The 141,520-nt window shown below is 47.2% G+C and overlaps 5 protein-coding genes across 14 annotated transcripts in view; 2 read left to right on the top strand and 3 right to left on the bottom strand.

Annotated features, from left to right (window-relative positions):
• SAMD4A (sterile alpha motif domain containing 4A) overlaps window positions 1-32,369 on the bottom strand; it is a 133,386-nt gene extending 101,017 nt beyond the window's left edge. Inside the window, exons 1-2 of one of the 2 annotated variants that reach the window (XM_079993493.1) lie at window positions 32,218-32,369; window positions 29,482-30,273 (exon numbers count right to left, since the gene is read on the bottom strand). In XM_079993493.1, the coding sequence (XP_079849619.1) occupies window positions 29,482-29,677 (196 nt within the window). In that variant the 5' untranslated portion in view covers window positions 29,678-30,273; window positions 32,218-32,369. The remainder of the gene's footprint in view (window positions 1-29,481; window positions 30,274-32,217) is intronic. The other variant, XM_079993492.1, reaches the window with a different exon arrangement.
• A 13,370-nt stretch (window positions 32,370-45,739) lies between these two features.
• On the bottom strand, window positions 45,740-58,913 carry CGRRF1 (cell growth regulator with ring finger domain 1). Its single transcript, XM_079958602.1, has 6 exons — window positions 58,685-58,913; window positions 54,603-54,742; window positions 53,019-53,196; window positions 50,741-50,888; window positions 49,079-49,186; window positions 45,740-46,946 (listed from the first exon to the last, which is right to left on the bottom strand). The coding sequence occupies exons 1-6, from the start codon at window positions 58,786-58,788 to the stop codon at window positions 46,653-46,655; spliced, it is 972 nt and encodes a 323-aa protein (XP_079814728.1). The 5' UTR covers window positions 58,789-58,913; the 3' UTR covers window positions 45,740-46,652.
• Window positions 58,914-62,141: 3,228 nt separating this feature from the next.
• GMFB (glia maturation factor beta) lies at window positions 62,142-86,234 on the top strand. 2 transcript variants are annotated; one of them, XM_079963408.1, is made up of 7 exons: window positions 62,142-62,348; window positions 67,505-67,601; window positions 71,160-71,209; window positions 73,736-73,787; window positions 74,527-74,607; window positions 76,508-76,581; window positions 82,943-86,234. In XM_079963408.1, the coding sequence occupies exons 1-7, from the start codon at window positions 62,346-62,348 to the stop codon at window positions 83,012-83,014; spliced, it is 429 nt and encodes a 142-aa protein (XP_079819534.1). In that variant the 5' UTR covers window positions 62,142-62,345; the 3' UTR covers window positions 83,015-86,234. The 2 variants fall into 2 exon arrangements, with proteins under 2 accessions (XP_079819534.1, XP_079819533.1); XM_079963407.1 differs by having other exon boundaries at window positions 62,334-62,426; window positions 73,736-73,785; window positions 74,525-74,607.
• Window positions 86,235-92,039: 5,805 nt separating this feature from the next.
• Window positions 92,040-102,577, top strand: CNIH1 (cornichon family member 1). Of its 2 annotated transcripts, XM_079963428.1 has the most exons (6): window positions 92,040-92,240; window positions 95,167-95,235; window positions 95,478-95,525; window positions 99,130-99,242; window positions 100,601-100,744; window positions 101,632-102,577. In XM_079963428.1, exons 1-6 carry the CDS (start codon window positions 92,160-92,162, stop codon window positions 101,657-101,659), a joined length of 483 nt encoding a protein of 160 aa, XP_079819554.1. In that variant the 5' UTR covers window positions 92,040-92,159; the 3' UTR covers window positions 101,660-102,577. The 2 variants fall into 2 exon arrangements, with proteins under 2 accessions (XP_079819554.1, XP_079819555.1); XM_079963429.1 differs by lacking the exon at window positions 95,478-95,525 and having other exon boundaries at window positions 92,045-92,240.
• A 3,155-nt stretch (window positions 102,578-105,732) lies between these two features.
• CDKN3 (cyclin dependent kinase inhibitor 3) lies at window positions 105,733-123,011 on the bottom strand. 7 transcript variants are annotated; one of them, XM_079963142.1, is made up of 8 exons: window positions 122,875-123,011; window positions 119,868-119,935; window positions 114,191-114,243; window positions 113,914-113,958; window positions 112,345-112,567; window positions 110,543-110,574; window positions 107,042-107,145; window positions 105,733-106,140 (listed from the first exon to the last, which is right to left on the bottom strand). In XM_079963142.1, exons 1-8 carry the CDS (start codon window positions 122,896-122,898, stop codon window positions 106,054-106,056), a joined length of 636 nt encoding a protein of 211 aa, XP_079819268.1. In that variant the 5' UTR covers window positions 122,899-123,011; the 3' UTR covers window positions 105,733-106,053. The 7 variants fall into 7 exon arrangements, with proteins under 7 accessions (XP_079819268.1, XP_079819265.1, XP_079819264.1 ...); XM_079963139.1 differs by lacking the exon at window positions 122,875-123,011 and adding an exon at window positions 122,662-122,841 and having other exon boundaries at window positions 107,042-107,142; XM_079963138.1 differs by lacking the exon at window positions 122,875-123,011 and adding an exon at window positions 122,662-122,836.
• Window positions 123,012-141,520: the final 18,509 nt, after the last annotated feature.

Here is a 141,520-nt window from a genome sequence, read left to right as displayed (position 1 = left end):
AATCCTGTCTTAAGGGTATGTCTGTGTTTGAATAGGGTGTGAGCCTGTGACCTGGCCCAGGAACTAAGTATTTATCATTACAAAAGACTGGCCAGGCTCCCCAGGCAATCCAATCAAGGAACCTGCCAGACAGGAGATAAACAAGGACAGGAGAAAAACAACATTCAAATTTCTGTTTTAGACCCCCTTTTCTGTGATGTAGGTGTGATGTATCTGAGGGGTGGTCTTAGGTTACACCCCTTCTGTGATGTATGTATGATGTTTCTGGGGGTGGTCTTGATCTACAGGGTGGCAACTTCAAATGTCTTGAAAAGGCCTTGCACACCATTTTTCTGTGTCTTTCCTCTCACCTGCAAGTGAGGGGAATACCCTGTTGCAACAGTTCAATAAAGGCCAAGCCTACAGGCTGCTGTTTTGCTCCAAGTTATCCTGGTTGGTGTCTTTGTTTTTGTCCAAGGGAGCCCTCGGATTTTTCCGTTAACAGACGGGAACCACTCTTCTCTGCCTGAAACCTTGGGAACGCCACTGCCAGTCAGTGTAGGCAACACCGGTCTAGATCAGGGATGCACATTTTCTTCTAAGGTAGCCTTTTGAGGGCCACTTTCGGGGGCATGGCCAAAGGCAAAAGTGGGTGGAGCAACCTATTTAAATGATACCCTATTTAAATGATACCTGGTTCAGAAAAGGGCAACCCAAGGTTGAAGCCATTGGGGAGTGTTTGGCCTAGAAAAGGAGAGTAAGAGGAGAAACAATAAAGGTGTATAAAATTATACATGGCAAAATTATACAGTGGTACCTCGGGTGGCCCTGTGGGTTAAACCACAGAGCCTAGGACTTGCCAATCAGAAGGGTGGCATTTCGAATCCTCACGATAGTGAGCTCCCGTTGCTCGGTCCCTGCTCCTGCCAACCTGGCAATTCGAAAGCACGTCAAAATGCAAGTAGATAAATAGGTACCATTCCGGCGGGAAGGTAAACGGCATTTCTGTGCACTGCTCTGGTTCGCCAGAAGTGGCTTACTCATGCTGGCCACATGACCCGGAAGCTGTACGCCGGCTCCCTCGGCCAATAAAGCGAGATGAGCACCACAATCCCAGAGTCGGCCACGACTGGACCTAATGGTCAGGGGTCCCTTTACATTTAAGTACCTCGGGTTAAGAACTTAATTCGTTCTGGAGGTCCGTACTTAACCTGAAACTGTTCTTAACCTGAAGCACCACTTTAGCTAATGGGGCCTCCCGTTGCAGTCAGAGCACCATTTCTGTTCTCATCCAGAAGCAAAGTTCTTAACCCGAGGTACTATTTCTGGGTTAGCGTAGTGCGTACCTGAAGCGTCTGTAACCTGAAGTGTCTGTAACCCGAGGTACCACTGTACATCCCTTTCTCCTAACGCTAGAACCTGTAGACATGAGGACCTGAAGCTGAATTTTAGGATGGCTTTGCTCTGCCTTCCCAGTTGGGGCTGCAATGCTTCGGAGTCGCAGTTGCTGGAAGCCACAGGAGGGGAGAGGGTCCCCTGTGCTTGGATCCTGCGTCCAGGTTTCCCGCAGGCATCCGACCGGGCCCTGGGAGAAGAGGATGGTTGGCCACTGCCCTGACCCAGCAGAGTCTCTTCTCATGTTCACGGCAGGACAGAAAGGACTGTGCTGGGACCCATTGCCTGCTTTCACCCACCAGCTTCCCACTGTCGTGACCTTTCTGCGAAGGGCAGGAGAGAAGGCAGGGAAACCCCAGCTGGGAGGCAGAGAAGCAGGGATCAGAGGCGGAGGGAGGAAAGCTCCACAGTTTGCCAGCCAATTACAGAAGGCTAAATGCGGAGCAGCGGCTTTCAGCTGCAGTTTGTGCACCATCTGAACGCTTCCAAGGAACTGCATGCTTTTAAAGGCAGCTTGATGCTTAAGCAACAAGTGTGCCTGCAGAGTTGCAGCTGCTGGAGCAGGCAGAGGTAACCTTCCGGTTTTCAAGTCTCCTCGTTTTGTTGGTTTGTCCGTCCCTCTGAAGGCAGACGGCACCCAGCAAACAGGGGCAAGTGTGGAATTGTTTCCATGGGGGCTGCATGCCTTGCACCAAAGGAAGGTTTCCCCCTTTGTTTTAGAGGGGATTACAGTGGTGCCCTGCAAGACGAATGCCTCGCAAAACGAAAAACTCGCTAGACGAAAGGGTTTTCCGTTTTTCGAGGCGCTTTGCAAGACGAATTTCCCTATGGGCTTGCTTCACAAGACGAAAACGTCTTGTGAGTCTTGCGAGTTTTTTCGCTTCCCCCCTTTTTCTAAGCCACTAAGCCGCTAATAGCCGCTTATAGCGCTAATCCGCTAATAGGGGTGCTTCGCAAGACGAGAAAACCGCAAGACGAAGAGACTCGCGGAATGAATTAATTTCGTCTTGCGAGGCACCACTGTACCTCGGGTTAAGTACATAATTCGTTCCGGAGGTCTGTTCTTAACCTGAAACTGTTCTTAACCTGAAGCACCACTTTAGCTAATGGGGCCTCCTCCTGCTGCTGCACCGCCGGAGCACGATTTCTGTTCTCGTCCTGAAGCAAAGTTCTTAACCTGAAGCACTATTTCTGGGTTAGCGGAGTCTGTAACCTGAAGCGTATGTAACCTGAAGCATATGTAACCTGAGGTACCACTGTAAAGGAGGGTTCAAAAATTTATGGAAAAGTGGGATAGATATAAAACATACGTTCAAAAATACAGTAAAGGTGCACTATCTATGCTAGCATTTGATTGACGTTGGAGTAAGACTGAGTTGAGAAAGAAGACTAAGAGCACATATTGATATAGGAATGTATTAGGTAATATGTAAAGAAATATGCAATAATAAGAGTACATTCATTTGTTAAAAAGGAATATACAATGGGAAAGACAGGCAGTCTAGTGTGTTGGTATGTATATGATTTTTTTGGGGGGGATTTGTTTTTGTTTTTTCTCTTTATTTTTTTTGTTTCATTTTCTTTCTAGGTATATAAAATTTGTAAATAATTTTTGTTTACATGTTGGAAATTATATTATAGTAAGTCCTGTGATGTAATATGACAATGTTTACTGATGTACAGTGGTGCCCCGCAAGACGAATGCCTCGCAAGATGAAAAACTCGCTAGACGAAAGAGTTTTCCGTTTTTTGAGGTGCTTCGCAAGACGAATTTCCCTATGGGCTTGCTTCGCAAGACATTTCGTCTTGCGAGTTCTTGCGAGTTTGTTTCCTTTTTCTTAAAGCCGCTAAGCCGTTAATAGCCGCTAAGCCGTTAATAGCCGTGTTTCGCAAGACGAAAAAACTGCAAGACGAAGAGACTCGCGGAACGGATTAATTTCGTCTTGCGAGGCACCACTGTAATATAAGAATGTTAACAAATAAATAAAATGCAAATTCAAAAAAAAGGAAATAAATAAAGGAGGGTCCCCCTTTGGTGCTAGGTTTGGGGCATTCTCTTTGGAGATACACTTGGTCAATCGCTCTCAGGTTTCAACTTATCTTGGCCATCAGGGTTTGAACACAAGAGAGCTCTCCTCTTCTCGGTGCAAAATCTGGGTTACCCTGAAATATATTAGTATATAGGAGCATGGGTTTGGTGGGAGAAGATATTAAGAAGACAGACCAAAGATTATACCTGTATGCAACAACAGCAGCTAGAGTTTTGATAGCCCAAAAGTGGAAGTTACAGGAGATTCCGACTGTAAGGAAATGGCAGATAAAGCTGGTTGAATACGCTGAAATGGCAAAATTGACACGCAGAATTCGCAATCAGGAGGAGACAAAGTACCAAAAAGTATGGAGTAAATTGATGGTTTATATAAGTAAGAACTGTAGAAATATGAAAACTTTGACAGGATTGAATTAAATCTTATGTCATGGTGTTAAGACGGAAGTCAATGGTTCTATGGAGCATAAAGTAGGATATATGTATTTGATGTTTTTGTTGGTTGGTGTTGGTATTCTTAAATCTCAATAAAAAGCATTTGGGGGGGAAAAAGTATATAGGAGCATGGGCACAAACAGCTATAAACAAATGCAAAGACCCTTCAGTAGAATGTGCATATGTCACCTTAAGGTCAGAAAGGGTAAGTGCCACAGCTTGAGAAGTAATCAAGTGTAGCCTTGCAAGCTTGCATAGCGCAAGACCCGCTGAACCATCATGCCTCAGCAAAGTTTACAACCAGGAATATTTTCCAAGCACAGCTTTAGGCCTGTTTGTACTCTATAGATCAGGCATCCCCAACCTGCGGCCCTCCAGATGTTTTGGCCTACAACTCCCATGATCCCTAGCTAACAGGACCAGTGGTCAGGGACAATGGGAATTGTAGTCCAAAACATCTGGAGGGCCGAAGGTTGGGGATGTCTGCTCTAGATGTTTGCTTTATCAACCCTTCCTCCCCATACTCAATGTTTCTGTGCGTTTATAGCTCAGTCCGTAGAGCACGAGACTCTTAATCTCAGGGTTGTGGGTTCGAGCCCCACACTGGGCAAAAGATTTCTGCATCGCAAGAGGGTTGGACTAGATGACCCTCGCGGTCTCTTCCAACTCTACGATTCTGTGACTCTAAATACCGTATTTTTTTGCTCTATAAGGCTCACTTTTTCCCTCCTAAAAAGTAAGGGGAAATGTGTGTTCGCTGCGCAGCGATCCCTCTTGCTGTTCTGGCTTCTGAGATTCAGAATATATTTTTTTTCTTATTTTCCTCCTCCAAAAACTAGGTGCATCTTATGGTCTGATGCATCTTATAGAGCGAAAAATACGGTATTTTTGGCTTTTGTTGTGTGGCAAGGGAGGAGGAGAGACCCTTTGGAGATTCAGGTATCAATCAATTGAAAGCCCCGAGGGGGAGGAATTTTCCAGACAACTCACAGCCATGCACATCCACCTCTCGCTTCCTTTCCTCCGCGAGGAGAAAGTTCGTCATGGAGGCTTTCCTTGTTTCGTGGCTCTGCTCCCTCCTCGCTTTGCCGTCCTCCCAGCCCTACCTACTGCCAACAGAGGAAAGCGAAGGAATGCACACATTCTTTTGGAGAGGCCTCGACTAGCCGCTGGAAAAGGAATTTTCCCCTCCAACGTCTGGCCCTATTGTTCATGGACATAAATAGATCTGTTTGCGGTACATGCCAGAATCTTTCTGTGTAACCAAGGGAAGGAACCCCCCAGTTCCTCCTCGGCCGGGAAAAGGAAAATTTTGCCTGCTCAAAACTAACCAGCTTACAAACCTAGGGTGGCACAGTAATTACCATCTCTGAGAGGGGAAGGGGCAAGAAACATGCACCACCACTAGAGCTGCCATATTTAAAAAAGCAGGGATGCGGGTGGTGCTGTGGTCTAAACCACTGAGCCTCTTGGGTTTGCCGATCAGAAGGTCGGTAGTTCGAATCCCTGCGACGGAGTGAGCTCCCATTGCACTGTCCCAGCTCCTGCCAACCTAGCAGTTCGAAAGCACGCCAGTGCAAGTAGATAAATAGGTACCACTGCGGCGGGAAGGTAAACAGCGTTTCCGTGCACTCTGGTTTCCGTCACACAGTGTCCTGTTGCGCCAGAAGAATTTTAGTCCTGCTGGCTACATGACCCGGACAAACTCCAGCTCCCTTGACCTAAAAGCAAGACGATGGGGCAAGCGGAAAACCCCTGGTTTTGGGGGCAAGTGGGGAAGAGAGATGAGCGGTTCCTCAGCCAAGTTAACGCGTACAAAAGAGGCATTAAAATGTGGATAAAAATGCAAGTATTCGTAAGCACAACATACAAATAATGCACTGTATTACGGAAAGCTATTTGCAAAAAGAGGCATATATTAGACTGCATACATCTATGTTGGAATGGTGTCACAGTCCGCAATCTGGACTGGAACTATTCCTAACTATTTCTATGTGTGGAATTGTTTTTAAATGGTTTGTTTTTGCTTTTATATAGGGAACTATTTTGGTTGGTCTGTATTTGGAATGGTTTTCCATTGTTTTTGCCCTTTTCTTTTTCAGTTGTAACAGATTCGTTTTGTCATTGTATACATCATTGTTGCAATGTGCTCTGGGATTTTACAGAAAAGGGGAATGCGGGGCTTGTGTATAAGAAAACTAACTGTGTACATTGGGGGTGAGGGGTGGGTTTGCATCAAAATGCTTAGTTTTCAAAAAAAATTCACATTTTGGGGTGTGTGTGTGTTATTGCGTTAATTTTTTTATTTTTATTTTATATTGCAATCTTTTCTTTGAACCGCCCTGAGACTTCTGGGTATAGGGCAGTATATACTGTAGTTTTCCGTGTAGAAGATGATGTTTTTTTAATTATAAAATAATGTTAAAAAATGCGGGTTGACTTATACTGGGACAGTGCAGAGGGGGGGCGGGCGATTGGTTGAAGGCACGAGCGGATTGTCAGCGGCGATTGGTGGCTGTGGCAAGGGCTGCTGTCAATTGGCTGCCACTGCGGCCATTGGGCAGGCAATTGGTGGCTTCAGCGACACGTGTAATTGCCAGCATTGGACAGGCGGGTAGGCGATTTTGGGAACCCCCCCCCCAAAAAAAGCTTAACAACTCTGGGCGATCTCCCCCCATTTTCTTAATTTGGAGTCCCCCAAATAGGGGTCGTCTTATACAGAGGGGGCGTGTTATACTCGGAAAAATACAGTAAATTCAATAAATAAATAATAATAATAATGATTTTGTTTTTAAGGGAAATTCTCAAACTGATGCAGAATTGCTGAGATCTGATCAAATGAGAAACCTTGGCAAGTTATAACTGAGGGGCTGTACGCTCTTGCCGGTTTCTCCTATTGCCACAAAAGACCCCTTCCAGTTGCCAGCTGGGGCCATATAATAAGCCTTGGTGGTTTATTTTGGCCCAGGGATGAAGGGTTACCATCATATCAGTAACTCAACCCCCCATGTAAGTACCGTATTTTTTGCTCTATAAGACTCACTTTTTCCCTCCTAAAAAGTAAGGGGAAATGTGTGTGCATCTTACAGAGCGAATGCAGGCTGCGCAGCTATCCCAGAAGCCAGAACAGCAAGAGGGATCGCTGCTTTCACTGCACAGCGATCCCTCTCGCTGTTCTGGCTTCTGAGATTCAGAATATTTTTTTTCTTGTTTTCCTCCTCCAAAAACTAGGTGCGTCTTGTGGTCTGGTGCGTCTTATAGAGCAAAAAATACGGTAACTCAAAGGTAGATTTGTATGCAAGTCACCATACTGCTGCAGTTAGGATTTCATTGTCTTCTTAAAAACCGAACCTATAAATTAGGGCTCTTTGCAGATGACCTAATGGTCACAACACCAGACCCCAAAAACACAGCAACATCTCTAATCAGAGAACTCAACACATTTGCAATGGTGTCGGGCCTACAGGTAAATTTTGCAAAGTCAGAAGCTATGTGCTTCAACACGCCCCCACCCAAAAAGAATTCGCTAACGTCACCAAGATAAAACTTTGCCGCACCAAGGTCAGGGGTACAAAGAACCAGAAACCTCAACAAATTATACCTCCACAACTACAACCCCTTGTGGAGACAAATTAGCAAAGACCTAAAGAGATGGAACAACACAAAACTTCACTCTCTCGGACAAAATAGCCATGATCAAAACGATCACCCTCCCGAAACCTATTCCAAACCCTCCCCATCTGGATTCCCCTAGCCCAACTCCGCAAATGGCAGAAAAAAAACTACACTTATTTATCTTCTCACATGAAAAAACCAAGAATAAGCCCCAAATATCTGCACCTCCCCTCCTCAGAGGGAGGATGGGGAATCCCCAACGTAGAAGAATATTACATCGCCAACCAAGTACACAACATAATCCCATATATAGAAAGTAAAGGTAAAGGTACCCCTGACCATTAGGTCCAGTCGCGGACAACTCTGGGGTTGTGCGCTCATTTCGCTCTATAGGCCGAGGGAGCCGGTGTTTGTCCACAGACAGCTTCTGGGTCATGTGGCCAGCATGACTAAGCCGCTTCTGGAGAACCAGATCAGCACATGGAAACGCCGTTTACCTTCCCACCGGAGCGGTACCTATTTATCTACTTGCACTTTGACGTGCTTTCAAACTGCTAGGTTGGCAGGAGCTGGGACTGAACAACGGGAGCTCACCCCGTCACGGGGATTCGAACCGCCAACCTCCCGATTGGCAAGCCCTAGGCTCTGTGGTTTAGACCACACCGCCACCCACGTCCCTATATATAGCAGAAGATGAGACAAAACAGTGGGTACACCTGGAGAGGAACACAACTGAAATTACTGCACCACAGCATACCCATTCCGCCAAAACAAACTAAAGAAAATTTCCACAACACTAAACAGTTACACAGAGACCATCCTTAAAGCATGGAAAGCAGAAATATGAAGACTGTCCCTGACTCCATCCCCACTAATTCCCCTGGCACATCACCCATTTTTCCTTCTGCACAAAACATCCAGATAAAAACCTAGCAAACCAAAGGCTTATATCGCCTAGAAGATTTCTACAAAAATAACAAATCCTTATCAATACAAGAAAAACAGTGTCGCCAGGATGCTAGCAGTGCATCCTTCATCAAGCTGATGTTGCATCAAGGAGAGCAAGTGACAGGTTCTTCTTCTCCTGATAGCTGGGTACCTCTCTCCAGGTTTTGGAATGCGATACCCACCTGTGCTTGGAGGAGAAGCACCTTCAGCAAAGAGGAGGACGAGAGAAACAGCTGTTGGGATTTTGAGCAGGGTGGCAGAGACGCAGCTGCGAGGCGGCTGACGTTTTCTGCAGGGCGTAGTTGCTCGCTTTGGGGGACCGATGCAGGGTCCGGTAGTTTGGCTCTCTGCTTGCGGGAGTGCATTGGCCTCCGCTATGCTCTGCTCGCACATTTGGCGAGGCAGGCGCAAGAAAAGACGCCGCGAATCCCTGGGTCAAAGGAGCTGCAAGCTTCGCCCCCTAGAACTTCCCACCACTGGCAACAATGGAACAAGGTTGCTTTTCAAGTCCTGAGGACTTCTGGAGTGGCTTTTGCCATTTAGCGCTTTTAAGAAGTTTATAAATATTCTTTTCAGCAGCTGGGGGCCTATCAAGAAAAATGGAGAAAGCACCATGCAGCTTAAGTGGCAATTAATTTTTCCATGGTGAAACTTGAGGTTTATCAAGCACTGCAGCATTGGAAAGCAAAAAATAACTTGTTGGATGCTATAATAATAATAATAATAATAATAATAATAATAATAATGCAGTAAAACAGGCACACAGCCCTTGCAAACCACTGCCAGGAACCCTGAATCATCAGTTTTGAAATTCTGTATATTAGGATGCTCATTCATGACCAATTTACACATGCTGTTCACTGCCTGCTGAGTTTAATGTGCTCTTTTAGGAAGTGGGAAGTAGCCGTGCTGCTTCCCCACAGAAAGGAACTACAGGTCCAGGTTTTTTGTATCCAGCAGACCAATCCCCTTAAATCCTCCATGCTGGGGACGGGTTTTAATTCTTGCATTCGACATCCATGCAAGGAACTGGAACATCAGTTTCTTACAACGCAGAGTAGACACAGGTCGACTCTGAAGCAATTCCCATTGAGGGGATTGAGTTTAGGAATACAGAGGAGCAGCAACATGAGGTCCGTTTTCTAGACGTCCTTTTGGGTTGTGCATTCAGCACAACTTGTGCTCAAGATGCTATTATAGGAAATGTTAACAATATCATGCGAACCGGGCCACTGTAACCACGGTTATGGCCATGGTTAAGCACCACGGCTTGGTAAACCATGGTTAAGCATGGGGAAAGAAAGCAAGGAGAGCAAGGAGGAGCTTCCACCAGACTACATCCTGTACTTTAATTATATCCAGAACATTTTACTTTTTCATAAATGTGCAATATTGTGCGAGCCTGGCCACTGTAACCATGGTTATGTCCATGGTTAAGCACCATGGCTTGGTAAACCATGGTTAAGCCTGGGGAAAGAAAGCAAGGAGAGCAGGGAGGAGCTTCCACCAGACTACATCCTGTACTGTAATTATATCCAGAACATTTTACTTCTTCATAAATGTACAATATTTACAAAAGAGTCAGTAATTAACGGGAAGGTGTGTTGTCCCTCTACATTTATGGGGAAGATTTCATTCACTTCTCCCTTCTCTATGTTTGATTTCGGATGCAGCAGAGAAAAGGTTAATCCAGTTCTCAAACCAAGCACACAGCAGAGCGGAACAATGGCCCCTCTGTGATAAAATTCCACCGAGAAAGCCGGTTCCTTCAGCTGCTGTGCACTAGCCTCCCGGGAGACCACTCAGAATTTCTGTTGCCCCTCACCACACACAACACGGTCCTCCCATATGTTCCTCACTCCTCGGGGAAACCGGGGATAACCCGCTTGGAAGAGACAGGGGAAGGGATGAAAGCTGTCTTTTAAAAGCACCAGGACCAGGCATTGTTGACTTTCCGATTCCTCGCCTCCAAATGCTGCGTTGAAGCTTTCCGGGGAACAGCAGCCTGCCTCTCCCCCCCCCCCCCGGCCACCTGTTCCTGGGGCACAGAGCGGACTTTGAGAAGCTCCTGGACAGAGCAGCCCTTTAAGCTGCCATGCACTCGTCCTTTGCGCAACCTACAACTGGCGAACTAGGTTAAGCCTCCCTGGCCGAGGGACGGATCCTTCACCACCCTCTCGCGGAATGAGGAGGCAACAAAGGGCGGTCTTTTAAAATGTGACAGCTGCACGGTGCAGTCGGACCAGGGAACCAGCAGCAGATTTTTTTGTGGGGATGGAGAATTGTTTCCATGCTTGGATGTGGTGTTAAAGCGCATGATTATTTTTTTACAAGTACTTTTAGTTCTGGTTATATTAAGGTTTTTTTGTTTTTAACACACGCACAAGTGAAAACACAGGATGCAATTCCAGGGAAATCCACTAATCTGCGTGTGGCTTTCTGAAGGTTTATTGGGTTAAAGGTAAAGGTAAAGGGACCCCTGAGCATTAGGTCCAGTTGTGGCCGACTCTGGGGTTGCGGCGCTCATCTCGCTTTATTGGCCGAGGGAGCCGGCGGACAGCTTCCGGGTCATGTGGCCAGCATGACTAAGCCGCTTCTGGTGAACCAGAGCAGCACACGGAAACACAGTTTACCTTCCCGCCAGAGCGGTACCTATTTATCTACTTGCACTTTGACGTGCTTTCGAACTGCTAGGTTGGCAGGAGCAGGGACCGAGCAATGGGAGCTCACCCCGTGGTGGGGAGTCGAACCGCCGACCTTCTGATCGGCAAGTCCTAGGCTCTGTGGTTTAACCCACAGCGCCACCTGCATCCCTTTCTATTGGGTTGTTTTTGTTTATATTTTCATTATGTATTTTGTGGTTTTATATTGCAGTTTTATGTTATAACTGCCCTGAGACCTGCAGGTACAGGGCAGTGTACAGATTTCAACATCATCATCATCATCATCATCAACAACAACAACAACAACAACAGGAAAGCGCAAAACTCCTAAGGTATCTTACTTTCAAATAAAGAGGCAGAGCATCAGAGGATGAGAACCAGGGTGCTGGACTAGATGAGCCAATGGTCGGATCCAGCCTGCTGGTCATATGATCTTAAAGTGCAATCCTCAAGCTCATATAACGCACAGTAATTCTGAGAAGCCAAGCTCTTGTGACCTGCAATAATATACTGAGAACTCATTTCATCCCACTAGGGTCTAGGGTTATTCCTCAGTGGTCAACATACGATTCTTAATGGTGTCACCAAAGGTGAATTGTCTGAGTGTGGATAACACTAACCGACCTCTCTTATCCATAGAACTCTTGTGCACATAGAAGTCTGGAGATATATAGGTGTCCGTGACTTGGCCATGTCCCCAGAATGGAAGATGCCTGGATCCCCAAGGACGTGCTCTGCAGGCAGCAACCCCGCCATGTGGGAATCCCTTGCAGGGGACCGCAGTACCTGGAGACAGACAATCAGGTTGTGCATCTATAGCAATGACCAGAGGAGGAATGAGCACTGGGAGGAGAGCAGAGAGACAAAACGCCATGGTGCATCTGCAGCAGCCCAACAGGACGCCTTCCTCTGCCCCAGCTGCAACAAAACATGTCTCTCCCGTACATGTCTCTCTCTCTACAGCCACAGCAGGCACTGTAATTCTCCTGTGATTTAAACTTTACCCCTGAAGGCGCACTCCTCCACTGTCTCCCGAGACAGATGGATGCCAAGAACAGCAGCTTGTGTACATTTCTATACAATTTCTGGTTGGTGGAGCAAGCTTGTCTCCTGAGCTCTACCCAGAGGCTTCTAGATGCAAAAAATTGCACCTGGAGAGTCAAATTCATGAACTTTCTGGATCTCCGTGACCTTTGGTTCGTCCAGCCCTAAGAGACTCAGCTCCTTGAGCAGACAGAAGGATGCCTTTCTTTGCCCCAGCTGCAACTAAACATGTCTCTCCTATATCGGTCTCTACAGCCACAGCAGGCGCCGTAATTCTCCAACGGTTTGAGCTTAACTTCACTCCTCCATTGTCTCCCGAGACAGACAGATGTGCCAACAACAAGATAGGTGGGATAGCACCTTTCTAGAGCTTTCTCCAGGTTCCCTGTTATCAAAGGCTAACTTTCCAACTTTCAGCATGACTGGACCATCTCACTGGCTTGACTGCCTCAATCACGGTTTGCAAGCTCACTTCAAAAATCTAGGGAAAACCCCTGATTAGCGCGCCTTCACATGTGTAGCCAAAACCTCAGGAAGTCAAGCCAGGCTGGTAAATTTGGGAACTTGTAATGTTCTGCCCACTTGAGCCCTCACCTACTGCCACATCATGGGCCCAGTTCTAATTAAAAGAATCGTGGAAGAAATTAAAAAGACAAAAGACATCAGCTCTGAAACATTTGGGCTCACAACCACAACAGTTTATATAAGTGTCCACCAAATGCCTTCTCTCTTAAGAGCTCGCCATGTCAGAGCTCTGGAATTTGGCATCGGGGATATTCGGTGATCTAACCAATTATTACATAAAAAGGAAGCAGAGGCAACTGCAGATTCTTACTCCCCGTGAATCAGAAGATGCTTTTCTAGGTACTCTGACAAGATGAGGCTTGGAAATTGCCGTTCTGTTGGGAGTGGGGGCAGGAAGGGTCAGAGAAAATGAAGGCAAAGGTCCTAATAAATGAATTGTGTTTAGTAGAACAGCAAATCTACATGAGGGGGGGTTGTTTTCTCCAAAGGTACAGAGGCATCTCCTGGTAACCAAGCAACACTTTTTTAAAAGAAGTACATTAACAGAATTACTTATTAAAAACTATGGATGTCAGGCACCATCGAAGCAATCTCCTGCCACTTACACGAATGCCTCTTCTGTAACACCGTCTGCTGCAACCCCTGCCTGCTCTTCCTAAAAATAAAAAGAGGTTGCTATTTTTAACTTCGCTTTTTTTCACTCCTATGCAAATTCATGCAGAGATTTAACGTTATTAAAATCTAAGTTGATTAATCAATTTCAGTCTGGTGACAGTTCTAATATTTTGCTGTTTTTTTCAGAGAGAGAGAGAGAACTATTCCCCAGTTTTCAAAGCACTGTTGCAGATGGGAGAACAGAGGCACTGAGACGATGGTTGTTATTAAGCTTAGCTTATATCGGTAGCTCCCAATTTTTTTCAGGCAACCTCCCCCTCGCTTCCATAAACTCCTCCCCTTTAGTGCCCCCTACCCCTATCCTATCCTGTTCTGTAGAAAGCATCGCCGTGACGGGGTGAGCTCCCGTTGCTCGGTCCCTGCTCCTGCCAACCTAGCAGTTCGAAAGGACGTCAAAGTGCAAGTAGATAAATAGGTACCGCTCCGGCGGGAAGGTAAACGGCGTTTCCGTGCGCTGCTCTGGTTCGCCAGAAGCGGCTTAGTCATGCTGGCCACATGACCCGGAAGCTGTACGCCAGCTCCCTCGACCAACAAAGCGAGATGAACAATAAAGCACCGCAACCCCAGAGTCGGTCACGACTGGACCTAACGGTCAGGGGTCCCTTTACCTTTACCTTTACTCCTATCCTATCCTGTTCTGTAGAAAGCATCGTTCAGAACAGCGCTTTTCACAGTCCACTAAGGAAGATGACGGAACAATAAAATTCAAAACAGCAACAATTTATTGCACACTTATTCAAAATCCAATTTAAACTATTCAGTTTAATTCGTGCAACAAAGCTTGCGAATGTGATCCAGTGATACCAACTTTTCGAAGTCTGAGAGCCACTTACATCCCTGCTGCCCCCTTGCCTTGTAGTTCTTATGTTCTTTGTATACTGTCTTAGTTTCATGATGTTAGCCATCCTGAGCCCAGCTCCAGCCGGGGAGGGTGTGGCACAAATAAAAAATTATTATTATTATTACTACTACTACTACTACCCCCCCTTAAGTAATTCCACCAACTTTGGGAACCAAAGATATATACTATGGCCTGCATTCAGTGTTCTCTGGCCTCTATTATTATTATTGTTATTATTGTTGTTGTTGTTGTTGTTATTATTATTATTAATTTATTTATACCCCGCCCATCTGGCTGAGTTTCCCCAGCCACTCTGGGCAGCTTCCAATCAAGTATTAAAAACAATACGGCATTAAATATTAAAAACTTCCCTAAACAGATGTCTTTTAAAGAGAAGATAGCTGCTTATTTCCTTCACATCTGAAGGGAGGGCGTTTCACAGGGAGGGCGCCACTACCGAGAAGGCCCTCTGTCTGGTTCCCTGTAACCTCACTTCTCGCAATGAGGGAACCGCCAGAAGGCCCTCGGCACTGGACCTCAGTGTCCGGGCTGAACGATGGAGGTGGAGACGCTCCTTCAGGTATACTGGACCGAGGCCGTTTAGGGTTTTAAAGGTCAGCACCAACACTTTGAATTGTGCTCGGAAACGTACTGGGAGCCAATGCAGATCTCTCAGAACCGGTGTTATGTGGTCCCGGCGGCCGCTCCCAGTCACCAGTCTAGCTGCCGCATTCTGGATTAGTTGTAGTTTCCAGGTCACCTTCAAAGGTAGCCCCATGTAGAGCGCATTGCAGGAGTCCAAGCGGGAGATAAGTAGAGCATGCACCACTCTGGCGAGACAGTCTGCGGGCAGGGAGGGTCTCAGATGGAGCTGGTAGACAGCCGCCCTGGACACAGAATTAACCTGCACCTCCATGGACAGCTGTGAGTCCAAAATGACTCCCAGGCTGCGCACCAGGTCCTTCAGGGGCACAGTTACCTCATTCAGGATCAGGGAGTCCCTCACACCCTGTCCCCCAAAAACAGTACTTCTGTCTTGTCAGGATTCAACCTCAACCGCAATCAACCTCAATCTCTAGGGCAAGAGCTGCTGTAAAGGTGAGAATAATGGCCACTTTGGAGCAGGAGAAAACAAGCTTGTTCCCTCTTCCATATGACAGCCCTTGAGATATTTGAAGATGGCTCTCCTATCTCCTCTCAGTCTCCTCTTTCCCAGGCTAAGCATTCCCAGCCCCTTCAACCGTTCCTCATCAGGCTTGGTCTCCAGACCCTTGATCATCTTGGTCTCCCTCCTCTGCCCATGTTCCATCTGGTCAATATCCTGACCTCTCCTTGCCTTACCTCCATCCCACTTTAATAACCCTGGGCTTGCTGATACCCTTGCTTGGGGCCATCACATTCCCTTGGTGATGGGCGTGAACCAGGATACCTTCCCAGCTAGCCAGCGCAGAAGGATATAATATACTGAAACGTGCTCAGAAGCACAGGAGAATCATGTAGGTCATCTGCCAGCACAACCAAGAAAATCTTGGTCTCAAACTCAGTTCAGATGCGAACCTTGAAGACATCTATACCACTAGTTTCCCCCATGCCTTGGGCCATCAGTGGATGATTCTATTGTCAGACCATGAGTCTCTTAATCTCAAGAGTCGTGCGTTCGATTCCCATGTTGGGCAAAAGATTCTTGCATTGCAAGGGATTGGACTACGTGACGCTCGTGTCCCCTTCCAACTCTACAGTTTTCTTTGCCTGTTGCAGCAACTGCAATTCCACAGAATTCAAATGCAGCATGAGGAATAAAAGCAGCAGTAAAAACACAATTAAAAACCAGTACGGACTCTTGAGAGTCCCATGGACTGCAAGAAGATCCAACCTCCCCATTCTGAAGGAAATCAGCCCTGAGTGCTCACTGGAAGGACAGATCCTGAAGCTGAGGCTCCAAGACTTTGGCCACCTCATGAGAAGAGAAGACTCCCTGGAAAAGACCCTGATGCGGGGAAAGATGGAGGGCACAAGGAGAAGGGGACGACAGAGGATGAGATGGTGGGACAGTGTTCTCGAAGCTACCAGCATGAGTTTGACCAAACTGTGGGAGGCAGTGGAAGACAGGAGTGCCTGGCGTGCTCTGGTCCATGGGGTCACGAAGAGTCGGACACGACTGAATGACTAAACAACAACAACAACAACACGGATATTCAGTGCGATGGAAGTGCCAAATCTTTCCATCTTGAAATCCACAGACAACCTGTGAGCCACATGAAAGCAAAAATGGCAAATAACCAGTGATGCATGGATTTCAGAATCGCTGATCTACACAATCACTTTCATCCGGGGTTCTCGTAAACAGCTTAGGTTCAAGAGGTGTACAAATTTTGCTAAGTATATAAATAAAATAAATGCATCCAACGTGATATGGAGTCAACTTGTCAACAAGCAGTCAAAACACCTTGCCTCCTAACACGTAACATTTATGTAACTCACCAAACACCCGCTCCCCAAAGAGCAATCTCATGGCAGCCTCCTTTGTGAGCTGAATCATCTTTCCTTAATGAAGCAGTTGTATTCTGCAAGACCCCCATCCCTTTGTCCCGATTTAAGGAGCCAGACGGGCCAAGACGCACACGCAGGGAAGGATCCCACCTCTGCAGAGATCTTGCCCACATCCTCGGGTCACAAAACCTGATGCATCCGTAAAAGAACCGCAACTGATGACTGGAGCAGCCACCCAGGGCCGGTTCTTAAGGAACTACAGTGTCTGAATCAAAACAGGTAAAGGCTACAAGGTGAGGTTGTGGCCCAGGTGAGATGTGAATTGGGGGGGGGGGGGCTGCTCCGATTGCCGTGCAGGGCGATAAAAGCCACCCCTTCAGAACAGAAACACTTCAGCTGGCAAGAGCAGTTCGGGAGAAGCAAAAGCGCTGACTAACGTGGCCTAAAAATAGAGCAAAGCATTCAGACTAATTATTATTTCAGTTACTCAGGCTGATTGCAAGACGCAGTGCAATTCCTGGCGGGAAGCAAATGTCAAATTCACCCTGGAGGACCACGAAAGATGGCGGGGAGGGAGGTTGTGGAAGGCGGCAACAAATTTGGGGGTGGGATTAAGGCAGAGTTTGTAACCGGGAGGCAGGAAACACAGTAGAAGTCCCAGCCAGTGGTCCAGCTAGTCCAAAGCAGCCCACCTGGTCCAGCAACCCACAAACAGAACCTGAGAATAAGAGCCCTCTCCACACTGTGGTTTCCAGCAAAGAACATTCAGAAGCATTGCTGCCTCCAGCTGTGAAGGCATAGCATAGCTCTAGCCATTGGGGCTTGCAGCCAGGGTTAGAAACTCAGATATATAAGCCAGCCGCCAATGGCTCCTCAAACCAGGGTTACAGTGGCCAAAACAGAATGCCTGCTTGCCATCTTTGGGCCAGGCGGATCAGAAGTCATCTTTTTTTTAATGTGACCTTTCAGTTCCTGAAATTCGCTCCGATTGCGCAGAGAAAACATCTCAGGCACAATTCCACATGGCATGTCGCTAGGACCCATGTACCTATGGGACCGCCTCTCCTGGTATGCCCCACGGAAGACCTTAAGGTCCACAAATGACAACATTTTGGAGGTTCCAAGTCGCAAGGTGGTTAGATTGGTCTCAACTAGGGCCAGGGCCTTTTCAGTACTGGCCCCGATGTGGTGGAACGCTCTGTCACAAGAGACCAGGGCCCTCTGGGACTTAACATCTTTCCGCAGGGCCTGCAAGACAGAGCTGTTCCACCTGGCCTTTGGTTTGGACTCGGTCTGACCCTTATGCTTCCCTCCCCTTATGGTCTTGATTTATCAGCTACTTTAAAATGAGGCTGCATTTTAAATTGCATTTTAACCTGTATTTTAAATTGGTCCCCCCCCTTTCCCCCCTATTATGTTTTTACTGTGATTTTATTGGTGTTAGCCGCCCTGAATCCGGCTCTAGCCGGGGAGGGCGGGGTATAAAATATTTTTATTAGTAGTAGTACATAAAAACTGTCAAGATCCAAGGATCCCCAGGCATGCAACTCCAGATGGTGGACACAGCAGGCGCCAAGAATCAGGCATCTCCACTTGGTCACAAGTGGCAAACAGCCAGGTGCAAAATGCGCCCGGCTAATTTCGAACACTGCTAGTTGCCACTGATGGCTTTTAAAGTCATCCCATAGCTAGGTTCCAACTAGTGTTTAACTCCTTTTTAATTATTGAGGTTTTTTATTCGCTATGTTTTTAGCTGTTCCTATTCTATCTGTAAGCAATGACAAACCTAGACAGCATCTTGAAAAGTAGAGACATCACCTTGCCAACAAAGGTCCGTATAGTAAAAGCTATGGTTTTCCCAGTAGTTATGTATGGAAGTAAAAGCTGGACCATAAAGAAGGCTGATCGCTGAAGAATTGATGTTTTTGAATTATGGTGCTGGAAGAGACTCTTGAGAGTCCCATGGACTGCAAGAAGATCCAACCTCTCCATTCTTAGGGAAATCAGCCCTGAGTGCTCACTGGAAGGACAGATCCTGAAGCTGAGGCTCCAAGACTTTGGCCACCTCATGAGAAGAGAAGACTCCCTGGAAAGGGCCCTGATGTTGGGAAAGATGGAGGGCACAAGGAGAAGGGGACGACAGAGGACGAGATGGTGGGACAGTGTTCTTGAAGCTACCAGCATGAGTTTGACCAAACTGTGGGAGGCAGCGGAAGACAGGAGGGCCTGGCGTGCTCTGGTCCAGGGGATCACGAAGAGTCGGACACGACTAAACGACTGAACAACAACATTTTATCTGTAAGCTGTCTGTCTGGGGGAAAGGCCAGGATATGAATGAATATAATAATAAAGTAAGCATGCTAGCTTGCTGGTCATCACTGCCATCTGTGCACTGCATAAAGAAGTTCTTCCTTCCATGCGTCCTTAATTTTCCAACAACAGGTTCAAGCTGGGACAGAATACATCACTCCAGGGACCCTGGCTGGATGGCAGCTTTCTTCTGAAGGACATGTCAGCTCCCAGAGGGCGTAACTCAGAGCAAAACCAGGGAAGAGGAAACTTCACCAAGGAAAACTGCAGCCTCACACTTCAAAAGACAAGCAATTAAATGTAGCGGAAGCTCTTGTGATCCAAAGCCCAAAATGAACCTGTTGGTGGATTTTTAAAGATATGCATTCACCAGGCATCCCCAAACTTGGCCCTCCAGATTTTTTGGGACTACAACTCCCATCATCCCTAGCTAACAGGACCAGTGGTTAGGGATGATGGGAATTATAGTCCCAAAACATCTGGAGGGCCAAGTTTGGCGATGTATGATATTCACGATACACATGCACGAGGATGCACAGACAGACATAGCGAGGCTCAGCAAGGAAAGAGTTAATGACGCACAACACTGCACCGCAGGTGAGGAATCGTTGGTCCTCCAGGTGCTGCTGAACTACAACTCCCATCAGCCCCAGCAAGCAGGTCCAGTGGTGGTGATGTGGTGCAACAACCATCAAGAGGCCTGGAAAGGTTACCCACACTTGCACAGTCATAGTCGGAGAAAATGCCACAGGAACCAAGCTCAGAGTGCGCAATCCATCCCCAATATGGGACAGAACAGACAAATAAAAATGAAGATTGTGCACCTAAAAAGGTAAAGGTAAAGGTACCCCTGCCCGTAGGGGCCAGTCTTGACAGACTCTGGGGTTGTGCGCCCATCTCACTCAAGAGGCCGGGGGCCAGCGCTGTCCGGAGACACTTCCGGGTCACGTGGCCAGCGTGACAAAGCTGCATCTGGCGAGCCAGCGCAGCACACGGAAACGCCGTTTTACCTTCCCACCAGTAAGTGGTCCCTATTTATCTACTTGCACCTGGAGGTGCTTTCGAACTGCTAGGTTGGCAGGCGCTGGGACCGAGCAGCGGGAGCGCACCCCGCCGCAGGGATTCGAACCGCCGACCTTTCGATCGGCAAGCCCTAGGCGCTGAGGCTTTTACCCACAGCGCCACCCGCGTCCCATTGTGCACCTACACACAGACAAAAGAAGAATGCTTTCCCCGCAGAGCAAGCCAGCCTTTTTGCAAGCCCAAGTTTGTGTGTGTCCAATCTTCCTAGGGAACCCAGCTTCATTACTGGTTCAGTCTACTAGGCAGTGCAATGCTATACAGTGGTACCTCGGGTTACAGACGCTTCAGGTTACAGACGCTTCAGGTTACAGACGCTTCAGGTTACAGGCGCCGCTAACCCAGAAGTAGTACCTCGGGTTAAGAACTTTGCTTCAGGATGAGAACAGAAATCGTGCGGCGACAGTAGGAGGCCCCATTAGCTAAAGTGGTGCTTCAGGTTAAGAATAGTTTCAGGCTAAGAACAGACCTCCAGAACGGATTAAGTTCTTAACCAGAGGTACCACTGTACAGTCGTACCTCGGCTCCTGAACACCTTGGGTGTCGAACGTTCCGGCTCCCAAACAACCAAAAACCGGAAGTGAGTGTTCCGGTTTTTGAACGTTCTTTTGGAAGCCAAATGTCCGATGGGGCTTCTGATTGGCTGCAGGAGCTTTGGAAGTCAAACGTTTCAGAATTCCAACAGACTGACTTCAGAGGTATGAGTGTACCTGCAAGTCTCCTTCAGCAAAATGGGACCTACTCTCAGGCAGGTGCAAACTGGGTCACAGCCTCAGCCGGGACTCTACCGTCCAGGGCATGCCAGCAATGGTCAGATGTTCAATTGATTGACAGGATATATATTCCACCCTTTGGAGAGAAGGAGCCCAGGGCGGCCAAGATGGCAAACAATCTCTTTTGTTTTCTTTTTAAGAAAAAAAGCATTTTGAAAACAGTTACCGTTAAAAGCATTATTTCATCCAGCGATCTCATGGTTGCCAGGGTTGGTATTCTTCAGCCAAATGGGGAGATTTGCCTAAGAGAAGACAGCCAAGAGTCCTATGTGCCAAAACTCTTAAAGGTAAAGGTAAAAGTACCCCTGCCCGTACGGGCCAGTCTTGACAGACTCTGGGGTTGTGCGCCCATCTCACTTAAGAGGCCAGGGGCCAGCGCTGTCCGGAGACACTTCCGGGTCACATGGCCAGCGTGACATCGCTGCTCTGGCCAGAGCCAGAGCCGCACACGGAAACGCCGTTTACCTTCCCGCTGGTAAGCGGTCCCTATTTATCTACTTGCACCCGGAGGTGCTTTCGAACTGCTAGGTTGGCAGGCGCTGGGACCGAGCAGCGGGAACGCACCCCACCGCAGGGATTCGAACCGCCGACCTTTCGATCGGCAAGCCCTAGGCGCTGAGGCTTTAACCCACAGCGCCACCTGCGTCCCATGCCAAAACTCTTACCTGTGGTTAAAGACAGCTGCCAGCTTTATTTGTGAAACAGCTATGGCCACAACCACCTTATTAATTTTATCACATACTGAAAGCACATGGCTTCTCCCAGGGAATCCTGGGAACTGTAGTTTACTCCCAGAAAGCTACAATTCCCAGCATCCTCAAACTACAGTTCTCAGGATTATTTGGCGGTGACGCGAGAGGGGGGGAGGGACCATGTGCTTTAAATGTGCATCCAGTGTGCTTCACTGGATTGTTAGCCGCTCTGAGCCTGGCTTTGGCTGGAGAGGGCAGGATATAAATTATTATTATTATTATTATTATTATTATTATTATTATTATTATTATTCATGGCATGGCATGGCAGGAGGAGGCTTGCCTGATGCTTGACAACCTGGGAAGGGAGCCCATCTTGAAGAAGGAAAACTCTAATCCTAAATCTCCACTGCTTTGCGAGACATCTTTGAGAGAAGTAAAGGCTACACAGATCTGGAGCGGAGTCCCTAAGGCAGTTCGGTGGCGCCTTGTACGCCTCCTTCCGGCAACTCCTGCAGCCAAACTGGTGCCAAATGTCTTGCTCTGCTTTCCTTTGGACCCTGTCAGCGAGACCGAGAGGGGGGGGGGGTCTTGTCATCTGGGCAGCCCAGGACATCCAGAAACACTGCCCAGGCTTGCGCCCCAAGGAAGTCACTTTGATGCAGTGGTTTGACTTCATTGTCTCTCAAGACCATGGGTTGGCAAACTAAGGCCCGGGGGCCGGATCCAGCCCAACTGCCTTCTGGATCCGGCCTGCGGTCGGTCCGGGAATCGCTGCGTGGATCGGCGTGGGGATTCTGATCGTTTGGGCTGCGCCATTTCCTGCCCCCCTCTCACACACACCGTAGCAGCTCCTCCCCCCTCCCTCCTCCTGGCTTCTCCCTGCCCTGCCTATGGGAGGAAGGGGGCAGGGCTGAGCTGGCTGAGAGCCATTTTAAGCAGCCCCTCTCCAGAGCCAGCCCTTTCGTGCCACTCATCGTCCCTCCACCGCCACTCACAAGGCACAGGTAAGCAGCCACCAGGGCTTGTTCGGTGCTGTGGAGAAGGGAAGGGAGAGTCTGGGGGGGGTGTGAATTTCACCTCCCCAAAAAATACCGTATTTTTCGCTCTATAAGATGCACCAGACCACAAGACGCACCTAGTTTTTGGAGGAGGAAAACAAGAAAAAAAGTATTCTGAATCTCAGAAGCCAGAACAGCAAGAGGGATTGCTGCGCAGTGAAAGCAGCAATCCCTCTTGCTGTTCTGGCTTCTGTGATAGATGTGCAGCCTGCGTTTGCTCCATAAGACGCACAAACATTTCCCCTTATTTTTAGGAGGGAAAAAGTGCGTCTTATAGAGCAAAAAATACGGTAGTTCTGCCCCGCCACAAGATCTGAAGGACAGTGGACTGGACCCCTGCGGAAAAAGTTTGCTGACTCCTGCTCAAGACAGACAGATGCCCCCCCCCGCCAAAAGGAAATGTACCCAGTCTCCCCCCCCCCAACTGCTTCTCTGGGGTGGCCCACCAGATAAGTTTCGGAGACACCAACTTCAGCACAGCCTCTGAGCAGCCAACCGGCTAGAAGCTGCTCTTGGAGGGCAGGAGGGAACAGCTGCCAAAGGAACTTCGCAAGCTCCGTGTTCCAACGCGAACTGGAAGGACACGCCGAGTTCTTCCCTCTGAGTAAACACTGGGGGCTCTGTTCAGGATCCTGATGCAGCTGGGCCTCCTGCGAAAGGAGGACAGAAAGACAGAGGCCTCCCCCAAAACAGGGACCGGCCCATGCATTTCCGCCCCCCAGCCCCCCCCGAAAAGCCACGTGCAAACTGCAGGGTGCAAATATTTCATCCTTAGCCAGCATCAGTCCGGCTCCCTCTCCTTCAACAAACAGCAAAGGTAGGAAAAGAGCTGGGAAAAGAGGGTTCCCCTCCCTCCTGCAAAAAAGCCGAAACAGCGTGCAACCTCCCATTGACAAGGAATTGTCCCAGGTGGGGGGGGGGGGGAGACCCTCCTTCCAGAGAGTTTTTAAGCAGAAACACAAAGAAACAAAACACATCTCATTCATACGCCAGGGTTGACATGCCGGTCAGCTGCCTGCCTATTATTTGACCGCATTAAAATATTCTAAGAATGCCACAGCATTGATGATGGCTTTAATAAATAAATAAACATCCCAAGAGCGTCACCTGTTTGAACAAGGGCGGGAACGAGATTACAGTGGTGCCTCGCAAGACGAAAAGAATCCGTTCCGCGAGTCTCTTCGTCTAGCGGTTTTTTCGTCTTGCGAAGCAAGCCCATTGACGGCTTAGCGGATTAGCGCTATTAGCGGTTTAGCAGCTTTTAGCGGATAAGCGGCTTAGCAGCTTAGAAAAGGGGGGGGGGAGGAAAAAAAACCCGCAGGAACTCGCAAGACATTTTCGTCTTGCGAAGCAAGCACATAGGAAATTCGTTTTGCGAAGCACCTCCAAAACGGAAAACCCTTTCGTCTAGCGGGTTTTTCGTCTTGCGAGGCATTCGTCTTGCGGGGCACCACTGTAGATTGCGCCCCTCACCTCGCAGCATTCAGGAGGGAACCTAGAAGCAGAGCTAAGTTTGCTCCACGCAATACCTGCAAGAAATCTCCAAACAGGAACAGGCAGCGGGTGCAACCGCCAACCAGGCGTCCTCCAGATGTTTCGGACTACAACTCCCATCAGCCTCACGCAGCAACTCCCAGAGCTGATAGAAACTGCAATGGTCTTTGACGGAGCATCCATTTGTATCAGGGCTGTGCCTGAAAAGGCAGGCACAATCCTGCGATAGGATGAAGAGTGCCTCTGAGTATATGCAGAGAGCCTTTGCCTCCAGTGCAAATAAACAGCCACACACTTAGGATTATGTCAGGGAGGAGAGCTGCCAGCCAGGCTCAAATCCTGACACTTCCCTGCCCAGGTGGGCCCTGCAGTAAAATGTTGTTGTACTGTATATAGGTAAAGGGACCCCTGACCATTAGGTCCAGTCGTGACCGACTCTGGGGTTGCGGCACTCATCTCGCTTTATTGGCCGAGGGAGCCGGCGTACAGCTTCCGGGTCATGTGGCCAGCATGGCTAAGCCGCTTCTGGCGAACCAGAGCAGCGCACGGAAACACCGTTTACCTTCCCACTGGAGTGGTACCTATTTATCTACTTGCACTTTGATGTGCTTTCGAACTGCTAGGTTGGCAGGAGCAGGGACAGAGCAATGGGAGCTCACCTCGTCACAGGGATTCGAACCGCCGAGCTTCTGATCGGCAAGTCCTAGGCTCTGTGGTTTAACCCACAGCGCCACCTGCGTCCCATGTTGTACTGTATACAGTGCTTCTATTCAGTGGCCTTGGCACCAGCCAGCCCTTCCTCTGGGACACTCTATTCCACCACCACTCCAATCCTCCCCTGGTTTTCCATCCCCCGCACTTCGCTAAACAAATATTCGGCATTCTGCCGTCTCTGAGCATGCTCAGTCCTCCTTTGAGCTGTTTTCCACTTCTGCAAGCAGCTTCAGACATCACCATGTACAGTAAGGTAGTGTCACCTCCCCCATGTCAGGATGTGAGCTGCATGCCACTGAGAGCCGACCTAGCAAGTTCGTGGTGCAGATGTCTTGCAAACTGGACACTTCCCAGTTTAATGTAGCACAGCGGCTCTTACTTCTGCACTAACCTCTGAGCATACATAGAATGTCCTTACCTCGCAGGTCAGGAATTTGAAAGCAAGGATCAAATACACAAAGTTCGGTCGTTTTTAATCATCTGGCTCTTATATTGCGAGTGTTTTTTCCCTTTTTAAAAATTGAAACACACAACAGCTTCTGACTGTAACTGCAGAATTTAAAAAAGGAATAGAAAATCACTTATATATTGGTCAGTTTTATGATCTATGTTCAAGGCAACTAAAATCAAAGCATTTCTTCCCCTACCCCTCAAGACACATTTTATTTGCAACAAAAGAATCTGAAGATGAACACACACACAAACTCCAAAGTTGGATAGAGTTCAACCTTAAGTACAGATCAATGAACAAAGAGCCTCTGAGCAGAAGCAGAGAGCACCTTTCCCCAACAGCTACACGCTTCTAATATTAGAAGGAAAACTTAGCAAGTGACATGTACAAAAGCATCTCCAACAAGACAGCTTGTCACTCATTTTCACCATTTGCTTCCAACTGACTGCTAGCCATGACTCCTTAGATCTGGGAGAGGAGTTAAATCAACTGTGTGGATAGCTCAGTTGGTCAAGAGGACGGGGGTGATAACACCAAGGTTGCGGGTTTGATCCCTATATGGGACACCTACATATTCCTGCATTGCAGGGTTTGGATTTAGAGAGTCCTCAGGGTCTTTTCAAACTTTACAATTCAGTGATACGGCTCCAAAACCAAGACCAAGCATGCACAACAAGGGGTCCCTAGAGAAGCCAGAATGAATATTGGAAGGGGCGCCCCCACAAGGTGGGATGCCGTCCCCTCCGAGGTGCACCCGGGCTCATTTTGACGTCAATTCAAAACACATCTTTTTGCATAGACCTTTGAGGGTGGGAGATCTTGCATAGCTTAACTCAGGGGTCAGCAGCCTTTTTCAGCTGTGGGCCGGTCCACTTGCCCCTCAGACCATGTGGGGGGCCGGACTATATATTTTTTTTGGGGGGGGGGAATGAACAAATTCCTATGCCCCACAAATAACCCAGAGATGCATTTTAAATAAAAGCACTCATTCTGCTCATGTAAAAACACCAGGCAGGCAGGCCCCACAAATAACCCAGAGATGCATTTTAAATAAAAGCACTTATTCTACTCATGTAAAAACACACGGATTCCCGGACTATCCGTGGGCCGGATTGAGAAGGCAATTGGGCCGCATCCTGCCCCCGAGCCTTAGTTTGCCTACCCATGGCTTAACTGGATGGAGCTATATGCAACCTGTCCTGAGATTGCAATGTGAAGGGCGGGTTATAAATGCCTATAAACAAACAAGCAAACAAACAAACAGAACAGTAAGTGGACCTGGGCTTGCATTTGCAAAACCAGCGCAGCGTCAAAGCAGAGAGCACAAGCCCACAAGCCCTTCTCCCCACTCAAGAGACTCCTTTGCCTTTTGCATTCCTGTGACGTGACTACTCATGAGCAGCTGTTACGCACCATGTTCGGCTGCATTTTTTTTAAAGGGCTACTATGAGACATTCTTAAAACCAGCAGCTGCTGGTCCAAAGACGTGTCCTTTTCTGGTGGCTAATACCACTGAGCATTTATATAGAATGCTTTCCAGTGTTCAAAGCACCTTGCATACGCTATCTCCATACATTACAACAACCCAGTAAGGTAGGCCACTAGGCTGAGTCTGGCTTGTCTAAGGGCATCTGATGAGTTCATGGAAGATTCAGCATTTGAAGCACACTGTTATTATGATGATGATTTTACTACAGTGGTACCTTGGTTCTCAAATGCCTTGGTACTCAAACAACATGCAAGCCAAACACTGCAAACCTGGAAGTAAGTGTTCCAGTTTGCCAACTTTTTTCAGAAGCCAAACGTGCTCCATTTTGAGTGCCACACTTCCGTTTTGAGTGTTATGCTGAGGTCTGTCTGCATTTGCTATTTATTTTGCGTTTCTGTTTTTGTGGCTCTTTTTGTTTTGTTTTTGTGACTGTGTGGAACCCAGTTCAGCTACTGATTGATTAATTGTGTGACAGTAGTACATTGTTTACTTCTTTCATTTTATGGATCAATGGTCTCTTTAGATAGTAAAATTCATGTTAAATTGCTGTTTTAGGGGTTGTTTTTAAAAGTCTGGAACGGATTAATCCGTTTTGCATTACTTTCTATGGGAAAGCACGGCTTGGTTTTGGAACGCTTTGGTTTGGGAATGGACTTCCAGAACAGATTAAGTTTGAGAACCAAGGTACCACTGTATTCAGCTGTCTGTCAGAATGCTTTCTACTACGTTTTTATCACTGATGTGTTGTAATGCGTTTCTAACGTTCTACACCGCCCTGAGATCTTTTGATAAAGGGCGGTATATAAAATGAATAAATCATCATCACCATCTTTACTTTCTTGGGTTCCATGATCACTGCAGATGGTGACAGCAATCACAAAATTAAAAGACACCTGCTTCTTGGGAGAAAAGCAATGACAAACCTAGACAGCATCTTAAAAAGCAGAGACATCACCTTGCCAACAAAGGTCTGTATAGTTAAAGCTACGGTTTTCCCAGTAGTGATGTATGGAAGTGAGAGCTGGACCATAAAGAAGGCTGATCGCCGAAGAATTGATGCTTTTGAATTATGGAGCTGAAGGAGACTCTTGAGAGTCCCATGGACGGCAAGAAGATCCAACCTCTCCATTCTTAAGGAAATCAGCCCTGAGTGCTCACTGGAAGGACAGATCCTGAAGCTGAAGCTCCAAGACTTTGGCCACCTCACGAGAAGAGAAGACTCCCTGGAAAAGACACTGATGCTGGGAAAGATGGAGGGCACAAGAAGAAGGGGACGACAGAGGACGAGATGGTTGGACAGTGTTCTCGAAGCTACCAGCATGAGTTTGACCAAACTGCGGGAGGCAGTGGAAGACAGGAGTGCCTGGCGTGCTCTGGTCCAGGGGGTCACGAAGAGTCGGACACGACTAAATGACTAAACTACAACAATTTTGTTGCTACAGTGTAATCTGATGCCCTCTCAAAAGCTAGCCTCGCAACATCCGAAATTGTAACAAACACTGAGCATTTCTTAACTATCTTTTTTTCCACCAGAAGCATGTTGATCTTCAAAGATCAGCCCCATGCAACGAGAAACAAACATGCAAAAAAGTCTCTATCTGCCAGCAGCAAACTCTCTGGCACCTGGCAGACCAGATGTCTGGAATTTATCTTGCTCTAACCCAAGCAATGAGCAAATCTTTGCACTCATTTCCTTCATGCCACTGCCAGTTTACTACTGACACCGAGAGAGTTGCTACTATGCAGCACCCAAGGGAGAATACAGTGGTACCTTGGGTTACAGATGCTTCAGGTTACATACACTTCAGGTTACAGACTCCGCTAACCCAGAAATAGTACCTCGGGTTAAGAACTTTGCTTCAGGATGAGAACAGAAATCGTGCAGCAGAGGGAGGCCCCATTAGCTAAAGTGGTACCTCGGGTTAAGAACAGTATCAGGTTAAGAACGGACCTCCAGAACGGATTAAGTTCTTAACCCGGGGTACCACTGTCCCAAAATTAAAACCAAGCCTGCCCATTTAACCATGCATCTAATTTTATGAGGCAAAAGACAGCACTTTCCAATGAAATGACATATTTCCTCGCTGAAACGTTTCCAGTAAAGATTTCTCGCGAAGCGGCACGAACTGCTAAAATTGACCTATATTAGGAATACTGCATATATGAAAACAGCAATTGCCATTAACACACACACACATACACAAACACACATGGAATTAAGATTTCTCTCACTGGCTCCCGGATCCTCCCAAATTGGAAGTGGGTGGGTGGGTGGGAGAATTATCTAGCAACCTGCCACAAGGCCACCCTCGGCTGCTTCTGCTTCTTCATGCGAAGCAGCAACATTGCCCAAAAGGAGCCTAGGAAATCCAGACTCTACGTGACCTGAGTTACTTATGTGACAGGAAGTTCTGTGCAAGGGAGGGAGGAGGAGTATCAATCATTCATGCTACCGGAGTTACACCAAAGCTTTTTCTGCTTGCAGCAAAAGACAGGAGAGGAAAGGGGGGGGGGACGAGAAAATCCCAGCAGCGCTTAAGTTTTTGCTGCCACGCCTTGTGCGGAACCAGGGTGATTTCTACGGGGTGCCCCCCACAACTCCCTCCAAGTGCAAGCGTTGTGCACCAGCCCGTTATAGCCGTCACTCAAGAGAACAATGTGGCATTCAAAACGGATTGGATGCACCAAGCGGTGAAGGGGAGGGCGGAGAGGGAGGGAGGGACAGAGAGAGAGAGAGAGAGAGAGAGAGAAGGATCTTACCAGGATTGTTGGCCTCGTTCTCAAGGATGTGGAGTTCGGTGCAGTCCGCCAGGGAATGCTCAAGGCAGAGCTGCAGGAAACGGGCTTGACTCCGGCTCACCCTCTTCAGCAAGGAGAGCAATGCAACAGTTTGCTCGCACTCATTCCAGCCCTTGAACCAGCCTGCCAACACTCCGACCTGATCTCGAAACATCATGGTTGGCGTGTTTGTGTGTGTGTGCGAATGCGCTTGTGTGCGTGCAATGCTAAGAGGAAGGGGGAAATGTGTGCATATACAGGGACGGAAAAACTGCAGGAAGAAAACCCTCCTTAGGAGTCTTTTCTTCTTCTTCTCCGCCCCCCACCCCCACCGAAGTCTACTTTACGATGGTGTTGTTATTGCAGAAATAAGACAGATGTTTGCGGACGGATCTTGACATGCATTTGCTTTCCTCGTGCTCCCAGGCTCCCTCTTTCTCTCGCTCACTCTCTTTCCAGGCCAAGATGCCGGTGGCTGCCTCTTAATTCTTCCCAAGACGACGACATGCAGCGCAGAAAGCCAAGGGGACTTCTATAGCTCTACTTCTCAACAAGGCACAGCAATGTGTGGAGATCATGCAGGTCCCTGCGTCGTGCAGCCGCCACCCGTCACTCTCCCTTTCCCAGTCTGGTTATTTTAGCCCAGTCGTCGCTGGCTCCTGGCTCCTTCCACGGGAAAGCTTTCTGGACCATCCACAGCCGCAGCATTCCTTGCCGAGGAGGGGTAAAAAAAGAAAAAAGAAAGAGGAGGAGGAGAAGGAGAAGCATTCACAACTGTTGGAGAGAGAGGGAGGGAGGGAGAGAAAGAAGAATTTTGCTGTGATGGTAACGATGACACACTTTGCAAGGCAGTGCTATGATTCAGCATGACAGAACGCTCGGCTCACTTCCTAATATGACAGAGGGAAAATTTGGGATCTGCGATAAGCAGGAGGGAGGGGGAGCTCGCTCCTTCTTCATTTTACGAGGGGAAGCGGCAGTGTGATGTTTTGCAAGGTTTTTAAAAAATCCTTCCCCTCCAAAAAAAAAATTACAGGTCAGGCAATTGAGGGTGCGGGGAGAAAGGGAGAGACAGCAGACACTAAATATGCAGCCCACACACAGCGGCAGGTGTGGGTTTTGCATCCTCCAGAGGTTTAGAAGGAACCTCCCTCCCACACAGTGCGGAGGAGGAGGAGGAGGAGAAAGTAGGGAGCTCCCCCTGTTGCTTCTACAGCCCATGAGCAGATTCTCCCAAGGTAGGAATGTTACCTGGATTGGGCCAGAGGGGGAAGAGGAGCAAGGGACTGCAATCCCATCACTCATGGCAGGGAGGACAGAAGAGGGGAAAGTGGGGGGGGGGGCAGAGAGGAAAGCACACACACTTTAACACTGCGGCTACACAGAGCTGGTGCAAACCAGCCCCAAGCCCTGGTCCTCTGCTATCCTCTCTCCTGGAGCAGGAAGCAGTGGAAGAACCACTGCAGCTCTCTCGACAGGATCCGAGCATCTCCTAAGCAGCCGGCTAGCCAGCCAGACCCTCCCCACTCCTGGATTTAGGCCCCACCGGCAGCTCCAGCAGGCAGGCAGGAGACAAAAATAAACTCTACCAGTCAGTGTGCGCCCCCCTCCCCTTTCCCAAGACCACAGGCGCACACAGTTCAACAGAGGAGGCGGCGCTCTGCCTGGATCCCATTCCAGGCTGCTAAAATAAAATTCGAAAAAAAGCAGGCTCCAGTCGCCGTGCCGCCCCCCTTCCTTCTCCGATCAGCTGTTCGAGCCCACAGGGGGCCACCCTGCGTGTGCGTGCACAAGCGCAACTCTCACTTCGCACAAACTAAGGCGCGCACGGGAATATTCGGGTGGGGGGGGGTCCGCCTGCCCAAGCTCTCTCTCTCTCTCTCGCGGAAGCGTTCACAAGAAACGAAACAGCCCACTTTTATTTTAGACTGGGGGGGGGGGGAGAGAAGCCTTTAATTATCCAAGCACCGTTTGTGGGTGCTGGGAAAGGGGAGAAAAAGTTTCCCAAAGGCAGGTGGGATTCCTGAACTGAACTCGGGATTAGAAAGGGGGGCAAAGGGAGGGGGGAGAAGGGTTTTCTGTCCGGTGTTGGGCTCCGACCCCCCAACCCCGCCGGAGAAACCGCAGCGGCGCGACGGGCTGCGCCCACCCGCCCCTCTGCGGTCGGGCGGTTGCTTGGGTGGGGGGCGCCTGGGGACCTGAGATAGGGATCCCAGCATAGGAGCCAGCTCCTAGGGGGCTGAGGGCCTTTAGGGGGCCCCAATAAAACATTTGAGGGCCCCCAAGTTGATGGGCAATGGCACTGAAATGGTGTCCCCCCCCCCCCAAAAAAATGGAGTTGGCACCCTTGAATCCCACAAGAAGTGGAGTCCCCCTCCACTAGTCCCCACGACCCCCGCGCCCTCGGAGGGGTCGCGAGTCAGGGCTTGGACCCCCCCAAAAAAAAAGTCTCCCACACTTCAGGAGACCCTCTCCAAAGGGACTCCAGGGAAGACGTCGGGCTACACCAGTGGCGTAGCGTGGGGGGTGCAGGGGGGCGCAACATCTGGGGGTTAGGGGGCGCCAATCCACGGGTTAGGGGGCGCAAATTACTTGCCTTGCCCCGGGTGCTGACAACCCACGCTACGCCACTGGGCTACACTCTCAGGACACCCTCCGACGCCGCCCGCGCCCCTCGCGGCACGGGCGCCCCGTCCCAGCCCTGCCCGGGATACCCACCTGGCTGCCGTCCGCTCTTGGCTCCCGCTGGACGGGAGGGGGCGCCGCTGCTGGTGGCGTCGGCGGCGCCTGGCGGTGCCCGGGCTGGGCCATGGCGTGCAGCCCGCGCAGCGCCCCCGGCAGCGCCCCCCAGCCCACCCTCCCCGGCTCCGGCTGCGGCTGCCGCGCTGCGTCCCCTCGTGGCGCCCGCTTCGCCTCCTCGGCGCGACTGAGCCGCGAGCCCCGCGGAGCCCCCGCTCGCCCCCGGTGGGTCATTTGCATAGGCCATGACGTCATGGCCGCCCAGAGGCGCAACGCCCCCTCCCCCGAGTAGCGGCCGGGGGGGGGGGGCGGCGCCTCCTGCTCGCCCTCCCCTTCGCATTCCTCCGCCGCTGACTCAGCCGCAGGCGAGGCGCACGGCGCACGGGGCGCGCTGCAAAGATGCCTGCTTGCATGCATGCAATGGGTGGGTTTTTTTGGGGGGGGGGCTGGTGCAAAAATACAATAAAATAAGCCAGCAAGGCGGCCCCTTTGCAACGTCTCCAAAGGCATCTCCGCCCTGCCTGCGTGCCTACAGGTTGGGGGGTGTCTCTGAGCTGGAAAGGGGTGGGGTGCTCCTTATTTTTTGGCAACCGACCTGGCCTTGCAAGCAGGCGCGACCTGGCGGCCGGAGTTTGCTGCGCGTCCGCGGAAAGGCGCTGGAGGAGACTTGCACGCGCGCACACACTCCCCGCCGCCCGTTTAACGCTGCTGCATTGCAGATCGAGGCTTCTCCTCGGCGGCGGCGGCGGGTAGGTGGGGAGAAGGGCGTTGCAACCGAGGCCCCCCAACCTACGCGCCCGGAGAGCAAACGCCGTCCAGGTTTTTGGCACGGCGCGCCAGGGAAATGCCTGCCGCCGAGTCTCCTGCGTAGGGTCGTTCCCCACTTCTCCGAGCAAGGGGAACTTCGTGAGCAGCGGTAGGAGGGGAGGGAACGCCTCCCCTTTCTGTTGTTTAGTCGTGTCCGACTCTTCGTGACCCCATGGACCAGAGCACGCCAGGCACTCCTGTCTTCCACTGCCTCCCGCAGTTTGGTCAAACTCATGCTGGTAGCTTCAAGAGCACTGTCCAACCATCCCATCCTCTGTCGTCCCCTTCTCCTTGTGTCCTCCATCTTTCCCAGTATCAGGGTCTTTTCCAGGGAGTCTTCTCTTCTTGTGAGGTGGCCAAAGTCTTGGAGCTTCAGCTTCAGGATCTGTCCTTCCAGTGAGCACTCGGGGCTGATTTCCTTCAGAATGGAGAGGTTGGATCTTCTTTGTGCCTTGTGTAGGTCACCTGCGCTTTTCCACCCAGAGTTTTGAAAAGTTCTTTCCATAAATCCAGGCCAGGTGACCTAAATGCAGCTCAGATACCAGCCTTCACTCATCTTCTTTGCCTGTAAACTGTAGCTGCATTGTTGTTGTTTAGTCATGTCCGACTCTTCCTCACCCCCTGGACCAGAGCACGCCAGGCTCCCCTGTCTTCCACTGCCTCCCGCAGTTTGGTCAAACTCATGCTGGTAGCTTCAAGAGCACTGTCCAACCATCCCATCCTCTGTCGTCCCCTTCTCCTTGTGTCCTCCATCTTTCCCAGTATCAGGGTCTTTTCCAGGGAGTCTTCTCTTCTCATGAGGCGGCCAGAGTATTGGAGCCTCAGCTTCAGGATCTGACCTTCCAGTGAGCACTCAGGGCTGATTTCCTTCAGAATGGAGAGGTTGGATCTTCTTGCAGTCCATGGGACTCTCCAGAGTCTCCTCCAGCACCATAATTCAAAAGCATCAATTCTTCGGCGATCAGCCTTCTTTATCAGCTCTCACTTCCATACATCACTACCCTCCCCTTTCTAACAGCTGTCAAAACCCAGATGGCTGCATCGTATGGCACGACAGCACCCCAGGGTGCTTTCCCCTTCAGCCTAGCTCTCAGGGTCTTTCCAAGTCCCCAGATGCAGACTCCCTGCAAACTTTTCCCTTTTTGCCCCTCCCTCTAGCTTTGATGGGGGTCGCATTCCAAAGGCATAGAGAGAGATTCCAGGCCATTAAGGGATGTTCTTTGCTCCAGCCATGGGGGACCTCCAGATGTGGTTGGATGGCAACCATCAGCGCCAGCCAGCCTAGCCAGTGGTGAGGGACGGTGGGGGTTGGAATCCACCAACATCTGGAGGGCCACAGGGTTCTTCACCTCCTCTGATAGATGCCTTCAAATATCTGAAGGGCTGCCCATGGAAGATGGAGCAAGCTTGTTTTCTGCCTCTCCAGAGAGCAGGACCTGAACGAATGGACAATGGTGGACCTATGCAACGCCAAAATTTGTTTGTTTCCTCCTCCCCAAAGATCTTTATTGAAACTTAACATATATATACATAAGAACCAAAATTCCCAATGATTCCCTCACATAAAATATAATATCTAAATTACAACAGCTGCATAATTATACACTTAATTATAAAACCCACCAGTCACCCTCTACTTCCTTCCACAGCAATTCGACTTCTTTATATTTCTTTCTATCTTTCCCCCCTCCCATTCTATAATAAATTATTTTTGTTAAATTCTGAGTTTTCCTTCTTTCTTTACTGGTTTTGCTATTGCTTACATTTTTTTTATTCTAAGCCTATTAGCTTGTCATTTTTAGAACAAAATTTTGACACATAATCGTCGAAATACTTCCACTCCATTCTTAACTTTTGATTTGATTGATATCTTATAATTGAAGTTAATTTTGCCAATTCTATACACTCACTTAATTTACAAATCCACTCTTCCTCTGTTGGTGAGTTCTGAGATTTCCATTTAGTGGCAGTCACTACCCTGGCAGCTGTTGTTTATGCGATGCCAAAATTTGGTGCCACCCACCTCTCGCCTTCCATTCTGCATCATAGTGCCCCTGAGGCTCTGTGCCCAGTGCGACCAAACAGCTCATGCCCCTCTAAATCCGTATTTGCAATGGATTCAAATGACAAGAAATGAGATTCTGACCAAACACCAGGAAGACCTTTCTGACAGTAAGAGCTGGTTGAAGCTAAATCCTTCGAAGACAGAGGTCCTGTGGCTGGGACGGGACGATATGGGATTGGGGGGGCAACTCCCATCTCTTGCGGGGGTGCAATTAGTGCCAGCACCGTCCGTTAAGAGTTTGGGTGTAATCTTCAACACCTCCCTTTCCATGGAGGCGCAGATTGCAGCTATAACAAAGGCAGCATTTTTTCATCTCCGCCAAGCTAAGCAGTTGACTCCTTACCTCTCTCGCCCTGACCTAGCCACTGTGATCCATGCGACGGTCACCTCCAGACTGGATTATTGTAACTCGCTCTACGTGGGGCTGCCCTTGAGACTGACCCAGAAACTCCAGCGGGTGCAGAATGCTGTGGCGAGACTCCTTACGGGGTCTTCACTGCGAGATCACATTCACCCGGTGCTATACCAGCTGCACTGGCTCCCGGTGGAGTACAGGATCAGGTTTAAGGTGCTGGTTTTAACCTTTAAAGCCCTATACGGCCTAGGACCCTCGTACTTACGGGACCGCCTCTCCTGGTATGCCCCACAGAGAAACTTACGGTCTTCAAATAAAAACATCTTGAAGGTCCCAGGCCACAGAGACGTTAGGCTGGCCTCAACTAGAGCCAGGGCTTTTTCGGCTGTGGTTCCGATCTGGTGGAACACTCTGTCACTAGAGACTAGGGCCCTGCGGGACTTGACATCTGTTTTATTGTTGTTAGCCGCCCTGAGCCCGGCTTCGGCTGGGGAGGGCGGGATATAAATAAAATTTATTTTTATTATTATTATTATTATTCAGCAGTGGAATGGACTTCTTCCAAGACAACAAGGCCCATTTACACCACAAAGAACTCATAACCCACCTACTCTCAGCAGCCAGAAACACCATAGCCAGACACTGGAGAGACCTGTCAGGAGTAAGCATGGACCAATGGTAGCAAATACTATGGTAAACAGTAGTGATGTATGGAAGTGAGAGCTGGACCATAAAGAAGGCTGATCGCCGAAGAATTGATGCTTTTGAATTATGGTGCTGGAGGAGACTCTTGAGAGTCCCATGGACTGCAAGAAGATCAAACCTCTCCATTCTGAAGGAAATCAGCCCTGAGTGCTCACTGGAAGGACAGATCCTGAAGCTGAGGCTCCAGTACTTTGGCCACCTCATGAGAAGAGAAGACTCCCTGGAGAAGACCCTGATGTTGGGAAAGATGGAGGGCACAAGGAGAAGGGGGCGACAGAGGACGAGATGGTTGGATAGTGTTTTCGAGGTTACCAGCATGAGTCTGACCAAGATGCGGGGGGCAGTGGAGGACAGGAGTGCCTGGCGTTCTCTGGTCCAGGGGGTCACGAAGAGTCGGACACGACTAAACGACTAAACAACAACAACAACTATGGTAAACAGCCTTACTAGAAAATTTAACCAATAAACTGAAACTGACACGGGGACAAATAGAAGAAGATGCCTTCGCCCTGGTATGGCTCCCTTTTATCACATACACAGCCCAACAAGACAACGACAATAATCCACCAACAGCATACAAATCAATATGGCTAACCTGATCCAAAACACCCACCCACCCCACTCACACACGAAAACAAAGATCACCACAGCCAGCCACAAATGAACAGCCACACCTTAGGCCAACCCCAACCTCTCTCACCACCAAAGGAACACAAGTGAACAGCAGAGAACCTGCACAAGTGACGCTGATGCCAAACTCTACATACATTAAGCAAAATAGAAACATCGCCACCCGACCCCCCCCCCAACTCCCCCCCCCGACCCCCCAACGTCTCAACAAATGAAACTGATTTGTAAAAATGTTACATGGAAAAAATACGAGAGACATTACACATACTTCTATAAAACAAGAAAATATTTAATAATAATAAGAAAAACTATACAATCAGAATTCAATTAAAACAAAACAAAAAACCCCACAGAGGAACGGACTCCCTTGGAAGCTGATGGACTCTCCTTCCTTGGAGATTTCTAAGCAGAGCTTCTATGCCCGTTTACCAGGGATTATTTATCTGTGATTCCTACATTGCGAGAATAGTAGAGTTGGAAGGGACCTGACGGTCATCTAGTCCAACCCCTGCAAGGCAGGAATCTTTTTGCCCAACGTGCGGCTCAAACCCACAGCCCTGAGATTAAGAGTCTCATGCTCTACCGACTGAGCCATTGTTAACAAGTAGCCTTTCTACTTTTTATCTTTCATTCCAAACCGTATTACAAAAGTGATATGGATTACAATTTAAATATATACATCAATTACCCCCTCCCCCATGAATACAGAATGCCTTTCTTTAAAACACAATCTATTCTACAAGTAGGATTAAGAAACTTCTATTTAACCCAATATTTGATCTTCTATTATTTCCCACTCCCCACTTACTTCCTTTATGGTGCCCATTGTTTTATATAACCGAACCAAAGCAGTAGCAACAGTCCCACTCTATTCTGCCTTGGTCAGACCGCACCTAGAATACTGTGTCCAGTTCTGGGCACCACAATTTAAGAAGGATGTTGACAAGATGGAAGGTGTGCAGACAAGGGCGACCAATAATAATAATAATAATTTATTATTTATACCCCGCCCATCTGGCTGGGTCCCCCCAGCCACTGGACGGCTTCCAACAAAACACTAAAATACAGCAACCTATTAAACATTAAAAGCTTCCCTAAACAGGGCTGCCTTCAGATGTCTTCTAAAAGTTTGGTAGTTGTTGTTCTCTTTGACATCTGGTGGGAGGGCGTTCCACAGGGCGGGCGCCATTACCGAAAAGGCCCTCTGCCTGGTTCCCTGTAACTTGGCTTCTCGCAGTGAGGTAACCACCAGAAGGCCCTCGGAGCTGGACCTCAGTGTCCTGGTGGAAAGATGGGGGTGGAGATGCTCCTTCAGGTATACTGGACCAAGATGATCAAGGGTCTGGAAACCAAGCCTTATGAGGAGTGCTTGAAGGAGCTGGGTATGTTTAGCGTGGAAAAGAGGAGACTGAAATGAGATATGAGAGCCATCTTCAAACATCTCAAGGGCTCTCACATGGAAGATGGAGAAAGCTTGTTTTCTCCTGCTCTGGAGGGTCAGACCCAAAACAATGGCCTCAAGTTACAAGAAAGGAGACTCCGACTAAATACCAGGAAGAACTTTCTGACAGCAAGACCTGTTTGACAGTGGAATTGTCTCCCCCAGGAGCTGGTGGATTCTCCTTCCTTGGAGGTTTTCAAGCAGAGGTTGGATGGCCATCTGCCATGGATGCTTGAGCTGAGTTTCCCGCATTGCAGGGGTTGAACTAGATGACCCCTGGGTCCTTTCCGACTCTATGATTCTGTGATTCCATGACTCCATTGATTAGGTGGACATTTTGTTTTTCTCAGTTCCCAAAACTGTAGAGTTGGATTCATCTAACTCGTAATCAGTGGATCATATTTTCACTTTAAAAGGTCCAGACCAGTAGGCAAGCTAACCTTATCCTCCTTGCTTTGCATGCTGAAGGCCCCAGGTTCAATTCACAGAATTTCCAGGGAGAGCTGGGAATGTCTCCCTTTGCCAGAAACCCTGGAGAGCTCCTGCCAGTCAGTGCAGACAGCGCTGAGCCAGATGGACCAATGGTTTGCATCTCTATGCAGCCTTCAGTTCCTTGAATGAGAGCTGCTGTTAAGTGTGACCTGATTGTAGCAGTTGCAGCAAAGCTGATTCTTCAAAAGCAGGCATCCTGCATGCTCAGTTCCAATGTCCAATACCAAGATGAAGGTCTACCAGGATTGCACATTGAGAACGCTGCTTTATGGAAGTGACAGGTAGGTAGCCGTGTTGGTCTGTCATAGTCGAAACAAAATAAAAAATCCTTCCACTAGCACCTTAAAGGTAAAGGTAAAGGTACCCCTGCCCGTACGGGCCAGTCTTGACAGACTCTGGGGTTGTGCGCCCATCTCACTTAAGAGGCCAGGGGCCAGCGCTGTCCGGAGACACTTCCGGGTCACGTGGCCAGCGTGACATCGCTGCTCTGGCGAGCCAGAGCCGCACACGGAAACGCCGTTTACCTTCCCGCTGGTAAGCGGTCCCTATTTATCTACTTGCACCCGGAGGTGCTTTCAAACTGCTAGGTTGGCAGGCGCTGGGACCGAGCAGCGGGAGCGCACCCCGCCGCAGGGATTCGAACCGCCGACCTTTCAATCGGCAAGTCCTAGGCGCTGAGGCTTTAACCCACAGCGCCACCTGCGTCCCACAGCGCCACCTGCGTCCCCACAGCGCCACCTGCGTCCCTCACAGCGCCACTAGCACCTTAGAGACCAACTAAGTTTGTTATTGGCATGAGCTTTCGTGTGCATGCACACTTCTTCAGATACCATGCACACGAAAGCTCGTACCAATAACTAACTTAGTAAAGGTAAAGGGACCCCTGCCCATTAGGTCCAGTCGTGGCTGACTCTGGGGTTGCGGCGCTCATCTCGCTTTATTGGCCAAGAGAGCTGGCGTACAGCTTCCGGGTCATGTGGCCAGCATGACTAAGCCGCTTCTGGCGAACCAGAGCAGCACACGGAAACGCAGTTTACCTTCCCACCGAAGTGGTACCTATTTATCTACTTGCACTTTGATGTGCTTTCGAACTGCTAGGTTGGCAGGAGCAGGGACCGAGCAATGAGAGCTCACCCCATTGCGGGGATTCGAACCGCTGACCTTCTGATCAGCAAGTCCTAGGCTCTGTCGTTAAACCCACAGCGCCACCCGTGTCCCATTGCCACCCGTGTCCCATAACTAACTTAGTTGGTATCTAAAGTGCTACTGGAAGGATTTTTTTAATGGAAGTGAGTCGTGGCCAACTCACAGCTGCCAGGAGCGACGCCTCAAGGCCTTCCATATGTTCTGCGTCAGGACGATTTGGGGTATCACATGGCGGGAGAGTCTCAAAAGATGTGCTCTTCGAAGCCCACATTCCCAGTGAGTTCGCACTTCTGTCTCAGCAATATCTGGATTGGTTGTGTCCACAGAATGGAAGATGGCAGGATTCCCAAGCAGCAGGCCCACTCGCAGACCAACAACAACAACAATAATAATGTTTTTTTATTTGTATCCTGCCCTCCCCGGCCAAAGCCAGGCTCAGAGCGGCTAACAACAGGACGCCTTCATCTGCCCAAGCTGCAACAAAGCATGTCTCTCCCACACTGGTTTCTACAGCCACAGCAGGTGCTGTAACTCTCCAACAGTTCGACTTCACCCCTAAAGGCTTCACCCTCCATCGTCTCCCAAGACAGGCGGATGCCAGCAACTAAATGGGGTTGTCTTAAATTGGGAGGTGGCTGCAAGGCGGGGAAAAGCCTAGAGGAACCTCACAAGGCGAAGCAGACAGATCGAGCTCTTTTGAAACTTTGTGCCCTTTTGGTTGCAGATGTCAAGTGCAGCAGTAGATGAGCACTGTTCGGGGGGAAAACGTGCACATTTGAAACTATGGCCGCTCTCCTAAGAGGAAAGTGCCATCTAGTGGGCAGCTATCAGAATCACAGTGCCGTATTTGAGAATTCCTGCAGGATACCTTAGGCTGCCAAATTCTATGGCCAAGTTGGGACCTGATATTTTATAAATATTTTTTTGACAAAACATCCATCTTACATATAATATACAAAGACATCTTGGCCTAAGACTTCCCTCCGACTCAACTAATGGTTTTCCTAATTATGCTCTGATATAGCATTTTGTTGTTGTTGTTATTATTATTATTATTATTACCCTTAAATACAAATCTTAAATACAACATTTAAACACCATATTGATATTAACTGATATTTCTAACCTTAAAAAGCTTCTTGTAGCCCTACTAACGATGCCAATTGTTTACAGTTGTCTCTCAAATACAACGTAAATTCATTCCAGTCTTTCAAAAAGGTCTGGTCCCGCTGGTTCCAAATTTTCCCAGTTAGTTTCGCCGACTTGGCATAATCCATTAACTTCATCCGCCACTCTTCTTTTGTTGGGATCTCTTCCTGTTTCCATTATTGGGCCAATAATATTCTTGCTGCAGTTGTTGCATACAAAAACAATGTTTTAACTTGCTTATGTATTTCTCTACCTGCAATACCCAATAGGAAGGCTTCTGGTTTCTTGGACCTGGATCCCTCTTGTCCTTGTCTGGCACTCTTGGCCCTTGCAAAATACAGGTTGTGGAATGAGATCATAGAATCATAGAGTTGGAAGAGACCACAAGGGCCATCGAGTCCAACCCCCTGCCAAGCAGGAAACACCATCAGAGCACTCCTGACATATGGTTGTCAAGCCTCTGCTTAAAGACCTCCAAAGAAGGAGACTCCACCACACTCCTTGGCAGCAAATTCCACTGTCAAACAGCTCTTACTGAGATGGCAACTGGCTCAGTGGTAGAGCAAATGTTTCCATCTCCGATATCCCCTGATAGGGCTGGGATATCCCTAGTCTGAAATCCTGGAGAGAGTAATGAGGTAACTGGACCAATTTCACGGTCCTGTCCCCATTGCCAGTTGCTGACCTGACTAAGGCCTTCGACACTGTAAATCACACTGCCCTGTGGACTGTCCTTCTGAAAATCGGCTGCCCAGATCCATTTGTGAACATCCTTCGGCTCCTCCATGATAATATGACAGCAACAATCACAGAAAACCATGGCTCTCAAAGTGAACCATTCACACCGGGATCAGGTGTTAAACAGGGACGTGTTATCACCCCAACTCTATTATTTTCATTGCCATGATCCTACACTTTGTTGATGGGAAGCTCCCCACCGGAGTAGAAATCATATATCGAACAAATGGAAAGCTCTTTAATCAGTGTAGGTTGAAAGCAAAGAGTAAGGTTACTGTAAATTCTATCATAGAGCTTCAATATGCTGATGACAACGTAGTGTGTGCACACTCAGAGGATGACCTCCAAACCACCCTAAATATCTTTGCAGAAGCTTACAAAAATTCAGCTCAATGGAGTAGCATTGGAAAGTGTTGATCACTTCTCCTACCTGGGCATTTATCTTGCCACAATGGGCGACATTGATGCTGAAATCCAGCATTGCCTGAGCTCTGTGAGTGCAGCTTTCTTCCGATTGAAGTGCTGAGTGTTTGAGGCCCATGAGATTTGCAGGGAAACAAAAATGCTTGTTTACCAAGCTATTTTACTACCAACCTTACTGTAAGCTTGTGAAACATGGACCACTTATTAAACGCCATCTCCAACTCCTTGAAAGATTCCATCCATGGTGCCTGAGAAAAATGTTACATGTCCCAAGGTTTCTTGGGAGAAAAGCAATGACAAACCTAGACAGTATCTTAAAAAGCAGAGACATCAACTTGCCGTCCGTATAGTTAAAGCTATGGTTTTCCCAGTAGTGATGTATGAAAGTGGGAACTGGACCATAAAGAAGACTGATTGCTGGAGAATGGATGCTTTTGAATTCTGGTCTGGAGGAGACTCTTGAGAGTCCCATGGACTGCAAGAAGATCCAACCTATCTATTCTGAAGAAAATCAGCCCTGAGTGCTCAGTGGAAGGACAGATCCTGAAGCTGAGGCTCCAAGACATTGGCCACCACATGAGAAGACTCCCTGGAAAAGACCCTGATGTTGGGAAAGATGGAGGGCATAAGGAGAAGTGGATGATAGAGGACGAGATAGTGGGACAGTGTTCTCGAAGCTACAGCATGAGTTTGACCAAACTGTGGGAGGCAGTGGAAGACAGGAGTGCCTGGCATGCTCTGGTCAGGGGGTCATGAAGAGTCAGACATGACTAAACCACAAGAAGCGAGCTTTGGTGGCATATCCCAGAAAAAGAACTCCCCTGTGTATGCCTCCTTCTCTTAGAATGGCAATGGCGCCCACCTGAGAGGTGCTGGCAGTAGCTATCTAGGCATTCTTGCAGAAGTCTTCTGCTTCACCCTTTTAACTGGAGATGCGACAGTATACTGCACCTGGAAAGCATGTGCTCTGCTACTGAGCCATGTCCCCAAGTGCTGTCTTATTCCGAGGGGACGGCAAAGTGTCACTGGAACATCCTGAAGGTCCCAGGCCACAGAGGGGTTAGGCTGGCCTCAACTAGAGCCAGGGCTTTTTCGGCTGTGGCTCCAATCTGGTGGAGCGCTCTGTCACAAGAGACTAGGGTCCTGCGGGACTTGACATCTTTCTGCAGGGCCTGCAAGACAGAACTGTTCCACCAGGCCTTTGGTCAGGGCACAGCCTGACTCCTTCCTTTGGCAATCTTCACAGAACTCTAGCCTAATGGTTGCCATCAATTTGAGTTGAATTAATTTTATAATGAACTGATTTTAGAATGTTGTACTATTTTATTGTTGTTAGCCGCCCTGAGCCCTGCTTCGGCTGGGAAGGGCGGGATATAAAGAAAAAATATTATTTATTATTATTATTATTGGAAGCCTATCATATAAACCTCCATGATGGGAGCGTGACTGACAACTTCTTGCCACCTTATTTCCTGAAAGCAGCTATGTTTAGGGAAGTTTTTAATGTCTGATGTTTTAATGTATTTTTAATCTTTTGTTGGAAGCCGCCCAGAGTGGCTGGGGAAACCCAGCCAGATGGGCGGGGAATGAATGAATAAATAATAATAATTATTATTCTTAGCCCTGTCGACATTTGTTTCAAGAGCAACTAGAAAGAGGCTGCGTCTCCCCCAAACAAGTTTGCCTCTTAACTCCAAGAACCATGCGAAGGTCTCTTGCATGCAAACAGGCCTTCCCTTTCAATATGACATGCGACTAATTATGCAAACATGAAACCTTGCCTTGCCAACATGACGGGAGCCATCTGTTGGAGGAGCTGCAGCTCACTCTCTCATGCCATGTTGCAAGCAAGGAGCCGTTTCCTGAGCCTAGACGTCGACAGCTCAGGTGCAGCCCCAAAAGGCTGCTGAAACAGCAGACGGATAGGGCTGTACCAGCAGCTGGTGACACCCGACATGTGGGCATTCTACCAGGGGCAAGGAACTACAAGTCAAACACACACACACACAATGATGATGATGATGATTTCTGCCTCACTGAAGAATCATAATAGCAGATTTGCACGCCTTGCAGTCTTACGCAGTTCCTGTCCAATATGGTGATTATCTCCCAATTCAGTCTCTGCTTTTGTCTTTAAAGCAGGTGTGGAGAGCATTTTCTGCCAGATTTCCTCGTGGGCAATCTTCCAGCTACCACATACTGGGGAGGTGGGCAGTGGCACAATGCAAATAAATAAAAATAAAATTTTATTATTTATACCCTGCCCATCTGGCTGGGTTTCCCCAGCCACTCTGGGCGGCTCCCAACCGAATGTTAAAAACACAATACAGCATTAAACATTAAAAACGTCCCTAAACAGGGCTGCCTTCAGATGTCTTTTAGAAGATAGTTGTTTATCTCCTTAACATCTGATGGGAGGGCATTCCACAGGGTGGGTGCCACCACCGAGAAGGCCCTCTGCCTGGTTCCCTGTAACCTCACATCTCACAGTGAGGGAACCGCCAGAAGGCCAACTCCTGATGCCAAGCTGGTGCCAAACGTCTTGCTCTGCTTTCCTTTGGACCACTTCAGCAAGGCCAGGAGGGGCATCTCGTTGTCTGGGCATCCCAGGACTTCCAGACCCACTGCCCAGGCTTGTGCCCCAAGGGGGTCACTTCAGTGCTACCACAGCTGTTTGACTTCACTCCCAGAGATACATTCCACCGTCTCTCGAGGCAGAAGAAGAAGAGTTTGGATTTGATATCCCGCCTTTCACTCCCTTTAAGGAGTCTCAAAGCGGCTAACATTCTCCTTTCCCTTCCTCCCCCACAACAAACACTCTGTGAGGTGAGTGGGGCTGAGAGACTTCAGAGAAGTGTGACTGGCCCAAGGTCACCCAGCAGCTGCATGTGGAGGAACGGGGAAGCGAACCCGGTTCACCAGATTACGAGACTACCGCTCTTAACCACTACACCATACTGGTTCTTAGTATGTGGGCAGACGGATGCCCACAACAGCATGGCTTAAAGTAGAAATAGAAGTCTTGGATAAAGTGTAGAGCTAGCAGCCCTGGACTGAAGGTTACAAAAAAACCCCGGAAGCACATCGTTTTAAGTCATAAGGGATCTGGCAGTATGGCTAAAGGATGTTTTCTAGGGTACTGATTTTATTACTTGAAAACAGAGGTGAAGAACTGCAAGCATGGGAACTAAATGCGCCCCTGTTTAGCCTTTGGGACTAAGGTCCCAGGGCAGCTCACAGCATTTTGAAATGCAACATAAAAAATGGTGGGCAGCCAAACTGCAAAAATGACGCTTGCAAGGAAGATGGAAAGGGGACACATGGTGGAAACTGCCATCTTCTTCATGGTTAGACTGCAACCCACTATATACAAAGGCTGGAGTCACATCCATGGGGCTCTGCACATACTGGCATTGTGCCACTGCCCCTACCCCCAGTATGTGGTACCAAGAATATGGCCAACGAGGGAATGCAGCCCTTTTAAGACCTATGAGACTTTTTAAGACCTATGCAGGGACTGTGACTTGGGAAACAATAATCATATTGGACAGGAACTCCATAACATCTTTAATCTTTAAAGCGGATCTGATCTGCAGTTGTCCAGGCAACCTAATCTGTGCTCAAAAACAAACAAAAACGGGATCCCATCTTCAACCAATGTCACCTTTGTGTCATTACTGCCCTCTGGAGACTTTTCGTTCACATTTGGCACTACGCATGAATTAACAAATCTCAGCACATGAAGTCTTGCATGCTCCCAAGCATTTTGCAATTCCTGCCAGTGACTCCCGAGTCTTGACTGCCCAGCTTACGCCAGACGCATGGAGATACGGTACACAAAATATATGTGGACCTACTGAAGAGTTGCAAGGAAAACTCTTTCTATATTTTATTTCTTTGCTTCTGTCCCGTCCCCCCCCCCACTTGCTGCAACTGAAAAGAGCAGCATTAGTATCAAGTAGAAAACCAGGCTGACAACACTTTTAAAAACACACACAAGAACATAAATACAAATTAATTGTTCCCAGGGGCTATTTCCTCTTTCTCCACATCAGTCTGTCGAGAGAAACTTCTCGGTGAAAAGTTCCATGAAAATACCCAATAAATTTATGCACACATACAAAGAGATATCCTTTATGCAGAGTTCAAAGCACTGTTTCTGCCTGTAACGCGCACAGGCATTACACTGTTTGCACCGTTGCGGGAGGCAGAGGCAGCAGCGCAACCCAAGCCTTAGCATCACCGTTGCTTCCAAATCAAATTCACTGCGAAGGGAAGGTGCCAGCCTTGCTTTAGAGCTGGCCAGGCAACCAGCCACCAAAGTTCAAGTGGAAGGGAAGGTCTTCGGTACTATTCCAGAAGGTCCAAACTCATCTTGTCAACTCTTCACATGAAATTCTCCTCTCTCTCCCTGCCTGGATAAAAGTACACACCGCTCTGTCCTCCCCCCCCCCCCCAGTTCTTCACTCCTTTCGGCCGCACAGGGGAAAGGACTCCCCAACAAACTGCCGGCACATTGGGCACTGCTTGAAATATTTCACGCATTCGTCGCACAGGCAGGTGTGCCGGCAAGGGAGGAGCACCCAGTTGACAGCCCTGTTCTGGCAGACGATGCAGTCCTTGCTGTTTTCATCTGGCAGGTCCGCCTCGTCCTCAGCCAGCCCGGCTTTCTCCAGGAGGACGCGGTCCTCTGACCTGTCACCCGAGGGAGGGCTGCTTAGAGATGAGGCGTTGCTGTTGGCAGACATGAAAAGTTGCTAGGGGTTGGGAACATGAAGAGGCAGGGAGAAAAGAGATAAACGTTTAGGTATAATACAGTGGTACCTCGGGTTACAGATGCTTCAGGTTACATACGCTTCAGGTTACAGACTCCACTAACCCAGAAATAGTACCTCGGCTTAAGAACTTTGTTTCAGGATGAGAACAGAAATTGTGCAGCAGCAGGAGGCCCCATTAACTAAAGTGGTGCTTCAGGTTAAGAACAGTTTCAGTTTAAGAACCGACCTCCAGAACGAATTAAGTTCTTCACCCAAGGTGGTCAGCAAACTTTTTCAGCAGGGGGCCGGTTCACTGTCCCTCAGACCTTGTGGGAGGCCAGACTATATATATATATATTGGGGGGGGGGGGGATGAAGGAATTCCTATGTCCCACAAATAACCCAGAGATGCATTTTAAATAAAAGGACACATTCCACTCATGTAAAAACATGCTGATTCCCAGACCGTCCGTGGGCCGGATTGAGAAGGCGATTGGGCCGGATCCGGCCCCTGGACCTCTGTTTGCCTACCCATGGCACAATATGTTAAGAATACTGAAAGCATGCACACAAACACAGAGGGTGTTTCAGTGCCCAGGAGTCAGGAGTGGTCTGAAGACAAGGACTGGGGAATGTATTCTATGGCAGACCAGCTTCTCTCTGATGGAGAGCTGGAAGGGGAATAGTCGCCCCCCCCCCATCCACAGCGTGATCAGAAGCAGAGAGACAGAAGCTGAGCAGCTTAGGAAGGAGTTACCCAGTTATGAGATAATGACAACAGAACCAGAAGGGAGGGAGCAGCTAGTTGAGACGTCCCTTGAGCGTGGGGGATCCCCCCACACCACGGACTCGGAGGTCTGAACGTATCTGAGAGCAAAGGAGTCAGAGGGAGGGAGGAACTTCCTACTGGCACCTAAAATTCTGCGGAAGTCGGAAGGAGGATTAGACTAGCCAACTGCCCTCCTTGCGGAGAGCTCTGTGCTTGTGCTGGCAACATGACGCTGTAATAAAAGGACTATTAATCTATCAGCTGCTCGTTAATTCTTATCTGTGAAGTTACCGAAGGGAGGGGAGGACTCTCCATGCCTGACACCAGGTCTTCCATGTTTTGCAGCCCATGGGCATTTTCAAAATATGCCATGGGGAGACTCTGCTATGAAACTTAAGCTTCAGGGCCCGTAACCTAGAGAGGTCCCAGAAGAGGATTTAGTTCACACTGCTTACAAAATTGTGCTTTAAAATACTGCATCATGCATGTGTATAACATTTCCCAAATTTTCCCGGGTTTCTAGCAAGAGAAATGTAACTTGGCCTCCATGCACAGTAGGATTAGGTAATAGAAACAGCCTGCACCACTTCAGATTGCATTTCGGCAATACTATTTTTTAGGTGTTCCCCTATGCAGAAAGGATCGTGCAAGTGGAAAACTACAAACAGGAAGCAAGGGAGACCAAGGGTAAAATCTTCTTAATGAGATTATAATTTTATTTTATTAATAATAAAACAGCTTCCCATCAGATGTCAAGGAGACAGAGAACTACACAATTTTCAGAAGACAACTGAAGGCAAGTCCTGTATCGGGAAGTTTTTAACGTTCGAGGTTTTATTGTGATTTTCTGTTTTACTGGAAGCTTCCCGGAGTGGCTGAGGAAACCCAGCCAGATGGGCGAGGTATAAATAATAAAATTATTATGGTTATTTTATATTTTTTTTACTTGCAGGTAGTGTTTTACAAAGGGGGAGAATTCAAAAATGTGACGAGTCACCTACAGTCCATGATCTCATCTCATTCTGCTGCATACCTGGGTTGCAACCAACTGCATTTGCAAAAATGCGTTTTGATCACTCTACAGTTGCGGAATTGGCATTTCTGGGTTGCAGAAGTAAACTAGAGGAAAATGCACAGATCAGTGACCCAGGGGCACCCTGCTCTACACCCAAGCCCAAGCATCTCCAAGTTAGAACAACGGTGTTATCAGTCCTAGGAAATGATCTGCCTAAGTCTCTGGAGAGTTGCTGCTACTCAATATTGTTAATATTGGACAGGATGGGCAACTGGCCTGATGCAAACCGAGGCAGTTATTTCCAGCCACTTTTGAGATGTAAAACAAACCACAAATCCCAAAGCTTACCTTTAGATCATGAAATTGACCCTGGGCCATGAGGAGATACTGATACAGGATTCGACAGGAAAGCCTGTAACTGTCATCAGTAATGTGAATTATAGATACCATAGAAATCTATGAAAAGAAAAGAAAACATTTGAATTCTATGCTGCTTATTGTTCAAACAACATCCAACCCGACTGCGAAGAACTTAAAAACAAGGCATTGTAGGCGATGAAATAATCGAACAGTCCTTAATCGTCATTTCCAAGGAGCTAATACCCATATCTTGTTTAGAATTGCCTTGATCACTTTGGGTTCAGATTCCAATATTCATCCTGCCACACAGCCATCGATTTTTACTAATATATTACACGGAAACAGAGCATTGAAATTTATACGCGGTCTTTCATATTACAACATTTTAAGCGAAGGGGCAAAATTCCTTCCTCAATTTTAATGGCTGGTCTTAGAATCATAGAATCATAGAGTTGGAAGAGACCACAAGGGCCATCGAGTCCAACCCCCTGCCAAGCAGGAAACACCATCAGAGCACTCCTGACATATGGTTGTCAAGCCTCTGCTTAAAGACCTCCAAAGAAGGAGACTCCACCACACTCCTTGGCAGCAAATTCCACTGTCAAACAGCTCTTACTGTCAGGAACTTCTTCCTAATGTTTAGGTGGAATCTTCTTTCTTGTAGTTTGGATCCATTGCTCCGTGTCCGCTTCTCTGGAGCAGCAGAAAACAACCTTTCTCCCTCCTCTATGTGACATCCTTTTATATATTTGAACATGGCTATCATATCACCCCTTAACCTCCTCTTCTCCAGGCTAAACATGCCCAGCTCCCTTAGCCGTTTCCAGGCCTTTGACCATTTTGGTTGCCCTCCTCTGGACACGTTCCAGTTTGTCAGTGTCCTTCTTGAACTGTGGTGCCCAGAACTGGACACAGTACTCTTAATTATTGATTTTATTTGCTGCTATAGGTCTTTGTTTAGGTTGCCTGTTTTTATGGGCTACTGATAAATCTCAAAAGATTTATTAACCACCAGTAAGATTTTAACATAAAGTCCCAGAAATGGTTACGATGATATACGATAGTTACAGTAATGAATAAAATCATTACGATTATAAAATCGTTCCAAATAGAATACAACTGTATCTAAAGGTTTGTTTTGTTTTTAAAGCACCTCAGAGTGGATGCTTTTAAAAGTGAACTATGCAACCTTCATTTTATTTCTTCATATAGAAATCATTGCAGTCATCAGGTTTCCTACTCTGAGTCTAGTGAAATCCCTGATGGTAGTAATTCTGCCTTATACTAAGGCCAATTAAGTAAACCAGTTCAACTTCATTAATCGCCTACCCAAATTTCAGGTCCACCCAGGTAAAACTTATGCATGTGAAGTGATGGGTAATGAACTCTGTGACTATTTCCAGCAGACTAAAACAGACCTGGCTTCTCAATCTGTGGGATGTGGCAAGCTCTCTAATAACTATTTTTTCCCTTATCTAATCCAAGGATCCAGGATGAGATGTCATTTTAAAGAAGGAATAATATTAGCACACACCAATAGCTATGACAAAAAGTAAGTCCCCTGCCAACTCTGTTTGACGGCAATTTTTCACAGACAATTCAAAGCAAACTCCTGTCCCAGTTCCTTTTCTCAAGAAAGAGGTTACCTACAATGTCATATATTTCTCTGTTGCCTTCATCCTCCAGCGTCAGCAGTGCAACTAGCGGGTACCGAGATCTGGGCACAGGGCCAAAGTCAATGATTTGTGTCTCTTTGGGTACCTGGCAGTGCTTTCCCGCTTTGTCAGATGTCTTGATGCTTTGTTTGTGTCAGGGAACAGAACCACAAATAAAGAAAAATGCAATGTTTGTGCCACAGATGTTCTTGGACGGGGCGCACAGGCTGGGGCTCAAGATGCACTCATGTATCTAGCATCAAACTTGGCTTTACCCGGCACAGACGAACTGTGTTGCGTTCCATCTGTTACAAGTACGGAATTTAGCATTCGTTACAAAGTTCGGCCTCTGTCAGGGCAATCCTACACATGTATATTTCAAAGTCTCACTGGCTTCAGAGAAACTTGCTGCATGGAGAGTAGGGATCAGACTATACCTGATTAATCTCAAGGGTTTGGGACCCCCCGCCACACTTTTTAAGATTTCCAGTAGCCACGGGGAGGTGGCCTCAGTGCTCTGCATGACTGCCACTCCCTGTGGTTAGCATGGAGAGAATAAATTATGCAAAAACCAAGAACAAATTATGGAAGATTAGCAAATGCAGGCAAATCTGCTTTATTTACAAAATTGGGCCCAATCACAATTTGCCTTTTCTTAGTGCAAGATCTAAGTTACTATGGACTAGAATTTATATTTGTTATGGCAAAGGCAAAGGTAAAGGTAAAGAGCCCCGGGACGGTTAAGTCCAGTCAAAGGCGACTACAGGGTTGTGGCGCTCATCTCGCTTTCAGGTCGAGGGAGCCAGCGTTTGTCCACAGACAGCTTTCCAGGTCATGTGGCCAGCAGGACTAAACCGCTTCTGGCACAACGGGACACCATGACGGAAACCAGAGCACACGGAAACGCCGTTTACCTTCCCGCTGCAGCAGTACCTATTTATCTACTTGCACTGGTATGCTTTCGAACTGCTAGGTTGGCAGGAGCTAGGAAAGAGCAACGAGAGCTCACTCCATCGCACCTTCTGATCGGCAAGCCCAAGAGGCTCAGTGGTTTAGACCACATTTGTTATGGCAGACAATCATCAGCATCCAAGGGCTGACAAAAGACTGGGGAGTTATCGATTTCCTGCTCCTTTGATTGTGCAACTGCTACAAAGGAAGCTGTCTTGCATCGAACCAAACCATTGGTCCATCTAGTCCTGTACTGTTGACAATGATTGGCAGCTGGATATGGCATGGATTGAACCTGGGCCTTTTTGCATGCAAAGCAGACCCTCTACCACTGAGCTATGTATCTTCCCCAAAGCAAACCAAGAGAATGCAATGGTTAAGCATGCCCACTGGCTTTCCATGATAGTGATGCAGTGCATGTTGGAGCAGAGCAAATGGCCGAAGAGGCTGTTTTATCTTCTGCTGATCAGCTGTTTAGTGGCAGCCAAGCAGCGAGTTAAGAGGAAAGAGAGCTACGGCAGACAGCTTCCAAAGAATTAAGTACCTAGAGCCAAAAGGTATTCTGCGTTCAAGTTAATTCTCCAATTTACACATTCATTTCTTTGTGCAGCAAAAAGGAAGACTTCCAAACTGCAGCTCACTCTTGTCCTCGCTCTGTAAAGAGGTGAAAGGAGAAACAAACCTCAAAACCTTTCAATAATGAGGTTTATATTCTAAATAATGAGGCTGTTGATTTTAAATAGACTAAGTACAAGGACGCAGGTGGCGCTGTGGGTTAAAGCCTCAGCGCCTAGGACTTGCCGATCGAAAGGTCGGCGGTTCGAATCCCTGCGGCGGGGTGCGCTCCCGCTGCTCGGTCCCAGCGCCTGCCAACCTAGCAGTTCGAAAGCACCTCCGGGTGCAAGTAGATAAATAGGGACCGCTTACCAGTGGGAAGGTAAACGGCGTTTCCGTGTGCAGCTCTGGCTCTGGCTCTGGCCAGAGCAGCGATGTCACGCTGGCCACGTGACCCGGAAGTGTCTCCGGACAGCGCTGGCCCCTGGCCTCTTAAGTGAGATGGGCGCACAACCCCAGAGTCTGTCAAGACTGGCCCGTACGGGCAGGGGTACCTTTACCTTTTTTACCTAAGTACAAGGAAGACTGATGGGCAGTAAGGGCACTAGATACCCATTCTCTGGAATCTCCTCTCCTGGCTTTCTCAACTTTTTGCTAGATCCATTGGGGCTAGAAACCTGCTTGAGATGATTTGCTTAGAAGCAGAGCTGTTCCAAGATTCTGAAACTCTACAAAGCCAAAGATACGCAACTCTGATCAAAGGATACCAATACTGCTGGCGGTAGAGGTACTCGTCATACACTGCATCCTCAAAGGCCTGTGGAGTTTTTATTCGAAAGCAGTAAGCATGTTTCTGCAGAGCTTCGTGGATCTTCTGCACGCTGCAGCCCCAGTAGCACGTAAGGAGGCAGTCTTCCAGGCAATCAGGCACCAGCGTTATGCCATCTCATGGGGAGAAAGAAAAGAACATGGAGTCACAAAGAGGAGGTTTGAAAACTGAAAGGTCCAAAGGTTGCGGGGAAACCCATTATGTCAATTCCAAATACTGTAACTATGTAGCAGGGAAAGCATCGTTTTTGATGAAAATCACCAAGTCCCTAAATCTTTCATGCTTGACAGCTCTTCTTCAGGCGATGAAAGGGCTTTTCCAGACAACAGATGAATTTGCCACCAGGTTTTTGAAATGTAACATACAAGTCATCGCCAATGGATTAATTTTTTAAAAAATTTTTTACTGGATTTCCCCCGTAAACAGTAAATCCAGATTAGATGGGGGAAATAAACTGTCCGCCATTTGGATGCCAGTGACTTGGTGAGGCCACCAGAGAAAACTTCCATGTGTGAGGAGCACCCAAAATCTTATTTCGTAGAAACGAACGTCATAAAGAGGGACGCGGGTGGCGCTGTGATCTAAACAACAGCGCCTAGGTCAGCGGTTCGAATCCCCGCAACAGGATGAGCTCCCGTTGTTCGGTCCTAGCTTCTGCCCACCTAGCAGTTCGAAAGCACGTCAAAGTGTAAGTAGATAAATAGGTACTGCTCCAGTGGGAGGGTAAACGGTGTTTCCGTGCGCTGCTCTGGTTCGCCAGAAGCGGTTTAGTCATGCTGGCCACATAACCTGGAAAGCTGCAGACAAACGCCGGCTCCCCCGGCAAGTAAAGCGAGATAAGCGCGCAACCCCAGAGTCGTTCGCAACTGGACCTAATGGTCAGGGGTACCTTTACCTTTTTAACTTCAGAAAACATGCAACTTCTTTGAGCGAGACTAAGTTCGAAGCACATTTAGATTGTTTGTCTCCTGGAGAAGAACGATCAAGCCCAAAATGCGTTGCTATTGTCACTTGGTGGCAGCTATCTAACAATTCACTAGGGAAGCTCCTCTGCACAGCTGTGACACTCAGACCCTGGCTGGTCACTGTGAGAATAGGACGCTGGAGTAAATGGGCCTTTGTTCTGATCCAGCAGGGCTGCTCCTATGTTTCCCTGTTAATGTGTTTGCATCCTGTCATCCCTCTGGCACAGAGCACAGGTATCCATGAGATTAGTGGCGTTTTCATGCTGCCACGTTCATACTGACAGTGTAAAACCTACATTAGCAAGGATGCCAGTTTACAGTACACATCGTATGTCCTCTGCATGACCATATGCTAGAAGAAATAAATATAGTCAAGCAGATCAAGGAAGCTATAATCTCTTTGCAGGGGCCAGCTTAAACTGGGTCAGCTCATTTCTGTTAAAAGGGTCTAACAGGGATAGTTGCTACGGGTAAATTGATAGCCAGCGCTTGGCATAGCAGGGAAGGGGGAGGGGGGAGAGAATTTGAACAGCAACCAAAACACACAATCTACTGACTTGCAACTGAAGCCGTTTCCAGGTTTTTTATTTCCAAGCTGAATGGGTTTTTCACTTGCCGCATCTGTTTCTGGGACACTTTCACAGTCGATTCAGCTTCGTCTGAATTTCTCAGAATCACGGGAACGTCCCACCCAAACCTAAGTAGCACGAAATGAAATCAACAGAAACGCTTAATATTAACAGCAGTCAAATCTGGTGAAGGTACAGCCAAAAGGCAACAACTGTCTTAGAATCATAGAATCATAGAGTTGGAAGAGACCACAAGGGCCATCGAGTCCAACCCCCTGCCAAGCAGGAAACACCATCAGAGCACTCCTGACATATGGTTGTCAAGCCTCTACTTAAAGACCTCCAAAGAAGGAGACTCCACCACACTCCTTGGCAGCAAATTCCACTGTTGAACAGCTCTTACTGTCAGGAAGTTCTTCCTAATGTTTAGGTGGAATCTTCTTTCTTGTAGTTTGGATCCATTGCTCCGTGTCCGCTTCTCCGGAGCAGCAGAAAACAACCTTTCTCCCTCCTCTATGTGACATCCTTTTATATATTTGAACATGGCTATCATATCACCCCTTAACCTCCTCTTCTCCAGGCTAAACATGCCCAGCTCCCTTAGCCGTTCCTCATAAGGCATCGTTTCCAGGCCTTTGACCATTTTGGTTGCCCTCCTCTGGACACGTTCCAGTTTGTCAGTGTCCTTCTTGAACTGTGGTGCCCAGAACTGGACACAGTACTCCAGGTGAGGTCCAACCAGAGCAGAATACAGTGGCACTATTACTTCCCTTGATCTAGATGCTATACTCCTATCTTAAAACAAAATAACTCAATCTTCAACCCCTGTTGTATTTGCTCCTCGATGAAATGGACCCTCTGCATGTGGATTTTACCACAGGGCTGAGTTACCACTTGCTCCCTCCTGTTAAAAATGCAATCCACTCAGCCCCAGCAATGAAAAAAATAATATTTGTGCACCTCCATGTTCTGCGCACATCCCTTCCACTTACCGGTACCCCCAGCCTCCTTGCTTTGAGCAGCTCCTATCCCTCCTAAACTCTACTCCCCTAACACCCATTTAGAGGGCTCTTCCTCACCCAACCCTGCAGACAGCTATGTGGGTCTCAAAATTATCCTACTCACAAGTTAAGTTTGACTGGCATAGCATATTGTGGGCTAGGGTCAAGGTCCCTGGACACTTCAGGTGGGGCTCATGTTAAATGTTATAGTATGTCCCTCCATCTGCACTAAATGTATGGCTTTCATAGATATATATTTGTGTCAGTGTGTAGATATATTGCATCGTTTTGAAATTGCTTTTAAATCATTGTTTCCCCTCTCATGTTTTCAGTTGTTCTTACTTTTACTTCTAAGCTGCCTGTCATGGGGAAAGTCCGGGTATAAATATGTCTTTTTGTGTTTTTATATTGTAAATCACCCTGTGATCCTCAGCTAAAGGGAGGTATCAGAACAATAAATAATAATAATAATAATAATAATAATAATAATAATAATTTCTGCTACCACAATCTAGAATCCTCTCCCCACTTTCCCCTACCCCCTTAGAGCTTTATTATGTTTCTAACAACTATCTTTCTACATGTTTTATGGCTTTCCCCATTTTATCAGTGTTTTTTTTTCAATTTGTGAAAGCTGCCTTGAGTCTCTGTCTGAGAGAAAAATAATAATAATAATGATTGTATACTTGAAGGAGCATCTTCACCCCCATCATCCAGCCCAGACACTGAGGTCCAGTCCTGAAGGCCTTCTGGTGGTTCCCTCAAAACGAGAAGCCAAGTTACAGGGAACCAGGCAGAGGGCCTTCTTGGTGGTGGCACCCGCCATGTGGAACACCCTCCCAGCAGATGTCAAAGAGATAAACAGCTACCTGACATTTAGAAGACATCTGAAGGCAGCGCTGTATAGCAAAGTTTTTAATGACTGATGGTTTAATGTGTTTTTAATCTTTTGTTGGAAGCCACCCAGTCTGGGGAAGTCTGGGGAAACCCAGACAGATGGGCAGGGTATAAAGAATAAATATTATTATTGTTGTTATTATTATTATTGCAGCATCCTCCCCCCCCCACTTTCCCAGATGTAGCACCCCCTCACCTCCTTAGAGCTTTATTACGTCTCTAACGACTATCTTTCCATACGTTTTATGGCTTTCCCCATTTGATCTGTGTTTGTTTTCAATTTGTGAAAGCCGCCTTGCGTCTCTGTCTGGGAGGAGAGAAATTAATAATAATAATATAATAATAATAATAATAATAATAATAATTTATTATTTGTACCCCGCCCATCAGTTCCAGAAAGACATTTACTTCTGCTTCATTGACTATGCAAAAGCCTTTGACTGTGTCGACCATGGCAAACTATGGCAAGTTCTTAAAGAAATGGGAGTGCCTGATCACCTCATCTGTCTCCTGAGAAATCTCTATGTGGGACAAGAAGCTACAGTTAGAACTGGATATGGAACAACTGACTGGTTCAAAATTGGGAAAGGAGTACGACAAGGCTGCATTTTGTCTCCCTGCTTATTTAACTTATATGCAGAATTCATCATGCGAAAGGCTGGGCTGGATGAATCCCTAGCCGGAATTAAGATTGCCGGAAGAAATATCAACAACCTCAGATATGCAGATGACACAACCTTGATGGCAGAAAGTGAGGAGGAATTAAAGAACCTTTTATTGAGGGTGAAAGAGGAGAGTGCAAAATATGGTCTGAAGCTCAACATCAAAAAAACGAAGATCATGGCTACTGGTCCCATCACCTCCTGGCAAATAGAAGGGGAAGAAATGGAGGCAGTGAGAGATTTTACTTTCTTGGGCTCCATGATCACTGCAGATGGTGACAGCAGCCACGAAATTAAAAGACGCCTGCTTCTTGGGAGAAGGGCAATGACAGGCCTAGACAGCATCTTGAGAAGTAGAGACATCACCTTGCCAACAAAGGTCCGTATAGTTAAAGCTATGGTTTTCCCAGTAGTGATGTATGGAAGTGAGAGCTGGACCATAAAGAAGGCTGATCGCCGAAGAATTGATGCTTTTGAATTCTGGTGCTGGAGGAGACTCTTGAGAGTCCCATGGAGTGCAAGAGATCAAAACTCTCCATTCTGAAGGAAACCAGCCCTGAGTGCTCACTGGAAGGACAGATCTTGAAGCTCCAGTACTTTGGCCACCTCATGAGAAGAGAAGACTCCCTGGAAAAGACCCTGATCTTGGGAAAGATGGAGGGCACAAGGAGAAGGGGGCGACAGAGGACGAGATGGTTGGACAGTGTTTTCGAGGTTACCAGCATGAGTGTGACCAAGCTGCGGGGTGCAGTGGAAGACAGAAGTGCCTGGTGTTCTCTGGTCCATGGGGTCACGAAGAGTCGGACACGACTAAACGACTAAACAACAACAACAACAACGACTATCTTTCTATACGTTTTATGGCTTTCCCCATTTGATCTGTGTTTGTTTTCAATTTGTGAAAGCTGCCTTGCGTCTCTGTCTGGGAGGAGAGAAATTAATAATAATAATAATAATAATAATAATAATAATAATAATAATTTATTATTTGTACCCCGCCCATCTGGCTGGGTTTCCCCAGCCACTCTGGGCGGCATCCATAAAAACCAAAAATACACTAAAATATCACAGATTAAAAACTTCCCTGTGATATTCAGATGTCTTCTGAATGTCAGGTAGTTATATTATTATTATTATTATTATTATTATTATTATTTAATAATTATTATTAATAATTAATAATTAATAATTAATATTAATAATTAATAATAATGATGATTATAATTATAATAATTATTATAATAATTATAATAATTATAATTATTATTATAATAATAATAATTAATAATAATTAATAATAATTATTATTAATTATTAATAATAATTAATAATAATAATATGCCTGCCTCCCTCCCCAGCTCCCCAGCTCCCCAGCTCCCGCTTACCCGCCTTCATTCACTGGATTTCTCTCCCCCCCCCTCAGCCCAGCCCCCTCCCCTCCCTGGACCCCCCTCCTCCTTGCTCCCCCCTCCCCCCGTGACCTCTGACCCCCCCCCCGCTCCCCACTGACCAGCCCATGACCAGGCCGCTGGTAACCAGGAAGCAGATGAAGACGACGGAGATGTAGAAGAGGGGCGAGTATTCGTACAGCGCGACCAGGAACGCGGCAGCCATCGGGGAGAAAGAGGCGCCGCCGCCGCCGCCGCCTCAGCACCTCTTTGTTGTTGGCCCACGGCGCCTGCGCGAACGAACCCCGCGCATGCCCGCCAGGGGCCAACGAAGCCTCCGCAGCTGCCCTTCCTTCCTTTCCTCTTTGCCCTTCCTTCTCCGCTCGTCCGTCCAACGCTGCGCGGTACGTGAGGGGCGGAGCCTCAGCCCCTTCACAAACTACAGCTCCCAGAATTCCAAGGGGGGGAAGCCGGGGCATCCTATAGCGCTTGAAATGCATAGCGCGGGTGGAATGTGTGTGAAGAAGCGTTTCCCTTTAAGGCGCTGTCAATTTGAACAGGGAAAAGAGGTAGAGAAAAACCCGGGACTCCACGTCGCCATCTGGTGGCAATAATAATAATAATAATAATAATTAATTTTAATATTTAATGATGTATTGTTTTAAACACTCGATTGGGAGCCGCCCAGAGTGGGCGGGGTATAAATAATAAATTATTATTGTTGTTGTTGTTGTTGTTATTTATTTATTTATTTATACCCCGCCCATCTGGCTGGGTTTCCCCAGCCACTCTGGGCGGCTTTCAACAGAATATTAAAATACAATAGTCTATTAAACATTAAAAGCTTCCCTAAACAGGGCTGCCTTCAGATGTCTTCTAAAAGTCAGATAGTTGTTGGCACAATGTTATATTGCATATATAAGTCATATACGTAAATCGCTTTTTCTTTAGCAGTCGAGCTGAGTCCTGGGTATGAGAGAGAGGGAGAGAAAGAAAGAAGCATAGAAGCATAGAATTGAAGAGTTGGAAGGGACCCTGAGCACCATCCAATTAGACCAATTAAACTTTTTATTGCACTAGCCATAGGCCATGGCATTATTCAGGAGAATTGAGCGTCATCCAGTTCAACCCTCTGCCATTCAGGAATATGCAGCTGTCCCATGTGGGGATCGAACCTGCAACCTTGGAATTACCAGCACCAGCCTCTAACCTGATCAGTACTATCAACTGATATTTGGGGGGGGGAGGGTATATGCATATGTGTGTGCGTCAAGGAAAGAGGACTGATGTAAATATAATGGTAATTATTGTTATTAGCTGCTGTTTCTTCTTTGGCGATCACTTGTAGCCGAGTAAGATTGTCTTCCATAAACACAGTTTTAAATGTGAGTCTGTAAGTGACTGTGGAGGCCAATTCTGGATCCACACGTCCTTCCACAGTGGGGACATAGGTTTCTGGGTAGCGTTTGCCAGGTGTACCTTCCTCTTAGTCCTTTTTTCCCTTGAGTCCTGAGTTTGAGTGTCTTCAAAGCCCTTGTTCTCCAACTGGAGCCCTCACAGGCGAGTGTTTCCCAGTTGTCAGTGTTTATACTACATTTTTTCAGATTTGCCTTGAGAGAGTCTTTAAACCTCTTTTGTTGACCACCAGCATTACGCTTTCTATTTTTAAGTTTGGAATAGAGTAGTTGCTTTAGAAGATGATCATCAGGCAACCGCACAACATGACCAGTCCAACGAAGTTGATGTTGAAGAATCATTGCTTTGACATGGGCGATTGTTATGTACTGAGTTGCTTTGCTTCTTCCAGTACAGTGGTGCCTCGCAAGACGAAATTAATCCATTCCGTGAGGCTCTTCGTATAGCGGTTTTTTCGTCTTGCGAAGCAAGCCCATTGACAGCTTAGCGGATTAGCGCTATTAGCGGCTTAGCGGCTTTTAGCGATCAGTTGTTAAGCGGCTTATCAGCGGATCAGCTGATAAGCGGCTTAGCGGCTTAGGAAAAGGGGGGAAAAAGGGGGGGAAACCCGCAGGAACTCGCAAGACATTTTCGTCTTGCGAAGCAAGCCCATAGGGAAATTCGTTTTGCGAAGCGCCTCCAAAACGAAAAACCCTTTCGTCTAGCGGGTTTTCCGTCTTGCGAGGCGTTCGTCTTGCGGGGCACCACTGTACACTGGCATTAGTTCACCTGTCTTCCCAAGTGATGTATAAAATTAACACCTGTGCTTGTGGGAGATGAGAGCCACACCCCATAGTCTCCTTTGAATGAACTTCACCTTCCAGGGGTTCTTTGACATTTCGCCGGGGGGAGGTGTGTTATAGGTTTGTTTTATTATTGTTTTTATTATGTGTTTTAGGTTTTCATCTTGCATTTTTTTGCTGCGAACCACCGTGAGATTTATGGGTGATGGGCGGTATGTATGTGCAGTATGTATGAATGTATGTATGTATAAATAAAATAAAATAAGTGCAAAATATGGTCTGAAGCTCAACATCAAAAAAAGCGAAGATCACGGCCACTGGTCCCATCACCTCCTGGCAAATAGAAGGGGAAGAAATGGAGGCAGTGAGAGATTTTACTTTCTTGGGCTCCATGATCACTGCAGATGGTGACAGCAGCCACGAAATTAAAAGACGCCTGCTTCTTGGGAGAAGGGCAATGACAAACCTAGACAGCAGCTTAAACAGTAGAGACGTCACCTTGCCAACAAAGGTCCGTATAGTTAAAGCTATGGTTTTCCCAGTCGTGATGTATGGAAGTGAGAGCTGGACCATAAAGAAGACTGATCGGCGAAGAATGGATGCTTCTGAATTCTGGTGCTGGAGGAGACTCTTGAGAGTCCCATGGACTGCAAGAAGATCCAACCTCTCCATTCTGAAGGAAATCAGCCCTGAGTGCTCACTGGAAGGACAGATCCTGAAGCTGAGGCTCCAAGACTTTGGCCACCTCATGAGAAGAGAAGACTCCCTGGAAAAGACCCTGATGTTGGGAAAGATGGAGGGCACAAGGAGAAGGGGACGCCGGAGGACGAGATGGTGGGACAGTGTTCTTGAAGCTACCAGCAGGAGTTTGACCAAACTGCGGGAGGCAGTGGAAGACAGGAGTGCCTGGCGTGCTCTGGTCCAGGGGGTCACCAAGAGTCGGACACGACTGAACGACTAAACAACAACAAAAAAATAAAAATAAAATATAATAAAATAAAATTTGTTCGATTGCAGCAAACCTGCTGCCAATAAACACGCGGCTGTCGCTTTTCAATTTCTCATGCCTTTTATTATTTGTCAGCCACCTGGACGTTTTAAATTTATCAACCTCCCCCCCCCTCTCTCTCTCTGGGGCCTCCTCTGGTTGCCATGGCAACGTCGCTTCCTGGTGGGCAAGGCGGGAGGGGGCAGGAAGTAGAATCCCCGCCCCCGGGCTATCGAGAGAGGCCGGGGACGCCGCGGGGGCGCCTTCAGTCTCGGGCCTCTCTAGGCGTGGGCGGCTGGACGGATGCCTGCCTTGGAGGAGGATAATCACATGAGAGAAGTTGGGAGGGCGGGGGGCGGGGAGAGAGAAAAGGAAAACGCTAACAAGGACTGGCACGTTCCGCTCGCCGTAGCTCAGGCGGCGCCTCCGAACCCTGCCCAGCTGCTCCTCTGATTGGCTCGGGGGCCGGGACGGACATGCGCGCTGAGCGGTTCTGAGGCCCGATTGAAAGTGAACCGGGGAGGGCACTCGGGGGGGGGCTCTTAAAGGGGCCGCGCTGCTGAAGGGACTTGAGGGAAAGGCTGTTGCGGGAGCAAGATGGTGAGTAAGGGGGGGATCTCTGGGGCGGCGAGGGGAGGCCCCGGCTGGCTCCTTCGCCGCTTCCACATTCCCGGGAAGGTTTGCGCCCTTAGAGTTCGGGGTGGGGTGTCTAAAAACCCCTCCCATGTCCCTGTTGGGGGTCTCCGTCGTGCGGGGGGGGGAGGGGGAGGAAGACATGGCATTTTGAGCAATAAATGTGACTTTTTACCCCCCCAAAAAATGTGGCGATGGCCTCCCGCTGCAGGGATGGTTTGGTATTTGTTTAAACCATGTTCCTGTTCGTATCTTGGGGGGGGGGGGTGGTGTTGTTGTTGTTGTTGTTGTTACAGGTTTGTTTTGTTTTTGTTTTTGTTCTCATTATCTTTATTTTCTGTTTTTTTTTATACCTGCCCTGAGATCTTTGAAGGAAGGGCGTTGTGCAAATTTAATAAATAAAACAAACACACAATAACTTAAAACAATACATTTCCCCAGACTTCTGGGAAGGCTAGAAAAGACTCCTGTCCCTCAAAGGAAAAAAACAAAACAAAACTGTGATGCTACGTTGCAAAGAAAGGGCCAGATTTTAATGTTTTGATGTTGTATTTTAATCTTGTTTGTAAGTTAACTTGTTTTTATTATTATTTGTTAGCCGCCCTGAGCCTGGCCTTGGCTAGGGAGGGCGGGGTATAAATAAAATTTATTATTATTATTATTTTACCCACTTTGCATTTAGTGGGACTGTGCTTGGAAAAGGCGCTGGCGAGGCTGCCTCCCTGACCTGCGCCCTCTTTTTTTGTCTTATTTTTACTGCCCCACCCTGATCCACTCACCCTCTGGAAATGGCAGGGTTGGGGGTGCATTCCAAAGACTGATCTGGATTTGTTTCTTTTTGCCACACTTAAGTGCCATGCACAAGTGTCCCTAATCCAGGACGAGTATACTTTATGTCTGTACTCACACCAGGAATGTGGATTAAATTTCCCCTGGTCACTCACTGCAAGCATGAATGGAGAGGGTGTGGAGACAAGTGGCTGAAAAATGCTTCACCAGGGATAAATCCACATTCTGTGATGTGGAAAGTGCAGTCCTGTGTGTGCCTACTTCGAAGTAAGCCCTACTTAACTCACTCCCACATAGGTCCTCATGATGAGAGGGGTTGATGGTAGGACTCTTCCGCCTTAATACATGTTTATTCCTAAAGTGGAGAATGTAATCTGCATTGTCCCAGAATACTTCAACCCTGTTTCCACTAATGGACTCACAGCTGTCCATTGAGGCACAGTGCAATTCTGTGTCCAGGGCGGCTGTCTACCAGCTGCATCTGGTACGTAGGCTGAGACCCTCCCTGCCCACAGTCTCGCCAGAGTGGTGCATGCTCTGGTTATCTCCCACTTGGACTACTGCAATGTGCTCTATGTGGGGCTACCTTTGAAGGTGTCCCGGAAACTACAACTAATCCAGAATGTGGCAGCTAAACTGGTGACTGGGAGCAGCCGCCGAGACCACATAACACTGGTCCTGAAAGACCTACATTGGCTCCCAGTACGTTTCTGGGCACAATTCAAAGTGTTGGTGCTGACCTTGAAAGTCCTAAACGGCCTCGGTCCTGTATACCTGAAGGAGTGTCTCCACCCCCATCATTCAGCCCGGACACTGAGGTCCAGCTCCGAGGGCCTTCTGGCAGTTCCCTCACTGTGAGAAGTGAAGTTACAGGGAACCAGGCAGAGGGCCTTCTCAGTGGTGGTGCCTGCCCTGCAGAACACCCTCCCATCAGATGTCAAAGAAATAAACAACTATCGGACTTTTAGAAGGCATCTGAAAGCAGTCCTGTTTAGGGAAGCTTTTAATATTTGATGAATCATTGTATTTTAATATTCTGCTGGAAGCTGCCCAGAGTGGCCACGTATATATAATAAATTATTATTATTATGGTTACTTGGAAGCTAGTGCTCTTGTAGTCAATGGGACTCCTTCATTTTAAGTACGATCTGGATCAACACCAATTGTGATTTTTGCCTGTGTGTCATTATGCACTTTAGCCACCCTGGAAAAAAATAACATAAAGAGCTGTGAGAGGATGGAATTTTTACTTGGTATCTCTTCCAAGGCACACTCTTGCCTCGTCATTCTAATCTGCATCCGTTAATGGTAAATTTGGAACAGGGCTGGCTGCTGTGTGTGTCTAATCTGGTGTAAAAGGTGGTGGTTGTGTATGCATACATCTTAAGTTCCCTTTTGGCTCCTTCTAATTGATCTCTTGGAGAAAGCTAAAGTAGAACAGTTGCACTTTTCCAAAACGGGATGCCTTCGCTTTGGGAAATCATTGAGGTAAGGGTGCCCACCCCACCCACGACTGCCTTCTCTCCCCTCTTCCCCAAAACCCACTCATGGAGCCCAGAAAGGGCTAAATCTGCTATCTGCCTCTAGTCTCTTGGGAAAGTTCACACCAGTATAAACATCCTCTTGTTCCTTTTCTGCCCACCCACCACTGCTGCTTATGTTTAACTCTCTGTTCACCAGTATCACGTCTTTGTTACTGTTCTTATTATGAATTTTGTGTTTTTATTTTGTATTTTTATGGTGTGAACTGCCCTGAGATCTATGGACGAAGGGCAGTATACACATTTAAAATAATAATAATGACCATTCTTTGCAAGCAACCAGTGTCAGCTGGTGGGAGGGGGCTGGTGCTTGTGCAGGGAGGGCAGTTCAGTTAGATGGCCTTGGGTCTTGGTCTTGGCACTTTGGAAGCAAAGGAATCTGCTTTCTCCTGTGTCAGGTCATTGGCCCATCCCACTCAGCATTGTCTACACTGACTGGCAGCTGCTCTCCAGGGTTTCAGGCAGGGGTCTCTCCCAGCTACACCTGGATGTGCTGGGGAGTGAACCTGGACCTTTCTGTGTGCAAAGCAGATTCTCTGCCAGCTGAGCCATGGCCACATCCCCTTTGTAAGTTTTTCGCTCGCCCTGCCCAACCTCTCTTAAATTCTTAACTCCTTGCGATGCTCAAAAGGCTAGTTCTCAAGGAAATTGGCTTGTGTGCTGAAAGCCTCTTTCAACAGGCTTCGGTTAGACTTTAGAGGCCTTGAGCTGTTTTGTTTGTGAGAGCTCTTAGCCTTAAGTCTGGCTGTGAGTAAAAAAAAAAGAGAAAAGTAGGGCATGTCTGTCTTGCAAAACCTAATCCAGTTTTACTGTCAAGATTTCTGCCCCCTCCCCACCCCAGGAATTATGTGCTTTGTGGGTTTGCACAGGAGCTGAAGCTCCTCTACTATATTCCTCTGAATAAAAATTATTTTTAGTTCCAGCAAAAGAAACAGTGAGATGGTCCCTGCCCCAAACAGCTTACAATTGAAACAGCAGGGGCAGAAGTGGAGTCCCTCTGTTCCCCACCCCAAAAAACCCTCTGGCATTTAAACAGGTTTAAACCACTGCACAGAAGTCATTCCAGATCCCCACACGGCAGGGAGATGTAAGCTACAGACTCGCAAATGCCTTTCCTTCTCTTTTCCTTGGCAACAGGGCTGCAGTAAGCTGTTCTGGTGCTTACGGGTGCCTTGCTGGCTCAGGGCCTCCTATGATGAGCAAATGATTTCTGGGTGGTGCAAGTACCTGGAGGCAGCCTATTCAGGGAACTGGGCTGTGCCTCCGCCTGACACAATCGCTGAGCTGCATTTATTTGTGAGTGTAACCGCCAGGAGTACATTTTCACAAAGCTACTTGTAGGAGCAGAGAAGCTCAGGCTGGAATAACGAAGGACGTCTTTTGCGGCAACGATTTGCCCCTTCTCTCCTGTTTCTGCTCTTTGCGGTCCTTCCACTTGCATCAGCTTGGCCTTTCCATGCTGGAAATGACTATCTGAGATGCATTTCACTGCAGAGAGCAAAGGAATTTGCAGGATAGGTTTTGTTTTGTCTTATCTGTACAGTGTAAGATGAACATTGAGGCAGTGATGTATATCCAGAAACTCTCTGGTGTGGTCTAAGTCCTGGCTGGGGGGATAACTTCATCTTGTCCCTTTATTTGCTTATTTTTATATCCCAACTTTCTTCCATGGAGGCATACACGATTCTCCCCTTCTCATTTTATCCTTGTAGAAACCTTGTGAGTTGTGGTTCAGCAACACCTGGAGAGCCAAATGTTCCCTATACCTGGCTTATCTCATCCATCATCAGTGGCCAACCAGATCACCTCTATTTCTGGACTTTCCCATTGGCATGAGCAGAAAAGTCCTTTTCCTCAAGTTCTCCGCTTGCAGCAGGAATAAGTAGGCGTGCCTGGGCTCCCGACTCCCGCCAGCCAGCATGACCAATGGTTAAGGGGAAAGGGAGCTGCAGCAATCCTGGCAATATCTAGAGGGGGCATAGGTTACCTATCCCTGGTCTGCAATAACCTTCCTCATACTGGGGCTACAACTCCCATCAGCCCCCGGTCCCACGTTGGGGAAGGCTGGTGTTGGCAATGCAGTGCTACCTCTGGTTGTGAACGGGATGCGTTCTGGAGGTGCGTTCGCAACCTGAAAAGAAAGCAACCCGCGTCTGCGGAGCGCCGCTTCTGCGCATGCACGTGACGTCATTTTGCGCGCCTGCGCATGCGCGAGCTGCGAAACCCGGAAGTAATCCGTTCCGTTACTTCTGGGTCGCCGCGGGACGCAACCTGAAAACGCACAACCTGAAGCAAAGGTAACATGAGGTATGACTGTACTGAGCAGACAGACCAATGTTTGGACTTTGTGCAAGGCTGCTTCCTCTGTTCCCACTGCAGGATCACAGAGCTAGGTCCCCACAAAGCATTTCAGAATACAGTGGTACCTCGGGTTAAGAACTTAATTCGTTCTGGAGGTCTGAAACTGTTCTTAACCTGAAGCACCACTTTAGCTAATGGGGCCTCCTGCTGCCACCATGCCACCGCCGTGTGATTTCTGTTCTCATCCTAAGCAAAGTTCTTAACCCGAGGTACAATTTCTGGGCTAGCGGAGTCTGTAACCTGAAGCGTCTGTAACCCGAGGTACCACCGTAGTTACTTGTTTCCTCTTATTAGTTTCTGGGGCTTTGCGCCTGCTCCAGACCTTCCAACAGCTGTGGATCAGAGAGCTGCGGCTGACTTAAATCTCTTAATAAGAATGTCTTATTCATCTCCCTCCTCGTCTCTCCTTCCCTGCCCCCCCCCCCCCCGCAGAGTGAATCCCTCGTGGTTTGTGATGTGGCCGAAGACCTTGTGGAGAAGCTGAGAAAATTCCGTTTCCGCAAAGAGACGAACAATGCTGCGATTATCAGTAAGACGTCTGCCCACCAGGGTTTCAAGGCCTTGTGCTGGGTTGGGGCAGAGAAGGATCTGCTGAGTAAGAAGAGCAGAGGGCATTGCGGACTCTGCATTTGGCCCGAGGCTCCTTGCACTTTGCTTTCTGAGAGCAGAGTTGAAAGAACTTTTGCATTTGGGTGCCAGCAAAAAAACGAACACCCCCCCCCCCCCGTCCTAGGCAATTTGGAGAGCTGGTTGAGTGGCAACCTTTGTGTCTGCCACAGGTTACCAGTTGCTTGAAACCGCCAGGTGGGAGAGAACTCTTGTGCTCGAATCCTGCTTGCTAGTTTCCCACAGGCCACTGTGAGAACAGGGTGATGGACTAGAGGGGACCATTGCCCTGATCCAGCAGAGCTCTCCTTGTGGAGTTGTGAGTCTGCTGAGTGGCCGGAGGCAAGATGCAGTAACTCAGTCCCAACTTTGTATAGCGGGAGAAATGTTGTTGGAAGGTAGTGATCAGTGTTAGAAACTCAAATATATAAGCTAGGCGGCAAATGGCTCCTTAAACCAAGGTTACGATTGCCAAAGCGGAATGCCTAGATGCCATTTTGGGGCCAGGCGACTCGAAATTGGTCCCTGAAATTCATTCTGGTTGTGCAGATAAAATACAAAATTCTACAGGACGTGGTATTAGTGTGTGAAAACAGCCAAGATTCAAGGATCCCCAGGCAGGTGCTTTCAGGTGGTGGCGCCCGGTCATCTTCACTTGGTCGCAAGTGGCCGATAGCCAGGTGCAAAATGCGCCCGGCGCCTGCCTAATTTCGAATGCTGGCAGTGAGAAGTATTGAGGTGGGAAGGGGAAGGCACAAGCCAGTAGTGGGCGGAGCAATGGCCGTTGCGATTGCCTTTGTTCAGTCGGCCAGATTCCAGCCGTTCAAAGATAAGGGGGCTCTCTCACATTTGGTCTGTACACAAACACACATTGTGTATACAGTGGTACCTCTGGATGCGAACGGGATCCGTTCTGGAGCCCCGTTCGCATCCTGAACAGAACATAAGACGCGTCTGCGCATGCATGTGACGTCATTTTGAGCGTCTGCGCATGCGTGAGCGGCAAAACCGGAAGTAACCCGTTCCATTACTTCCGGGTCGCCGTGGCACGCAACCTGAAAATGCTCAACCTGAAGCGTATTTAACCCGAGGTATGACTATATAAGCCTCATTCCATGCAAGCAAAAGGTATTCTTGGTTGGAGGACACAAGCCAGCCAAATAGGTTTGGGGACAGGGGGAGGGGCTTGAGGAGAGGGGTGTGGCTTAGAGGGAGGCCTGAGGGTTGCCTCTGGCCCTCGGGTTCCCCACTTCTGCTGTAGCAAAGCAGTAGGGTATTAAATGGCCAACAGAGTCTTGGAGGCAGTTTCTCCAAGTTGTCCCAAATTATGTCAACACCGTAATTAAGCTTCGGGTCTGTCTGTCCAGAGCTGACCTTGTTAGCTTCAGAGGCTCCTCCGTGGAGCCTATTTTATCATCCTGAGGATCCCTTTAAAAAGAAGAAATCGAAAGAGATTACTGCCCTCATGGTTACAAAGATAAGTGGATTTATCACGGCTTACGTTCTTTTCCAAATGTTTCTTCTTTCTCCTGATTCTCCTTCCCTGCCCTGGTTGAGCAAACGTCTCTTAACTACAAGAAACTGCCATCGTGGCATTTGGTGACGTTGGGCAGTATTTATGTGTGTGTGCATGTGGATGAACTATTTATATCCCACCATAATAAAACACAAGTTACAAGCTAGCTAGCAAAAAAGAAAAGGGGATAAAATTGCTCAATAGCCACCAGGCAAAAACACATCTAAAAGCACCGTTTTCATCTGGTTCCAAACAGCAAGAATATCTTCCTGAAAAAAAGCAAGTTCTGTAACTTGGGGGTGCTGTGGCTGAGAAGGCCCTGTCCCTGCAGAAGTGTCCCCCATCTTAAATTTATGCACCTGGTTCTTCCTGCCTAAGTGCAGAACCTAACATTTGTCCCTATTGAAATTCATTTTGTAACCTTGGGTCCAGTTCTCCAATCTGTTAAGGTCATATTGAATCATAGCTGTCAACTTTTCCCTTTTCTTGTGAGGAATTCTATTCGGAATAAGGGAATTTCCCTTAAAATAAGGGAATTTCCCTTAAAAAAAGGGAAACGTTGACAGCTATGTATTGAATCCTGATTCTATCTTCTGTGGCATTAGCTCCCCCTCCCAGTTTGGTGTCATCCTCAGATTTGATGAGCATCCCCTCTTCTACTTCATCGCAAGTCATTTATAAAGACGTTGAACCACAACGGGCCCAGGGCAGAACCCTGTGGCACCCCACTTGCCACCTTTTTTCAAGGATGGAGAGAAACCTTCCTTTGTGGTAAAACAACAGAGCAAAGTCTTAATAAAAGCTTTTATTTTTACGTTTTTAAAAGCATGTTGCTAATAGCACACAGTGAGTGCAGGTGGGTCGCCAGTGAGGAGTCAGTGTTACCTGGTTATCACCCTCTGCCATAAAGACACTCCTTTTTTTGAGTGTATTTGTGGCAGAGGGTGATGCTCAACAGCAGGGATGGGAAACTTCAGACCCAGGGGCCACATTCAGCCCTCTAGACCAGTGTTTCCCAACCTTGGGTCTCCAGCTGTTTTTGGACTACAACTCCCATCATACTTAGCAAGCAAGACCAGTGGTCAGGGATGATGGGAAGTGTAGTCCAAAAACAGCTAGAGACCAAAGGTTGGGAAACACTGCTCTAGACCTCTCTCTCTGGCCCTTGGAACACTTCCCTGGGCCTCATCCCTCGTCAGCCTTGCTTTGCACCCTCCTTGAGTGTTTTTGCCTGGCTGGGATTTGCCCTTGAACTTTGACAATTTCCCTTGCTTGTCTGCATGGAGGACAGAGAAGGGTTTCCAAATGGGTGTGGAAAATAGCCTCTTGTACAAAGGAAAACATATGCATCTGTCGCTCCTCCTTTTGCCTCTGGCCCTGCCAACATCTAGCATTCAGCCCTTGGAACAGTGTCCAGAATCCTCCTGGTGGGTCAGCTGAGAGATGCTCCAAACACTGGCCTGTTAATTGTGCTACTGTTAATTGAATGAATTTATTATTTTGGTCCCAGACCAGTTCCAGCTCACATACAAAATCAGGGAAGTCACGAAACACAACAGGGATGCATTTAAATTTGCAGTTCGGTATAACAGGGACTACAGATATAGCAACAATTAAAATAAATAAATTAGATCTTACTCACTAAAATATAACCTGGTTGTCATTTAAAACCTTAATCGTGATGATATCACAGCTTGTTCCCTAAGTTTTATGGCAATCGCACAGAATTAGGCCACTTTTAACGTGATCTCTGGATCTTTGTCCTCTACCAGAGATTTTAAACATTGGAGTTCGGATTCATTTGGAGATTTTTACTGTTAATTGGCTACAGCCAGAGAGTAAGGCAGGGCGAGCGGCCTTGTAAAAAAAGAAAGCAGTAGAACCATTGACATCAGTGGTCCCAGCTGAGTCGTGTTCATTAATTTCAGTGGGTTCATTTCAATTTCTTTCTCCCTTTTATTATAGTGAAGATCGACAAGGATAAGCAGCTGGTGGTTCTGGATGAAGAACATGAGGTTTGTGGATGGTCTATTTATATGGTGTGGATTTTGTTTCTTCGCCTCCAGCTACAAACTGCTTCAAAGCTGGGCTGGGGCTGCAACTTCTCACAGCAAAGATTTTCTTATTGCTGGATTCTGAAAGTGAACCACTGCGCCATTTGGAAAATCGTTTCTTTGTCTGTTTTCCACGCCACGCCACCTCTGCCCTTTGCAGCGTTGGTTCCTGCAGGATGCTCTGAAACCACGCCTGGGTGGCCTTGGCAGAAGTAGCAACGTCGCGCTTGGCATGTGTGTTCAGAACAAACCCCACTGAGTTTAGTGGGCTTTATTTCCTAGCTTTTGCCAACCTGGTGCTGTCCAGATGTTTTGGACTACAACTCCCATCAGCCACAGTATGAGTCGTCCCTGCTGGGTGGAGCTGATGGGAGTTGTAGTCCGAAATATCTGAATAGCACCTGGTGGTGGTGGTGATTTATTAGATTTATATACCAGCCTTCATCATAAGATATCAGGGTGGTTCACAGAATTAAATGGGCAAAGGCTCTTTAAGGGAACAGGCTTCAAATAATAATAATAATAATAATAATAACAACAACAACAACAACAACAACAACAACAACAACAACAACAATATATTTATGCCCCGCCCATCTGGCTGGGCTTCCCCAGCCACTCTGGGCGGCTTCCAACCAAATATTAAAATACAGTAATACATCAAACGTTAAAAGCTTCCCTAGATGTCTTCTAAAAGTTTGGTAGTTGTTGTTCTCTTTGACATCTGGTGGGAGGGCGTTCCACAGGGCGGGTGCCACTACTGAGAAGGTCCTCTGCCTGGTCCCCTGTAACTTGGCTTCTCGCAGTGAGGGAACAGCCATAAGGCCCTCGGAGCTGGACCTCAGTGTCCGGGTTGAACGATGGGGGTGGAGACGCTCCTTCAGGTATACTGGACCGAGGCCGTTTAGGGCTTTCAAGGTCAGCACCAACACTTTGAATTGTGCTCGGAAATGTACCGGGAGCCAATGTAAGTCTTTCAAGACCGGTGTTATGTGCTCTCAACCCATGTTGAGTGGTGGGAACAGAATGCTTGTAGGTAGGTTCTCCCCACTGGGAATAGTCTGCATGGCTGTTCTGGAGCAGAAGGAGCAGGTTTTCCTCTTCTGTCTGGTAACGGGTGGATCAGGGGGGCAGGCTGAACCTTTCAAAGCTGCACTGATTTTAACCACTGGTTTCAAAACTGCGCAGATTTGGGAGCCAGTGTGCTGTAGTGGTTAAGAGTGGTGGACTCATAATCTGGTGAACCGGGTTCGCTTCCCCGCTCCTCCACATGCAGCTGCTGGGTGACCTTGGGCCAGTCACACTTCTCTGAAGTCTCTCAGCCCCACTCACCCCACAGAGTGTTTGTTCTGGGGGAGGAAGGGAAAGGAGATTGTTAGCCGCTTTGAGACTCCTGAAGGGGAGTGAAAGGCCGGATATCAAATCCAAACTCCTCTTCTTCTTTGGCTGAATTGCTTAGAGTTACTGAGCAACACTGGTTTCGAGGCTGCTAGTGCTTTATATGTGGCTTCTCAGAGGATGGAGAGACTTGAGGTCTTTGCCCCAGCAGGCTTAAATCTAGAAAGTGGCAGAACCAGCAGCAAATAGAGTAAGGGGAGGCAAATGGAGGGAATGATGGGAGTTGTAGTCCAAAAACATCTGGTGGGCATCAGGTTCTCAAAAGCTGCTCTATGCAGTATACAGCATTATAGAATAGAATCTAAAAGCCTGTATAGGAAGACAACAGCCTAATACTAAACTTAGGAATCATTAACAGTATTGTAATGATCTCTAAACCTGGCATCCAGAATCTTAAAAATGGGCCCAGTCTACAGTGGTGTGTTCTGTTATAATTAAATAAAATTTGTATACCACCCTTCATCATAAGGTCTCAGGGCAGTTCACAGAATAAAACAGCAAATGAAATCAAATAAATAATAGTAAAATAATAATAATAATAATAATAATAATAATAATAATAATAATTTATTATTTATACCCCACCCATCTGGCTGGGTTTCCCCAGCCACTCTGGGCGGCTTCCAACAAAACACAAAAATACAATAGTCTATTAAACATTAAAAGCTTCCCTAAACAGGGCTGCCTTCAGATGTCTTTTAAAGATAGGATAGCTGCTTATTTCCTTCGCATCTGAAGGGAGGGTGTTCCACAGGGCGGGTGCCACCACCGAGAAGGCCCTCTGCCTGGTTCCCTGTAGCTTTGCTTCTCGCAATGAGGGAACCGCTAGAAGGCCCTCGGTGCTGGACCTCAGTGTCCGGGCAGAACGATGGGGGTGGAGACGCTCCTTCAGGGTATCTGGACCGAGGCCATTTAGGACTTTAAAGGTCAGCACCAACACTTTGAATTGTGCTCGGAAATGTACTGGGAGCCAGTGTAGATTAGATAACTTAGTTACTGTTATGTATACCATTTTATACAGCTGTTGGATATATCTGTGGATTCCTGTGTGCACAACCCTGTCTCTTGTTCTATTTTTAATGCTACCAGGGCATTTCTCCAGATGAGCTAAAAGACGAGCTGCCAGAGAGGCAACCTCGATATCCTTTTTTTGGCGGCGGCAATATTTTGCTTTAGAAAAACCCATTTCCGGTCTGCATATTGGTGCTTGCAAAAGCCTCAAGCTAGCACACCCAGCTCTGCCTGGGCACATGGGTTGGGCCACAAAACAGGTGTACAAATCGATGGGTCACATGGGAACAGCCCCTGCCTGAAACCTTGGAGAGTGATCTGCAGCATGTCTGTAAAAGTGCAATTAAAAACCCTACAGCATCTAGCATGGCACATTAGGTAAAGGTAAAGGACCCCTGGATGGTTAAGTCCAGTCAAAGGCGTCTATGGGGTTGTGGTGCTCATATCACTTTCAGGCCAAGGGAACCAGCATTTATCCACAGACAGCTTTCCAGGTCATGTGGCCAGCAGGACTAAATCGCTTCTGGCACAACAGGACACAATGCGCTTCTGCTTTAAATGCATAGTGCAAATGGGACCTCGGGGTGGAAAGCAGGGGGGCGGGCGGGGAGGTGCTGCTCAGACCAAACAAGGGTCCCTAGGAAGTGCCTTCAACTGTCTGATACTATCATGGCTGCCTTTAGCCCATTTTAGCATTTCATTGATCCGGACATAGCAGCCCCAGGTATAAACTGCCCCCCTCACCTGTAAACTCTGCTTAAAAACTCTGCTTAAAAACTCAGCTACACTGAGCACAGTGCAACGGGCAGGTTTCAAGATCCTATTACCCAGCCCTCCTTCTCCCATTTTCCTTAACTCTGAGAAAACGTTCATCGTCTACAGCTACAAGTACCAGCACGACGACGGGAGAGTCTCTTACCCGCTCTGCTTCATCTTCTCCAGCCCAGTCGGTAAGTCAAGCTCCGGCTGGATGATGGGGGCAGTTTCTCCCGTACAAATTCCTGCTCTGCAGGGGGTTGGACTGGATGACCTTTTGAGGGCCCTTCCAGCTCTCTACAGTTCTGCGAAGCAAAACGCAGCTGCCTGCTGGGCTTCAAGATGGAAACGGCTGATTGCCATAAGGAACAGCAAGTTTCGCTGGGAGCTATTGATCGGACGGGACACAAACATGTCTTAGGATAGCTCTAAGAACACCACATGGGGGTGAGGTGGTGTTGGTGAAGCTTGTGAATTGCCCTTTTCAGGACCCCCAGGCTCTCAATTTTAAGTGTTTACACTCGCCTTCGTTGTCCCGGCGCCCTCCGGAAATTGTTGTTGGACTACATCTCCCATCGTGCACTGGCAGGGGCTGATGGGAGTTGTAGTCCAACACCCTCTGGAGGGTGCCAGGCCATCAAAGCCTGGCTTAGATTTTGGAGCCCATGAGGTGCAACGCTTAAGAGTGTCATGCCAGCACCTGGTTCAGATCCCCACTGGGCCACGAAGCTCATTGGGTGTGGCCTTAGGCCAGTCATTGCCTTCTCTCAGCCCAGCCTGAAGGAATGGGTTTCTGTGTAGTCAGTTTGAAACGGGACCTAAAACCCCCCTTTTCTTCTTTCTCCAAGGGAGCATTTCTAAAATGCATTAACTTGAGCTGTTGAGCAAATGCATAACAAGAACACAGCTGTATAAACAAAGCTCTCTCCTTTATCAGTCACGGCAAAGGATGACCTTGGCTGTTCCAGTGGAGTAGGAATGACATGTCTGGGTTTTATCTTACCATACTCTGACGCACAGACCTAGTCTGGGAACAGTGCCAGAGTGTGTTCTTGGAGTTGGTGTCCTCTTGCTCCAAGATAAGAGCATAGGAACAGGAATACCCTTTTACGGTCAGGAGTACAGGAAGGAAAACCCTTTTTTGGTTAAGAGTACCGGAGCATCATGTTAAAATGATGTTGGATTGAAAATAAGTGGCATTAGCAACAAAGTTAAAAAGAGTATGTAAAAATGAATTGATAATGGGTGATAATACAGAGTTATAATATGTTAAGTTATAGAGTTAGGATAAATGAAAGAGGGTAAGGATTTGCTGATATGATTATATTAATGGGAATACAAAAAGGGGAGGTGTGAGGAAGTCAAAGAAACAAGCTAATGAGTTTAAAGTTATAAAAAACGGATTTGTTTTAACTTTCTTTTTTCTATTTTTTTGTTTTTTGGATTTTGTATTTTTGTTTGAGAGTTTTTTCCTTTTTTTGTTTTTTATGTATTTTTGTATTTATGATTTTGTAAAACTTTAATATTCTTTAAAAAAAAAAAAGAGTACCGGAGCAGGAACATCTGTGATGTCAACCTGCGTGTACAAGCTGATGTGACTGGATTCCTGGGGAAGAGGGAGAGGGTGCCTGGAGGATATATATACTGCATGAAATCTCTCATTTCTTTGGACTTGCTGAGAACTGACCACACAAGTGCCTCCCAGTGTCGTTGTGGGGATTAAATTGGGGGGCGGAAATGGCGTACACCACCTTGAGCTCCTTAGAGGAAATGGTGGGATATAAATGCAATCAATTAAAGAATGGAAAGGGGCAACTTGTAAGGGACGAGACTCTGGTGGAGCAGCTTTTGCCAACCAGGTGCCCTCCAGAACTACAATTCCCATCAGCCCAATGGGAGTTGCAGTCCAGAGCATCTGACGGGTGACAGGTTTAGCAGAGCAAGGAGCTGGTAGCGAGTGGGGATTGAAAAGCAGGCAGGCAGTAAAATGGCTGGCCTATTCCATCTGTATCCCTGCCCCGTTCCTCCTGAACAGACTGCCTTAATGCTGGTCTTTCTTTGCTCCTGATCCCGATTCCCTCCCGATAATTGCAGGGTGCAAGCCTGAGCAACAGATGATGTACGCCGGCAGCAAAAATAAGCTCGTACAGACGGCGGAACTTACAAAGGTAAGAGTGGAAGGCGCCCAGAATTTGCTGGGTACGAACTTCTGGCATTGTGGGGAAGGGTTGTGGCTTAATGGAAGGGGGAGGGGAGGCTGCTGACTGACTCCAGCTGCAAAAGCTGAGGCTGCTGAAGACCATCTTGGCTGTGAGTCCTGGAAGATCTGCTTCCTGCTTGCAGACCTTTTCCCACCTGGCCTGGAGGGCAGGATCTTGACTGACTCCAGCTGCAAAAGCTGAGGTTGCTGAGCAGAATCTTGAGCTGGGGTGTTGTTTTGGATTCTTTCTTGGGTGCGGTTGCTGTTGTTGTTTTGTATCATTTTCAATCGTGTTGTGATATATATACACAAATTGCTCCTTTGGGTTGCATACTTTAAATGATTGATTTATTGTTCACGACTACTTTTGTTATGTTGCAGTGATATGCTTTCCCCCCCATGTTGTAAGCTGCCTTGAGCATGGTTTGAACTGTGGAAAGGTGGCGTACAAATGAATTTATGTATGTATGTGTTGACGAGCATCTGCCTTGCGTGCAGAGGTGTCCTTGGTTCAATTCCTGACTCTGGAAAGCAGCTGCCGGTTGGTGTAGCCAGCACTGAGCTAGATGGACCAATGGTCTGATTCGTCATAAGGCAGCTTCCTATGCTAACTTGATGCTTTCCCCATTGCCTAAACTCTTCTGTCAGTTTTAAATACCGTATTTTTTACTGTATAGGACGCACCCGACCATAGGGCGCTCCTTGTTTTAGAGGGGGAGAGCAAGAAAAATTCTCCCCCTCTCTGCGCAGCGCCCCTTCAGTGAAGCGGCAGGAGAAACGGAGAGGGGGAGATTTTTTTTGTTTGTTCTCCCCCTCTAAAACAAGGTGCGTTCAAGGTGTGTTCATTCTGGAGGCTTCAGGTGGCTACCTTGGAAGCCTGGAGAGCGAGAGGGGTCAGTGCGCACTGACCCCTCTTGCTCTGGAGGCTTCAGTGAAGGCAACCCAAAGCCTCCGGAGCGCGGCAGGAGTTCCCACTGCGCTCTGGAGGCTTCGGGTTCTTTCGACCTGCTCTTTGGGGCTGGTGGTGGGGGAAGCCTGGCTTTCCCCCACTGCCAGTCCCAAAGAGCAGGTCAGGGAGCAGCGGAAAGGCTGCGCATAGCCTTCCCGCTGCTCCCCGAGCTTGTGGGGCTGGCGGGGAAGCCCGGGTCCCCCTCTCCCAGCCCCAGGGACTACACACTCGCTCCATAAGACACACAGACATTACCCCTTAGATTTCAAGAGGAAAAAAGTGTGTCTTATGGAGCAAAAAATACGGGGCTTCTATTATCAGGGCATGTGTGTGTGTTTGTGTGTAATGTGGTGCCCATAAAATTCTGTGCTAAGGGGGAAACTGAACTTTGTAGCCTGTGCGCAGTATACAGATCTGCCCCTATAAATTAGACAAAATTACTCTACTCTGCTAGTTGTGCAGAGAGGCAGAGAACTGGCACTGAGTCACTGTCTCTTTTTGTGCAAGAGATCCTCTGGCATGACATGAGCCAACAGTGTGACGCGGCAGCTAAAAAAGCCAATGCAATTCTGGGCTGCATCAATAGGAGTATAGCATCTAGATCAAGGGAAGTAATAGTGCCACTGTATTCTGCTCTGGTCAGACCTCACCTGGAGTACTGTGTCCAGTTCAAGAAGGACACTGACAAACTGGAACGTGTCCAGAGGAGGGCAACCAAAATGGTCAAAGGCCTGGAAACGATGCCTTATGAGGAACGGCTAAGGGAGCTGGGCATGTTTAGCCTGGAGAAGAGGAGGTTAAGGGGTGATATGATAGCCATGTTCAAATATATAAAAGGATGTCACATAGAGGAGGGAGAAAGGTTGTTTTCTGCTGCTCCAGAGAAGCGGACACGGAGCAATGGATCCAAACTACAAGAAAGAAGATTCCACCTAAACATTAGGAAGAACTTCCTGACAGTAAGAGCTGTTCGACAGTGGAGTTTGCTGCCAAGGAGTGTGGTGGAGTCTCCTTCTTTGGAGGTCTTTAAGCAGAGGCTTGACAACCATATGTCAGGAGTGCTCTGATGGTGTTTCCTGCTTGGCAGGGGGTTGGACTCGATGGCCCTTGTGGTCTCTTCCAACTCTATGATTCTATGATTCTATGTGGGGGGAAAGGCATCCTGTGACTAGCTTCAGACTTCACTGGGCTTCCATTTCCGTTTTTAAATGTTATTGGAGTTTATAAAGAAAAATACAAAGATTATTGTCAAATATCTCCTTTTTTTTGTCCAAACTAAACCATGGATCCCCCGGCAAAAAAGAGATGGAGAAGAGGGGTGGGGAACTAGAGAGAAAGAAAGAGAGAAGGAGGGAGGAAGGAATAGAAAATGAATTAAAAGACCAAGTGGAAGGAGAAGAAAGAGAGAAAAAAGTTAAGAAGTTGGGTTTCCATTTCCAGTTTCATAAGGGCTGGTCACTGAGCTAACATGTGCATGAATGCACAGGTGTCTCGGGATGCTGTGTGCTTTGTGGTTTGAGGGATGGGGACACCCAGGCATGCACACGGGCAGCCTTGGCCGATGGCATCCTTTCACCTCTGGATAACCCTTGTAAGTTTCAGATGGGTTGGGAAGGCGGGCAAGAGAGGGGCACCCGCTCTCGCCTGCCTTCACGCCTATTCAGGGCACACAGGGACCAGCGCAAGCTGTCTGGCTCACAGTCTTTCAGAGCAAATCTGGTGTGGAGAACTGGATTTCTAGCTGTGTGCTCCAGCTTCCAATGGAGACAAGAATTAGATCAGCCTTCTCTAACCTGGTGCCATCCACATGGTTTGGACCACAGCTCCCCTCTGCCCCAGGCATCTAGGGCAGGGCGAACTAGACTTCCACCTTATTATACCCTTCAGCTTCCTACTGTGCCCTTAATCCTCTGAGCTGGCCTGTCTCAGGCAGGGTTGTGTTCTCCTGCCTGGTCCTTCCATCGCTCCCCTGAGGAGACTCTTCCTTCCACCCCACCATGTTTTCCATAATCGTCCTACTGTGGTTTTGAGTGCAGTAACTACTCTTTACTGTGTGATGGAGCTCGCTCCCCCCCCCCATCTTTCCGTTTTACATCAATGCATGAATCAATAGCGGTCTGAGCTGACATCTCTGCCTGCATTCAGAGGAAGCATTAAATAACACCACTGTGACTAATGCACCCCTCTTCTGCTCCCCTCTTCCTCAGGCATTTCCTAGGGCAGGGCAGCAGCTGCAGCTCTTCTTTTTCTGCCCCTCTGAGAGATCCTGCAGATCAGGGGTGGGGGACTCTCAGGCCAGCGGGTCAGTCTTGACCCACCCACAGGGTCCAAGTTGGCCTGGGAGGCCGTATCCTCCAAACCACACTGCCCAACAGCAGAAGTCTCTGGATTAAGTACTGTATCAGGGATGTGCTCAGTGTTTGTTGTTGGCCTCCCTCTGTCTCGAGAGACAATGGAGTGTGCCTCCGAGGGTGAAGTCGAACCTCTGTGTTAGCAGCACCGAAGTCACGTCCTTGGGGCGCAAGCCTGGGCAGGGTGCATGCAGGTCCTGGGCTGACCAGATAAAGAGGAGAAGAAGAGTTTGGATTTGATATCCCGCTTTATCACTACCTTAAGGAGTTTCGGGAAGATAAACGAAAGGATTCCGCCCAAGGCCTGATACCGCCAAAGTTGTGACGTTTTGCTACGGGAAAAGCAAACCTGCCAATGCAGGGGAATTCCTTTCCGGCCCTTCAACAGCGACCTTGACATAGCAGCGCCCACGTACCTGTAGAGAAAAGGTTAACCTGCAAAAGAAGTCTTACCTGAGGGTGGGGAGGGTGGGAGAAGCTCTGGAGCCAACTGATGATTCCGAGGTAAGATCCTCCCCCAATTATGTGGGCAGGGTGGTCCCTCCCCCTACCTGGCCTGATTACCTTGGCAACGCCTCCCCAGGCAGGATTGGATAACTGGCTGAGGTAGGCAGAGACCTCTAGGTATCCCACCTGGGGGGAGGCGAAGCCAAGCCTGTGCTAATGGAGCCGCATAGGGTCCCGGGGGCTGCGCGTGACCACGCAAAGGGTGCCCCCATTTAATGTGGGGAGCAGTCATTACATAAACAAGACAAGAAGAAGAAGAAGGAGAAGAAGAAAAAGAAGAAGAAGAGGAGGAGGAGGAGGAAGAAGAGTTTGGATTTGATCTCCCGCTTTATCACTACCCTAAGGAGTCTCAAAGTGGCAAACATTCTCCTTTCCCTTCCTCCCCTACAACAAACACTCTGTGAGGTGAGTGAGGCTGAGAGACCTCAGAGAAGTGTGACTGGCCCAAGGTCACCCAGCAGCTGCATGTGGAGGAGCGGAGACGCAAACCCGGTTCCCCAGATTACGAGTCCCCCACTCTTAACCACTACACCACACTGGCTCTCACTGATGGGGTCCAAAGGAAAGCAGCGCAAGACATTTGGCACCAGCTTGGCTGCAGGAGTTGCCAGAAGGAGGCACTCTACTCCAGATTTACTCCTGAGCCTTTTTCTCCTGAAGCGAAGCCAGGTTTAGGATCAGTGTTTTCCTTCTCTTATATGGGCTGCTTTCCCAGGTTTATGAACCCCACCTGCCCCTCACTTCCCTCTGCAGCATGTGCAGGAATTGCCTTCGTGACTGTTGGAACAACTCTTGGTGTCGTCTGCTCAATCCTGTCTTTGCATGCAGGTGAAGTCCCAAGTCACCAAGGGTTTGAGACCCATTGGCTTCCCTCACCCGGTTTAGCAGGCCAGTCAAATCTGTTCCTGGGTTGTGTCGTCGCATGTTGACAGCTTACCAAAGCGTTCTGCCTGTGCAAAGGTTTCACTGTTGTTTAGTTGTTTAGTCGTGTCCGACTCTTCGTGACCCCCTAGACCAGAGCACGCCAGGCACTCGTGTCTTCCACTGCCTCCCACAGTTGGGTCAGACTCATGTTCGTAGCTTCGAGAACACTGTCCCACCATCTCGTCCTCTGTCGTCCCCTTCTCCCTGTGCCCTCCCATCTTTCCCAGCATCAGGGTCTTTTCCAGGGAGTCTTCTCTTCTCATGAGGTGGCCAAAGTCTTGGAGCCTCAGCTTCACGATCTGTCTTTCCAGTGAGCACTCAGGGCTGATTTCCTTAAGAATGGATAGGTTGGATCTTCTTGCAGTCCATGGGACTCTCAAGAGTCTCCTCCAGCACCATAATTCAAAAGCATCAATTCTTCGGTGATCAGCCTTCTTTATGCTCCAGCTCTCACTTCCATACATCACTACTGGGAAAACCATAGCTTTAACTATACGGACCTTTGTAGGCAAGGTGATGTCTCTGCTTTTTAAGATGCTGTCTAGGTTTGCCATCGCCTTTCTCCCAAGAAGCAGGCGTCTTTTAATTTCGTGACTGCTGTCACCATCTGCAGTGATCATGGAGCCCAAGAAAGTAAAATCTCTCACTGCCTCACATGGAGGCAGTTTCACTGTTAGGAAAACATAATTTAAGACACAGATAAAAGTTCCTGGAAGCTTTAAAGAGGGTTCCAGATTTTTTTCTTTAGTGTGTAGGAGTGCCACTCTAGATGTCAGTTGGAGGTGGAAATAAAGGGAGGAAGTTGCAGGCTGCAATTTCTGCATGAGGAAAGCGCACACACGCACGCGCGCACACACACACACTGTCAGCACGCACGCTGACCACAAGCTTGGAAGTAAGACAATGTGTGCTGCTGATACTGTGAGTTTTGCTGTGTCGGGATTGTTAATTACTGGACTGAGATTATACCGTGCTGGAGAGAGAAAGAGGGTATGTACCGTATTTTTCGCTCTGTAAGACGCACTTTTTCCCTTCTAAAAAGTAAGGGAAAATGTGTGTGCGTCTTATGGAGCGAATGCAGGCTGCGCGGCTAAAGAAGCCAGAACAGGGAGAGGGAGTGCTGCGCAGCGCTCCGTCTCGCTGTTCTAGCTTTGGGGTTAGCTGCGCAAAGGCTATCCCAGAAGCCAAATCCCTCTTGCTGTTCTGGCTTCTGGGATTCAGAATCCCCCCCCCCTTATTTCCTTCCCCCCAAAACTAGGTGCGTCCTATCATCTGGTGTGTCCTATAGAGTGAAAAATACGGTAAATAGCCTGTATATGATAGTAACAGAAATGCCTGTGCAACCAGTCAAGCAATAAAGAAGCTCTTGACTGTGAATTTGAGTATGACTTCTGTTCTTGTCCTCTGCCTCCAGGGAAAACTCTGCTACAAACAGTAAAAAGTGGTTTTACTGAGGTGCCACCAAACAAGCAGAAAAGCGTAGCAGAATTGTGTGGGCGGTAACCTCTAATATTATCTTATGTTGTATTGGCCAAGATCATAGTTGCTAACACAATACTTTTTCTTTTTCTCCCCCCCCCCTTTTTTTATACTTAAAGGTATTTGAAATCAGGAATACAGAAGACCTCACTGAGGAGTGGCTGCATGAGAAGCTTGGCTTCTTCCATTGAAAGACTCTTTAAGCATTCCAGCCTGGTGTGAACTGGAACCAGACACGGCGACTCCTCCTCCTCCTCCTCCTCCTCCTCCTCCTCCTCCTCCTCCTTTTTAGACCCACAAAGGATGCACTGTATTTATAGTCGTTTCCTGCAGTGTGTGTATGTATGTACATATATATTTTTTGTGCGTGCAAAGTTTATACAAGCGTGGGGAGATGCGGCAGTTCCTGCATAACCAAACTTTGCCCAAGGGGTCGTTTTCCCTTCCCTCTCTTTATTAACTGTTTTAAAAGGGAACAGCTCTCCTGCAGGGACAATTCCACCTCCCCTCCCTCTTGTGACTAATATTTCTATATGGCTTAATCTGGAACTCATAACTGTGACAGGTAATGTGGCACAGTCTCCCTCCCAGGAACGCTTCCTGCGCAAGCCCCGCTTAAGATGAATGGGACTCTCTGTATCGCTCTTGCTTGTGTCCGTGGGCTCTGTTTGCAGGATCTTCCCAGTCAAATGTGTAGCCTTTTCTTCCCCCCTCGCCTGAGCTGCAGAGGCATCCTTGTTGGACAGAAACTGGCAAGTGACTTGAATCTTCTAGACATAAAAGGGTTTAGAACCAATCTCAAATGCAATTTTTCTGAAGTATTAATCACACCCTCGCTTCTTCAGTTTTCCAGAATGGACCGCTTCCTTTCCTCTTTAAAATTCCAACGATATTCCCAGTTGATCTTGCGTCAACATATTTCCATTTCGAGTCAAAAGTTTGACCCGCCTATTTTTCTTCTCTCTGTGTGTAGTAAATAGTCCCTCTTTTTTCTTTTACTAGTCCAAAGGGAAGTAGATTTCTTAAAAATAATAATCAAAAAATCCGTAAGGGCTCAGTAACACTCTGGTGAACATCCATTCCTTAAGTCTTTATATGCAGTTTTTATTAACTGTTCTCTTGTCTTTTTTATACAAGCACTTCTCTGTGTGCCTTTCTTTTCTTTTTTACATTTCTTTATCTCTCCATTGATTGTAAGAGAATCTTATGCTGCCAGTTTTTAAACACTAGACTTGATACACACAGGCCGACTCTGCCTAAAAGAAGAGGCCACACGGTGTCTGATCAATTTCATCTGCAGGGGCAGATTCTGTGGCTGCTATTGCCACGATTTAAAGCGGGGCTGCTGAAAACCCCAAAAGATCCACGAAAGCAAACCCTGCTCCTTAGTATTTGAATGTCCAGCACAGCTCTGCTCTGGGCTCCGTGACACACGGACAGGACTGTGTAATACATGCTGTGATTCTGCAGGTAGCACACATTCAGAATTCCTGACTTGTTCCTCTTTCAAGCTAGTCTCTATCCCACCTTGGTGCTCTCCAAATGTTTCGGCCTATTTGCTCCCCTTAAGCCTAAAACCGGCTAGCTCGGCAGTCAGGGGTGATTGGAGTGGCAGTCCCAACAGCACTTGGTGGGCACCACGTTGGGGAAGGAATGCCCCTTGCTCCTTGCAGCTGCAAAGGCGAGCATGTCAGAAGCATGTGGGGCAGTGCTGGCTTGCCTCTTTGAGAACAGCGAGTGAGAGGGAGGGTATTGGTCCCCTGCATATTTCCTTCCTTTCCTCCTAGGGTTGAGTCAATTGTGTGCAGGTCACAGCAGCCCACCTTTCTCGGCGCACAACTTGAATTGCCTGGGTGCAGGACTCGGTGCTTGAACTTTTAATCGCCCTGCCTGCAGGAGGGGTTGGCAACAGAGAACATAGTCTGCACTTGGGGACTAGCTTCAAGTGCTTCCCTTTGCAGCAAGCAATGGGTGGGTAGGAGGGAAAGAATCTGCATTGTACAGGTTCCTTTAAGCTTTTTTACTCTTGCTCCATTGAAGGAGAAGGCCCTGCCCATCAGCTGACATCACCGGCTATGTCATCGGATGGGTAAATTGGGGACTGTTTGGTGAAAATGAGCTCATCAGCCAGTGTCCCTGCCGGCTGGAGGCTCTCCACCCCTTGACTACAATTCCCATCATCCCCTCCCCGTTGGCCACATTGGCTGGGGCCGAGTCCCAGCAACACCTTCAGGGCCACAGGTTTGCCATCTCTGTTCCACACGGTGCCACTCGCCTGCAAGCGCTTCACATCATTTCTGGAGCAACGTTCTCCTGCATGGCAAAGGGCATCTATAGATGTCTCTTGGTGACACAAAAATGTGAAAATCTCTTGTTGACTTCTGGGAGCAAACTGGCTTTTCACCTTTGGATTGAGACGGCAGGAAACTCTTTTGCCTAGCGTTGCTCAAAACTAGGCAGGGTCACGAGTAGATGGATCTGGGTTGGGGGTTGCCAGGCAGCAATCTCCTCTGTTTCCTGGGGCAGCAGGAAACGCAATAGTCTTGGATTTAACCCACTGGCCATAAAACTGCATGCCCCCCTGCCTTGGAGAATGGAGGAGCTGCCCTTCTCTTGTACCTTCCTGGAACCTTGCCCAGCTTGGCAAGATAATCAGGCAGTTAAATTTTTGGGCTTGAGCCCCTTCTGGGCTGCCTAATCCTACAAGTTTTTGAGCTTGTGCAGCAGCTGATGATACATCTGGGCTGTTAAAACACTTAAGAGAGAAGTTGACACTGGTGATAAAAACAAAGCTTGGTATTTTCCTTTCTCTAAACGTTTAGGAGACCTTATTGTCCTTTTCGTAAATGGCATTATTCTAAAGTTTTGTGCTGAGCATCTTTCTTTCCTTCTTCTTTTTTTACTTTTAGACTAAATGACAATCATCTAACTTTGTTCAATTTGGAATATTCATTCCAGCCTTGGATTTTTAGTTTTTGCATACCTATTATCAACCGTGTTAAGAAAGACCAACACACAAACACACAATTGGGGCGGGGCGGGGAAAACAGTCGACATTCCCATAAGAAAACTATAATTTTTCTAACGGAGTAAATAAATTAACCTTTATATTGACAGCGTGCCCTTTTTAATACGGTAGTAGTTTAGGATTCCTCTTTGCTAGAGATTAACCCGAGTCTGCAAAAATTACACTTTTTAATAGTATTTCGATTTATAACTTGGAAAAGATTTATTGAGGAAGCATTGCCTAAAGCTGCCCTGAGTTCCCCTGGTGGAAGAGCATGGTATAAATGCAAATAAATAATAAAGAGAAGTTTCCATGGGAAAAAACCAAAATGTGCCATGGAAGTTCTCATTCTCAAATTGAAAAGCAGGCTGTAAATACCTGAAATAAATCTTGTATGCTCTGAAGGAGTGATACGCTGGTTTTCTTTATTTGATGATGTGAAGCGAACACAAAGGATGGATAAGCTGGTATTTGCAGAATGCAAAAGTCCTCTGCAAAATTATTGGTGGGTCAGTGGGGCCCTGGTGTGGGTCTTCCGCTTGAGGGAATTTGCAAAAGAGGCGTCCCCAGCAGACCGAGGTTGGGGGCTTCACACAAGCACATTTAGTACCAGAAACTTGGAGCTAAACTGGCCATTTCCAAGTGGATTCTGCTTTTTGGCCTTGTGAGGCAGCTGGGCTCTGATTGTCTTGGGTCTTCACAATCCATGTCCTAACTGCTCATTTATCTTAAAAAGCAGAGACATCACCTTGCCAACAAAGGTCCATATAGTTAAATCTATGGTTTTGCCAGTAGTGATGTATGGAAGTGAGAGCTGGACCATAAAGAAGGCTGATCGCCGAAGAATTGTTGCTTTTGAATTATGGTGCTGGAGGAGACTCTGGAGAGTCCCATGGACTGCAAGAAGATCCAACCTCTCCATTCTGAAGGAAATCAGCCCTGAGTGCTCACTGGAAGGACAGATCCTGAAGCTGAGGCTCCAAGACTTTGGCCACCTCATGAGAAGAGGAAACTCCCTGGGAAAGACCCTGATGTTGGGAAAGATGGAGAGTGCAAGGAGAAGGGGACAACAGAGGACGAGATGGTGGAACAGTGTTCTCGAAGCTACCAGCATGAGTTTGACCAAACTGCGGGAGGCAGTGGAAGACAGGAGTGCCTGGCGTGCTCTGGTCCATGGGGTCACGAAGAGTCGGACACGACTAAATGACTAAACAACAAACTGCTCATTTTAATCTACCATTTAGATTTCCTGCCTTGGACTGGACATCTCTCAGGAGTCCTCTGGGCAAGAAAGGCTGGGCATTTGTCCTTTGCTTAACTGGAGAATCCGTTCTGATAACCTTTGTCAAATTCCTTCCACACACACCCCTTTGGTTTTTTGCTAGGTAGCAAGAAGTACCATATTTTTCCATGTATAAGACTATATATTTTTTAGTTTAAAATTGGGGGTCATCTTACACACAGATAGTGCATATGGGGGATTTCTTTCTTTGGAGCCCCCCAAAATAGGGGTCGTGTTATACATGGGGGAGTGTTATACATAGAAAATAATGGTACATTTTGTTACTGGTACCAAATCTTGGGTTTAGTTTGCAGTGACTTTTTCATGGGGCCACAGCCCCAGTTCTTCCTTAAACCTTGGGCTGTTTTCTGTAATTCAAAGCTGAAGAGCGTCTGTAAAAAGAAATGAAAATATAACCTTCCAATGGCCTGAGAAAGTTTGGCAAGAGGTGTGTGTTGTGCTGCTGAGAGCTCCTTGGATCTGCATTTTTTGTGGAATGGGGTTGTTTTGGGAAGTAACTAAGGGATGCTGTAGACTTTCATCTTAACCTTTGGCTTGGAATCAATTTGATTCCCTCCCCCTTTCTTTTTTCCTTTCTCCTTCTGTGTTGGAACTCCTATTTGAGGACTTCCCTGGCTTTTTTCTGGCCCACGTAGGACCAGTCTGGATAGTTGGCCTTGATGAAGACTTGACATTTTCATTCCCCAAAAAGTTTTTGATTGAGTTCCACTGAAATGAGGCTGCATTTTAATGTTTTAATGTTGTATTTTAATTTTGTTTTTTAAGCTGTATTCCAATCAATTGTTTTTATATTGGTTGTTAGCCGCCCTGAGCCCAGTCTTGGCTGGGGAGGGCGGGGTATAAATTATTATTATTATTATTATTATTATTAAGCCCGTTTCTAAGATCAGGAGTAATGTGGAGGATTGCAGTCTCCTCCTGCCGTACTTTTCTTTCCCTTAAATTAATTAATTTCCATCCATTCCCAGTGTAACCTTAACCATTCTTTGAAAGGTGTGAGGGTTTTTGTTTGTTTGTTTGTTTTGCTATGATGAGAAACCATAGAATCATAGACTTGTAGAGTTGGAAGGGACCCTGAGGGTCATCTAGTCCAACCCCCTGAGATGCAGGAATCTCAACTAGATCATCCATGACAGATGGCCATCCAACTTCTGCCTACAAAACCTCCAAGGACGCAGTCTGCCACCCCAGACTGCCAAACAGCTCTTACCACCAGAAAGTTCTTCCTGATGTTTAGTTGGAATCTCCTTGTAACTTGAAGCCATGGGTTCGAGTCCTACCCTCCAGAGCCTAGTTAAGGCTAAGTGGAATTCTCTCTTCTTTTTTTTATAAGATATTTATTGAAATTTTCCAGAATAATACATTGTAAAACAACAAAAAAGAAACAACAAAAATACACAAAAAAATATAAAAACTACTAAAAACACATAAAATTTCCCTTTACCTATTTTCTTTTAACTTATTTTCCGGACCTCCTCATACCTCCCTTTCTTATATTCCAATTCAAATTATAAATTCAGCAAATCCTCACCATTAGTTTTTGCTTATTTCAGAACCTTATTTTCCATATCTCTTAAGGCATTACAGCTGGAAACCACTTAATTTCTGTCCAACATCATTCTAACATTCATTAATTTTACAATATTTCTGCAAATAGTCTTTAAACTTCTTCCAATCTTCTTCCGCTGACTCTTTTCCCTGGTCTCGGATTCTGCCGGTCATATCTGCCAAAGGCTAAGTGGAATTCTCAACCTGGGTTTGAATGTGTGGAATCCTACTTAAAATTGCTGTTTTCCATTGCTTCCTCTGCCTCCCGTTCACTGATCCCCAGTTTGCCTTGTTTCCCACCCTGCTCAGAAAATGCTTCGACCTAGAAACATTAAAGTTGGCTCTCGCATGTGATGCAGATCAATAGACAGCATCGAACTACTGGCATGTTGCAAATGAAGTGTGGTGTGCAAACGGGCTACTTGCAGTGCGGTTGTGCTAGTTTTCGAAAGCCTGTTTAGGGCAGGCTTTTGAGTTCATATGCTAGGGATATTATTGCATAGCATATTTTTTAAGGGTTTGTACATAAAAGGGGCGGGGTTCCTCTCCCACAGGGGTTATTCAATTTATACATTGCTCCCCTCTTACATGAAACAAAGTCAATAAAAATACACATGAATGTTATCAAAAATAAAATTTAACCATATCATATCACTGGTGCTGAAATGAGGGCAAGGGCTGGTGCCCGTCAGGTCTCCTTGGGGAGAACATTCTTTAAATGGGCTATTGCAGAGGAGGCCATAGCTCTGTGGCAGAGGGTCTGACTCTGTATAAGGCAGCATCCTGTGGCTCATTCTCTCATCACCACCTTCTGGACCTGCGGAAGAAGCAGGTAGTTTGGGGCCTCGAGTGATGGTATGGTATGGTATGGTATGGTATGGTATGGGGAAGAGACTGCATAGTCCAACCCCCTGAGATGCAGGAATCTCAGCTAGATACGTGAAGGTGACCCGGAAACTACAACTAATCCAAAATGTGGAAGCTAGACTGGTGACTGGGAGCGGCTGCCGAGACCACATAACACTGTCCTGAAAGACCTACACGGGCTCCCAGTACGTTTCCGGGCACAATTCAAAGTGTTGGTGCTGACCTTGAAAGCCCTAAACGGCCCTCGGTTCTGTATACCTGAAGGAGCATCTTCACCCCCATCATTCTGCTTGGACACTGAGGTCCAGCTCCGAGGGCCTTCTGGCAGTTCCCTCCCTGTGAGAAGCCAAGTTACAGGGAACCAGGCAGAGGGCCTTCTTGGTAGTGGCACCTGCCCTGTGGAACGCCCTTCCAGCAGATGTCAAAGAGAAAAATAACTACCAGACTTTTAGAAGACATCTGAAGGCAGCCCTGTTTAGGGAAGCTTTTAATGTTTAATAGACTATTGTATTTTAATATTCTGTTATAGGTTATTGTATTTTAGTCTTGTTGGAAGCCACCCAGAGTGGCTGGGGAAACCCAGCCAGATGGGCGGGGTATAAATAAATTTTATTTATTTATTTACTTACTTACAAGACCAAGACCTAAACTTTTGAGATTCCAAGATGAGGCCATCTCTGCTGTGACTCAGGCTGGCATCTGATTTCTCCCCTGGCATTTGCACGTCCTTTGATCCAGGGCTGAATTTGACACAGTGGCCTCTGCGACAGTCAAGACTTTGGGTCCGTCCTTTAGAGAAATTCTAGGTGAAGTCCAAATTGGCTGTCACTTTCCCAGGAAAGTAAGCTTGGGAGTCACACTGGGAAGGGGGAAGTCGTCCCTGTGTGCTGTGGGAGTGAAAAAGGCAGTGCAGGGAGTGCTCCTGCCTTGCTTTCCTGCAAGCATCTGGTCGGCTCCTGTAAGAACAGGATGGTGGACCCAGGGCCGGATTTAGGTTTGAGCTAAATCTCAATGTGCTTGACGTTGTGGGTTAAACCACAGAGCCTATGGCTTGCCGAGCAGAAGGTCAGCGGTTCGAATCCCGCGATGGGGTGAGCTCCTGTTGCTCAGTCCCTGCTCCTGCCAACCTAGCAGTTCAAAAGCACGTCAAAGTGCAAGTAGATAAATAGGTACCGCTCTGGCGGGAAGGTAAACGGCGTTTCCGTGCGCTGCTCTGGTTCCCCAGAAGCGGCTTAGTCATGCTGGCCACATGACCTGGAAGCTGTACGCCGGCTCCCTCGGCCAAGAAAGCGAGATGAGCGCCGCAACCCCAGAGTCGGCCACAACTGGAGCTAACAGTCAGGGGTCCCTTTTTCTTTTAAGCTACTGAAGGTAATGAGGCCCTTGATATGTCCACCTATGTCAACAACAACATCAAATTGTTGCTGTTTTTTGTATTGAATATATGCAATATGGTAAAACCTAATAGGTATCTCAAGCCATTTGTCCGTGTTGCCATGCAATGGGGGGGGGGGGGAATCCCTGGATGTACGGTACATCTCCAAAATATAAGATAAAAAACAAATAAAATGAAACCTACATACAGTAACTGTGTTTTGTGTTGTGTAGGCTCCTATGATGTAAGTCATGGGCCCTGCCTGCTAGCCTGCTCCCTAAAATATCACTGGTTTGCTCCTTTCTATATATAGGGTGCCTACATTCTGCATGGACTGGTCGCATGGCAACTTGTGCAAATGGCTTGAGATACCTATTAGGTCCATAAGTTTTGTTGTTTAGTCGTTTAGTCGTGTCCGACTCTTCGTGACCCCATGGACCAGAGAACGCCAGGCACTCCTGTCCTCCACTGCCCCCCGCAGCTTGGTCAGACTCATGCTGGTAACCTCGAAAACACTGTCCAACCATCTCGTCCTCTGTTGTCCCCTTCTCCTTGTGCCCTCCATCTTTCTCAACATCAGGGTCTTCTCCAGGGAGTCTTCTCTTCTCATGAGGAGGCCAAAGTACTGGAGCCTCAGCTTCACAATCTGTCCTTCCAGTGAGCACTCAGGGCTGATTTCCTTCAGAATGGATTGGTTTGATCTTCTTGCAGTCCATGGGACTCTCAAGAGTCTCCTCCAGCACCATAATTCAAAAGCATCAATTCTTTGGTGATCAGCCTTCTTTATGGTCCAGCTCTCACTTCCATACATCACTACTGGGAAAGGTCCATAAGTTACCATACAGCATATATTCAACACAAAAGACAACGGCAATTTGTTGTTGAGAAAGGACAGCTGGACATAAAAAGGGCCCCGTTACTTTCAGTAGCTTAGGGTTGCAATGAACCTCCATCCGGCCCTGGTCGTGAGAAACGGGGACAGCAGAACAAAAGCGTGTCCGGGCGGCGCTGCAGTTCCGGCGCCGGCCGCCAGTGGCCGCTGCGTGGCGCCTTCGAGGGCGGGGCGGGGCGGGGAGGCGCCCGGTGCTGTCACCGTGGCCCGCGCGTGCGCAGTGGCGCTCCCCTCTCGCCGTCGCTGCCCGGGCTCTTGGCGGCCGCCCTGAATGATCCGGCCCGGCATCCCCCGCGCGCCGCTCGGCCGGGGCCTCGTCTTCCGCCGCCGCCGCCGCCGCCGCCATGGCCTTCACGTTCGCCGCCTTCTGCTACATGCTGGCGCTGCTCCTCACCGCCGCCCTCATCTTCTTCGCCATCTGGCATGTGAGTGGACGGGGGGGGGGAGGGGGCTGTGGAGGTGGGGGGTGGGGGGGTCCGTGGGGAGAGAGGGGGGGCTGTGTGTGGGGGGGCAGAGCCGTGGGGAAAAGGGGGCTGGAGTTTTTCTACACGAGGGGTCCATGGGGTGAGAGGAACTCCTCATGTGGGTTGGGAAATGGGGCTGTGGAGGTTAGGGGGGTCTGTGGGGAGAGAGGGGGGCTCCTCATGAGGGGGCAGTCATGGGGGGAAAGGGGAGCTGGGGGTGTTTGCATGGGGGGTCCATGGGTCGAGGGGGCAGGGAAATGGGGCTGTGGAGGTTAGGGGGGTCTGTGGGGAGAGAGGGGGGGCTCCTCATGAGGGGGGGAGGGAGGGGGCTGTGTTAGGGGGCAGCCATGGGGGAAAGGGGAGCTGGGGGTGTTTGCATGGGGGGTCCATGGGTCGAGGGGGCAGGGAAATGGGGCTGTGGAGGTTAGGGGGGTCTGTGGGGAGAGAGGGGGGGCTCCTCATGAGGGGGGGGAGGGAGGGGGCTGTGTTAGGGGGCAGCCATGGGGGAAAGGGGAGCTGGGGGTGTTTGCATGGGAGGGGGTCCGTGGGTCGAGGGGGCAGGGAAATGGGGCTGTGGAGGTTAGGGGGGTCTCCTCATGAGGGGAGAGAGGGGCTGTGTTAGGGGGCAGCCATGGGGATGTTTGCATGGGGGGTCTGTGGGTCGAGGGGGCAGGGAAATGGGGCTGTGGAGGTTAGGGGGGTCTCCTCATGAGGGGAGAGAGGGGCTGTGTTAGGGAGCAGCCATGGGGATGTTTGCATGGGGGGTCTGTGGGTCGAGGGGGCAGGGAAATGGGGCTGTGAAGGTTAGGGGGGTCTCCTCATGAGGGGAGAGAGGGGCTGTGTTAGGGGGCAGCCATGGGGATGTTTGCATGGGGGGTCTGTGGGTCGAGGGGGCAGGGAAATGGGGCTGTGGAGGTTAGGGAAGTTGGGCTGGGGTCCGTGGGGAGCTCCTCATTAGGGGGCTGTGTTGGGGGGAAAGGGGGCTGGGGTTTTTCTGCACGAGGGGTCCATGGAGTGAGGGGGAGGGGTTGTGTTAGGGGGCAGCCATGGGGGAAAGGGGAGCTGGGGGTGTTTGGATGAGGGGGCTCATGAGGGGAGGGAGAGGGCTGTGTTAGGGGGCAGCCATGGGGGGCTGGGGTGGTTGCATGGGGGGTCTGTGGGTCGAGGGGGGCAGGGAAATAGGGCTATGGAAGTTAGGGAAGTTGGGCAGGGGTCCGTGGGGGGAGAGGGGGGCTCCTCATGAGGGGGCAGTCATGGGGGGAAAGGGGGCTGGAGTTTTTTTGCATGAGGGGTCCATGAGGTGAGAGGGACTCCTCATGCGGGCAGGGAAACGGGGCTGTGAAGGTTAGGGGGGTCCGTGGGGAGAGAGGGAGGGGTTGTGTTAGGGGGCAGCCATGGGGGAAAGGGGAGCTGGGGGTTCTTGCATGGGAGGGGGTCCATGGGTCGAGGGGAATCATGAGGGGAGGGAGAGGGCTGTGTTAGGGGGCAGCCATGGGGAATGGGGGGCTGGGGGTGGTTGCATGGGGGTGTATGGGGTTAGGGGGGTTCCTCATAAAGGGAGGGAGGGTGCTGTGGGGTTGAGGAGGAGCAAAGTGGGGTCCTCACGGGATAGAGCTTGGTGTGTGTTGGGGGAAGTAAATGGGTCTATCATCCATGGGGTGAGGGAGACGGGGGGGGGGGACACGCAGCTTGGGTTTGGGGGTGAAGTGGGAAGGAGGAAGGGCATTCCGGGTGTTTGCATTAGTGGTTGACCCATGGCATCGCATAGGCAATCCGTGGGGCTTAGCAGGTGAGAGCTATGTGTGTGTGTGTGGGGGGGGGGATAGGTGCTCCTCTCGGGGAGGGAGAAGGCAAGTGGACTTATAAGTGGTATGTATTTGGGGGTGAGGAGATAAGAGAGGGAAAAGTGGGGTGCGTGGGTGATTGCACGAACTTATGAAGTGATTTCAGGGGGGTTCTGGGTGGGGAGAGAGTGCCAGAGATGGATGCATATTTGGTGGGGGGGGGGAATAGGACCTGTTCGCAGGTGGTAAAAGGAAGTTGTTGTGGGGCACTGAAGTGGTGGGTTCGAGGTATTTGGGTCAACCAGGAGTTGCCAAACCAGAATCTTGTGGCAATTTGCTGTTCTATTTCTCTCCTAATACTCCAGCCCTGGGGTGAATTAACGTGACTTTGCCCAGGTATTAGCGGAGGGAGATGGCTTTTTTTGTTGCCCATCAGAAGTGAGCTTGCTCAGGAGGTTGGAGCCTGATAGAACAAAGGGCACTTTCCTCCCAGTTCTCCCCCCCCCTTCTTCCAGTTACTACCAACTACCAACTTCTTGACACGACTGCAAAATCTGCTTCCCTTCAGCAAATGTTTGGCTGGGGTTACACAGTGCAGAACTGGGAAGCGCTAACTAAGTAGCATCAGGATAAAATGTGTCCATGTGGCTGGGTCATGAGAGTGCTACGAAATAGCCGTACTGTTTTTAGCAATCTTTTGCCTATAGAATAGATGTCATTATCATATTTCACTGGACTAGCTAATTGTGTCAAGGAGCGTTGCCTGCTTCCAAGTTAAAGGAGAGCTTGTGCTTTCCCTCTCCTCTTTAGCCCCAGAAACCGGATGAAGAAACCTGTGAACTGAGCTGTCTTGCGCAGGTCAGGGAGTGTTTTTGTGGCGACAGGAAATGTCTTTTGAGTTCTTTAACATTGTGTCCAGACTCTGCCTAGCTGTTCCATACATTTTAAGAGACTAGTTGGCTGGGATCTAACCCTTGGGAGGGTTTCCTCTGAACTTGAAACTAGGATTTTGTCTCTTCAGGGCGTGGTGCTTTTGAACAGGGCTACACATTCCTTTTGAGCTGTTCTCACCCTACTGTCCAACTGTTCTAATTTTATTTTAGATTATAGCTTTTGATGAGCTGAAGACTGACTACAAGAATCCCATAGACCAGTGTAATACACTCAATCCTGTAAGTTTACGTGAGAGAGATCTCTTTGCATTCATTCTTAGCCAGGTTTTTCGTAATTAATATTGACTTACGATGCATTAGTAAAATGTTACTTGATAATATGTAATAGATCTAAGATTTCTTGGCAGATTTCTTTCTCTTTTCCTCTAAGCTTGAAGTTCTGACTTGCTTGTCTGCTGGTGATCTTGTCAGCTGTCATACTAACATTCTTTCAATCTGCTTTTTACATTTTCGGTACAAAGACAGTTGAAAAGGTTAAAAAGATTAAGAGAGTCAAAATTGCATTAAAGGTGTGTACTGCTTTTTAGTTTAATGTTTTAATGCCACTCTCTACTTTTCATTTTGTTAGGAACATCTGTATTATTTCTGTTGACTTCTTTTTGTTCGGTGTGCTTGCTCATTTGCCTGTCTTTTGTCTATTCAGGGGTTGTAATAACTTCATGGACTTTGTGCGTTGTGAGTTGGCTTGCTTAATAAGAGATGGGGAAAACTGTTACATGCTTAAATTCTTCTATAACTAAGCCAGGCTGGCAAGAATCCAATAGATTTGACACTTGTTGTTTAACGAGGAAAATGCCAGGTTTCCTCTCAACCAGAGTTTGCAAATCTAGTTCAAAACATGGCTTCAAACTCTGGTTCTGATGTGAGCCCTGTTTAGTGTTGGTGCAGGTCACAAAACCATAATTATGGGAATTCATGTTGGGGAGTTGGGGGACTGGGATACAGGAGCGTGCTATTCCAAGTCCGGCCCCTTGATATATATTTTTATATACATGGGGTTGTGTCCAGTGCCAGTCCTCCTCAGAGTAAAACCACTGAAATTAAGACAAGACAAATTTATGTCCATTAAGCTCAGTGGGTGTCCTCTCAGTTGGGCTTGCATCAGATACAGCCCAGGGTTTGTAGGTAGCTGCTGTGACATTTGCACCAGACCTTAGTGAGAGGCGTAGTCCATGTTCTTTAAAAGATTTTCAGTTTAAACCAGAGCTGGGTAACCTGCAGTCTGCGGACTCCTAATTTGAGGTGGCCCTTCCTGGTGGCGGATTTAATCCCTACATTTTGTGATTTAGGAGAAATTGTTGCCACAGCCTCAGGAGATGTTACTGACACTGCTGTTAGCTGTTGGAACAGGTTGCACTGTTTAAATAGAGAGCAAAAGATGGCAGACTCTCACTTTATATATGTAGCATTTCAACTGTACATGTACTTGCTTAGCAGATTGGAGAGCTAAAATAAATGAAACAACTTCTCAGGTGTTAACCTCTGCCTTCACTCGAAGTGTTTCCCTTTTGCCTTCAGCTACTCCATTAATCGGGGCATGGGTGGCGCTGTGGGTTAAACCACAGAGCCTAGGACTTGGCAATCAGAAGGTCGGCGGTTCGAATCCCCACGACAGGGTGAGCTCCCGTTGCTCATTCTCTGCTCCTGCCAACCTAGCAGTTCAAAAGCACGTCAAAGTGCAAGCAGATAAATAGGTACCGCTCCAGCGGGAAGGTAAACGGTGTTTCTTTGCATTGCTCTGGTTCGCCAGAAGTGGCTTAGTCATGCTGGCCACATGACCCAGAAGCTGTAGGCCGGCTCCCTTGGCCAATAAAGCGAGTTGAGCGCTGCAACCCCAGAGTCGGTTACAACTGGACCTAATGGTCAGGGGTCCCTTTACCTTTACCTTTACTCTATTAATCAGGGGTACTTGAGAAAGTTGGGGGGAAACAAAATTCAGTGAGAGCAGGAATGGAGAACCTCTGGCCCTCCAGATGTGTTTGGGCTCCATCTCCTATCAGCCCCAGTCAGAATGGCCATTGGGCAGGGATCCTGATGTGTGCTGAAGTCAAGCAGCACCTGGAGGGCAATGGGGTTTACACCTCCAGCTAGATGATTTTCCAGTATTGCCCTGCTAACTTTGAGCCAGTGGGTGTCAGTGCTGAATGTAAACTGATCAGCTAGAAGCAGGTCATGGGCTGTATGGGTACAACTGCTAGAAGCTGCTTCCACAAAGCAGATACGTGGAATTGAGAGAATGTAGCAAGCTTGGATAGTGGTTGCGCATGGAACAGTTTACCCTGCTCGTCATCTCTCATTTGATTTGGGAGGGTGAGAAAATGTTCACTACATGTATGCATTCCCTTATCACAGACTTTTAATCAAAAAGATTCTACCATATGCATGTTGGACGACTATGTTTTAAATATACAGGTGAGAGTCTGCAGACTTTCTTGTGACTAAAGAGCGTACTTAAAAATGCTTTCCTCCCAGTAGGGATGCAATGGGTTTAAAAGACGTGTAGAACTCTTAAAAGCAGGATTAACGTGCAAGATTAGGAAATGGCCAGCAAGTTGACAATAATTTTAGCCACAAGCTGGTCTAGTTTTTAATGCTTTGTGGCTGAATGCTTGTAATAACTTTTGTGTTTAGGTCTCCTATTGCTTAGCAGACACACAGCTGAAATCTCAGCCTGTATTTGGGGACATGCAGATTTGAATAGTCTGTGTTAACTGCAGTGCTTCCTCCTTTCATACTGGATACAACAATGACTGCAAGTTCAGACAGAGTGAGGAATATCAGATCAACAGCAGTTTATGTTACCATCTGTGGTTGATGGTTTCCAGTTTTTGTTGGCTACAAACTGCTGTCTATGATAACAGGCTCCCATATAAACAGGGTACACTGTCTTCGTAGGTTTTCACTGGAAAGCATGATGGTTAAGAAGTGAATATATTAGAAATGTAAATTGCTTTTCGTAGAACGTAAGAAATGGGCCTCCTATTAAGTTGATTCTAGGCACTGTTTGTTCCCTTCTGCACAGCAGGATTTGTGCTTGTTTATATTTGTGTACATTGTTTATGTTAGAGTATTGGTCCTATCTCTGCACAATTATTTGTAAAGGAAAAAAATGCTTTTTAAAGAAAACATTTGGTTTATAACAACCACAGCATTTTAGAGTTCCAGGATTTAGACAACCAGTAGTACACAGCTTCACCTGAATAGTTTGGGACATCCAAAATTGTAGAAATGGAGCAATAGAAGGTTAGCAAGGAAATGTGCAGTTGTTGAGTCTTGGTTTAAATACAGAAATTCTCAGGATTTTATGTAAGTTTCTAGTCCTCATAATTTGGAGATGTAACTGAGGGAGCCTGAAAGTGAAATTTTCTAAAACCACAGAGTGCAGAAAGCAAACAGAGTTCAGAATTGCTTTTAAATCTGCTAAATTGATTTTGAAGGGAGAAGTTCATTGATGGATTTCAAGGAAATAAAACTGTGTCCACTCCAAATAAAATATAAAAGAAATACCAAACATCCTCCTCTTTTGCTGTATGTGTAGACTTGCACAGTTTCCACCATTCCCGACAATTGGGTTGATGGGAGTTATCTCAAACAGTTGGAGGGCACCTGGTTAGGTAGCTGAAATCCCAGCTGTAAATTGTGGTTTGGATGTAGCTCACTAGAGGTAAGCAGAAATCGTTTGGAGGGTTGCTGTAAGGCCATCTGCCAGTCTAATATGAAGACAGATGGGCATTGCCTGTGGAAAATCTAACTTTCCCTGGGATGTAAGTTGTAAAATGGAAGATATATACGAGTCCTCAGTTTAAGTGATGTCCCTCTCCAAAATATGCAAACTTGCCTTTTTTATTCTCATACCGCATATTGTATAAATGGTATTCAATGTGAGCAGTGACCAGTTTTATGCAAATTGTACTAAGTATTGTTTGCACGTTTTACACACTCATGACACAGTACGTTGAAACTATTATGTTGGCTTCTCTTGTCTAATGCTGGCTTTGCTTATTGCCCCTTACTTTTTCTTTTGATGCAGTACACCCCCTGTCACTGTAATGCAAGTAAAATACACTAAATGTGGAAGCAGAACTGCCTTGACTTGTGTGTCTTCCTTTGCAGCTTGTGCTTCCGGAGTACCTCATCCACGCTTTCTTCTGTGTTATGTTTCTGTGTGCAACAGAATGGCTCACGCTGGGTCTCAATATGCCGTTGTTGGCTTACCATATTTGGAGGTAATGCTGGGCATGGTTCAGTCTCAATTTATTCATGGAAAAGCACTTCTTACTGTACGGTTTGATGTAGACTTCCTGTGGAATTTAAGCCTGCGGAGGAATTGGGTTAACGATGCAGCTGAAGCCTTTTTCACGTACGATTGTCGAAGAATGAATAATACAACAGCCAAAGCTGTTCAGTGTGTATGCTGCACATCGATTGGGCTCTGGAAGTCTTGGCCTTAATCTAAAGCAAAAGAAGTTTCCACTTCTTATTGTTGGGAGAGAGGAAATCAGAAAAGGAGGCACGCTTGGATCTAAATTAAATCTTCAGTGTCCTACATGGTTGTCTGCCATTTCCATGACTTCCGTTTGCAAAGTAGAGGGAGAGTCCTTTTTCTGATACTTAAAGCACATGGGTAAGGCCTTAACTTAAGAAGATAAACTCCGTAGTTCTGCCTTGAGCCTGCTTTCGCCTTCATAAATGTGTAAAGAGCTGTCCAAGAATTCATCTAGTCCAGTGCTCTGTCTGCAATGGTAGGCAGTTGGATACAGAGTAGGATGGAGATAACCCATCTGCTGCTTGTCCCTACTATCTAGTAATCATAGGTATGTTGTACTTAGCTGTTGCAGATGAATGCAGTGTACAGTCATACCTCGGGTTGAATATGCTTCACGTTGAGCGCGTTCGAGTTGCGCTCCGTGGCAACGGAGCGTGTTACTTCCGGGTTTCGCTGCTCGCGCATGCGCAGATGCTCAAAATGACGTCATGCGCAGAAACGGCGAAAAGCAGCACATGCATGCGCAGACGTGCCACCGCTAGTTACGTTTCCTTCTGGATGCAAACGGGGCTCCGGAACGGATCCCGTTCGCATCCCGAGGTACCACTGTATATAACTGTTAGTATCCTGCTTTTTTTGGCCCCAAACACCTTGCTTCATGAAATCATTGCAAGGGACATTTTATTTTTCACTGTGAAACCAATAACAAAAACAAGTCAAGATCAGAGGAATCAGGTCGGTAGCTAGTTGTTGAAGCTGAAATGTCTGGCACCACCTCCTTCAGTGCGATCTAGATATGTCAGCGTTGCAGCAGTGGATCACAGGGAATGTTTTGCACTTCACTAAACTGGTGCAATTCCTTTAGGCTTAGGCTTCTTATAGGCTGCCTTGGGCTCCATACTGGAGGAAAAGTGGAATGCAAGTCTAATAAATCAATACATTTTGATAAGTCGGAAACCTTGAAAGGTGGAAGGAGGTGACGAGAGACCTTCCAATTCCATGAGTGCAGCTGCATTTTTATTTCTTCTCATTGCTGAATGTCTGAATACCAGAATTTCTTTCCTTGTACCTTTTAAAAATGCAAATTCGTTTTTCCAGGTATATGAGCAGGCCTGTAATGAGCGGCCCAGGACTCTATGATCCTACAACCATCATGAACGCAGATATTTTAGCATATTGCCAGAAGGAAGGATGGTGCAAACTAGCATTTTACCTTCTATCTTTTTTTTACTACCTATATGGGTAAGTCACAAATTGCATTTTTATTTGTTGCAGAACTTTTCATACTGTCTTTCCAGCAACTCAAGGGGGCTGATGATTTAGGAAAGTAAGATAAGCATTATACAGAATTTGTTATTAAGTTTCAGTAGTTGGGTTTTTAAAAATTACTAAAAGCCCAGGCATCTCATACGTGTCTCAAGGTTATCCAGAATTCATCTCATGATCTGCCTCCATAATTGGATTAGTGTGACGGAGAAGGCCTTGCCCAGAGACTGCATGAGAGATGCCTCTTAATAAGCTGCGGCCTGCAACAGGGCCTTGCCACTAGATCCTAAAAGGCAAAGCAGCTCTTAACTAGAAAGCGAATCCCTACCATTTAGATGCATTTTCTGAGGTTGCTATCTGACGTGGAATTTGAGTTGTACGAAACTTCTTTCTTTAAAAGAAGTGCCATGCTATTCAGATAGTTTGTTGCTTTAAAATGTAAGCAAAGTAAAGTTGTGCACAACTGTTGCTTAAATTGCCAGAAAAATCTTGAGTTTGTCTATTAGAGCCACTTGAGTTTGTCTATTAGAACTGTGCTAGGCCTTGGCAAAAGAGACAGGTTTGCCAACCAGAGGCGCCAAGTTGTGAACTTCTGTGATGAGGGCACCAGGCAATAAATAACCACTGCAAGCACTCCGTTTATAATAAGAGTGAGTGCCAGCAGCAGTAACAACTGTGTGCAGATATCTACTTCCCTTGTGGTTGCACCAGTGAGTATCTGGCTCTGGCATATGGTGGTACATAATGAGCTCGGTGGTAAAAGCTGAACACAGAAGGTACTCCTAATATGCAACAAAGCAGAAATATTTCTGCTAAATTTAAAAGATATATATATATTATTCTGTTTATCCTTCTTCCAACAGCATGATATATGTCTTGGTGAGTTCTTAAAAGATGGCATCCGGCAGACTTGGTTCCAGCGAAGTGCATGCAGAAAAGCCACAAGACGAAAGGATTGTTTTCAAAGAAGAATCTAGTATCAAGATTTAGCAGTGGAATCTGACGATCACAGTTGCAACTGGTGGGGGGAAAGACGACTCCTACATCTTCTTCTCCTGCCCCTTTAAATTGTGCCCATACTTTAATACTCATGGAAAGATGGTTTCATTTTCTAAATTTTACTGGGATGTTTAAAAGTGATGAAAATCACATATAAATTAATGTAAAGCGGTTAACTCTGGCTTTGGACAGTTTTGACCCTGCACTCCATAAGGAAAAGCCCATTCCCTCAATTATAATAGTATTAATTGCTGTCCTTAGTATAATAGAATTTTGTTTTTGTTCAATTGACTTCGTAGTGGATCATTTGGGTTGTGGACTGCCATCTAGCTGTCACCTGTAGGTACCAAGTGCTCCTGAAAGACTGAATGCTTTTCTGTATGTTATCTCTTAGGTAACCTCTGTGTCTCTTATAGATGAATACATGACAACAACTGCAGGAAGAATTGTAGTTCTATTTTTTACCGTTTGGATATTACCTCCCTATAATGTGCATGGCTCAAACTTCCCATATTTAGGGCAAACATTGAATGCCCCTTGCTTTAATTTTCTACACTAAGTGGATATGGTAGGGGACGAGGGAATTACTGGTGAAGAGTACATATTAAAACCACCCTATAAAAAAAAATACCTTGTGTAGTGGTCTCAAATTACCATACAACCTGGGTCAAGCATGGTAATAAAAATAGTTTGTGAGTCTGCAGGTAGAATTGCATACAATTTGAGACACTTGTTCAACGAGTTTGGGTGAATATCCCTGCTGTTCCTTAGTGCAATACAATAAAAACTTCAAAGACGGATGAAACTTTATTTTCTTCTACTGCTTTGGCTTTTTCAAAGAGCTTTGGAACTGCTGACTTCAGCCAGCCGCTACTAGGTAATACTGTTCCAGTTTTAAAGGTAAAGCGATAGCTTGAAAAAGGACACCTTCTGCTAAACAGCAGGGCTGCCTTTAGAGCAAAGGTAATTAGAAGCTAGACCAATGTCCTTCAAGGGGCAGCAGGTCAGTTTTGAATGGATTCTTGCAAAGCCAGACTTCTGGCCTGATCCTGGAAAATACTGCGTCTGTTCTTAGGCAGGAGCAAGGACAAGCTAGGCTTTCACGCTATAAAGGATTCCAAGTATGGAGTCTTGGTTTGTAAATCAAAACACTTTGGATCTTTAGAGGGGAAGTCAATCACACCAGACTGAAATTGGTCACTTCTGCCTTTTTTTTTAAAAAAAATATTTTATTAAGGATTTTCTTGTTTTACAGAAGTGTAATGCCTCGTATTCCCCCCCCCCCCCATGTAACATTTTTACAAATCCGTTTCATTTGTTGAGGCATTAGGGGGAGAAAAAAAAGAAAAGAAAGGGGGGTGGAGGGAGGGAAGATGGATAGGGGTGGGGTCGGGTGGCGATGTTTCTATTATGCTTAATGTATGTAGAGTTTGGTGTCAGCGTTGCTTGTGTTGTTCACTTGTGTTCCTTTGGTGGTGAGAGAGGTTGGGGTTGGCCTAGGGTGTGATTGATTGTTTGTGATTGGCTGTGGTGATCTTTGTTTTCGTGTGTGAGTGAGGTGGGTGGGTGTTTTGGATCAGGTTAGCCATATTGGGTCACTTCTTCTGTCGAGCATCTTATGCCCATTGCTGGTGGAAGTCAACTTCTGCCTCAAGAGCTGCTGAGACGTTCATAGTCCTTGGAACAAAGGGCTTCAAGAGCACAACGGAGCTGCTTTTTATTCACAGACAGGCCGGTTTGATACCTATTATAGGTGCAAGGAAGACAGCCATGAGCATTGCCGACCTAAGTCCATAGGGGTGGATGAAATAAGAATGGAAATGAAGAAATTTCAGCCAGTCCTTACCTCATATTCCAAGTTTTCAAGATCCTGTAAAACATTTTCTGATTGCGTTGTACAGCTATGGAACTTGATTTTAAAATGAATTCAGTGCATCAGGATACCAAGAAGCTGCAAGTCCTTATTCTGACAGCTGTGCAGTTTTAAAAATAGGTATTCATCTCATTTGGCATATTCAAAACCATCATTATCTATTGGCGACGAGTGTCACATGCTTGGGTAGATTATGTTCACTTGATCCTGCATCTCTAGCTTTAGTATTTGCTGAAGGATCTGAAATTGTGCCTGTCATCGCTTTAATGGCATGGCAGTGTCCATAACAGTATGTTCACGTAAAAAAGATTACCTATTACTTTCTGTGTTGTGACTGATATTTTACATGATCTTTATACAGCTGGCAGCCATATTAGCTCCTTCTAGTATGTGTGCTTTTAAAACAGCAAACAAGGTTTTTGCCCATGATGTGTGCATAGCATTTGTTTTCTTTGGTGCTGTCACCAAACTGCCTCTGCCTCTCTTAAAATATGTCAGCTTTAATTCAAAGCTTGCTTTGTGGTCCTTTTTTTTTTTTTTACATACAATGGTACTTTGGGTTAAGTACTTAATTCATTCTGGAGGTCCGTACTTAACCTGAAACTGTTCTTAACCTGAAGCACCACTTTAGCTAATGGGGCCTTCCTGCTGCTGCCGCGCCACCGGAACACGATTTCTGTTCCCATCTTGAAGCAAAGTTTTTAACCTGAAGAACTATTTCTGGGTTAGCGGAGTCTGTAACCTGAAGCGTATGTAACCCAAGGTACCACTGTATAAGGTACTAGGGTGTGAGTGTAGGAGAAACTGCAGAGAGGTGTGAATCTCTTTATAATATACAAGTATCCCATAAACAATATATGTATCCCATAAACAAGGGATGCGGGTGGCACTGTGGGTTAAACCACAGAGCCTAGGGCTTGCTGATCAGAAGGTCGGCGGTTCGAATCCCTGCGACGGGGTGAGCTCCTGTTGCTCGGTCCCTGTTCCTGCCAACCTAGCAGTTTGAAAGCACATCAAAGTGTAAGTAGATAAATAGGTACTGCTCCGGCAGGAAGGTAAATGGCGTTTCCATGGGCTGCTCTGGTTCGGTAGAAGCGGCTTAGTCCTGCTGGCCACATGACCCGGAAGCTGTACGCCGGCTCCCTTGGCCAATAAAGCGAGATGGGCGCTGCAACCCCAGAATCTGTCATGACTGGACCTAATGGTCAGGGGTCCCTTTACCTTTACCTATCCCATAAACATGGGATAGAGATAACAGCTCTTCAACTCTGATATCTCCTGGGGTTTTTTTATTGGGTTGGCTTTTGTTTTTTGTTGTTTTTTTGAAGGTCAGGTAGCAGTTTATGGGAAAGAACTCTTGAGACCTTCGAGATCGACTGCCAATCAGAGTAGACAGCAGTGGACCAGATGGATATACAGTATGACCTGCACTTCCACTTCTACAGAGCCTTCCAAAGGCGCGAAACAAGCAGCCCACCCAAGCTAACATCAACCAGGGTTGCTGCCTAAGCTTACCTTTGATATGGCTGGCTACATCAAATAGATCAATATTGCCCTTGATGATTTCAGACTGGGGGGGGGGTGGTTTAAATGGAACAGGAGGTACTTCTGGTTTGACAGGTACCAGCTGGTTTTTAGAAAGCCTGCATAGCAGTAAATTGTTTCAGGATAGGAGATCACTGGGGGGCAAGTCAGATTAGGCAATCATGCAAGCTTGGAGGACAATCACGGTTTCCTAGCAGTTACGGGAACAGCCCATAGGTTTCTAGAGAAGTGAACAGGAAAGTAAGGTGCAAGCTTGCAGGGGCAGTATTTTGTGCAGTATTTGTTCAAACCTCATGGGAGAGAGACATTTGGAAAGGCAGCCCATGTTAAAGACATCATCCAGAATGCCAGCTGTTGCAGGTGTGTCCTAAGACATAACTTAGCAGGAAACCTTGCGACGCACCCTAAAGCTTAAAAATGCCAGATTCTGTTTTCTTCTGTAGGGCTTCCCTCAAACCAGTGAGATGCAAGAACAGAGAACAAACATGTCCCACCAAAGCACAGAAAACAAGATGTGGGATGGAGAGTTAAAAATATGAACAGAAGGTTTGAAACTAATATTTATTGTGAATTCAACCACATATTGAGAATGTTACGTTTCAGGAATCCATCGACAAATGTACCCTTTAAAACGTGAATTTATGCTGTGAAAACATTACAGTATTGCTCTTGCTCACAGAGAACCCTCACAGCTTACATTTGTTGTATTTTGCATCAGACAGTTTGCCAGGGAGATAGTGCCAGGATAACTTGACTAATTAAGTTCCAATGAGATGTTGGAGACAGGTGCATTTTCACCTGCATGCGCCAAGCAAAGGCAATTGCAGCATTGTCATGTAAGAAGCAGCTCAGTTCCACTGCCGCTGTTTTATCGTGATACTGATCTTGCTGTTGCACCTTCTGTTGCTAGATGGACAGCCAGAGTCTCTTGAAAATCATGCAGGTAGTTGTATTGCTGCAAGGGAAAGCAGGGTGGATAAGCTGCAGCACCTGTTCTCTAATCACAGATGCTAAAATGAGTAGAGGACAGTTGTGAGAGGTGGTTGTGAGTATAGATTTCTGAAAGCCCAAAAGAAGTTCTCCTGACTCCCTACCAATCCACTTTTTAGCTGTCAAGCAGATCCCCTTCCTTTCTCAGGTTCTTCAAAGTGTTGTCTGTTGGGAGTGCAGGTTCCTAGAGTCTCTTTCAATTTCTCCTCCCTCCCAGCTGAACTTCCTTAGAGAGACCAGGCCCAGCATCCTCCTAATCTGCTCACATGTCCTTGATTTTTTGCAGTCCACTAAAAGGCAAGCTCCCTTAATAAGAGGACAGTGGGAGATGCTGGGTAGGATTCACTAAACCAGCACCATCAGCAGAAGCCTGGTGCAAGGACTTCCACTTGTGCAACAGGGATTTCCCGCCCTCTCCTCACCTTGAAATTGGCTTCAAGGGGGTCCAGTGAACAACCCACAGAACAGCACATGGGGGAGGATAGGAAAGGGGGGGGCGGTTGTTCCGTCTGGGAAGCTGCAAGGCTTGCACAGATGGAATGACTGGAAGAGCACAATGTTGAATTCCACCCAATAATAATATTAATGCTCTGTAAATATTCAGGGCTTATCCACACTTTTGCTTGTCTTGTATCTAGAAAGCCTGTTTTCTGTAAGGGCAATGCAGGATTCTGGTATGGCCTTGTGGTCAAGAGCAGAAATGGTGAATTATGGATACTGTCACCAGCAGCACTGATATCCTGCTTTAACTCTTAGAAAGCCAGGAAAGATTTTCAGTGCCAAACAAAACACTGCCTTTAGTCAGCTGTTGCCCTTTAACTTGTCCTCCCACTACCAAGCCGGCCCATCATGGCCTTCCCTCATACCTTTATGGTTTGTATAGCTCCTGAACCTCTCAAGTCTCGCAGGCTGTCTATGGCCTGCTGTGGGCCTATTGTGTCAGATATCTGAAGCAGGAGACAAGCTGCTACTGTAAAAAAAGAAAAAGAAAAAATCCAAGAGATTTTCTGCTTAAGGAAACCAGTTGTATTTAGTGAGGAGGCAGAACCTGCTTGAAAGCCTGAGTGAATAATCTTAAAAGTAACGATGATGAGGATGTTATAATTTGTACCCTGCCCATCTGCCTGGGTTGCCCCAGCCACTCTGGGCAGCATCCAAAATATAAAAACACAGTGAGACATCAAACATTTTAAAATTCCTTATACAGGGCTGCCTTCAGATGTCTTCTAATAGTCATGTAGTTGTTTATCTCCTTTTCATCTGACGGGAGGGCATTCCACAGGGCAGGCGCCCTCTGCCTGGTTCCCTGTAGCTTCACATTAATATGCTTTAGGATTGCAAATCCTATATACATTTACCTGGGAGTAAGTCCAACTGAACTCAGGGGAGATTACTTCTGATTATATATGCCAGGGATTATGCTGCATGTGAAGGATGAGCAACATCTGGCTGTCCAGATGTGGCCAATTGTTAGGAATGAAGGGAGTTGTAGTCCCAACATCTGGAGAGCTGTAAGTTCTCCATTCCTGCTGTACATGCTCAGAGCACATTTCCTCGTGAAGCATTCATTACACTTGTTGAGGCTGAAGCTAAGAGAGTGGCTTGCTTAAGGAACCCCAGGGAAGTCACAGCTGAGCTACAGCGCAGTACAGAAATATATTATGCCTTCTGCATTTCATGACCTTTGTCATCAATGGGTATATAACCTGTGAGTTGAGAATAACTGGTTATGAAAGCTTCTGCTATAATACATCTGTGAGTATTTCAGGTGCCACAACAATCTTTGAGCTTTAAAACAAGGATTTCTAGCTCCAATCTCGTACTGTTCACCATGACACAGGTCTTGCAAGGAAGTTCCACTTTCCTCTTTATATTGCCCATCTTGGCTTTTCATGGGCACCTTGGTAATAAAAATAAAAGATTACTAGTTCTCGCAACTTGCAGGAAAAAAATTGCACTCTGCCAGTGGTGCTCTTCTTCCAGAGTTGTTGTTGTTATACCTAGGGAGTAGAAGGCATGGAGAATTCCTCCAACTCAGCTGTGAAAGAGCTTCCGCCTTTTACATCTGCAAAGATGAGTCTGAGATTACTGGTGGAGAAAATTGTGTAACATACTAGAGGGCATACCGTATTTTTCGCCCCATAGTGCGCACCGGCCCATAGGGCGCACCTAGTTTTTTTTTGGGGGGGGGGGAAATAAAGAAAAATATTTTTATTCCCCCCCCAGGTGCGCGGCTGGGGTGGGGGAAGCCCAAGCTTTCCCCGACCCCAGCCCCCAGAACAGGCTGCAATCCGCAAGCCTAGGGAGCCCGGCGGGAAGTTGCGCCAGTCTCCCCAGGCTTGCGGATATCTGCCTGAAGCCATGCAGGATGCAGGCAGCTCTCCGCAAGCTGTGGGAGCCCGGCACGACTCAGCACGCCCCAGCCCCCATCACAGGTAGGCTCATAGCTGGTGGGTTAGTACTTGTGGCTGGCGTGAAAAGAGAACACAGCAGCTAAAAAAGCCAATGCAATTCTGGGCTGCATCAATAGGAGTATTGCATCTAGATCAAGGGAAGTAATAGTGCCACTGTATTCTGCTCTGGTCAGACCTCACCTGGAGTACTGTGTCCAGTTCTGGGCACCACAGTTCAAGAAGGACACTGACAAACTGGAACGTGTCCAGAGGAGGGCAACCAAAATGGTCAAAGGCCTGGAAACGATGCCTTATGAAGAACGGCTAAGGGAGCTGGGCATGTTTAGCCTGGAGAAGAGGAGGTTAAGGGGTGATATGATAGCCATATTTAAATATATAAAAGGATGTCACATAGAGGAGGGAGAAAGGTTGTTTTCTGCTGCTCCAGAGAAGCGGACACGGAGCAATGGCTCCAAACTACAAGAAAGAAGATTCCACCTAAACATTAGGAAGAACGTCCTGACAGTAAGAGCTGTTTCACAGTGGCATTTGCTGCCAAGGAGTGTGGTGGAGTCTCCTTCTTTGGAGGTCTTTAAGCAGAGGCTTGACAACCATATGTCAGGAGTGCTCTGATGGTGTTTCCTGCTTGGCAGGGGGTTGGACTCGATGGCCCTTGTGGCCTCTTCCAACTCTATGATTCTATGATTCTATGAACACTCTCCGCACATGTTCAAAGGCACTCTTGGAGCTCCACAGACTGAAGCTCCCTGAAAACTTCAGAAAGGGCTGAAGTCCTGGCGCGGTCTCTTCTCTTGCTGAGTGGGGACATTCATGAGGGATGGAGAGAAAGAATGGTCGGCGCCAGCACCCCCGCTGTGCTTAAATGCCTTTAGTTGGCAGGGCGAGGTCGGCGGCAGCCTCTCTGTGTGTGGGTTTGTGTTTGAGTGAGACGGTAACAAGCGCGCGGGGGGAGTGCGCTGCCCCCCCCCGCCCCAGACGGCAGCGAATGCAGCGCTCGCTCATCAGGGTCTTTTGCCGGACCGTGGAAAAGTGGACAAGGAAAGGAAGCTGATCTACACACGCGTACACCTTCGAGGCAAAGAGGACGGAACAATATACCATGCTGCGCATGCACCTTACGCGGCTCTTCGCCTCGGCCATTCCCCTCTTCCCCCGCCCCCCATGTTGGTTGAAGCGGGCGGAGCTAGTTGCGCACTCGGGCCTGAGGTGACAGCTGAGGCGGATGTGCTGTGAAAGGGGACCTGGGCAGGCGAGCGCGCCAGAGGGAGGCACAGGGGACGCGCATGCACAAACACACGCACAGCCTGGGCCTGAGTGAAAGTCAGCAAGCGGCAGTGGCCGCAGCGCGGATACGCACATTTACAGTCTCCTCTCTCTCTCTGGCACCGTCCACTCAGTCTCGGGGCCGAGAAGACACACGTGCGCGCACATCCCCCAACACATAGACATGCGCGACCGAGCGTGGAGAAGGGGGAGGAAGAGGAGGCGAAGGCGGGTGGGGGGGGAGGAGGAGGAAGAAGAGGTGCTCCCGGTGCCGAGGGAGAGCGCTGGGCGGCCGGGCTGGTTCCGCCGAGGCGGGGAAACCCCCTTCCCCCGCCTCCTGCTCTCCTCCCGTTCCCGGTACTGACCCTGACACCGGAGCTAATATTCCCGAAATTAAGAGGAATAATTTCTCAACACGACTTCGCGCCGGGCTCCCACGGCTTGCGGAGAGCTTCGCTGAAGCCTGGAGAGCGAGAGGGGTCGGTGCGCACTGACCTCTCTCGCTCTCCAGGCTTCAGCGAAAGCCTGCATTCGCCCCATAGGATGCACACACATTTCCCCTTCATTTTTGGAGGGGGAAAAGTGCGTCCTATAGGGTGAAAAATACGGTAGGTTCACGATCAGATGGGTTTATGTAGGAAAATGCCAATATTAAACTAATTAATGCTTTTAGAAAAAGTATTTACTTACTGAGACAGGATCTTCCAAGCCCTCCATAACAGCTGAAAGGGGGGAAAAAAGGATTGGGCGTTGTTTTTTTTCCAAAAACAGAACAAGTACAGTAGTACCTCAGGTTACATACGCTTCAGGTTACATACACTTCAGGTTACAGACTCCGCTAACCCAGAAATAGTGCTTCAGGTTAAGAACTTTGCTTCAGGATGAGAACAGAAATTGTGCTCCGGCGGCATGGCGGCAGCGGGAGTCCCCATTAGCTAAAGTGGTGCTTCAGGTTAAGAACAGTTTCAGGTTAAGAACGGACCTCCGGAACGAATTAAGTACTTAACCCGAGGTACCACTGTACATTGTGATAGTATCAAGAGTCAAAATGAACCAGCTCTGTCTTGTTCCAGAAAAAGGTTTCCAATCTGACATTGAGAGGTAGTATCCTTAACACAGCTACCCCAAACCTGGTACAGTTCAGATGTTTGGGCATGTGACTTTCATCAGCGTCAGGTTGGGGAAAGCTGCCCTGACATAGGTTTGTTCAGGGCTCCGGGTAGCTCTGTGTTTCTTGAGCTCCCCTTCAAAAACCCAGTCCTAGCCTACAATGACTGTGTATAAGGACTCTCCAGTTTTCTTATAATGAACCCTTATTGTTGCATAGGATATGAAATTAACTGAGCCTCCCCCCACACTCAATCTCATTGCACTCTGTGTGCTTGTCGCACAACACACCAACCCCAAAAGTCAGTTGCACGATATTATTTTCTGTTCAGCAGCCTAACAGTCCATGGATAGAAACTTTTTTTTAGCCTGTTGGTACGACTAATTATACAGTGGTGCCTCGCAAGACGAAATTAATCCGTTCCGTGAGGCTCTTCGTCTAGCGGTTTTTTCGTCTTGCGAAGCAAGCCCATTGACAGCTTAGCGGATTAGCGCTATTAGCGGTTTAGCGGCTTTTAGCGATCAGCTGTTAAGCGGCTTATCAGCGGATCAGCTGATAAGCGGCTTAGCGGCTTAGGAAAAGGGGGGAAAAGGGGGAAAAAACCCGCAGGAACTCGCAAGACATTTTCGTCTTGCGAAGCAAGCCCATAGGGAAATTCGTTTTGCGAAGCGCCTCCAAAATGGAAAACCCTTTTGTCTAGCGGGTTTTCCGTCTTGCGAGGTGTTCGTCTTGCGGAGCACCACTGTACTTCTATATCTCCTGCCCGAGGGTAGAAGATTAAAGAGGTGCTGGCCGGGATGTGAATCGTCCCTGAGAATTCTTCTTGCACTTTTCCCTAAAGCAGGGGTCAGCAAACTGTACCTTAGACCTTGTGGGGGGCCAGACTATATTTTTTTTTTGGGGGGGGAATGAAAGAATTCCTATGCCCCACAACACTAACCCAGGGATGTATTTGAAATGAAAGCACACATTCTACTCATGTAAAAACACCAGGCAGGCCCCACAAATAACCCAGAGATGCATTTTAAATAAAAGGACACATTCTACTCATGTCAAAACACGCTGATTCCCGGACTATCCACGGGCTGGATTTAGAAGGTGATTGGGCCGGATCCAGACCCCGGGCCTTAGTTTGCCTACCCATGCCCTAAAGCATTCAATTGTAGGATTTTCTTGATTTAGGAAGATTCTCTAGGATGCGGCACATCTGCATTTTTTTTGTCACACCTACATGGGAACGGTGGCAGCATTCAAGGGGGTGGCAGAAGCTGGGAGGCAAATTTCTGAACTGTGGTGTTAGCAGGAAACTAAGGTGGGTATATGCAGGTTGTGATCATCTTTACTTGTGGAAAGAGGACAAAAGACCTGGCGCACTGGAACTCACTGTATTAAGGTTTTCCGGTCGCCTTCAAGGCAGCTCCTCAGTTCCTTTAAAATCAGGCAGCATTTGGCTATGTCTGGAGTGTCTCCATCAGGTATAGGGTGATGGTGCACAGCAATCCCTTGGCTCTGATATGCCTCGAGGAGGTGTGGGACACGGTACTTTGAAAGCTCTCCTCTGGTACAGAGAACAAAGACATCCTGAACCCCGTAGCTCTTCAGTTCATCTGCAAAGGAACGAAGCTGTTCGCCTTGTTAAAATGCTACACGAGGCCAATTGGTGTCAAAGGATAGAACTTTCTTTATGTATGCCACAACAGCAGCAAGAATACTTATTGCAAAGTACTGGAAGACACAAGATCTACCCACCCGGGAAGAATGGCAGATGAAGGTGATGGACTACATGGAACTGGCGGAAATGACTGGCAGAATCCGAGACCAGGGAGAAGAGTCGGTGGAAGAAGATTGGAAGAAATTTAAAGTTTATCTACGGAAACATTGTAAAATTAAGGAATGTTAGAAGGATGTTGGAATGAAGTAATGTGGTTTTAGCAGAAATGATATAAAGGATTAAGTAAAAATGGATTGTTGATTGGTGAAAGAACAGTATGTAAAATTATAGTATATTAAGATAAATCATTAGGATAAAAATAAAGATGGAAAGGATTTGCTGAAATATCTAATTGAATTAGAATACAAAAAAGGGAGGTGTGAGGAGGTCAAGGAAATAAGCAAAGGAAAGAAAGTTATGTAAAGGATTTATTTGTTTTTTTTATTATTAATTATCTGCATCTTTCTTTCGTGTGTTTTTTCTTTGTTCTTGTATTGTTCTTTATTTTTTCTTTTTGTAACCTTTAAAATCTCAATAAAAATCTATTTTTAAAAAATAAAAAATAAAATAAAATGCTACACGAAACCATAAAAGCCTTGTGAATCCTAATTCAGAAAACAATTCAAACTGACTTTACAACAAGGAATTTGTGCGTTCCATGACCTGATTATTAGGCAAACCACGGTTGCTCGCCTAATTTTAGCAACTGAAATTGCAGCACTGCCCTGGAATTTGATACTATGGCAGGGTGGAATTAGTGCTCGGCTCAGGATACAAGGAAAATAAATGTTCCAAGGAAAGCAGCAACATTTAATAATTTTTTGATTAACTAATTTTAAAAAAAATGATCAGTAAAAAGGTGTCCCCCAATTAGACACTAAATTCTTAAAATGCTTAAATCGTTTTTTTTAATTGTAATTTTTTAAAATTAAAATGTAAAAACAATTCATTTAAAATAAACATCTTAAATCATTCTTAAAGCAATAACATTATACAAACTGCAGGTGGCAAATGCCATCTTAAGAGCTATTCTCTCAAGTGAAAGGGAAGAGGAAATGTCTCTTCTGGAACCTTTTATCAGGAAAGATGTTACACAAAGAAGGGGAAAAGGAAAATTAAGAACACCAAAAGTGCTTATCCCAGAATCCTATGCCAGTTGCAAGGCATAAGAAAAGGTAAACATGGAGCAACCAGGCGTTGAAGGAAGGCTGAAAGATCCCCAGGGCACTGATATATAATTACCTATATCTTTCTGAAGGCTTCTTCTAATACTTTTGAATCGGCAACCTAAAATGATGCAGTGTGGATGCATGAAAGAACATATCAAGTACTGCTAGAAATATAACAAGTATTTGTTAAATACAAGGCATCTATGTCTATTTACCACCAACAGTTGTGTTTCATTTTACCTCACATGTAGTGACATAGGCAGATTAATGTGGTGTGGGGTAAGTTAAGATTCCCCCCCCCTATCAAATGAATGAGCTTTTAAATCAGTTTTTAAGCTGTTATTGCATACCTGGTAGTGAGCAAATTCCCAGAAATTGGGAATAGGTTGGTGATAGGGCTAACCTACAGAAAGAAATAAAGTTAAAAACCTTTACAATGGCATTTAAATTTGCAAATTTGCAATCAGCAAGCTCTCTTTACAACTACATCGTCAGCAGGAAAAGAGTTTAAAATCTAGCTCACAACTTCTCTAGGTGTCCTTTTCATTGCACATGATTTCATTTGTGCTCATGATGCTATCGGGGTGGTTACACGTGACCCCATTTTCAACACTGTTTGAGCCTGCAACAGTTCTGGGGACAGTCACACTACTTCATTTCCAGCCTATCACACAACATCCTGCTGAAAACCTGTAACGTTTTATATCCCAGAAGTTTTAGCTGATCTTTGTCCCAGTATTGTTGTGCAATAATGTGGAAGGACTGGGGAAGCCAGGTTGACAAGAGGAGGAATGACCGCGGGGAGGAATGCTGTGAGAAGAAACGCCATGGTGCATCTGCAGCAGTGAACCGGCTGCCTTCATCTGCCCCAGCTGCAACAAAACATGTCTCTCCCGCATCAGTCTCTACAGCCACAGCAGGTGCTGTAATTCTCCAACCATTTGACTTCACCCTCAAAGGCGCACTCCTCCATTGTCTCCTGAGACAGATGAATGCCAACAACAAATTGAGGAAGCACTACAGAACAAGCTAAAGCAGAGTAATACAACCACTCCATGCATTATTATTGTGCAAAGAACATGTTGCAGAACACACCCACAATATAAAAAGACTAGTCTGGAAAGGCCCTCAGAGATTCTTCAGATGAAAGGATTTATGATCCTGACCTGTGGAGGGACATTCAAGTTGCAAAACATAGGGGTATATAAGAAGGTATGTTTAACACAATCTGGAAATTACAAGGTTGTGGCTGATCAATTAGTATGAAACAATTTTGAAAGTGAGAGAACCTTGTGCAGCCACCCAGGTGAACTGTGGGTAACATCTGGGGTACTGCCTATGCTACTGAATAGCTTAAAAGAGGGGAAGCTCCCCTTATGATCCGAGGGTATAACGGATTTCCACTAAACCCATTGATGGTGTACTACTGCAGTTTTCTTGATTTTCTTTTCTGTTACAAATAATCTCTGCAGCCAAAAGGAGAAATGTAAAGTATGCTTTGGATGGTTATAAACACAGGGTAAAAAGGTAAAGGTAAAGGTACCCCTGCCCGTACGGGCCAGTCTTGACAGACTCTGGGGTTGTGCGCCCATCTCACTTAAGAGGCCAGGGGCCAGCGCTGTCCGGAGACACTTCCGGGTCACGTGGCCAGCGTGACATCGCTGCTCTGGCCAGAGCCAGAGCCGCACACGGAAACGCCGTTTACCTTCCCGCTGGTAAGCGGTCCCTATTTATCTACTTGCACCCGGAGGTGCTTTCGAACTGCTAGGTTGGCAGGCGCTGGGACCGAGCAGCGGGAGCGCACCCCGCCGCAGGGATTCGAACCGCCGACCTTTCGATCGGCAAGTCCTAGGTGCTGAGGCTTTAACCCACAGCGCCACCTGGCCCCATGCGCCACCTGGCCCCATGCGCCGCCTGGCCCATAGTAGTAGCCCATAAATCAAAACCAAAAGGGGAGGGAAACATAAGGGTCAGACTGAGTCCAAACCAAAGGCCAGGTGGAACAGCTCTGTCTTGCAGGCCCTGCAGAAAGATGTCAAGTCCCGCAGGGCCCTAGTCCCTTGTGACAGAGCATCCAAACAAGTCGGGGCCAGTACTGAAAAGGCCCTGGCTCTAGTTGAGACCAATCGAACCACCTTGCAACTTGGAACCTCCAGAATGTTGTCATTTGTGGACCTTAAGGTCCTCCATGGGGCAGTCCAGGAGAGGCGGTTCTGTAGGTACGTGGGTCCTAGGGTTTATATCATGACATTTAGCTGGTGATATAGCACAATGTTGAAAACCAGATATCGCCCACCCCTACACCACCTTAGCCCATATCCAAAGTCAGAACGGTTGCAATTATTTTAAAAAAACTTGTAGAAACAGTTGAAGCCATTGGTTTGAGTCCTACCTTCCAGATCAGGAGAAAACAAGCTTGTTCCCTCCTCCATGGGACAGCCCTTGAGATATTGGAAGATGGATATCATATCATATCATATCATATCATAGTGTGACGCAGCAGCTAAAAAAGCCAATGCAATTCTGGGCTGCATCAATAGGAGTATAGCATCTAGATCAAGGGAAGTAATAGTGCCACTGTATTCTGCTCTGGTCAGACCTCACCTGGAGTACTGTGTCCAGTTCTGGGCACCACAGTTCAAGAAGGACACTGACAAACTGGAACGTACCCCAGTCTTGACAGACTCTAGGGTACGGGCCAGTCTTGACAGACTCTAGGGTTGTGTGCTCATCTCACTCTAGAGGCCGGGAGCCAGCACTGTCCGCAGACACTTCCAGGTCACGTGGCCAGCGTGACGAAGCCGCTTCTGACGAACCACAGCAGCTATAAAGCGGTACCTATTTATCTACTTGCACTTTGGCGTGCTTTCGAACTGCTAGGTGGGCAGGAGCTGGGACCGAACGACGGGAGCTCACCCCGCCGCGGGGATTCGAACCGCCGACCATGCGATCGGCAAGTCCTAGGTGCTGAGGTTTTACCCACAGTGCCACCCGCGTCCCTATAAACACAGGGTACCTGCATTCAATGCAAAATGGTAATGCTGCTATGACATGGGTCGGCAAACTAAGGCTCGCGGAGCGGATCAGGCCCAATTGCCTTCTTTATCCAGCCTGTGGACGGTCCGGGAATTGGCACGTGGATCGCCAGCAGATGGATCACCAGTGCGTGCATTCTTTCTCCTTCCCTCTCCCTCACACAGTGGCGCTTTTCTCCTCAGGGATGGAACAATCTTGTCCCATGCCGGGCGCTGACGATGGTGGGAGTTGGCTCGCCCGCCTCAGCAGGGTGGCTCTGTGAAGGGGGCGGATGACACCAGCTGCCGGCTGCATTTTCCTCCTGCTCCCCCAGTCCGCCCTTCCTTCTTTCCTTCTCCAAGCCCCTTTTCCACGCCGCTTCCTCATGTGCTTTCTTTGTCACCACCTGCCTACCTGCCTCCCTCCTTCATGTACCTACGGGACCGCTTCTCCTGGTATGCCCCGCAGAGGACCTTAAGGTCCACAAAAAACAACACTTTGGAGGTCCCGAGCCTCAAGGTTAGATTGGTCTCAACTAGGGCCAGGGCCTTTTCAGTACTGGCCCCGACGTGGTGGAACGCTCTGTCACAAGAGACTAGGGCCCTGCGGGACTTGACATCTTTCCGCAGGGCCTGCAAGACAGAGCTGTTCCGCCTGGCCTTTGGTTTGGACTCAGTCTGACCCTTATGTTTCCCTGCCCTTATGGTTTTGATCTATGGGCTACTTTTAAAATGAGGCCACATTTTAAATTGCATTTTAACCTGTATTTTAAATTGGTTTTTCCCCCTATTATGTTATTACTGTAATTTTACTGGTGTTAGCCGCCCTGAGCCAGGCTTTGGCAGGGGTATAAATAAAATTTATTATTATTATTATTATTATTATTATTATTATTCCTCCCATGGCGTTCAGGCAGATTGTTGCGGTGGCCGTGGATTGACGGGCGGCTCTATCTTCTCCGCAGTGCCTCTTGGGAAGCAGCAGCAGCAGGTGGTGGGTAAAAGCCCCAGCGATGCCCCAGTTCCCCTCCCTCTGTCTGTGGCTCCTCCGCCAACACAGCCTCCTACCCTGCCACAGCACCTGCCTAGCTGGAGAAGCCCAACTGCAGCTATTGGGGCGACAACTGGGACAAGTACAGTGGTGCCCTGCAAGACAAATGCCTTGCAAGACGGAAAACCCACTAGACCAGGGGTCTGCAACCTTTAAGACAAAAAGAGCCACTTGGACCTGTTTCCGAAGGAAAAAAAACTGGGAGCCGCAAAACCATTGCGACATTTAAAACAAATATAACACTGCATATATTGTTTCTTACCTTAATGCTATATATACAGGATTGTAACGCACGCACCGCCCCCATGCGACGTCACAGCCAGTACAGCATCCACCACAGTGGGGAGTGTCAGGGCACGCAATGCGCCTCCTCCCCTCGCTAGTATCTGCCCCAGAGCTGTGGCAAAGGTGTAAAAGAGCCACATGCGGCTCCGGAGCCGCGGGTTGCAGACCCCTGCACTAGACGAAAGGGTTTTCCGTTTTGTAGGTGCTTTGCAAAACGAATTTCCTATGGGCTTGCTTCGCAAGACGAAAATGTCTTGCGAGTTCCTGCAGGTTTTTTTCCCCTCCCCCCCTTTTTCTAAGCCGCTAATCCGCTAAGCCGATAAAAGCCGCTAAAAGCCGCTAAGAGCGCTAAGCCGCTAAGCCGTCAATGGGCTTGCTTCGCAAGACGAAAAAAACCGCTAGACGAAGAGACTCGCAGAACGGATTCTTTTCATCTTGCGAGGCACCACTGTAAAGCGAAGCATCTTCAGGCCTCTTTGCGGGTGAGCGAAAATCGTTCACCCCCCCCCCAATATAGTCCGGCCCCCAACAAGGTCTGAGGGACAGTGGACTGGCCCCCTGCTGAAAAAGTTTGCTGACACCTGTGCTATGACTTAGCAACTTGTTTGGCAGAATGTGCTGAAAAGTGGCCATATTATACCCATCACAAGGTAGGTTATCCCTGCCCCTTGACAAGGCAGGTTTAGAGTGCAGGTGTGTCTTCTAGATTCAGCACACAGCAGAAGTGACCTCTGTAGCACAGAATGCCTTTTATCAGCTATAGCCAGTTCACCACCTGTGGCTACTTTTGGACAAAAATAGTCAAGTCGCAGTCCATCTACGCTCATACAATGTTCTGATTGTATTACTGCAATGTGTTGTTGTGGAACTGCCCTTGAAGACAGCTCAGAAGTTTCAAACAGTACAAACTTGTTGTTGGCATCTGTCTGTCTCAAGAGACAATGGTGTGTGGCTCGGGGTGAATTCATTAGCAGCACCGAAGTGTCCTCTCCGAGGTGCATGCCTGGGCAGTGTGTATGGAGGTTCTGAGCTGCCCAGATGACAAGACACACATCCCAGACTCATTGATGTGGTCCAAAGGAGAACAGAGCAAAATGTTTGGTACCAGCTTGGCTGCAGGAGTTGCTGGAAGGAGACGTACAAGGTTTCCTGGGGACTCCACTCTGGGTTTGTGTAGGGTTTACTCCTTAGCCTTTTCTTCTCCCGAAGATATCCCGTAAGGCAGAAGAGGTTTAGGATTAGTGTTTTCCTTATCTTATATGGCCTACTTTCACAGATGAATGAACCCCATCTGCCCCTCACTTCCCTCTGCAGCATGTGCAGAAACCCACTCCTGGTCTCGTCCGCTCAATCCGCCAGAGCCTGTCTTCGCATGCAGGGGAAGTCCCTAACTCAGTGTGGGTTTGAGATTCATAGGCTACCATCACCTGGTTTAGCTGGCCAGTCGAAGCTGTTCCTGGTGTGTGGCCGCTGTTGCATACTGCCAGGAGCCACAGGCGAGAGCCGAGTGCAGGGGACCCAAGGTGGACAAACTGCCCCAGAATGAGCACAACTACCCCTCCCCTAACACCCCATATGAAGAAAATGAAGCAAGCTGTGAAATGTGGCTAGTGGCCAGAATACTAAGCTGCTCCAAAGGAATTCTGGAAGGGGTCCCCTGAGGAAATTTGGACCTACCAGGATACTTGAAAGGGTACCTGTTCTTCCTCCGAGGGTTCTTCGTCCGATGAGTCGAACTCGTTTGCCTGCATTGCAAGATTTTACAGCATCAGCCCACTTGCTGCACACACGACACCTTGGGGTACAAATCAACTTCTCCATCCCACACGTCTAATAAATTGTCGATACCTGTATAGCTGCTTCATGGCTATTGTTCATTCTGGCTGGCCAGGAAATGTATCATGAAAGGCTACAGATAACTGGCTGCCATCCACTAAAATTAGGATTGCAACCTGTTGAGCTAAATGCCTTGAGCAGAATTGTGGGGTGTTTTTTTTTACATATCTACCTTTATTGTGACATTTAGTCTAGTGACATGTCCTCCAGCATTTAAGCTGAAAATAAGGACACAGTGTCATCACAGGGTGGTGGGTGAGGCAGTCCCAGGTGTCAGAGGGTGATGGAGCAAAGATTTAGGTGGCCATGAGGTCTACTTTACAGAGAACTGTCCTCTATATCGGTTTTAATGTATCTATGTGGGGTTTATTGCCTGCTTGGTTGTAAGTTACTTTGGGTTGCCCTGGGCTAAAGCAATTAAGAAATTTAATTAATAATAATATATGAAACACTGTTTGGTTTAAAGCAGGCATGGCCAAACTTGGCCCTCCAGCTGTTTTGGGACTAATAGGACCAGTGGTCAGGGATGATGGGAATTGTAGTCCCAAAACAGCTGGAGGGCCAAGTTTGGCCATGCCTGGTAAAGATAAAGAACCCTAAGAAGGAAGATCACCATGTGCCTTGAAGTTGCAGACACCTGGACAGCAGAACAAACAGGTTCCTTGGGTCACTCACCCAGTTTGCCCCCACTAGGATAAAAGGTTACAGTTTCTCCATTTAATTATACTGTCGACTTTCAGATGTTGCAACTGTACATTTAAATGGCCATGTGCAAATGTTACGTGTGCCCTCGTCCTATTTTTATTTGGCATTGCGTAAGTGGCCACCCTCCAAATGTAATTGGTGGCACTGCAAGGGGATATAAGAGTGGAGAGACGAGGCCACGAAGGGCTGGGATATATCCAGCCTCATATAACCAACATTTGTTGTTGTTGTTTAGTCGTTTAGTCGTGTCCGCCTCTTCGTGACCCCCTGGACCAGAGCGCGCCAGGCACTCCTGTCTTCCACTGCCTCCCACAGTTTGGTCAGACTCATGTTTGTAGCTTCGAGAACACTGTCCGACCATCTTGTCCTCTGTCGTCCCCTTCTCCTTGTGCCCTCCATCTTTCCCAACATCAGGGTCTTTTCCAAGGAGTCTTCTCTTCTCATGAGGTGGACTCTCATGAAGGAGTCTCGGCTTCAGGATCTGTCCTTCCAGTGAGCACTCAGGGCTGATTTCCTTAAGAATGGATCGGTTTGATCTTCTTGCAGTCCATGGGACTCTCAAGAGTCTCCTCCAGCACCAGAATTCAAAAGCATCCATTCTTTGGCGATCGGCCTTCTTTATGGTCCAGCTCTGACTTCCATACATCACGACTGGGAAAACCATAGCTTTTACTATACGGACCTTTGTTGGCAAGGTGATGTCTTTACTTTTTAAGATGCTGTCTAGGTTTGTCATTGCTTTTCTCCCAAGAAGCCGGTGTCTTTTAATTTCGTGACTGCTGTCACCATCTGCAGTGATCATGGAGCCGAAGAAAGTAAAATCTCTCACTGCCTCCATTTCTTACCCTTCTATTTGCCAGGAGGTGATGGGACCAGTAGCCATGATCTTCGTTTTTTTGATGTTGAGCTTCACGCTTAAGGCTAATTAATGAATGATGGGGTTAAGACCATGGAATAAGCTATCCTGCCAGCTTTCGCTAGATCACTTCCCCTCACCTTGAAAGTAATAAAGCTCTTGGGTCTCCCACTTTCCACCTTTGTATGCTTTAATAATAATAATAATAATAATAATAATAATTTATTATTTGTACCCCGCCCATCTGGCTGGGTTTCCCCAGCCACTCTGGGCGGCTTCCATATTATTAGGGATAGAGTATTTCCCCTGATTATTCCTCCTGCACGAGCCATAAATCTGTGTTGAAGGCATGGAGTGGATTGTGTTAATGATATATAAAACTGAACACCTGTATACTGTATCATGCATTTCACATAACTACCCCAACCCTGACTTTAATATTAAATGCTTTGTTTTTTGTGGGTTTGCTCTTTTACATTTAAACCTCCCTGGAGAATTCTACCCAAGAGCACAATAGAAAATGCTGCAATAATAACAATTAATAATACAGTAATAGCAGTTCCCGCAGAAATGGTTATAGCAGAAATAAATCCCTTTATCAAAGGGGTTTTTTTTTTTTTTTGGTCACCATCCTCCTGGAGGTCATGCCTTGGGCACCCCCCTTAGTTTCTGCTTTCCTCGAAGCACCAATTATTTGTGGGTCTTGGGAGCTACAATCTTATAAATTGGGTAGAGTGCTTTTAATGCATCCCCAACTTGGTTTTTTTTTAGGTTCCTTACATGGGTTTTTGTTTACTTGCAAATCACTCGGTTGCCTTGGACAATATAAAGCGACCGACAAACGTAATAAATAAACAAATAAATAAAATATGTGTGTGTGTGTGTATATATATATATATATATTAATTTATAATAATATTATACACACACACTTGTAGGTCCCACAAGCCTGTGAGGGGCGCATTAACACTGAATAATTTTTGCCTTCTGTTTCCTTTCCCTCCCTCTCCCCCTTAATTTCCAATGTGCCGGGTAACGCTGAGGTAAGTTCCCTCTGCACATGCTCAGAGGCACCCTTAAAGCGAACGGCGTGGAGAAACGAGATTGGTACGGGGAGGCGGGGAGAGGCTGAGAAGAAAGGGATCCCATTCGTCCCGCGCTCAGTCCGTCACAAGAGAACGAGGTGGGGGCAAAGCCCCTTTTTCCCGCCCAAAATACAGAAAACGGCGCAGGATTGGCGGTTCCCCTCCCGCACTGCTGCGTTGCTAGGATACAGCCTCCCCTCACCTCAGCTGCGCGGACTCGCGCCATCCTCTCTGCTGAAAAAAACAAATAAACCGCCGCCGGCCGCCAACGGTTTCGAAAGAGAGAGCTGGCGCCGGAGCCGAGAACGCGGATTTGCCCTTTTTTCTACCGCCCCTTTGCCGGCGCCCTATCAGCAGGCGGGGAATAAACAAAGCTCCCGCCTTGCTAAGGCTTCTTGGAAGGACGCTTCTTATTGGACAGTGGCCTTGAAGAACCCGCCCCCGCCTGCTCTTGACTCAAAGCGGTTTACAAGTATAAAACAACCAAAAACGAAAAGATAACGGCACATAATTAAAATTCACATTGAAACTATTTCGGTTTTTCACATTAAGTATCAGTGAAATTTTTTTTTCTTTAAAAGGTAGTCGCAGCATCACATTAAAATTCCATTAAAATTAAAAATATACATTTCCTTATCATTTCATATATATCTATGATCTCTCATAATTCAGTTGCAGAATCAGTTGCTGTTGTGAAATACACATGATTTTACGAGACAGTTTCAGGTCCCTTGCTAGCACAGAGGATCTAAGATATAAATAAGGCACTGTGTTAATTCCACGTTTTTATGAATAAGGGATTTATTCCTTGGAGTGCCCCCCTCCTTTTGTCAATGGACAACACAGCTCTATACGTGCCTACTCAGATGTAAGTCTCGCTGAGTTCAACAGAGGTTCTTCTTGTTGTTTAGTGGTGTCCAACTCTTTGTGACCCCCTGGACCAGAGCACGCCAGGCACTCCTGTCTTCCACTGCCTCCCGCAATTTGGTCAACTTCATGTTTGTAGCTTCGAGAACACTGTCCCCCCATCTCGTCCTCTGTTGTCCCCTTCTCCTTGTGCCCTCCATCTTTCCCAACATCAGGGTCTTCTCCAGGGAGTCTTCTCTTCTCATGAGGTGGCCAAAGTCTTGGAGCCTCAGCTTCAGGATCTGTCCTTCCAGTGAGCACTCAGGGCTGATTTCCTTAAGAATGGATAGATTTGATCTCCTTGCAGTCCATGGGACTCTCAAGAGTTTCCTCCGGACTATATGGAATTAGCGGAAATGACTGGCAGAATCCGAGACCTGGGAGAAGAGTCGGTGGAAGAAGACTGGAAGAAATTTAAAGATTACCTGCAGAAACACTGTAAAATTAATGAATGTTAAAATGATGTTGGATTGAAAAGAAGTGGTATTGTAGCACCCTGCTTGTGGTTAACGCTTAGCTGGAATGAAATATTCAACGCAGCAATAGAGAAATTAAAATAATAATTTATTTGTCAGACAAATAAATGAGAGGCACAGTGGTATATGGTTACCAAGCTCTGGCCTGGCCTCCTGCCATTCTGGCCAGCACTTATATTTCCTTAATCCAGCCCCCTTGCTCCTCCTGTGGCTGCCTCTGTCCAATCAGCCTGGTTGAAATTCCTATTGGCTGTTTGCTAGAACCAATCACAAAAGATACACCCATTTCCTTTTGCCCTTTTATGGGAAACAAAAAGCTACATATTCTTTTATCTATAAATGACAAATAAGTAGTAATATATCTTACATGTGTCTCAACAAGGAACCTTAATTACCAGCTCACCTCTTGCCCTCCTTGCCCTATTGCCCTCCAAAACAAATGGTTAATCTTAAATTTTTATCTTAAACAGATGTCAAGGATCTTGAGTTCACATCATCATTGAAAGATCTCCTTCTTTTGGAGGTCTTTAAACAAAGGCCTGACAACCATATGTGTGCTCTAATGATGTTTCCTGCTTGGCAGGGGGGCTGGGCTGATGGCCCCTGTGATCTCTTTCAACTATATGAAATAAGAATCTAGCATAAGGATTTAACATTTCTTAGTTTCTAAATCCTTTGCATAATTACATTTAAGCCAATATATTTAATACATAACATAAATAACCTTTTAAAAGGAAAAGAAATCTTAAAAGGATCTCAGTTTAAGAAAGAAACAACTTTAGAAAAAGACTTCCCAAAATACTCTCTTCCTTTCTGCCAGCCAGATGCTCTTGGCCTTTTAACCTTAGGAAAATATGGCTCAAGTTTAATGGGAGGCACATGGTTTTATTTTACTATTTACCAACTCTTAATTTAACCACTCTTACAGCTTAATTGTACTTTGCAACATGCAAGGTCAGTGTCCTCGCTCTCAGCCTGTAATTCCCTTTTTACGACTTTGAGAATTGTTTTCTGCTATAAATCAGGGGGCCCCCTTGTCCAGGAGAATAAACATTGCCAAGGTTCTTAGGCAGCTGGTCTTCTGCCTGGCATGAAACATTTGAAAATCTTTAAGCTCATCTTAATATACAGGCCTTAATCAAAAATATAAGCTTTGATAAAAATGCAGGCTTATGATTAGATGCCTCAGTATTAGTAACAAAGTTGAAAAGAGTATGCAAAAGTGAATTGATAATGGGTGAAAACATAGAGTTTTAACATGTTAAGATATAGAGTTAAGATAAATGAAAGAGGGTAAGGATTTGCTGATCTGATCATATTAATGGGAATACAAAAACGGGAGGTGTGAGGAGGTCAAAGAAACAGGTTTATGAGTTTAAAGTTATATAAAAAAAGAGGATTTGTTTTAACTTCTTTTATGTTTATTTTTCTTGTTTTTTTGTATTTTGTATTTTGTATTTTTTTTGTTGTATTATGTATTTTTGTATTTATGATTTTGGAAAATCTTAATAAGCATTCTTATAAAAAAAAATATATCAAGAGTCTCCTCCACCACCATAATTCAAAAGCATCAATTCTTCGGCAATCAGCCTTCTTTATGGTCCAGCTCTCACTTCCATACATCACTACTGGGAAAACCATAGCTTTAACTATACGGACCTTTGTCGGCAAGGTGATGTCTCTGCTTTTTAAGATGCTGTCTAGGTTTGTCATTGCTTTTCTCCCAAGAAGCAGGCATCTTTTAATTTTGTGACTGCTGTCACCATCTGCAGTGATCATGGAGCCCAAGAAAGTAAAATCTCTCACCGCCTCCATTTCTCCCCTTTCTATTTACCAGGAGGTGATGGGACCAGTGGCCATGATCTTCGTTTTTTTCCCCTTGTAAGTGGGTACAGGACTGTGAGGGAAAAAAGGGAGTTTTGGTAAAACACGACTGCAGCAGTAGAGGGCACCCTTGCTTTATAAATGCAAAACGCTCTTTTAAAAAAATCTGCTTTGTAAAAATTAAGTTTGTTAGCATCACATTATGCACTTGCAAAATAATAATGTGATCGATAAAGCACCACTGACGGTTAGCCTTTTGCACATCATGTACTTGAACAGTAGGGTGTAAAAACTGAAATGCTTTATACCTACCTACATGAGCCTGTTTGTTTCCTCCTTTGTTAAAAAAAAATGTTACTAGAATCAGCATCTTAGAGTTTGAAGGGACCCCCGGCGGTCATCCAGTTCAACCCCCTGCAATGTAGAAAACTCAGCTAAAGCATCCAGGACAGATGGCCAGCCAAAAACCTCTGCTTAAAAACCTCCTGAGGGAGACTGGCGAACAGCCTTTCCTGTCAGAAAGCTTTTCTGTATGTTTAGTCCCCTTTCTTGCAACTTGAATAATAAATATAATAATAATAAATCTTATTTATACCCCGCCCTCCCCGTCCAGAGCAGGGGAACACCAGTAAAATTACAGTAAAAACATAATAGGGGGAAAAAAACCCAATTTAAAATACAGGTTAAAATGCAATCTAAAAAGCAGCCTTATTTTAGTAAAAAGGTAAAGGTAAAGGTACCCCTGCCCGTACGGGCCAGTCTTGACAGACTCTGGGGTTGTGCGCCCATCTCACTTAAGAGGCCAGGGGCCAGCGCTGTCCGGAGACACTTCCGGGTCACGTGGCCAGCGTGACATCGCTGCTCTGGCGAGCCAGAGCCGCACACGGAAACGCCGTTTACCTTCCCGCTGGTAAGCGGTCCCTATTTATCTACTTGCACCCGGAGGTGCTTTCGAACTGCTAGGTTGGCAGGCGCTGGGACCGAGCAGCGGGAGCGCACCCCGCCGCAGGGATTCGAACCGCCGACCTTTCGATCGGCAAGCCCTAGGCGCTGAGGCTTTAACCCACAGCGCCACCTGCATAAATCAAAACCAAAAGGGGAGGGAAACATAAGGGTCAGACTGAGTCCAAACCAAAGGCCAGGTGGAACAGCTCCGTCTTGCAGGCCCTGCAGAAAGATGTCAAGTACCGCAGGGCCCTAGTCCCTTGTGACAGAGCATCCAAACAAGTCGGGGCCAGTACTGAAAAGGCCCTGGCTCTAGTTGAGACCAATCGAACCACCTTGCGACTTGGAACCTCCAGAATGTTGTCATTTGTGGACCTTAAGGTCCTCCATGGGGCAGTCCAGGAGAGGCGGTTCTGTAGGTACGTGGGTCCTAGGGTTTATATAACGACATTTAGCTGGTGATATAGCACAATGTTGAAAACCAGATATCGCCCACCCCTACACCACCTTAGCCCATATCCAAAGTCAGAACGGTTGCAATTATTTTAAAAAAACTTGTAGAAACAGTTGAAGCCATTGGTTTGAGTCCTACCTTCCAGATCAGGAGAAAACAAGCTTGTTCCCTCCTCCATGGGACAGCCCTTGAGATATTGGAAGATGGATATCATATCATATCATATCATATCATATCATATCATAGTGTGACGCGGCAGCTAAAAAAGCCAATGCAATTCTGGGCTGCATCAATAGGAGTATAGCATCTAGATCAAGGGAAGTAATAGTGCCACTGTATTCTGCTCTGGTCAGACCTCACCTGGAGTACTGTGTCCAGTTCTGGGCACCACAGTTCAAGAAGGATCACTGACAAACTGGAACGTGTCCAGAGGAGGGCAACCAAAATGGTCAAAGTCCTGGAAACGATGCCTTATGAGGAACAGCTAAGGGAGCTGGGCATGTTTAGCCTGGAGAAGAGGAGGTTAAGGGGTGATATGATAGCCATGTTCCAATATATAAAAGGATGTCACATAGAGGAGGGAGAAAGGTTGTTTTCTGCTGCTCCAGAGAAGCGGACACGGAGCAATGGTTCCAAACTACAAGAAAGAAGATTCCACCTAAACATTAGGAAGAACTTCCTGACAGTAAGAGCTGTTCGACAGTGGAATTTGCTGCCAAGGAGTGTGGTGGAGTCTCCTTCTTTGGAGGTCTTTAAGCAGAGGCTTGACAACCATATGTCAGGAGTGCTCTGATGGTGTTTCCTGCTTGGCAGGGGGCTGGACTCTTGTGGTCTCTTCCCTTGTGGTCTCTTCCAACTCTATGATTCTATGATTCTATCTCCTCTCAGTCACTTTTTCCCCAGGTTAAACATACCCAGCTCCCTCAACTGTTCCTCATAGGGCTTGGTTTCCAGACCCTTGACCAGGGGTCAGCAAACTTTTTCAGCAGAGGGCCGGTCTACTGTCCCTCAGATCTTGTGGAGGGCCGGACTATATTTTGAAGGGGGGGGGGAAATGAACAAATTCCTATGCCCCACAAATAAAAGCACACATTCTACTCATGTAAAAACATGCTGATTCCCGGACCGTCCACAGGCCAGATTTAGAAGGTGATTGGGCCGGATCTGGACCCCGGGCCTTAGTTTGCTTATCCATGATCTTGACTGTCTTCCTCTGCTCACACAGAATCGGCAAAATCTCACCCCAAATTGCTGCCGATGGAGGGAGAATTTCTCTGTCATGGTGGATGGAACAGGGAGGCACAGTGTGATGCAGCAGCAAAAAAGGCTAATGTTATTCTAGGCTGCATCAACTGAAGTCTAGTGTCCAGATCAAGGGAAATAATAGTACCACTCTATTCTGCCTTGGTCAGACCACACCTGGAATACTGTGTCCAGTATGGTGTAGTGGTTAAGAGTGGTGGACTCGCAATCTGGGGAACTGGGTTCGATTCCCCGCTCCTCCACATGCAGCTGCTGCGTGACCTTGGGCCAGTCACACTTCTCTGAAGTCTCTCAGCCCCACTCACCTCACAGAGTGTTTGTTGTGGGGGAGGAAGGGAAAGGAGAATGTTAGCCGCTTTGAGACTCCTTAAAGGGAGTGAAAGGCGGGATATCAAATCCAAACTCTTCTTCTTCTTCTTCTTCTTCAGTTCTGGGTGTTGTAGTTTCTGTTGTGCCTACTAGATCAATGCTACCTTCTAAAACCAAGCATTCCAGTAAAGGTGATTCAGAGGCTTCTAGCATTAGTGTATAAACACTTGATTCATTGATTAATTGACTGGCTTTTCTTATATGCTGTTTTTCCAGAACTTCTTGTTGTTGCTGTTTATTCGTTTAGTCGTGTCCGACTCTTCGTGACCAGAGCACACCAGGCACTCCTGTCTTCCACTGCCTCCTGCAGTTTGGTCAAACTCATGTTTGTAGCTTTGAGAACACTGTCCAACCATCTCGTCCTCTGTCGTCCCCTTCTCCTTGTGCCCCCAATCTTTCCCAACATCAGGGTCTTTTCCAGGGAGTCTTCTCTTCTCATGAGGTGGCCAAAATATTGGAGCCTCAGCTTCAGGATCTGTCCTTCCAGTGAGCACTCAGGGCTGATTTCCTTCAGAATGGACAGGTTGGATCTTCTTGCAGTCCATGGGACTCTCAAGAGTCTCCTCCAACACCATAATTCAAAAGCATCAATTCTTCGGCGATCAGCCTTCTGTATGGTCAAGCTCTCACTTCTGTACATCACTACTGGGAAAACCATAGCTATAACCAGAACTAGTTGTGTCCAAAGCAGCTTACTGCAAACATTCAAACCATTAAAAGAGAGAACATTGAAAATGCAAATATACAAAATGCAGAGCATGTCAGTAAATTCAAAGTAACAAAAAACCCCAACAACACTTGCATGGAGTCTCTCTCTTCAAGTGTCTTTGGCGCTTGCGTTGCCAATGGAAATAGTTTGGGCTACCGAAATGGTTAACAATACCGTAACTCAAGTCAGCAGGCATAAAATCGACTTGAGCTGTGGATGTGATTCCCCAGTTTGCAAGACTTTTCCAAAAGGAGTGAAAAAACCATCCATTCTGGCCACCCAAGGGAGGGAGGGAAGGTGAAAGAGAAACAAAAAAACGATAGGATGATCTGAAGGACACATGCTTTAAGAATCTGTTTGAAATAGTTGAGCTATAATGTGCTTAAACCCAGGGCTGAAAATTGTGTGCAAAGTTATTTTCAGAGAAGAGACGAGTGAAGTATTTGGAAACAGAAAGGCTTTAAAATGATACCCTCCGCAAATATCAGAGAGATCACAAATAATGCACAAAAGACATGTTGTAAAGAAAGCTCAGAGAAGGCACTGGCAGGTTCTGCTTTGTGGCTCATAAATCACAATCCTGTTCTCCATCCTTCTTGCCTCTGATGTCAGCTTTGATTCCCAAGCCCCAAATCCCAAAGGATGGCCAGTCCTTCTGTTGGAAAGTCTGCATCTTCATTCCCCCAGGCTGACTCTGCCAGTCCTGCTGTCACCATGACCCATTCTTATCTTAATCTCTTTTACTGCCTTAGGTTGCTTCTTCCTGGAGCCATAGGGAAATATAGAGCCAGGGCTGAGATGGGTGGGTGGGGGGGGGAGGGCAGGGGGTGCCCCAGAGAAGACAATTGCAAGCAGATTAATTCCCAGAGATGCTTATCAAGCAAGGTCATTGCAGTAATGGCTCTTCCACCTTCACAGGGACCCCACTGGCTTCGTACATTCATCAGCAGGTGAGACATTGGACCCCTTTTCAAATACAAATCGTATGTTCCAAAATCTGTTTGTCTTTTTTTTGGGGGGAGTGAAATATACTCAGAGTCGCAAAGTGATTTCATGCTCTTTATTCAGCTCATAGTGGTGAGGAGGAATGAATGAAAGTCCCCTCAAGGTATCTGCTTTATATACATTATTTACACAATGGGCTGCACATGATTGGCTAATTCCGGAATTCTACTGTAAGCCAATCAGGTTGTGGATTCACTTCTATCTGGAGCATGATTGGGTAGTTCCTGCCAACCAATCATACTGCTGCATTGTTCTAGGACCAATCAGACTGCTGCATTCTGAATCCTATTGTTCTAGGACCAATCAGGCTGCTGCCTTTTGGATCCTATTGTTCTAGGGCCAATCAGACTGCTGCAGTTTGGATCCTATTCAACCCAGTACATAACAGGGGGGGGGGGGGTTTGGTGGAATCATACAGCTTCCATTTGCACTATTGAAGAATACTCTCTTTCTTTCCTAAGCATGCTTCATCCCAAAGGCTGGGCTATTATTATAATTTGTTTAATATAATTATTATTCATTAGACTTCTACACCACCCTTCCTCACAAGATCTCAGGGCGGTTTGCAGGATAAAACACAAGGTAAAAACACAAGTTAATAGTTAAAAACAGTTACAGATAGGTAGCCGTGTTGGTCTGCCATAGTCAAAACAACAAATTCCTTCCACTAGCACCTTAAAGACCAACTAAGTTAGTTCTAGGTATGAGCTTTCGTGTGCATGCATACCTAGAACTAACTTAGTTGGTCTTTAAGGTGCTACTGGAAGGAATTTTTAGTTAAAAACAGAAACAACAAAACAATAACCCCCCTTCTTACAAATGCATTTAGAAGGTTCCAGAATATTCTTATATTTCTCGATTCCTACCCCAAATAATCACAACCCGAGCATTTATTCATTTCTATGCTTATCCTAAATCTACAACAATATTAATCAGCCCAAGGTCTGGTTGAAGAGGAATGTTTTTGCCTGGCGCCTAATGATATATAATGAAGGCGCCAGGTGATCCTTCCTGGGGAGAGCATTGCATGAACAGGGAGCCACTATAGAAAAGGCCCCGTTCTTGTGTTGTCACCCTCCGGACATCTCATGGACGAGGCACACAAAGAAGGGGCTCCGATGGGGAACACAGATTCCAGGTAGGTTCGTAGAGGGAGAAGGAGTCCTTGTGGTATTGTGGTCCTGAGTCATTTTTTCTTTTTAAAATAATTTTTAAATTAAATTTTCTGTTTAGCAATTTAAAATACTCATTTTAACATCCTTATAATATCAGTGACTTCCATTCTTCTCTTTCCATGGTTCATTTTACATATCATAAATCCCTGCATATTTTACAAAAACGAAACCGTTCAGTATTACATCGATTATTACATCGATCTAAACTTATTTACACTGTTGAATTTATCTTAATGCTGCCAATGTTATCAGGTGTACATAATTTCCCCCCATATATTCAATAAACATCTTCCAATCTTCTCTTAACATATGTTCTTCCCACTCTCTTATTCCATATGTTAAGTCTGCGGGCTGAGCATATTCTGTCAACTTAAGTTGCCATTCTTCTTTAGTTGGGACCTCGATCGTTTTCCATTTTGGGGCTAACAAAACACAGGCCGCAGTAGCATACATAAATAACTTTTTGTGACACCTGGGAATTTCAGTCTGCATTATCCTCAACGCAAAGGACTCTGGTTTTTTTTGTGGTTTTCTTTTGGGGGGAGAAGTATTTTAAAAGTGAGGCATGGTGGTGGGAAAAGGAAGTATTTGTGGGATTGAGTGTGGGTATGTATGAGTATTTTTAAGGACTGTATGAAATGTATGTTTGTATATTTGTAATATGTATTAATGTTGAATTATTTTAATAATAAAATAACTGTGTTTAAAAAAATAAAAAATAAAAATAAAACATTTTTTTTCAATTCATTGTGGAATACTCTTACCTTTTTTTTTGGTGCTGAGTCATTTAAGACTTTACAGGTCAAAATTAGCACTAGGATACAAGCCCCACCCCCTGCCACAAATAAAACCTGACGGGCACTTAGCAAAACATCAGATTAAAACCATAAGACGAACCTTCTGAATCAGGCCAATAGCCACTGGCAGAGGAAGGGGGGTGCGGTGGGTGCGGTCCGCCCCGGGTGTCATCCCTGGGGTGTGGGGGTGTGTGACATGGCTGCACTGCCCCCCTGGGACTCTCACTGCAGGCGACGCCCCCCTGGGATGCTTGCTTCTTGCTGCGGGCCGCACCCCCTGGGCAGCTTGCCACTCGCCACGGGCGGCACCCCCCTGGGATTGTTGGTTTCTGCTCTCTTCACTGTGCAGCGAAGTGCTTGTCACGAGACAGGTGTTTACATTCCACAGTCAATTGCTGTTGGGTTTTCTCACGGGAAAGGGAGACTGGATGTGACGTACACTGGTTTCCTGTTTTTCACTGTTCTCGGTGATTCTCTCTGTGCTTCAGAGGAGAGAGGATGCTTTTTCTGCTCCGGCAGAGGCAAGATGTTTTTCTGTAATCTACCAGCTTTGAAGTGTAAATAAAGCAATATAGAGTATGTACACGTATTCCTCATCATTCCGCTGTGCACGGGACGCTGCAAATCAACAGGGATGATCACCACTTGCCACGGGCGGTGCCCCTGCAGGCAGCTAGCCCAGCCCCAGTGGTGGCTAGCTGCCCCTGGGTGCACAGCATGTGTGCCACTCCAGGGGCCAGAGCAGCTAGCTCCACCTCTGCCAACAGCCTATCCTGTCCTCACAGTGGCTGAGCAGTTGCCTGTGGGAAACCAGCAAGCAGGATCTCAGCACAGGGTTCCCCAAACTAAGGCCCGCGGGCCGGATAAGGCCCGCGGGACTCGTTTATCCGGCCTGCGGCAACCCCTGCCACCTGCTGCCGCCCGCCGCTCTTACCAGCACTGCACTGCGCGGCTGCCCACCTCTGGGTCGGAGCAGCACCGGAAATAGCTTGCGCGTTATTTCCAGTCATATCTGGGTTGGAGGAGACCCATGCACATGTGCACAAGCTATTTCCAGTGCTCCTCCGACCTGGAAGTGCGCCATAAATAGGGTGTGTGCATGCGTATGGGCACGCACTCCCCCGCCCTCCGGCCCGCCGCGCAATTGGCGCTGGAGACACCGGCCCGAGGCGTGGTAAGTATGCAGACCCCTGCACTAGAGTAACTCACTCCTCCTGTGGTTTGCAGCAACTGATTTTCAGAAGCATCGCTTTCTCCAGCTGTGGAGACAAAGCAAAGCCATCGAGGCTGATAGCCCTTGACTGAGCTAGTTGGAATAATAATAATAATAATAATAATAATAATAATAATATAATATTATTTGTACCCCACCCACCTAGCTGGGTTTCCCCAGCCACTCTGGGCAGCTTCCACAGAGACCAAAAATACACTGAAATATCACACATTAAAAACTTCCCTGAACAGGGCTGCCTTCAGATGTCTTCTGAATGTCAGGTAGTTGTTTATTGCCTTGACATCTGATGGGAGGGCGTTCCACAGGGCGGGTGCCACCACCGAGAAGGCCCTCTGCCTGGTTCCCTGTAACTTGGCTTCTCGCAATGAGGGAACCGCCAGAAGGCCCTCAGCGCTGGACCTCAGCGTCCGGGCTGAACGATGGGGGTGGAGACGCTCCTTCAGGTATACTGGGCCGAGGCCGTTTAGGGCTTTAAAGGTCAACACCAACACTTTGAATTGTGCTCGGAAACGTACTGGGAGCCAATGTAGGTCTTTCAAGACCAGTGTTATGTGGTCTCGGCGGCTGCCCCCAGTCACCAGTAATGGCTTGAAACAGTTCTCCTACGCCTGGAGAGGTTTACTGAAAAGCCTTGACCAAAAGAGTGTGCGCACACCCCACTACATGGTGCCCAACTCCATTCTCCGCAGCCTCATGCTGGAAGCGGGACACATGTTCTTTTAACGTTATTGCAATTAAGCTTTTGCCACCATTTCCCCCCGGGTGCCGTGTCATTCAAACCACGCTCACATAGACTGCGCAGCCCCCTTTCACTCGGCAGACACCAAACAGAAGAAGACAGGGACAGGGAGAGAGCGGCAAACAATAAACCAGCCATGATAAAAGGGCTCCTTCCATTTATAGCTTTCTAAGAAGTGGGAAACGGCTTTATGTCACTTTCCTGGCAAAAGACCCAGCAAGCCTCTTCGTTAATGAGCGAAACGAAGCTTGTCCCTTGAAGCTTGGCTCTGGTTTTTCAATGACAGAAGACAGGCCATGGGGAAACTCCGCAGGGAAATTCCACCATATTAATTCTTCTTTTTATTGCTGGTGTATTATGGGGGGTGTTCCGCCCCCCCAAAAATATATACAGTGGTAAAGGTAAAGGTAAAGGGACCCCGACTCTGGAGTTGCGGCGCTCATCTTGCTTTATTGGCCGAGGGAGCTGGTGTACAGCTTCCGGGTCATGTGCCCAGCATGACTAAGCCGCTTGCTTCTGGCGAACCAGAGCAGCACACAGAAACGCCGTTTCGAATCACCCCGTCGCGGGGATTCGAACCACCAACCTTCTGATCAGCAAGTCCTAGACTCTGTGGTTTAACCCACAGCGCCACCCGCATCCCTTTTTCAGGTTAAAGGTAAACGTAAAGGGACCCCTGACCATTAGGTTCAGTCGTGGCCGACTCTGGGGTTGCGGCGCTCATCTTGCTTTATTGGCCGAAGGAGCTGGCATACAGCTTCCGGGTCATGTGGCCAGCATGACTAAGCCACTCCTGGCGAACCAGAGCAGCGCACGGAAACGCCGTTTACCTTCTCGCCGGAGTGGTACCTATTTATCTACTTGCACTTTGATGGGCTTTCGAACTGCTAGGTTGGCAGGAGCAGGGACTGAGGAACGGGAGCTCACCCTGTCATGGGGATTCGAACCGCTGACCTTCTGATCAGCAAGTCCTAGGCTCTGTGGTTTAACCCACAGCACCACCCACATTCCATATATACAGTGGTACCTTGGGTTAAGTACCTAATTCTTTCCGCAGGTCCGTTCTTAACCTGAAACTGTTCTTAACCTGAAGCACCACTTTAGCTAATGGGGCCTCCTGCTGCCGCCGCGCCGCCAGAGCACAATTTCTGTTCTTATCCTGAAGCAAAGTTCTTAACCTGAAGCACTATTTCTGGGTTAGTGGAGTCTGTAACCTGAAGCGTATGTAACCCGAGGTACCACTGTATAGCTAAGGGGCCACTTCCTAATTAATCCCCCTACAGTGTGATGGCTGAGGAAAGAGACCCCTAGCACTTTGCCCAAAGAGACAGCCATGGAGCTTTCTGTGCGGGTGCTAAATGAGGGAAATGTAGCAGGATCACAGAATTGTCGGGATGGAAAGGGTCCAAGGGGTCATCTAGTCCAATCCTCGGCAAATGCAGGATGACGTGGAAAGGAAAGGGACATGCCGGAGGAAGGAGAACACACAACTCTCGCAAGGGGGGTGCAAAAGTTGCGATTGCATGGCAAGAGACACTGAAGGCCACTGACCTGGTTTTAAATTCTCTTTGGAGGATCAAATTCATGGAGGAAAGGCTATCAGTGGCTACTAGCCAGGCTGGCAATGCTCTGCCTGTTATGTACTGAAGTCTCACCCCTGGGCCAGCAGGGGGATACTGTAGATAGTTATGCAAAGAAGAGATCGAAAGTGACGTTCAGTGATTGGATAGTTTTAGAAAATTGTTACAGTTACGTTGTACTGGAGCTCTATATAAGCAGGCTGAATGAACCCTTCAGTTCAGTTCAGTTCTGGCCTGTGAATAAACAAGAGCTGTTTGAAGAATCGCTGTGTCGTCTGCTATGTTCACCCACAACTTAACACTGCCCTCCACAATCGGAGCAGCAAAGCTTCTAAATGCCCGCCTTCCGTCCTTTGTGACTGTGGAAATCCTCACAGGAAATCTCTCTCTGCTGATATAAGTGCGCCCTAACCTAGAACAGTCAAACAGGGCCGTCTTTACCCGAGGGTGTAAGGGGTGCGGGGCACCCGGGCGTCAAATCCGGGGGGCACCAGGTGCCCGCCGCTGAAGCCGCCTAAGCTCTTACTATCTACCTGTTAATAATTTTGATCAAGCTAGAAAAACAAAATACATATATCCCTAAGTATTACCGAAACGTATACCTACAGTTTCACTAAAAGACTTTTGACTTTATGCGCTCATTTACCAAAGACGGGTCGCACCAGCGGCAGCGCTTGTCATTCACAACGGCGCAACGCACGCGGAATTAACTCTTACATCAAAATGTTATGTTATGTTTTGGGGGCCAATTTGGGGGTGCTGGGCAGATCTTTGCACCCCGGGGGCGCATATGATAAAGACAGCACTGAGTCGAAGGGCTCTGGATAAACAGGAAACATCCACATGATGCATTAAAGACCTATGTTGCCACTTTAACTTCCACCAAGGAATCCTGGGAGTTGTAGTTTGTTAAAAGAGCGGTGAGAGTTCTTAGGGGACCCCTGTCTTCATGGAGCCACAGTTTCCAGAGCTGTTTAAAACAACCAATCCCTCTTTTCAGGGAAGTTTGGTAATTGTGGCTCTGTGAGGGAAACGGGGGTCTCCCACTACCAATGCTGAGCACCCTTAACAAATTACAGCTCCCAGGATTCTTGGGGGGGGGGGGGCAAGCCTCATTGAAGTGGCATTGTAGCGCTTTAAACGTATACCAGTGTTGGTATACATTCATCAGTATTGAAGCCAGTGGCGTAGCGTGGGGGGTGCAGAGGGGGCCGGCCGCACCGGCGTAACATCTGGGGGTTAGGGTTAGGGTGCGCAAATCCACGGGTTAGGGGCGCAAATCCACGGGTTAGGGGGTGCAAATTACTTGCCTTGCCCCGGGTGCTGACAACCCACGCTACGCCACTGGTTGAAGCAATGATTCTTCAACATCAACTTCGTTGGACTGGTCATATTGTGCGGATGCCTGATGATCATCTTCCAAAGCAACTACAGTGGTATCTCTGGTTACGTACTTAATTCGTTCCGGAGGTCCGTTCTTAACCTGAAACTGTTCTTAACCTGAAGCACCACTTTAGCTAATGGGGCCTCCCGCTGCCACTGTGCCGCCGCCACACGATTTCTATTCTCATCCTGAAGCAAAGTTCTTAACCTTAGGTACTATTTCTGGGTTAGCGGAGTCTGTAACCTGAAGCGTATGTAACCTGAGGTACCACTGTACTCTATTCCGAACTTTAAAATGAACGCGTAACGCTGGTGGTCAACAAAAGAGGTTTAAAGACTCTCTCAAGGCAAATCTTAAAAAATGTAGTATAAACACCGACAACTGGGAAACACTGGCCTGTGAGCGCTCCACTTGGAAAACAGCCTTTATCAAAGGTGTCATGGGCTTTGAAGACACTCGAACTCAGGACACAAGGGAGAAACGTGCTAAGAGGAAGGCATGCCTGGCAAACGCTACCCAGAAACCTATGTCCCCACTGTGGAAGGACGTGTGGATCCAGAATTGGCCTCCAAAGTCACTTACAGACTCACATTTAAAACCATGTTTATGGAAGACAATCTTACTCGGCTACAAGTGATCGCCAAAGAAGAAGAAGCTAATAACAATAATTACTATTATATTTACATCACTCCTCTTCCCCTGACACACACATATGCATACCCCCCCCCCAAAGTCAGTTGATAATATGATTATGTTAGAGGCTGGTGCTGGTAATTCCAAGGTTGCAGGTTCGATCCCGACAAAGTTGCAGGCTCGAACTCAGGTCACAGGGGAGAAAGGTACTGAGAGGAAGGCACGCTTGGCAAATCCACACCGTGATCAACTCCCGCCCGGAAACCTATGTCCCCACTGTGGAAGGACATGTGGATCCAGAATTGGCCTCCACAGTCACTTACGGACTCATTGTTAAAACCGTATTTATGGAAGACAATCTTACTCAGCTACGAGTGATCGCCAAAGGAGAAGAAGTTGTCTACCTCTACTGCTTTGAATATCGAACGAGAATGAGTGGAAATTGTGTGGCCTTGGGCAGAAAACGGGTCTGGCAGCCACATGTTTTCCCCCTCCTCGGGTGTGATGATTAGGATGAAAGATTTCCCGCCTGGAAACTGCAGTCGAGAGAGATACATGGACCACATGCCACATCTTTCAACAAACAAAGAACATGGCTTCCAGCGTCGGCCCAAGCCTTGAAACCCACCCCTTTGGAAAAAAGACATCTGCAGACTCCTAAAGGGGTGGCGGTTCAAATCTCTCTTTACCCAGCCATTTCGTGCTGTCAAACCAATGGTGCTTTAAAAAACGAAAATAAAAATTACATTATAATGGGATGGGTGAGCCACAGGTGTTGGCTGTTCTGTTATGGCTTAAAAGGCCGCACCTATCAAGCACTATAATTATCACAATTTCCCCTGCACAGATTGGGCTTATATCTGCCAGGGCCTCTTTGCACCTTACACAAGGGCTGTTCTGGGTAGGGTTAATATTTATACAGCACTGTCTTGGAAACACTTCGCAAGCACTCATTTGTTATGCAGCCATGAAACAGGTGAAGGAGGCAACATGAGAGAAGTCTGATGTAGAATATTACAGAATATTATTCATTTGAGCAGCTGAAGACATTGCCAAAAAAGGAAGATACATAGAACAAAACAAAACACACCACACAGTTAAAGTAATTACTGGAACCAGGCAAGAGTTTGCTTCCATGAAGAATTTGACTTAGCATCTCCACAAACTTTTCTCCTTAAAATTGCCATTCTAAAGGCAAAACAGGCCACTTTTTCAGAAGTGCAAAGAGACTTGTCCCCTGGTAAAAAGTCAATCAGATACCCAATTGGTGTCTCAGTTTGGAAATTTAAATTAAAAGATTTCAAATCCTTTTTGATTCAGCAAACCAGTAAGCAGTGGGGTAAAATCTTCAGGTTCATTACTTCCACTTTGGCAAACTCTCTCTAGCGGTTTATAAAACAATGTCTGGCATGGAGAAAGTGGATCGTGAAAAGTTTTCTCTCTCGTAATACTAGAATTCATGGGCATCTAAGGAAGCTGAGTGCTGGAAGACTCTGGACAGATAAAATGAAGTCTCTACCCATGAGGTCTGTGAGGGAAGCTGCCCCCAGAAAAAAAAGTGTTTTTGGGAACTATAGTACTGCACCTGTGAAGAGGTATAAAAACTGCAAAAAGAGTGTGTGGAAGGATACTGTTATACTCAAAAAGTAAAGTGGTACCTTGGTTCTCAAACTTAATCTGTTCCGGAAGTCCGATCCAAAACCAAAGCATTCCAAAACCAAGGCGCGCTTTCCCATAGGAAGTAATGCAAAACGGATAAATCCGTTCCAGACTTTTAAAAACAACCCCTAAAACAGCAATTGAACATGAATTTTACTATCTAACGAGAGCATTGATCCATAAAATGAAAGCAATAATCAATATACTGTACTATAAAATACCATACTTTTCACTCTATAACACGCACCTGACCATAACATGCACATCATTTTTAGCGGAGGAAAACAAGGGGAAAAAAATTCTGAATGAAACAGTGGATGTATCATTTTTGTGCTTCATGCTGTGGCTACAGACATGTGATCTGATGGTGAATTTGGGGTGACCCAATGCAAAAATCCTGAGAATCCCTGTGGATCTGTGCTTTGTAACCACGTTTTTGCACCATTGTGGCCCCAGGCAACAGTGGGTGCGTGATTTTTTTGGTGCAGGCTGTAGCCATGGACATGCTATGTGATCTGATGGTGAATTTGGGGTGACCCATTGCAAAGATCCTGAGGATCCATATGGATCCATGCTTTGTAATCACATTTTAAGTGGGGAGGGAAGGAAAAACACAGAAGGGACAAGGAGCACGAGAGGGGTGTGCAGAGAAGCAGCTGGCTAAGAATGCAGGAGAGGGGTTTAACGGGAGGGAGGAAAGGAAGGCAAAAGTTTTCCCCCACCCAAGCTAGCCAGCCCCCCCTCTCTCCCTCCCACGTGCATGTTTTCCGGCTGCCTGTGAGTCCCTAGAATGCTTCCCTGGACGCAGCAGCAGCAGCACCGGAGCACGGAGAGGAATTAGAAGGAAGGACTCGATCCTTTCCTTTCCCCTCTGCTTGCCTGGAGGGGAGGGGATTTCCCTGCTCTTTGTTCCGTTTGAGCAAACACAGCAACGAAACAGAAGAGGGTAGGCCGTAAGACCCTGAGGCAGAATGCAGGAAAGCAGCAGCTTCCTCTCTTCAGGCTTCCCTTCTCCGCGACGCGCGATCTCATATTTGCCTGATTTTTGCCCCTGCACTCGTGCCAGTCGGCTCCAGGGACCACATATTCGCTCAATAACACGCACAGACATTTCCCCTTACTTTTTAGGAGAAAAAATCTGCATGTTATAGAGAGAAAAATATGGTAAATAAGGCAGTATTGTAGATGATTAAAAGTTTTTTTCTTACCTGCACTGATGTCATTGTTTGGATGGGGGGCTTTTATCCATTTCTGCAGTTGCTCAATCAATCAACCAACCAACCAACCAACCAACCAACCAACCAACCAATCAATTAGTAGCTGGACTGGGTTCCACACAGTCACAAAAACAAATGAACCGAAAAAGCCTCAGAAACAAAAAGCCAAAATAAATAGCAAAAACAAAAGCGCCAAACTTTATCTGCTCCGGAAGTCCGTTTGACTTCCGAAATGTTCGAAAACCAAGGCGCAGCTTCTGTTTAGTGCAGGTGCCCCGGAAACAATAGTCGACAGCCACATTGGATGTTCGGCTTCCAAAAAACGTTCGAAAACTGGAACACTTACTTCTGGGTTGTCAGCATTTGGGAACCAAGGTGTTTGAGTACCAAGGCACTCCTGTATTACAAATACCTCTGCAGGAAAAGCTCAGCCTTGAGCTCACCTTGAGAACGTCCTGATAATGCAGCCATGCTTTTCC

This window comes from Podarcis cretensis (assembly GCF_951804945.1).
Source record: "Podarcis cretensis genome assembly, chromosome: 1".
In the NCBI taxonomy this organism is placed as follows: Eukaryota; Metazoa; Chordata; class Lepidosauria; order Squamata; family Lacertidae; genus Podarcis; species Podarcis cretensis.
Note: the sequence above shows the minus strand (reverse complement) of the source record. Positions and strands in the feature narration are given on the sequence as shown.

Excerpts from the sequence above, each read along its gene's own strand:
- CGRRF1 (XM_079958602.1), bottom strand. The coding sequence starts at position 58,788 with ATGGCTGCCGCGTTCCTGGTCGCGCTGTACGAATACTCGCCCCTCTTC. Across the intron at positions 53,197-54,602 it reads GGAAACGGCTTCAGTTGCAA|ATGGCATAACGCTGGTGCCT; the intron begins GTCAGTAGATTG and ends TCTCCCCATGAG. Across the intron at positions 49,187-50,740 it reads ACAGAGAAATATATGACATT|ATTTCTATGGTATCTATAAT; the intron begins GTAGGTAACCTC and ends TTCTTTTCATAG.
- GMFB (XM_079963407.1), top strand. The coding sequence starts at position 62,346 with ATGGTGAGTAAGGGGGGGATCTCTGGGGCGGCGAGGGGAGGCCCCGGC. Across the intron at positions 73,786-74,524 it reads CTGCCAGAGAGGCAACCTCG|GTTCATCGTCTACAGCTACA; the intron begins ATATCCTTTTTT and ends CTCTGAGAAAAC. Across the intron at positions 76,582-82,942 it reads AGACGGCGGAACTTACAAAG|GTATTTGAAATCAGGAATAC; the intron begins GTAAGAGTGGAA and ends TTATACTTAAAG.
- CNIH1 (XM_079963428.1), top strand. The coding sequence starts at position 92,160 with ATGGCCTTCACGTTCGCCGCCTTCTGCTACATGCTGGCGCTGCTCCTC. Across the intron at positions 95,236-95,477 it reads AGTGTAATACACTCAATCCT|ACAGTTGAAAAGGTTAAAAA; the intron begins GTAAGTTTACGT and ends TTCGGTACAAAG. Across the intron at positions 95,526-99,129 it reads GAGTCAAAATTGCATTAAAG|CTTGTGCTTCCGGAGTACCT; the intron begins GTGTGTACTGCT and ends CTTCCTTTGCAG.
- CDKN3 (XM_079963138.1), bottom strand. The coding sequence starts at position 122,736 with ATGGGATCCCTTTCTTCTCAGCCTCTCCCCGCCTCCCCGTACCAATCT. Across the intron at positions 119,936-122,661 it reads CCACGCCGTTCGCTTTAAGG|GCAAACGAGTTCGACTCATC; the intron begins GTGCCTCTGAGC and ends CTTGCAATGCAG. Across the intron at positions 114,244-119,867 it reads GTACCCTTTCAAGTATCCTG|GTTAGCCCTATCACCAACCT; the intron begins GTAGGTCCAAAT and ends TTCTTTCTGTAG.